Source organism: Mustela nivalis (assembly GCF_964662115.1).
Source record: "Mustela nivalis genome assembly, chromosome: 7".
NCBI classification, from domain to species: domain Eukaryota; kingdom Metazoa; phylum Chordata; class Mammalia; order Carnivora; family Mustelidae; genus Mustela; species Mustela nivalis.
In genome coordinates this window covers 95,508,915-95,638,629 of record NC_139026.1, presented here as the reverse complement: position 1 = coordinate 95,638,629, position 129,715 = coordinate 95,508,915, and the positions used below count along the sequence as shown (strand labels likewise).

Here is a 129,715-nt window from a genome sequence, read left to right as displayed (position 1 = left end):
AAGGTGACTATACATCTTGATTAGACTGGGGCAGTCCTCGCTCATGCCTATGGCCACAGTGTCATAGACGGTTTAACATTTATCCAGGGTTTTTCCTTTTTTAATATTTTTATTATTTATTTATTATTAACATAAACACAAATGGATTTAGAAGAGTTCACTTTGTATTCATACCTTCTGCCATGTTTGTCTAGTAGCACTGAAGAGAATTCTTGCTTTCTCAGATAGTTAAATCTACCAAAAACCCAGAATGAAGACAGCTCTCTTTTCTCAAATCTTCACAGGATGTTCAATGATAAAACAACATACCAAGTGTGCTTGGACATCTGCTTGTCTGATACTTCTCTCTCTCTGCCTCCCTCTCTGCCTGCTTGTGATCACTGTCAAATAAATCAATAAATAAATCTTTTTTAAAAAATAAAAAGCTAATGAAACTTGCAAATATTTGTTGACACCTAGAGGCCTTAAGAATACCACTGACCAACCCAGGAAGGTTGAAGAAACATCTATATCTTCTTGAAAAGTTAGCCTTATTGGGGCATCTGGCTGGCTCAGCTGGTGGTGCATGCAGCTCTTGATCTGAGCATTGCGAGTTTGAGCTCCACATCATGTGCCATTATTTTATGAGGACTGTACTCAAAGACAAAGACTTAACACCTGCAACTGCAGATGACACATTTCCATCTCACTGTGTGAAGAGTCACTCTGCATTTTGAACAAATGACAGTTTTGATTCCAAGTTTTCTCATCCACATGCGATAAATGAAACCACAGTTGTTGATGTGTCAACTCATTAACAGAAGAATTTCACTAATGGCTAATAATGCCATTTCATGTCAGAATTATCATGTGGCTCAAGTAGAAAATGAATTAATTACAATAATGCTTTGTTTTTTTATACAATTATTAAAATGAAAGTAAAGTTTTTGAAGTTAATTCTGTCAAAGATGAAAACATGAAACATTGAAAAAGGAACAATAAATTCAGCTTAAAAATACATTATGGGGCGCCTGTGTGGCTCAGTGGGTTAAAGCCTCTGCCTTTGGCTCAGGTCATGATCCCAGGGTCCTGGGATGGAGCCCCACATCAGGCTCTCTGCTCAGCAGGGAGCCTGCTTCCTCCTCTCTCTCTGCCTGCCTCTCTGCCTACTTGTGATCTCTATCTGTCAAATAAATAAATAAAATCTTTAAAAAATATATATGATTTCTTCTTTAAAAAAAAAAAAACAAAATTAGGGGTGCCTAGGTGGCTCAGTGGGTTAAAGCCTCTGCCTTCGGCTCAGGTCATGATTCCAGAGTCCTGGGATGGAGCCCCACATCAGGCTCTCTGCTCAGCAGGGAGCCTGCTTCCTCCTCTCTCTCTGCCTGTCTCTCTGCCTACTTGTGATCTCTGTATGTCAAATAAATAAATAAAAATCTTTTTAAAAAATCCAACATTAAAGATAAAATTATTTTTGGCAGTAATAATTACAAGTACAAAAGTAGAGAGAGTTCAGTGTCATGATGAGAACAATGTTTTCACTAAATTAAAAATCTGCGGTGGAGAAATGCACTTGGTCTTGGTTGTGGGACATATATCATTAATGATTGCTTCCCAACAAGCTGTGATCTGCTACCAACTAATGTAAAAGTTCTATCTGTCGGGCGCCTGGGTGGCTCAGTGGGTTAAGCTGCTGCCTTCGGCTCAGGTCATGATCTCAGGGTCCTGGGATCGAGTCCCGCATGGGGCTCTCTGCTCAGCAGGGAGCCTGTTTCCTCCTCTCTCTCTCTCTGCCTGCCTCTCCAACTACTTGTGATTTCTCTCTGTCAAATAAATAAATAAAATCTTTTAAAAAAAAAAAAGTCCTATCTGTCAACTTTTACAAATATTTTGATTTATATACAGAGTAACTGAACTAAACTACTGAAATTTGTTGTGCCAAAACTGATGTTAAAAGTAAATACCCATGGAGCACTGGGTGTGGTGCATAAACAATGAATTCTGGAACACTGAAAAGAAATTTTAAAAATTTTTAAAAATTAAAAAATTAAAACTAATTTAAAAAGTAAATACCTTAGGGGCACCTGGGTGGCTCAGTCGGTTGAGCGTCTATCTTCAGCTCAGGTCGTGATCCCAGGGTCCTAGGATCAAGCCCCACATCAGGCTCCCTGCTCAGCGGGAAGCCTGCTTCTCCCTCTCCCACTCCCGCTGCTTGTATTCCCTCTCTCGCTGTCTCTCTCTCTCTCTCTCTCTCTCTGTCAAATAAATAAATAAAATCTTAAAAAAAAAAAAGTAAATACTTTGTTCTAGTAATTCCATTACAGAGTATTTTACCCAAAAGATACAAAAACACTATTTCAAAAAGATATATTCACCCTATGTTTATTGCAACTTTACTTACAACAGCCAAATTATGGAAGCAGCCGAAAAGTCCATCAGTAGATGAATGGATAAAGAAGATATGGTATACTGTAAGATGGACTATTATTCAGCCATTTAAGGAACAATGAAATCTTGCCTTTTGTAACAACATAGATGGAACTAGAGAGTATAATGCTGAATGAAATAGTCAGAGAGAGACAAATACCATATGCTTTCACTCATACGTGGAATTTAAGTAAAACAAAGGAGGAATAAATGCAAACCAAAAAGCAGGCTCTTGACTGCAGAGAATAATGGTTCTCAGAGGGGAGGTAGGTGGGGGGTAGGTGAAATAGGTGAAGGGGATTAGGAGTAGATGTATCACGATGAGCACTGAGTAAGTATATAGAACTGAATCACTGTATTGTACACCTGAAACTAATATAAGTCTATATGCTAACTATGCTGGAATTAAAATTTTTTAAAATAATTTTTTTAAAGATTTTATTTATTTATTTGACAGAGAGAAATCACAAGTAGTCGGAGAGGCAGGCAGAGAGAGAGAGAGGGAAGCAGGCTCCCCGCTGAGCAGAGAGCCTGATGTGGGACTCAATACCAGGACCCCGAGATCATGACCCGAGCCAAAGGCAGTGGCCTAACCCACTGAGCCACCCAGGCACCCCATAATTTTTTTAAAAATAATTTTAAAAAGAAGTAAAATAAATGCATGCTTTGTGTAAAACTTGACCACATATAGTATGCCATGAAGCAAGTCTCAACAAATATCAAGTCCTCTGCTGACAGTTCTCTCATCAAAAGATAGTTGTTCCACAAATGAATAACCAAATGATTGCTAGAAAATCCTCATGAGTTGGAACACACAGTAATAAAAATGAAGAAACTACTTCCATGTACAACACTACAGGCAAATTGTATAAGCATAATGCTGGGTAAGAGAAGCAAGATGTGGGAGAATTAAAATAGGTGAAACAAGACTCTATTTTTTAGGAATACAATCAAAAATAGTTCTATAAGATCTCACCTGCACGTGGAATCTTAAAAACAAAAACAAAAACCAAGCTTATAGATACAGAGAACGAACTGGTGGTTGCCCGGTGTGGTGGGTGTCCCGGCGGGGGTGCACAGAGAAGTGGATGAAGGGAGGCAAAAGGTACAAACTTCTAGTTATAAAATGAGTAAGTCCTGGAGATGTAACGTACAGCAGGGTGACTATAGTTAAGACGATGCAATAATACGGTATCACATATTTGGATGTTGCTAAGAGAGATCTTAAAAGTTCTCATCACAAGAAAAAATTTTTGTAATCATATATGGAGAGGAATGTTAACTGGATTTACTGTGGTGATTATTTCACAATACATACAAATATCAGATCATTATGTGGTATAATACGTGTCAATTACACCTTAATTTTTAGAAAGGAAAGAAAATCGGGAGTAGTTCGACTAAAAGCTAAAAAGAAAACCAAGGAAATTATTTTGACAAAAGTCTGGGTAGTGTGTCCCTCTAGATGGTCAAATGAGGATAGTATGCATTGGGTAGCAGTGCTCCGAATGTTGACCAAAGTGAGAGTTCCAGGGGTATTCACTTTATAGTTATTTATTAAATTATACATATACTTAAAAATTATATATATATATGCGTATATGTATGTATTTCTTTGTATGTACATTATATTTCACAGTAAAAAATGTTAAAATTAAAGGAAACAAAGAAATAAATACTTTGGGTACAGAATTTCCTTTGAGGGAGATGAAAATGTTCTGAAATTAGACACTGGTTGCACACCTCTATAAACATACTAAGCACCACTGAATTGTACACTTCAAATGAGTGATTTTTATGGTATGTGAATTATATGTCATTGAAAAGACATGACCACCAGTTGACCCGTGAGGTGGGCCCCAGTGATCACAGGATCCTCGCCCCCTCCCCTGTGCTTGGAATGTGGGTTCCCCTTGACTTTCCCGCTCCCAGGGGCTGCTCCGAGGACACAGCCTTGAGATAGCGATGTGGTGTTGACAACACATGCACGGTATACGTGACTGAACCCAGCGTGGGCCTCTTTATAAACTCTTCAGATGCCGTGAGCCTATGCAGGGCTCCATTCGTCTTGCTGCCGCCTAAGACAAGCCTCATATGGAAGTTCTTTTTGCTTATTAAAACTGCCACCCACCCCCCTGAAGTGGCCTGCCTCTTTCTTCAGTCTCTCCCCTGCGCTCGGGGCCAGTTTTAGATTTCACCTGGGAAACTCCCAAAAGGGTTTCAAATCAATAAAAAATCATATAATTTTAAGTATTTCAGCACCAACTTTCATTCCCAAAAATGTCCCGGTTTCAACAATAAATTATTTGGCCACCCTATATTTGGAACTATATACCATTTCACATGTGTTTTCTTTTTCCCATCGACATTATATCCTTAACATTTTTCTATGTTCAAAACCTTGAAAACATCCCACGGAGTTTTCCACTGAAGATGTGCACACCCACCGTTCTGCCCTTGTCCCTGTCCTTCCTTGACAGGAGTTTAAAACAAACAGCTTATCTTGAAAGTCAAAGACAAAGATTTAATATGCTGTGCCATGTTAAGATTTGTTCAACTGACGTATTGGTGCCTGAAAATTGTTTATATCCAACCCATTGCACAAATATTTACTGTATTTGTATGCGGCTAGACCCAGGGCCACGTGCCCTGTGTACCAGGTACCTGGTCCCTCTCCAGAATGTTATAATCCACTGTGAGAGAGAAGGTGGTGGCTAGAAAACAGTAAGCAGCTCAGGAATAGTAACAGTGTTGATGAAGTGCCACAGGAATTTTCAAGAGGGAGAGGCCACTTGGGCAGATCATTCCAGATGGGAGAGATAGCATGCACTAAGGGACAGGATTTGGGATATTATTTAAAACCATAATACAAGGGATGCCTGGGTGGCTTAGTTGGTTGGACGACTGCCTTCGGCTCAGGTCATGATCCCGGAGTTCCGGGATTGAGTCCCGCATTGGGCTCCCAGCTCCACGGGGAGTCTGCTTCTCTCTCTGACCTTCTCCTCGCTCATGCTCTCTCTCACTGTCTCTCTCTCAAATAAATAAATAAAATCTTAAAAGAAAAAAAAAAAAGATTAAAAAAAAAAAACCATAATACAACTCCAAACCCTTATTTAATGTAGGTGTAAGTAGAGAACCAGATCTGTGGTGTTCTTCCATTTTGTAGACTTTTCTTTATCTGTGTGAGTGTATGTGTGCTCTTGTGTATCCCTTTTTATTTATTTTTTACTTTTAGGGAGAGAGTGATGGGGGAGGGGCAGAGGGAGATGGAGAAAAAAAATCTCAGGCAGACTCCCAGCTGATCATGGAGCCTGATAAAGGGCTTGATCCCTTGACCCTGAGATCATGACCTCAGCAGAAATCAGAAGTTGGATACTCAACCAACTGAGCCACCCAGATATTCCACACGAGTATCTTTTTTTTTTAAGATTTTATTTTTTTTTTTGACAGAGATCACAAGCAGACAGAGAGGCAGCAGAGAGAGAGCAAGAAGCAGGCTCCCCGCTGAGCAGAGAGCCGAATGTGGGGCTCGATCCCAGGACCCCGGGATCATGACCTGAGCAGAGGCTTTAACCCACTGAGCCACCCAGGCACCCCATGAGTATCCTTTTTTAAAATCAAAATTAGGGGTGCCTGGGTGGTTCAGTGAGTTAAAGCCTCTGCTTTCGGCTCAGGTCACGGTCTCAGGGTCCTGGGAACAAGCCCCACATTGGGCTCTTTGCTCAGTGGGGAGCCTGCTTCCCGCTTTCTCTCTCTGCCTGCCTCTCTGCCTACTTGTGATCTCTGTCAAATAAATAAATAAAACAGTTTTAAAAATAAAATAAAATAAAAAGTAGACCACAATATTCAGACTGTTTTGTAGTCTTTTTTTACTTATGAAGAATTTTGTGAATATATTTATGAAATTATTATACTAAATATAAAGGGTTTTTTTGTTTTTTAATTTATTTACTGGAGAGAGAGAGAGACAGAGACAGAGACAGAGATAGTGAGAGAGGGCAGGAGGGGGGAGGAGAAGGGAAAAAGCAGGCTACCCGCTGAGCAGGGAGCCCAATGCAGGACTTGATCCCTGCACCCCAGAATCGTGACCTGAGCTGAAGGCAGTCACTTAACCAACTGAGCCACCCAGGCACCCGGGGTTGTTTTGTTTTTTTAAAGATTTTATTTATTTTTTTTGACAGAGACAGCAAGAGAGGGAACACAAGCAGGGGAAGTGGGAGAGGGAGAACAGGACTTCCGAGGAGCAGGGAGCCCGATGCACGGCTCAATCACAGGACTCTGGGATCATGACCTGAGCTGAAGGCAGACGCTTAACTACTGAGTCACCCAGGCACCCCTAAATATAAAGTTTTGATCATTTTATTTAATAATATTAATATATTTACTTTATACTATATAAATATAAATTAAATATTCTTAAACCTGTGAAATATTTAATATTATTAAATATATTGGGAATATATATATATTAAATAGTATATAATATAGTTGCTTCATTTTTCTTATAGCTTTTCAGCATTTTTGGAAATTAAAATTATTTCTCATTTGTTCTTGCTTATATTTTTAAAATGCAGCTGCAAGCATTCCTTGTAGCTAAGTCATTGCTTGGCCCATACTTTATACCCACAGACTAAAGTCTTGGTTAAATTGCTGAACGTAAGAGTATTTAAAACATTACAAATTCTAATGATGTGTAAGCAAATGCCCCCAACAGGCTTGAAGCAATGTACATTCCCACAAACAACAGGTGAAAATGCCCTAAGTGGGGACTTGAGACTTTCTTACCAACGGGCTGTCTCCACTTGGAGAGTGGTAGTTAACTACGGGGCTCAGGGGTGAATAGTCCAGATCAAGAGAAACCCTGAAAACCATTCCAGGGCTTGGCTTCCTTTAACTGGAAGTGAAAAGTATGAAAACATCTAGACCTTTCTACTTTGTTCTCTTGCAATGAGAAGCTATACAGGTGGTAAGAGCATCAGCTTGGCCCTTAAATTATTGCAGAAGTTTTGGGTAATGCTCTCCCCAACTCCCACCCTATCATCAACCCCGAGTAAAAAGCACCTCAGTGCTTTGTCCTACTCCCTAAGAACCAGAACCTCACCACACTGATTAATAGATTGGTTTTCAAGGCACCTGGGTGGCTCAGTAGTTTAAGCCTCTGCCTTCAGCTCAGGTCATGATCTCAGGGTCCTGAGATGGAGTCCCGAATCAGGCTCTCTGCTCAACTGGGAGCATGCTTCCCCCTCTCTTTGCCTATTTATGATCTCTCTCTGTCAAATAAATAAATAAAATCTTTTTAAAAAATAGACTGGTTTTCTGGCCTGCAAGAAATAGAAATATAAAATATCCCCATCATAAACACAACATAAATTATAGAAAATTCAAATATTACAAAAGTGTGCAATGCAGAAAGTTTAGTTCCAACCCCCATCCTGCCTCTGAGACAAACCAACAATTGGGATTATTTCTCTCTCTCTCTCTCCCACACAAACTACATGCTTGCATGTATGTATATATACATGTATAAATTTATTTTTTATGTGTAAACTTATTATAACAGAGCTTTCATAATATACATGCTATTTTCTTTTTTAATTGATAATATTCTTGGACACAGCTTTCTATGTAGATAAGAAGTTAATGACTTAGAGGTTTTGCTTAAGCCTTTCATTAACAGAAAGATCAATGTTTTGTTTATCCTGCCCAGCGCACCTAAATGAATGTCAGCTGTGCAAAATAGTGTAGCCATGGGAAAACTCCTAAACCTGCAGAGAGAGTGCTCACTCTTTCGAGTTCCAGTCAGCAATTAAATGGATTTTTATTCCCACAACTGCTAACTTCTCAAAAAAAGTTTCCCCTCAAAGCATCAGAAAAACAGCCTTTACACTTCACATAATATTATACTTCCTGTATTTGCTTCATTCAACAAATATTTATTTAATGACTACTAGATGCAAGGTCCTAGAGGTTAAAATTTTACTGTCACATTTATTGATTGGTTTCCTCAGCAAGGACTATTTCGTAATGCTTTACTAAACCAATCGAGAAGATAAATAGGAGTTTCTGTTAATGATCTACTTAAACATATTTTTTAAAACCATATATGGGCACGATAAAATTTCCAATGGTATCTACTAAAAGGAGAACCTAGAAAAGTAGATTCAAATTCTTACTCCCTGTTGAAAAAATGTGGGTTGTTTTTTACATTCAAGATGTGCTTTTTGACTGTTTATTATACACAAGGTGTGGTAATGGGTAAAGTTCCTATAGTTTGAGATTATACAGACTATGACTTCTTTAAATTTCATTTTTGTTATTAAATATTTGTGCCCTACAAAATAGTAAAAAGAGTATTAATTAGGGATGCCTGGGTGGCTCAGTCAGTTGAGCAGCTCAGGCCATGATCTCAGGGACCTGGGACCCAGCCCTGCATCGGGCTCCATGCTCAGTAGGGACTCTGCTTCGGATTTTCCTTCCCCTCTCCCTCTGCCCTTCCCTACCCCATGCTCTCTCAATCTTAAATAAATAAATACATCTTTAAAAAAAAGAATATTAACACCTATGCCTATATATCTAACATGTAGTTTAAGAAATATAATGTTAGTTCAATTGACATCTCCAACATACCCTTCCTCAATCCACAAAGGTAACTAAAACCAGGAATTTAGTGTTTATTATTCTCATAAACATACTAGTTCTGCTACTATATATATTTATATCCATAAGCAAGATATAGGACTTTCTGCAAGTTTTAACACTTTAAACAAAAGATATACTACTGTTCAGATCTTCTGCAACTTATTTTTATCACTCATTATGTTTTTAAATTTTACCCACATTGATATATATAGCTTAATCCTCATGAAGATTCATGTTAACAATCACATGGATGGATGGATGGTTGGATAGATAGGTGGATGACAGGTAGATCAACCAACCATTGTATGAACATACTACAATTTATCCATTATCCTGTAAATTGACAGATAAGTTATTTCCAATTTATCATGATTCAAACAATAGAATACTCAAGATTTTTGTACAGGTCTTCTTGTGTAAATGTATGATATTTATGATTTGTATCTAGAAGTGAAATTGTTGATTCATAGGGCAAATGCACTTCAACATTATCAGGTATTTCCCAAATTGTTCACCAAAATGGCTCTATAAATTAATCTTGCATAGAAGTGTAGATTCTTCTCTCCTAATATTGGCTGACTTTCATTTTTGGCAGTATTATGGATGTGGAACTATATCTCTCTGTGGTTTTACTTTTCATTTCTCTGATTACTAGTGAAAATGAATATATTTTATATATTTATTAGTCATTCAGATTTTCGTTTCCTCTGTCCATTTTTCTTTTTTCTTTTCTTCACTTTTTTAGAGAATTAACAATTGAGTCTTCTGACCTCTGAGAATTAATATTGAGTCTTCTGACCCACCTGTAAACATGGTATAATCTCTTCATTTATATTTAGGCCTTCTTTATTTTTTTTAATTTTTAATTCCATTATAGTTAACATACAGTGTCAAGTTAGTTTCAGGTATATAAGACAGTGATTCAACAATCTTCTATGTTACTCAGTGCTCATCAAGGTACGTGCACTCTTAATCCCCTTCACGTTTCACCCATCCCCCACACCCACCTTCCCTCTGGTAACTGTTTGTTCTCCGTAGTTAAGAAGAGTCTGTTTTTTGGTTTGTCTCTTTTTTTTTTCTCTTCTTCCCCTGTCTACTTTCTATTATTTTTTCTTTTCCTTTTCTTTTTTTAAAGTAATTTCTATACCCAATGTGAGACTCAGACTCACAACCTTGAAATCAAGTCACATGTTGTACCAGCTGAACCAGCCAAGAACCCCCTCATTGTTTCTCTTGCTTATAAACTTCAAGTTCTTTCCATTTAACAATAAAACTTTGTGATATATATGGAACTACAAAAGACCCCTAATAGCCAAAGAAATCCCAAGAAAACAAAGCAGGAGGCATCATACTTCCTGATTTCAAGCTACACTATAAAGCTATAATGATTAAAACATTATGGTAGACATAAAAACAGTCAGCTAGACCAATGGAAAAGAATCAAGAGCCCAGAGATAAACCCAAGCATATACAATCAGCTTATATTTGACAAGAGAGCCAAGAATACTTACTGGAAAAAAGATAGTCTCTTCAATAAATAGTGCTGGGAAAATTTATTATTCATATGTAAAAAATAAAACTGGACCTTTATCTAATACCACCCACAAAAATTAACTTGAGGGGCACCTGGGTGGCTCAGTGGGTTAAAGCCTCTGCCTTCGGCTCAGGTCATGATCCCAGGGTCCTGGGATCAAGCCCCGCATCGCATAGGGCTTTCTGCTCAGCAGGGAGCCTGCTTCCCTTCCTCTCTCTCTGCCTGCCTCTCTGCCTACTTGTGATCTCCGTCTGTCAAATAGATAAATAAAATCTTAAAAAAAAAAAAAAAACCACACACACACACAGTGAGGTATCACCTCACATCCATTCAAATGGTCATCATCAAAAAGACAAGAGATAACAAATGCTAGTACTGATGTGGAGAAAAAGGAATCTTTGTGCCCTGCTGGTGAAAGTTCCACAAAAAATTAAAAAATAAAATAAAGCCACAATATGACCCAGCAATTCCACTTTTGGTAATATATCCAGAGGAAATAAAAACACTAACTCTGAAAGATATCTGGACTCCCATGTTCATAGCAACATTACTGATATTGCTCAAGACAGAGAAACAACCTAAGTGTCTGTGGATGGATGAATGGATAAAGTTGTGGTGTGTATATATAATGGAATATTAGCAGCAATAAAAAAATGAGGAAATTCTACCATTTGTGACAACATGGATAGACCTCGAAGGCATGTCAGAAAAAGACAAATACTGTATGATCTCACTTATATGTGAGACCAAACTCATAAAAAAGAGTTTAGATACATGGTTATCACAGGCAGGGGTGGAGGAACTGGAGGAAGGAGTGTGTGTGTGTGTGTGTGTGTGTTTCTCCTTGCCTGAGTTGGAGAATGTTGGGAACTTGCCAGTGTGTGGCAGGTTCTAACTGGGTGTGCTTTGGTCTGCTTGTTAAAAGAGGTTAGACTCTATTTCCTATTTGCCCCAGAGCTGAAGCTTTGCAGCACTCTATGGTCAGTAGACTTGGTGTGTGTGGGGGGTTTGCTGGTCTTCTGGGGGAGGGCCCACTGCTACTCTGACTCTCAGGCACACTTGCCCTAGCAGGGGGCTGTGGCTTGGTATAATCGGCTCAAGCCTCCACTGTGGGCACTGTGCTGATAGGGGGCGGGGTCGGGGGCAGGCAAAGTTCACACCACCACTGTTTAGGAAACCCTCACAGAAGAGTGAACAATAACCCCTCATGTGTCCCAGGCACATGATCCCCTTAGATCCCTGCCTTCACCCTGTCTTTGCCCAAGCCATCTGCTCACCCAGCAGGGCAGTGCTCCTATATTTTATCTGAGGTCCACTAGCTGGGTTTCAAAACTCCAAATTTTAGGAAGCCAGCGAGGCACCGACCCATGCTGATCCTCTGGGGGAGAGTCTTGCCACACTGTGGCTGGTGCCAATTTGTCCTAGAAGGGCACACGAATGCACAGGCACTTGGAGTTAATGGTAAAGCACAGCCAAAAGCAGTTGGTTAAGCAACTGACTCTTGATTACAGCTTGGGTCATAATCTTAGCCTTGTGAGATCCAGCCCCACATCAGCTCCACGCTCAGCATGGAGTCTGCTTGAGATTCACTCTCCCTCTCCCTCTTTCCCCCTCTCACACTCTCTCAAATAAATAATCTTTTAAAAATAATAATAAAGTTGTACAGATATAAATACGAAATACATAATGACAGAAATGGCTTATAACTAATTAAACTAATAATCCATGAGTCCATTCCTTTTTTTTTTTTAAAGATTTTATTAATTTATTTGCGGGGAGAGTGAGCAAGGGAGAGAGAGCACAAGCTGGGGAAGAGGCAGAGGGAGAAGCAGACTCCCAACTGAGCAGGGAGCCCAACGTGGGGCTCAATCCCAGGTCTCTAGGATCATTACTTGAACCGAAGGCAGAGGCTCAACTGACTGTGCCACCCAGGTGACCCCATGAGTCCATCCTTATAATAAATACAAAAATAAAGGAGATGGAAATTTCAACTTGTAAATGTAGATGGAATGAGGGAGTTAAAAATCATTCATAATCATCATAGTAGTAACTGATTTTAAAGAATCATTAATAATTCTAAAATTAGTAGGTAAAAGTTTGATGAGGAACAGAACATTTAGATAATCTCAAAATATCCTCACGAATTATTTATTAGTTACAAAAGAAAAAAATTAACTTTACAGTGGAGAGACTCCATTTTTTTTTAAAAAAAAGATTTTTATTTATTTGAGAGAGAGAGAGACAGCACAAGCCAGAAGAGAGGAAGAAGTAGATGTCCCACTGAGTTGACAGCCCAATGTGGAGCTCGATCTCAGGATGCTAGGAGCACAACCTAAGCTGAAGGCAGACAATCAACTGAGCCACCCAGGTGCTCCTTGGCAGACTCTATTTTAACCAAGGGTTCAAACTTAAAAACATCACCAATAATGAGATAAACTGATATCTATGCCCACTGATATGATGCATTGAGAGGGACTCCGTATTACTTCTGTGGCATTTCTGCCAAAATGCATAACCCAGATCTGATCATGAGGACATGCTTTACAAAATAACTAATACTTTTCAAAAATGTCCGTATTATAAAAGATTCTTTTTTGAAGTGAAGAAAATATTATAGGTTAAATCAGAGAACAGGGACATAACAACTAAATCAAAGTGTGATCCTTTATTGGATCAGTTGAAATGGAATGATAATCTGTTTAACTATCTAAAAATACTACTGATAGTGTTCTGACATCTGCAAGAACCAAAAAAAAGTAAAGTAAATTTAAAATACTGCAAGTAAAAAAGCAAGGCAATAATTAACTCTAAGAAAAACAAAAAGATGGTATTATAAAGGAAAAATATTTGACTAAACAGTAAGCAATATTCACATACTTAACAATGCAAACACTATTAATTACTGAAAATAAGATAAAATTTTATTTAAAATATTGGGATACAGGAAATGGTCAGGAAAGTGGTATAAATAAACTAATAGGAAAATCAACAGGATTTTTCTTAGTGGGAAATCAATTGAGAATGTCTAAACTTAATAAATCAAGAAATAATAGTATATTACTTAGAAATATAGAGGTTGATGCCAGAAGAAATAAGTAAAAGTTGAAAGCATTTACCTCTGAGGAGCAGCAATGAAGCGTGGGGAACTGTTGTTTTTTATTTTTAAGCTTTTGAGTATTAATGGAACATTTAACTGTGTGTGTGCGTGTGTGTGTGTGTATTATTTTCATTTACAAAATTAAAAATCTTTTATTTTTAAACAAGAAGAAACATCATCAAAAATAGCTGGCAAACAGAGAAGAAAGCAAAATGAAATATTTATTAAAAGTACCAGAGTAGAAAAAAAAAGTACCATTGAAAAAAAAAAAAAAGGATAAAGAAGCCCATATATTTCTAAATAGTCCTCAAGCAATAGTGTTATCATAGCCCAGAACTATTCATTAACATAAAGAAATAATACCAAAACAAGTTGAATTATTTTCTGTTTATTCTGTTTAACAGGCAAAGAAGAATGATGTATTTTGGAAATATTCTCATCAAAAAATTCTTAAAATAATAAAAATTCCTCAAGGAATAAGCTTTGGATATCTGGACTATAAACATGTTAGTTCCTAATAAGGAGAACTGAGACACTAAGTATCAATTTCGGACTTTTGTCTTCTTCATTTGGAGAGCAATCAAACCAGTTTTCTTCAGACAGCCTGGGCTGGTTTGGGCCAGGACCTAGTCAGTATGTAGTCTGACAGTGATGTAGGTAAATAGGAGAGAGGAATGAAAAAAAACTGAGAATCCCAACCAGCTGAGTATCGAGTGCGGGGATACACAGACGTCAAAGCATGTTCCATGCAGTCAGTGACGAGGTTCAGGTTTGTGCTACATTTCAACAGCTCTTGTTTGACGCCATTGTAATCTGTATACAAACAGAGAAATGGTGGTCAGCCATCTTATTCCTTGCGTTTTTTTTAAACAAGATCTTATTTATTTGAGAGAGAAAGAGAGCATGAGCGGGGAAGAGGGGCAGAGAGAGATGGAGAATCAGGCTGCCCACTGAGCAGGGAGCCTGACACAAGGGCTCAATCCCAAGACCCTGAGATCATGCCCTGAGCCAAAGGCAAACACTTCACCAACTGAGCCACGCAGGTGCACCAATCTTATTCCTTGTATTTTAGATAGCTCAATGGGTTAAAGCCTCTGCCTTCGGCTCAGGTCATGATCCCAGCAGGGCCCTGGGATCGAGCCCTGCATTGGGCTCTCTACTCAGCAGGAAGCCTGCTTCCTCCTCTCTCTCTGCCTGCTTCTCTGACTACCTGTGATCTCTGTCTATCAAATAAATAAATAAAATCTTTATTCCTTATATTTTAAGGTTAAGACCCTGCTATACAGCCACAGAAATCTAACGACATTTGATTTCTACAAGGATTAGGCTGTAGATCTATGCTTCCCAGTGACAGCCATTAGCCAAATGTAGCTATTTAAGACCTAAAATATAGCTAGTATGACTAAAAACTGAATTTTTAAATTTTAATTAATTTTCATTTTAAAACTCAAATCGAGGGGACGCCTGGGTGGCTCAGTGGGTTAAGCCGCTGCCTTCGGCTCGGGTCATGATCTCAGGGTCCTGGGATCGAGTCCTGCATCGGGCTCTCTGCTCAGCAGGGAGTCTGCTTCCTCCTCTCTCTCTCTCTGCCTGCCTCTCTGCCTACTTGTGATCTCTCTCTGTCAAATAAATAAATAAAATCTTTAAAAAAATAAAAAATAAAATAAAACTCAAATCTATTTCTGGAAAACATTTTAGTATTTTTGGAGTTGTCCATGGATCAGAATAATCTACAGTGTTATCCAATAGAAATAATAATGAGACCCACATATGTAATCTTAAATTTTCTAGTTGCCACTTAAAAAAAAAAGAAAACAGGGGGCACCTGGGTGGTTCAGATGGTTGGGCAGCTGCCTTCAGTTTGGGTCATAATCCCAGGGTCCTGGGATCGAGACTCAAATCAGGCTTCCTGCTCAGCAGGAAGCTTGCTTCTCCCTCTCCCACTCCCCGCCTTGTATTCCTCTCTCGCTGTTTCTTTTTCTGTCCAATAAATTAATAAATAAAAATCTTTTCAAAAAATAAATTTAAAAAAATTTAAAAGTTAAAAATATTTTAAAAAGGAAACACATGAGGAGTGCCTGGGTGGCTCAGTGGGTTAAAGCCTCTGCCTTCGGCTCAGGTCATGATCCCAGGGTCCTGGGATGGAGCCCCACATCTGGCTCTATGCTCTGCGGCCAGCCTGCTCCCCTCTCTCTCTTTGCCTGCCTCTCTGCCTACTTATGGACTCCGTCTGTCAAATAATTAAATCAAATCCTAAAAAAAGAAAAAAAAACACATGAAATTAATTTTAATAATATAGTTATTTGGGGTGCCTGGGTGGCTCATTGGGTTAAAGCCTCTGCCTTTGGCTCAGGTCATGGCCTCAGGATCCTGGAGCCCCGCATCTGGTTCTCTGCTCAGCAGGGAACCTGCTTCCTCCTCTCTCTCTGCCTGCCTCTCTGCCTACTTGTAATCTCTGTCTGCCAAATAAATAAATAAAATCTTAAAAAAAAAATAGTTATTTAATCCTCCATATCCAAAATACTACCATTTCAGTATTTATTATCATTGTGAAATTGTTAATAAGGTAATTTATATTCTTATAAATAATGCTCCAGTGACTCTAAATTTTCTTAATCTACAGATGAAGTATTTCCTAGGAAAATTTAGCATCCAAGTTAAGATATGCTATAAGTATAAAATATACACCAATTTTAAAGGACCAATAAGAAAAAGAATAAAAAATACCTTATTAACAACTTTATATTGATAATAACTCTTTGAACAATTCCAATTCCTTTTATATTCTTTTTTTAAAAGATTTTATTTATTTGTCAGAGAGAGAGCATGACAGAGCGTGACCACAAGCAGTAGGAGCAGCAAGCCAACTCGGGACTCAATCCCAGGACCCTAGGATCATGACCTGAGCTGAAGGCAGACACTTAACTGATGAGCCACCCAGGCATCCTGTAACTACTTTTAAATCATGACAGACATATATATATATCTCCTTTTATATCTATATGTACTTTTATGTATAGTCACTGCAATAAATTCTATTTTCCTCTTAATTTCTATTGTCAAACTCTATGTATCCAGATGGCCCTCTGCCATGTTGGGAACGATATTTCCCTAGCTTGCTATGAGTTCTGAGAGGCTCAGGCACTGTTTTGTGACAGCTTTTTTCTTGATTCAATTTTTCCCCCCTCTGCTAATCGTGACCCTCTTAGGCCTGATGCACCCAGAATGTCTGTGAATGACAGAATGACAGTGCTGGAGGTCGGGAGTCTTCTGTCTACACCTCTGTCTGCCTTCTTTTCTCCGGACTACAATATCACTCAAAGCCAGTGCCTGGGCTGCTGGGACCCACCCATCACAGGGTCCCTTTTTGAAAGGCGAGCTGCTCCCTTTGGCCTTGGCAAACTGCTGACTCCTTTGTGTGAAGAAAAACCATCGCTTCCCCCAGGAAGATGGAACCCCACACCAAGGTGAATGACTTACTCCTATGAAGAAGGCTGCTTTACCTCTACCCCCAAACTGCCTCCTCTTTTAGTCATAAGAATGCCATTCTTACAGACATTGAACCATCTCACTCCCAGGAGGCTCCTGAAGACTGCACTGCACGTGGGGTCCAGTCTCTGGCCTCGGCCAATAAAGCCTTGCAAAGCTGGCCTTCACCTAGTCCTCTCTACCCACACCCCTCCCTCCCCCAAAAATAAGGCATGGAGTTTGTGCCTGGGCCCTTTATTACTAAAGGGGTAGACAATACTGAATGCTGTACTTCAGTTGTGCAGGCCTCCCACACCAGTCCCGCCAGACTACAGAAGCGCACACCCCTCTCAAGACCCAGAGGTTCCAGGCCTCTAGCCTGCCTCCCTAGTATGTAGATGGCCCAGCCCATACATAACAGGGCAGAACGAGCATTGGCCCTAGGCTGTCCATACAACCTCTTCCCAGCCATGAAAGCCATCACCAAGCCAACGATGAGGGCCATGGGACCTTACCCAACACCTCCTATCCTGCGAAGGCTTTGTTTAAGGAGTTTTGTTCTCAGAGGACCTGCCCATCTTCACCATTCTTCACCAACCCTCTTTTCCCCTTCTCAGGCAAGGTTAGCCATTATCTTAGGAAAAGAAAAGCTCACGGGCATCAAAAAACTTCTGTCCATAGGCTTCTTTAACATGTTCAGGGACTTCTTCCCAGGCTTGCTTGAGTTTCTCCAGGCACCGCTGCAGCTCTGTCATTCCGGTTCTGAAGTAGCCAGGCTCAACTATGCTAATTTTCACCCCAAAATGTTGAAGCTCACGCCTGAAAATACAAACCCTGGAGTTAACTCTTTTTTTTTTTTTTAAAGATTTTATTTATTTTTTTGACACACAAAGAGAGATCACAAGTAGACAGAGAGGCAGGCAGAGAGAGAGGGAGAAGCAGGCTCCCCGCTGAGCAGAGATCCCAATGTGGAGCTCGATCCCAGGACCCCGAGATCATGACCTGAGCTAAGGCAGAGGCTTAAACCACTGAGCCACCCAGGCGCCCCAGGAGTTAACTCTTTTGACTGAAAGACATGACTTCAGTGCCCTCATGGAGGAAAACAAAACAAGTTTTTAAAAACATCTCTACTGAATATTTTGAAGGATAAAGAAAAAGAGAGGAAAAGGAAAAAAAAATGTTTTTAATTTCCTAGGTCCAACAATGGGGACATGATTATACAAACTACCAGAACCATTCAATTCTACATCCATTTTTTTCACAGAGTCATGAAGTCCCTACCCTGTTTTAGACAGGGGATCCATGAAGGACACAAGGAAGAACAAAGAAAGTTAGCATTTTTATGGCAGCTACTGTGCTAAGCATCTTACATGCACAATCTCAGAAAATTAAGACTCAGTTGCTTGCCTCAGAAGCTCACAATGAGGGGCACCTGGGTGGCTCAGTGGGTTAAAGCCTCTGCCTTCGGCTCAGGTTATGATCCCAGGATCCTGGGATCAAGCCTCTTATTGGGCTTCCTGCTCGGCAGGGAGCCTGCTTCCTCCCCTCTCCCTCTCTGCCTGCCTCTCTGCCTACTTGTGATCTGTCTGTCAAATAAATAAATTTTTTAAAAATCTTCAAAAAAAAAAAAAAAGCTCACAATAAGTGAGTCTGACAAGTAAGCAAATCATTGTTAACACAACTCAAAAGAATTACAGGGGCGCCTGGGTGATTCAGAGGGTCGAGCATCTGCCTTCAGCTAGGGTCGTGATCCCAGCAGAGCAGGGAGCCTGCTTCTCCCTCTCCCTCTGCTGCTACCCCTCCTTGTGCTCTCTTCTCTCTCTCTCTCTGTCAAATCAATAAACAAATAACCTTTAAAAAAAAAAAAAGAATTATAGGGGCGCCTGGGTGGCTCAGTGGGTTAAGCTGCTGCCTTTGGCTCGGGTCGTGATCTCAGGGTCCTGGGATGGAGTCCCGCATTGGGCTCTCTGCTCAGCATGGAGACTGCTTCCTCCTCTCTCTCTGCCTGCCTCTCTGTCTACTTGTGATCTCTCTCTCTCTCTGTCAAATAAATAAATAAATAATCTTTTTAAATAAATAAAAAGAATTATAAAGGAGAGATATTCAAGGGGCTACATAAGTAGAGAGGAGAAGGCAGAGAGTTTCTGAGGGAGTCAAGGAAGGCTTCAATGAGGAGAGACTGTTTCACTTGAGCCTTGAAGGATAAAGAGGAAATTTCTGCGTGATGAAAGGGGAAGAACAGAATACCAGATAGTGGGAACTGGACCTGCAGAAGCATGGAATTACTATATATTCAAAGACTACAAAAGACCATTAATGGAATCTGAGGTGGGCATGAAAATTACAAGTCATTGGTCATTCCAGAATATTCAGGTTAGTTCAACAAAGAGTTCCAGAATCCTTACCGGGGGCTGAGTATGTACCAGGCACTGTGCTAAGTACTGCCTTCACCAAGTGAAATAAGATGGCATTGTGTACCATGGGAGAAGTATAGTCTAGGTATTTGGGGACAGTGATGAGGGGTGTTCCCTAATCTGGAGGCTGAAGTGGCCTCACTGAAAAAGGTGAAGCCCAAGCTGATTTCAAGGAGAAATGTTTGAAATAATTGGTCCATAAGAAGGTAAAACACATAGCATCATGACCCCCTAAAGCTCTGAATGGTTCTCAAAGTGTGGTCCCCAGATAAATGGCAACATCAGCATCTGGGAGTCTGTTAGAAATACAAATTACTGGGCTCTAGTCCAGATTTTTTTTTTTAAGATTTTATTTATTTATTTGACAGGCAGAGATTACAAGTAGGCTGAGAGGTAGGCAGAGAGAGAGGAGGAAGCAGGGTCCCTGCTGAGCAGAGAGCCCCATGCAGGGCTCGATCCCAGAACCCTGGGATCATGACCTGAGCCGAAGGCAGACGCTTTAACCCACTGAGCCACCCAGGTGCCCCTAGTCCAGATTTATTAAGTCAGGAACTCTGGGGATGAGACCTGACAATCTGTGTGAATAAGCCATCCAGGCTCTGAGGCAACCTAGAGGTTAAAAACGACTTTTCTAAAGGAAAAGCCTCCCTTATCAAAGCAAAATCTAAAACTTTCCATGGTAGGGCCTCAGAGAAAAACTGTCAATGGCTGTGTGTGCTGGAAAAGAGAGAGGGCTGTGTAAGCCCATGGTGCTTCTGCCCTAGAATTTCACTTCCCCTTGCGGCTTCCTCACTGTTATTCCCATCACACCGTGAGATCTGCATTCCCTCTTAAAGTCCAGCTCATGTGTGGGCCAGAACTTCTTTCCCTGTTTGGCCTTAGCACAATTAGAGCACACTGGAATTTTCTAAAAAAAATCATGATTTGAACATTGGAAGGCCATTCTTTGCTCTTGGTCTGAGACACCAGTGAAACACAGGCAGCAGCCCCGTGGAGGCAGACAGAAGGTAAGTTAGGCTGGAAGCCAAGCAAGGCGCCTGTCCCATGGTGACAACTCGCATGACTTCAATTATTTCCCTATTTCCTTCCTAGGCAGATAATACAATATGCGTATTATGAGAGATACCTACCGGTCATGGCACGTGATAAGCTAAATAATGGCCCCCAAAGATACCGGGTCCTAATCCCTGGAACCCATGTGGTACCCTGAAGTCATGATTAAATTAAGGATCTTGAGACAGGGAGATTATACTAGATAATATGGGTGTGCAATCACAACTACCTTTTTTTAAAATATTTTATTTATTTATTCGAGAGAGAGAGAGATAGCAAAAGAGCGCATAAGCAAGGAGGAAAGGGAGAAGCAGACTCCTGGCTGAGCAGGGAGACTGATGTGGATTCTGATCCCAGGACCCTGCAATCATGACCTGAGCCAAAGGCAGATGCTTAACCAACTGAGCCACCAGGTGCCTGCAATCACAACTATCTTTATAAGAGAGACAGAGGCAGAGTTGAAGGCCCACAGAGGAACAGAAGGCAATGTGACCTTGGAGGCAGAGACTGGAGTGATGTAGCAACAAGCCAAGGAATACTGACAGCCCATAGATGCTGGAAGAGGCATGGAACAGATTCTCCCCTAGAGCCTTCAGAAGGAACCTGGCCCTGTCAACAACTTGATTTGGGCCCAGTAACACTGATTTCAGACTTCGGCCTCCAGAACTGTGAGGGAATAAGTATGTGTTGTTTTCAGACACTCCAAATTATAGCAGCCACAGGACACCTGGCTGGCTCAGTCGGCAGAGCATGTGACTCTTGATCTTGGGGCTGTGAGTTCAAGCCCCACGTTGGGTGTGGAAATTACTTAAAAAAATAAAATCTTAAAAAAAAAAGGGGGGCGCCTGGGTAGCTCAGTGGGTTAAAGCCTCTGCCTTCAGCTCCGGTCATGATCCCAGGATCATGGGATCGAGCCCCAAGCCCCGTACCAGGCTCTCTGCTCAGTGGGGAGCCTGCTTCCCTTCCTCTCTCTCTGCCTGCCTCTCTGCCTACTTGTGATCTCTCTGTGTCAAATAAATAAATAAAATCTTTTAAAATTTTTTTTAAAATTTAAAAAAAAAAAATTACAGCAGCCATAGGAAGCTAATACATGGTGCCTAAAATACTCACAGCTCATTTCCAAGAATGAAACTGCCCTAAAGTCAGTTCCTGCTTAACAGAGAGTATGTGTGGCAATATTTTGTGCCATGTGACTACCCCATCGTGTCCCCAGCTAACTGGACCAGGGAGGAGAGAGCCCTGTGGCTCTATTACTACCTGTGTTATGACCATAGCGACCTACTAATCTCTGCCCCTGTTTCCTCACACACACACTAAGGATAAAAATAAGACCTTCCTCATTGGGTTGCTATGAAAATTAAATGACCTGTTAGATGTGAAGTACTCACAACAGTGCCTGGCACATAATAAAGCACACGAAAATGTCACAGAATAGGTCACCTGGCACACACAGAAAATAAACAAAGCTAACAGAGTCCTCCCTCTTAGGAATGAAAAGGTAAAGGGAAATATAAAAAGGAAGCAGCTGACAGAGCAACACATGCCTGAAACAGTGCCTGAAAAAAAGCCAGGAGGTAAACCCAGGGCCATAATGGGCCATGGAGGACGAACAGAAGGTCTAAGAAAAGAAGTGCTTAGATAAAGAAAAGAGATACAGAGTAAAGCAGATGAGTGCCCAGAGACAAAGAGAGTCAGAGTCACCATGGAGAGACAAGGACAGGCTCACTGTAAAGAGGAAAGAAGACAGTCATCTTCTCTTCAGAAATGAAATTTTTAAAAAAAATTTTATGTATTTACTTGACACAGAGAGTACAAGGGGGGGAGCAGCAGGCAGAGAGAGAAGCAGACTCCCCGCTGAGCAGGGAGGCCGATGTGGGGCTTGATCCTAGGACCCTGGGATAAGACGCTTGCTTAACCGTGTGAATTACCCAGGTGCCCTGAGAAATAAAATTTTATCAAGGCTAAATCTTGAGAATCAAAGTGTGATGTGGTGGAAGGAAACAAAGACCTACAGCCAAAACACAGTTTTGCCAAATCTGAGTTGCGGCCGGTGAACTTTGGGAAAGAGACTTAAATCGGAGCCTCAGTTTCCTATATAAAACAAACTAGTAATAATATCTATAAATCAAGATTTTTGGAGTAATGAAATAAAATAATGTAGGCAAAAGCAATTAGCACAGTGCCTATGACATATTTGTTGCTTTTGTTTTAACTTAAGAGCGTTACCTCAGAATATCTGAAAAGGCTTCTACTCCATACTTGGAGCTACAGTAGATTCCTCCAAAGGAAGCAATTCTTCCCAGAATGCTGGAGACATTAACAATCCTCCCACGTGCTCTCCTCACCAAGGGAAGCATGCTCAAGGTCAACTCAATCAAACCAATGAGGTTCACTTTGAAGACTTCCATATAGGTTTCCATCTTCAGCCACTCGATGTAGCAGTGTGGGTGGAAGATGCCTGCATTGTTGACCATGCCCCAGAGTCCTAAAACAAAGTCAAAGCAGAAGTTCAGTTTCAGACAAAACCGACAGACTATTTACCTTAATTCGTCTTCGGGCTGACAGCAACTAAAAATGTTAGAAAAAATATATTTTTTTAATGTTCTTTTTTTTTTTTTTAAGATTATTTACTTATTTATTTATTTGACAGAGAGAGGGAACACAAGCAGGGGAGCAGCAGAGGGAGAGGGAGAAGCAGGCTTCCTGCAGAGCAGGGAACCCAATGCGTGGCTCAATCCCAGGACCCTGGGATCATGACCTGAGCCGAAGGTGACACAACGACTGAGCCACCCAGGCGCCCCTATTTTTTTTAATGTTCTTAAATCCATCAGTTAACAAGAAAGTAGAGGAAGGTCAGGGCAAAAACTAAGAAAAGGCAGGAATCCAGAGACAATAAAGAGAACATTGGTGCTGGCTTTTGATTTGAGGGAATTTGCCAACCAGTATGAACTTGAATTTCAATATTTATAGCCTCAAAAAAATACACAATAAGATATGAAGTCCAGGACATAAGGTAGGTATTCTAATAAAAAATACTTTCTTCATTAAACTGGGATCTTTAATGGTTATGCTATCCATATAACGATGAGATAGAAAGTCCTTCCAAAGGACTGAGAGTAACACTGTCCACCTTGAACTTTGCCGTTGTGGGGAGGGAGCAAGAATCATCCCTACCAACCCTGAGGAATCATTATTACAAGCCATTTCTCATTAGAGTTTGCAGCCCAATTCCCACTATCTGGATGGTCCAAAAATGTCAAGCCAAGAATTAAGTTCAAGGTGGTCAAGGCTTCTGAGCACCCCTGGCACATGATAGAAGCAAACATGGATCCTCTCTGGAAAAATCTTTATATCAGGCATCAGGGAATCACCAGAGTTACTAAGAAAAATTGTAGTTCATGGTCATAAATCAAAATACAGAAGGAAACAAAACACCAAATGCAAGAACCAACAGAATCAAAAGAAGCAAAAAAAGACTCACAAAGACATTAGATACCAGAAGTATAAGACTTATCATATAAAATATGTATGCTAAATATAACTTTTTTTTTTAAAGATTTCATTTATTTATATATTTGTCAGAAAGAGAGGGCACAAAAGCAGGGAGAGTGGCAGGGGGAGAGGGAGAAGCAGACTCCCCACTGAGCAGGGACCCTCCTTCCCCTGCCCCTCCATGTAGGACTCAATTAAAGACAGACGCTTAACCAACTGAGCCACCCAGGTGCCCAGGAATGACTCTATTTTAAACGGTAGCCAAGGGGAGAAGATCAGTTTCTTAAGAATACCTTGAAAATTCTTTAAACATAAACATAAAGAACTATGGTTATAAATACCCACTGGCAAGGAGAGATAATAGCTTCAGATCTATTTGGCTCATTTTTCAAGATAAACATTGTTAAGGAAATGAAACACCACTGAAGATCACCTCTATCCTTCAAATGAGAAAGCCTTTTAGGCCCTACTTTGGGGTATTACATACAGAGAGAAAACTTTAACAACTTCATGCCCAAGTAAATGAAAGGAGAAACTACTTCTCCTTACCTCTGTCCCCGACACGCTCCCTCACCCACTGAGTGGCTGCCGATATGCTCTCTGTCCTGGTGACGTCCAGGATCACCGTCTCCAGCCTGTCTGATGTCTGGCCTCTCAGCTGCTGGGCCCCCTCCTCCGTCAGACACGCAGCCAGCACCCTCAAGCCTCGCAGGTCCAGCTGCCGGGCCAGCAGGTTCCCAAAGCCCGAGTCACAGCCCGTGATGAAGACGTACTTGTCTCGGAGGTGGCTCACCACCTGCCTCTCCCGGTACCAGCGCAGGAGGAAGTAGAGGCCCACGAGGGCCGCCAGGCATAGCCACATGGTGAGGGGACTCCCTTCTGCTTCAAAAGAAAGAGACCAGCTTTCATTCCCTTCTGTCCTTTTCTCTTTAACCAGTTATCTACTGAGGATATGCTATGTGCCAGACACTGCTCCTGGGGCTGGGGACTCCACAGTCACCAATACTCTGGAAGCCACAGTCCAGAGAGGGCATCGGAGATAACAGGACAAGTGCCATGCAGTGTGGCCGGTGTCATAACAACAAACAAACAGTCTGACAAGGCTGCAAATGAGTGGGACTTGAGGCCTAACAAGTTAGAAATGGCTTCACAGGGGGCAGTGTTTTGGCAACTACTTCCTGTAAGATAGCTAAGAGTTCAAGAAGCAGATCCAGATGAAGAACATTCCAGGCAGCCACAGCGTGTATTTGAAGGAAGTGGTGGGCAGCATGCCTTCCTGATGCCTACAAGCACTTCAGCACGGTGTGCCACAGAGCACACAGAGGACCCAGATGCCCAGACCAGAGCGTTCCTTCTGGGCCACGCTAAGGAATCTGGACGTTATCTTACAGGCAACCAGAGTGTGCTGTTATCGGGAGGTATTACACTGAGGAGTAGGATGGGCAGATTTAGCTTGAGAGATCTGTACCACAGTGCGAGTGGAAGGTATATTTAACAGGGCTGTGAGGAAGTCAAAGACGTAGGTTAAGAGACCCAACTGTCTAGGGGAGATACTGCAGCCAAGGCAGTTTGTAAATAAAGACCAATCAGATGCATTGTTGAAATGAATGTTCAGAGAGGCCTACATTTCTTCATGTAGTTCTAGAGAAACAGCCACCATTTGGGGGCAACCTATAGTGTTGGGTGCAGTACCATATGATTCATAAGGACTTAAGATACCATCACAGATGGGCATGAGCCCACCAGCACATCATAAGCACATGACACCTGCGTGAGGTGAATCTATGCCATTCACACTCTTGGCTTGGCATTCAGGCCATCAAGGTGCTCTGACCCTTGACTTACTCCTTAGGCTTCTTTTTTTGCCACATCCCTCTTGCATGCACTCTTTAGTCATAGCAGCTTCCAGTACCCCACACAGTACAGGCCTTTCACGGCCCAGTACACAATTCTCTCAACAATCCCATCTTTCCCAGTCCTCACCCATTTGGCCAATAACACTCATCCATTAATACTCAGCTCAACGATCATTTTGACTCAACAAACACCAATTCAACACCTACTATGAGTCAGACACAATGTTAGGCATGGATAAACAACAGTAAACCCAACAAGGTTCCATTATTCATTGAATTTACCATCTAAGGGTGAAGGCCAACAAGAAAACAAAGCAATGGAACAGAATTAAGGACAACATGCTGCTGGAGCACTCTAGGAGATCTGAGGTTTCTGGAGAGAGAGTAAATAGAAGTTGAGATCTAAAGGGTAATAAAATAATCGTAACAATAGCTAACAACAACAATAGCCTAACACTTGCTGTGTACCAGGCTCTTTTCTAAGCTGTCCCCATATACGAACTCACTGAATTCTCACAACAGCACTCTAAGGCAGGTCCTGTCATATCCCTGTGTCAGGTTCAAATGCCAAAACATTCAGGCATGTGAGTGATTTGGTGGGGAAAATACACGAGAGGATAAAGGGGAGAGTGCAGGAGTAGGTGGTGGTGCAGGTCTGAGAGCCTCTGAAAGGAGAAAGAGGAGGGAGGAGTTGAGAGGAGGCTCCTTAACGTATAGGACCCTCAGAAAGTCTCAGCCAGGCAAATGGGGGGCCTTTGAGCTGAGACTGTCCAGTAGAACCCTGCACTGGGCAGAACTGGCTGGGCTCCATTGCTGCCACCATGCTCCGTCACTAGCTGGGGGTGCCCAGGAGAAGCGTGCCTCAGTATACAGGCCATCGCAGATCCAAAAACAATAGCTGGGGGCTGTGAGTCAACCTGACTCCTCAAAGCAGATTCTCTTGAAAAGACATCTGAGCAATACACCTCCACAACCGCCGCATTATTTTATAGATGAGCACTGAGAGATGAAGTATAGCTCAGGGCAAAGGAGGGGGAGAGGGGTCCAGGCAGAAGACTTTTGGACCCCTCTTAACCCGACCCCTGATCAAACAAAAGGGACCACTCCCCCCGCCACACCCCACATCCCAGCTGCAGCCTGTACTTGAGCGTATCATGACATCACACTGCTTCCTCCGACTTGTAGACTATGAAGCCCTTGCGAGCTCAGGCTATCGATTCCTCTGCAGCTGGCACAGTGAAGGGTATACAGCTGGGGCTGTGTGGTTGGATAAATGCTGTTAGATAGATAAATGAAACAAAGGGGCGCCTGGGTGGCTCAATGGGTTAAAGCCTCTCCCTTCGGCTCAGGTCATGATCCCAGGGTCCTGGGATCGAGCCCCGCATCAGGCTCTCTGCTCGGCGGGGAGCCTGCTTCCTCCTCTCTCTCTCTCTCTCTCTCTCTCTCTGCCTGCTTGTGATCTCGGTCTGTCAAATAAACAAATATAAAATCTTAAAAAAAAAAAAATACCCTGGGGGTGGGGGGCACAAAGGGAGAAAAAGAGCAACAGGACGAATGAGCCAGAGAAGTAGTAGAAAGAAAGTCAAAGGAAGCTAAGGGAAGAGGGGCTTAATGAGGATCAGCTCTCAACACGGAGCTCCACTGAATACTGGCAGGTTACTGGTGATTTAAACAGGACTCTTAGGGAATTAGTAAAAACCAGCCAGCAGTGGGCGAATGAATGAACTGGAGGGCATAAGTAGAGCCAAGTAGAGACTCCTTTTATAAGAGTCTGGGAAGGAGAGAAAAGAAGGCAGTAGCTACAAGAGAATGAAGGGTTGTGATGCTGTGATTTATAAATAAAAATATATATGTGGTCTTTGTCCATTTCCCTGAACAATGCTTAAAACACTTAGAATTTCCTAAGGGAGGACAACAAAGCTGTCTTATTATGTTAATGAGGCTACCTAGGGGCCTAAGGATGAGGGAACCAACAATGTGATCAGAGTTGGAATGAGTCCCACCCACCCCTCTACCTCTGGGAAGGAGAGAGGGACTGGAGATTGAGTCCAATCACTAAAGGTCAATGATTTAAATCAATCATGCCTAGCTTCCATAAAAACTTCCATAAAAAAAGCTTCCACAGGGGCGCCAGGGTGGCTCAGTGGGTTAAGCCGCTGCCTTCGGCTCAGGTCATGATCTCAGGGTCCTGGGATCGAGTCCCACATCGGGCTCTCTGTTCGGCAGGGAGCCTGCTTCCCTCTCTCTCTCTCTCTGCCTGCCTCTCCATCTACTTCTGATCTCTCTCTATCAAATAAATAAATAAAATCTTTAAAAAAAAAAAAAAAAAAAGCTTCCACAAAAACACAAAAGAATGGGGTCCAGAGAGCTTCCAGGTTGGTGAACACATGGAGACTAAGGGAGAGCCGCATGCTTAGAGGGGGCTTGCAAGCTCTGTGTCCGTTCCTCACATCTTGCCCTGCGCATCTCTTCCATCTGGCTGTTCCTGAGTTATATCCTTTTATAATAAACCAGAAATGTAGCACAAAAAATATTTCTGTGAGTTGATTTTTTTTAAATTCCAGTAGAGTTAACATATAGTGGTACATCAGTTTCAGGTGTACAGTATAGTGATTTGACAATTCTACACATTACTCAGTGCTCATTGTGATAAATGTGCTCTTAGCCCCCTTCACTCCTTCCGCCCACCCACCCACCCCTCTCCCCTGGAGACCTCCAGTTTGTTCTGTAGAGTTAAGCATTTCTGTGAGTTCTGTGAGGGCTTTTAGCAAATTAATAGAACCCAAAAAGGGAATCATTGGAACTTCCAGCGATCTTGGAACTTCCAATGTGTAGCCTGTCAGTCAGAAGTACTGGTGATAAGCTGGGCTGGCGGCTGGCATCTGAGTAGGGGCTGGGGATGGGGTGGGGGGTGGGGGAGGGGGGCAGTCTTGCAGGATTGAACCTTTCACCTGTGGGATCTGATGCTATCTCCGGTAGATAGAGTTGACATAGGAAACAAAGGCAGAAGGAAAATTATTAAATTTCCTTACTACTTACAGCCCATTGACAGGCGGAGTGACATTCCTCTAGGAACTCAGCTGCCTGGATGCTGACAGTTCATTAAAGCCAAAAGGCAATTTCAGCCCGACCCACAGGACCCTGTAAGTCCACTTAAACATATAAAAATTCTGGGGCATCTGGGTGGCTCAGTTGGATGGGCAACTGCCTTCAGCTCGGGTCATGGTCCTGGAGTCCCGGAGTCGTGGGATCGAGTTCTGCATTGGCTCCCAGCTCCACAGGGAGTCTGCTTCTCCCTCTGACCTTCTCCCCTCTCATGCTCTCTCTCCCTCTCTCTCTCAAATAAATAAATAAATAAAATCTTTAAAAAAAAATTTTCTTTCAGAAACTTCCCTTATCTCTGCTCCCCAAGATACATGTTGGCAATCATCCCCCAAGCCTATGACCCACTGACAAACATCTAAAGGGTCTCATAACTAAGGTTTTACTAGACAGTAATAAATGACCTTTTCCCAACAATAGCTATTGCCCCTCAAGGTCCTGGAAACCCTGCTTCCAAAATTCCTTAGACTTACACTATCCCTAGCCCCCTCCCAACTTTAGTATTCCCTCCCTCTCCCCACTTCCTTTTTTCCCTTCTCCCTCCACCTCCCCATGATCTCTCTCCCATTCCCAACTTTCTCTCTCCAACCTGAGAGCTTTCCATTCTCTAGCCAGATGCTTCTGGCTCTCCTGTACACCTGCATTCTGCATTCTCCAGTGTGCTATAGTAACAGGGCTTCCTCCTGTCTGTTTATTGACTAAGAGTCACTTCCTGATGTTAATCAAAGATGAAAATCCATTTCCCCCATCAGAGAGCAGTTCAGGCTGCACAGCCTTCCGGGGTCTTACTCTTCAACCGCATAGCCAGCAGCGAGAGGACTGCACTCATAGAAGAGACATGCCAGGCCAGAGAGACTCTCCGGGCACCAAACCTGAACATGAATCAAATTCCCTAAATATGCCTTGAGTACTTCAAAGATCAAACCCCAAGTGGCCTGCTTGGTTTTATAACCATTTGTCTGCAAAAGCCATGCAATCACTTATGTTTCTGCCTTTGACCCAGGAGATTTATATGTTTATACTACTATTTCTTGATTTAGCACCTCTAGACATTTTCTCACTTCCTGTCCATCAACTGAACTTAGCTTTCTCACACCGTATTGTCTCTTTCGTTCTCATCCAAAGGACACCACCTGGTTAATTTTCTTTAAGGAGTTTTAAAGTTGAACTCAGAAAACACCTTCATAACCGTAATGCACAAACTAAGATCTACTCTTTACTTCAGGCCGGACCCTTGCCATCCTTGGTCTTCATCATCGTTTGAAACTGCTCTTCCACAAAGATCTTGAAAGCTGAAACTGCCCTCTCTGACTACAGCCCCTTCGTATCTCTCCCCCTCCTTCCCTCACCTCTCCCTGTCTCCCTCCTCCTACAGCGCCCTCCCTTTGCTCAGTCTCATATTATTACGGTCCTCTTATGGCTTCATTTGCCTCCTTATTCAGTGTAGGTCCTGGGGCCAGCCACTTGAGGGGTGTTTTACTGGTGTCCCAAAGCCTTTACTATCCACATTCCCTCGTTGCCAGCTGCCAAGTGGCACTAGAGAAAGGCTAGAAAACAAACCAGCGATTTCCACAGCAAATCAATAATACCCCATCTCCGCTGGACTTTGCTGACACAAGGCAGACCTTCTGTTTGCCTCCATCTGACCCTCCCCTTGTGTGTTCCCAATAAGACCCATTCCAAATCTCCAACCTTCTCAATTTCCCAGCCTCATGTTCATCGGGCTCTCCTTCCACAGATGAGCTGACCTCTTGCCTCCCTGCCAAAATCCAGATAAGCTCTACTGTTGGGTCCCCCAATAATGGGTCCGTGATTAAAGGAGTGAGACTGATACAAAGCGAAGGTCAAGCAAAGCTTTATTTCATGCCAACCATCAAGAATCAAACCAAGGGCGCCTGGATGGCTCAGTGGGTTAAGCCTCTGCCTTCAGCTCAGGTCATGATTTCAGGGTTCTGGGATCAAGTCCCGCATTGGGCTCTCTGCTCGGCAGGGAGCCTGCTTCCTCCTGTCTCTCTCTCTGCTTGCCTCTCTGCCTACTTGTCAAATAAATAAAATCTTTAAAAAAAAAAAAAAAGAATCAAACCGAACGTTTGGGGCCGCACCTCTTACAAGAGAGGGCGACCCCTCTCTCCCTTACAGACTAACTTTTATAGAGCAAAGGCCATGTGGTTGGGCCTGGCCACACACAGGTGGCCAATGAAATTGTAACACACAGAGAAAGCTGCACAGTCATGCTAGGCGACCAACTGAATTACAATTTACCCTAGTAGACATTTGAACCAGCCTATCACCTAGTTCAGAATTGGCACCCAAAAGGTGCCCAAAGGGTGGGGCCCATACTCGTTGGTAGCTAGGAGACAGTATGTGCCCCCACTGATTGAATACCTCCACCTGGCCTGACCCACCCTTGTACTTGGACTTTGTTACCGGGGACTGGTTTCCAGGACTTGTTTTTAAGTAAGTTGTGGGGGGGGAGCAGGATCAATTTAAGTTTTATTGCATAAACAACAATATGGCAGTTCAACCGGGGTGGGGCCGCTCTGGCTAAATAGGCCCCTACACTACCTTGTCATCCTCATTTCTAAACCAACAGCCTGCACAGTCTAATTCATACCCACATTTTGTCTCTCATTTCAGGAGCTGCCATGTCCACTGAGGACATCCTTGCTTTAAATGTCTCTATATTTTCTGTACTCTGGACTGCTCTTTTGTCTTTCCTCCTCCCTAAGACCATGCTATCCTGCCACCCTCCAAATGACAACCTCTCTTACCCCATACGGTCAAAATATTCAAAGAACATATGCACAGGCCCCCTATTGTCTCCCTGCCCATGCGTTCCCAACCCCTTGTACTCCACCTCCCATCCCCATCCCTCTCCGGAAACTCAGGGCTCACCAAGGACCAAGGAGACAATCCTTAAAGCCTTTTGTCTCTCCTCCTTCTCAGATATCACTACAATAGCTAGCACTTTCTTTTTTCTAGTAATTGTATCTGGTTCCCAAATTCCAACTGGATCTTGGATGAAGGAGAAGATTGCTTTCTGACCATACCATGCCCTTGCTGAAGCCTATCCATGACCCCATCACCCACAGATAAAGTCAAAACTCCTCAGCTTGGCACATAATCATAATAGTGAACAGTAATTTAGAACTTTCCTTGTACCAGGCACTGTTCAAAACAACATACACACACATACAACCTCACAACGTACATGCAGGCATTATGCCTACTTTTCAGATGAGGACACTGAGGCACAAATTAAGGCAAAAATGAAATGAAATGCCCAAAGTCAAACAGAGAGTGAGTAGTAGAGACTGGATCAAATCACCACGCCATACTATCTCTCCCCTAGAAGACTTCCCACGGTCTGGCTCCGGCCTACTTTTTCCACCTAAGCTTCCTGCTCTCACAGTCAGAAGCCATCACCTGCTTCATTTCGACCACCCAATTCTGGGAACACGTTCCTCCCTTGACTTCTGAGATACTCCGCTCTCCTGGTTCTCCTGCTTCCATCACAGCGCCCCTTCCCTTCTGTAAGGGCCTATTCAGCCGAGCGGCCCCAACCTGGTTGAACTGCCATTTTATTGTAAAACTTAAATTGACTCCCCCCCACAACCCTCCAGGGGAACTTACTTAAAAGCAAGTTTCGGGAAACCAGTACAAGGGTGGGTCAGGCCAGGTGAAGGTATTCAATCAGTGGGGGCACATACTGTCTCCTAGCTACCAACGAGTATGGGCCCTGCCCTTTGGGCACCTTTTGGGTGCCAATTCTGAACTAGGTGATAGGCTGGTTCAAATGTCTACTAGGGTAAATTGTAATTCAGTTGGTCGCCTAGCATGACTGTGCAGCTTTCTCTGTGTGTTACAATTTCATTGGCCACCTGTGTGTGGCCAGGCCCAACCACATGGCCTTTGCTCTATAAAAGTTAGTCTGGAAAACAGGAAGGGGTTGTCCTCTCTGTAGGGGCCGCCCAGACCGGTCTGTTTGACCGTCAGGTTTGATTCCTGATGCTTGGCGTGAAATAAAGCTTTGCTTGACTTTCCCTTTGTATCAGTCTCACTCCTTTAATCACAGACCCATTATTGGGGTACCCAATTTTGTGGGGACCCAACCCTTCCACCTAGTCTGCTCCTCCTCTCCTTCCTACACCCTAAGTACAAAGATTCCCCAGTGTTCTGTCCCAGAATCCTTCCCTGCCTGTTCCTCACTCTCTCCTTGGCCATCTTGTCTCCTCTTAAGGTTCCAACTCTCACCTCCACAGAGCTGCCCAGATCTGTATCCCCAACCTGACCATTTCTTGAGGCTTTGTCCTATAGTTTTTTAATTTCCTGAATTACTCTCCTGCCAGACATTTAGCTAGACACTCAGTATACCCACGGCAGACTCATCATCTTATCTCCTAAAAGTGCTTCTCCTCTAGTATTCCCAATTTCTATTTGTATTACATTTTAGTCTTAATGCTCTGACACTTCCTCTTCCTGGCCCAATGCATTCTTTGAGGAAATGAGGCTGTAGAGTCAGGCTTGGTTGTGTCCAGAGCACCTGTCCCCTCCTCTTCATTCCTACGGTCACATTCATTGTTCAATCAAGCCTTCAACACTCAGTGCCTGTTGCCTGGCCTATCATATAAGCCTTCTCACTATCCCTACGGGATCAGTCCCTTCCCCTCTCATCTACATGATGCTGTCTGCTTAATCTTCCCAAAGCACAGCTCTGCTGATGCTCTACCTGAAAAGCATTGGACCTACTAAAAATAATCTAAAACTTCAGTTGGGTGTACAAGGCCCTCCATTATTCCTAGTGTGTCATATTCTCTCAAAAGTTTTACAGGCACATTCGCAGCCACTAACCACCAAACAAATGACCTCCCTAAGACTAGAACATCAAAAAAAGCACAAAGAGGATTACTAACTCAAAAATCGTGAACCTGAGATTGTAACCTGTGGATATCTCAGAGATTAAGGAAAAAAAGTCATGACCAGTGAATACCAAACAAAGGATCAACAAAAGCTATGAAACCACAGACCCAGAACTGTGCATTTAGTTAAGGCCCCACACCAGGGCTTAATACCTAATTTAACTACAGTTTCAACATAGCCCATAAATATAATCTTAATCAGGAATTTGTTGATGGGCACCTATTAGTTGGCCACATGGGCCCTCTCCATCCTCCAAAGACAGGAGATCTTCAAGGTAAGACCCCCAGCTTTCCCCCTAAGCGAAAGCAACCTTGCCTAGAATAATCCTTTTCTTTTGCTAATAACTTTCCTGCCCCACCCTCCTTCCTATAAAAACCTTCCATTTTGCACGGCTCTTCTGAGCTCCCCTCTAGATGGGATGATGCCTGATTCATGAATCATTTAATAAAGCCAATTAGATCTTTAAATTTATTTATTGAATTTTGTTTGTTAACAGCTGCAAAAACTACAGAATAGTAGCTGAGTGGCGCTGATGCCTTAATTTTTAGGACATCTCAAAAAAAAAAACTTTTTTTTTTTTTTTTATCACATCTCTCACTTAAACTGAGGGTCTGATTGGAAGGGGGGAATGTTAAAAAGAAAACCACAGGCCCCAAATGGAGTCACTTATGTTAAGGCCCCATGTCAGTAAACCATGATTTAATACCTAAGCTAACTACAATTTCAACTTCTCCAGGAATGTAACCTTTCAGCAGCCAAAATGGAATTTCCTGGTCAACACTAGGAGATAATCCTCCATAGACTCTATCTCCCTTAGGAAGGCAACCTTGCCTAAAGAATGCATTCCCTGTTAACAAATTTCTTCTTCTTCTTTTTTTTTAATACCCTCCTTGTGCCTTTAAAAACCTTTCTTCTTCCAAGCTTAGTGCAGCTCCCTTCTCCTTGCAAGATGGGATACTGCCCAATCCATGAATCATTTAACAGAGTCAATTAGATCCTCAAATTTACTTAGTTGAGTTTTGTTTTTTAACACAATCCAGTTGGAAAACTCACTGTTTTCTAAAACCTGCCGGTGGATTTCTTGCTCTGGGGTTTTGCTCTTGTGATTTCCTCTACTTGTTTACCGAAACAGACATTTATGAAATAGCAACCATGTGCCAAGCCCTGGGTAAGTGCAGAGGATACAAAGATGAATAGAGGGGCACCTGGGTGGCTCAGTGGGTTAAAGCCTCTGCCTTTGGCTTAGGTCATGATCCCAGGGTCTTGGGATTGAGCCCTGCATTGGGCTCTCTGCTCGATGGGGAGCCTGCTTCCTCCTCTCTCTGTCTCTGCCTGCCTCTCTGCCTACTTGTCTGTCAAATAAATAAATAAAATCTTAAAAAAAAAAAAAAAAAGATGAATAGAACAGTGACAGTCCTTAAGAAGCTCACAGAACTAGGAGGGGAAATAGAAATAGAAATAAAATTATTAAGAAAATGTGGAGAGGGTGCCTGTGTGGCTGTTGGTTAAGGGACTGCCTTTGGCTCAGGTCATGATCCTTGAGTCCTGGGATCGAGTCCCACATTGGGCTCCCTGCTTGGCAGGGAGTCTGCTTCTCATGTTCTCGCTCTTTCTCTCAAACTAATTAATTAATTAATTAATTAATTTTTTAAAAAAAGAAAATGTGGAGAGAACAGCAAGAGAAAGCACCTATTATGCCAAAGGTTTAAGGGCAGAGTAGTATTCGAGGTGAACAAAAGCTCAGCACACTAAGCAGAAGGACAAGAAGTATACCTCAGGCTGCCAGAATAGGATGGGAGAAGGCAGAGAGGTCTGTAAGGCTAGAGGCCATGGAGTAGCCACAGATGATGCTGGGAAAATAGGTTAAGGACCTGATCAGGAAAGTCCTTGGATGGCATGCTAAACAATGTAGATTGTACCCTACATTTTCTCATCCATACATTTAATAAACATTTAGCTTATTAAACTAAACATAAACTAATTAAACATTTAGCTTAATTAATGCAGTATCAACCACTGCATTAGGTGATCACCCCTCATTCACTGCTGGTGAAAATGTAAAATGGTACACTTCCTTTGGCACCTTGAAAACATTACACTCAGTGAAAGAAGTCTGTTGCAAAAGACCACACACTGTATGATTCAATTTATAAGAAATTTCCGGAATAGGCAAATCTATAGAAACAAAGAGTAGGTGAGTAGTTGCCTAGGGTTGGGTTCAAGGAGTTGAGGGAAAATGGGAGGTGATGGCTAAAGAGTAAGAGAAGTCTTTTTAGGGTAATAAAAATATTCTAAAATTGATTTTGGTGATGATCCCACAACTTGTGAATATATTAGGAGTTACTGAATTATAAGCTTTAAATGTATGAATTGTATATGTGAATTATATTTTAAGAAAACTTTTTAAAAAGTAAAATAAACAATAGATATAATAAATATGTTAGAAGAGGATATGCACTTTGGAAAAAAAGAAAAAGAGTAGAATAGGGGGGATCAAGAGGGCTGGAGGGAGGACGGTTTACAGCATTAAATATAGTTGTCAGAGTAGGCCTCGCTGAGAAACAAACATCTGAACAAAAACATGCAGGAAGTAAAAGAGTTGATCATGCAGTGGGTATGAGGAAGAAGGGAGCAATTAGAAATATACAAGAGGCAGATGCCCTAGGACCTAGTGATTGGATGGGGTGGGGGGTCCTAGGATGATCTCCAGTTTCAAATCCCTGAAATGCAAGGATGGTTTAACATATATAGAAAATTCTAGAGGTGGGTATGGAGCTAAGGGGAAAAAAAGAAAGAAAATCCTAGATTCCACCAAGAAACCCTTGGAATAAACAAATTCAGTAAAACTGCAGCATAAAAAAATCAACCTACAAAAATCAGTTGCATTTCAATATAATAATAATGAACTACCTGAAAAAGAAATAAAGATAGAAGGAGAGATTAAAAGCTTCCAGGACAAACAAAAACTGAAAGAATTTGCAAACACCAAACCAGCTCTACAGGAAATATTGAAAGGGGTCCTCTAAGCAAAGAGAGAGCCTACAAGTGGTAGATCAGAAAGGAACAGAGACCATATACAGTAACAGTCACCTTACAGGCAATACAATGGCACTAAATTCATATATCTCAATAGTTACCCTGAATGTTAATGGGCTAAATGCCCCTGTCAAAAGACACAGGGTATCAGAATGGATAAAAAAACAAAACCCATCTATATGTTGCCTCCAAGAAACTCATTTTAAGCCCGAAGACACCTCCAGATTTAAAGTGAGGGGGTGGAAAAGAATTTACCATGCTAATGGACATCAGAAGAAAGCAGGAGTGGCAATCCTTATATCAGATCAATTAGATTTTAAGCCAAAGACTATAATAAGAGATGAGGAAGGACACTATATCATACTCAAAGGGTCTGGCCAACAAGAAGATTTAACAATTTTAAATATCTATGCCCCCAACGTGGGAGCAGCCAACTATATAAACCAATTAATAACAAAATCAAAGAAACACATCAACAATAATACAATAATAGTAGGGGACTTTAACACTCCCCTCACTGAAATGGACAGATCATCCAAGCAAAAGATCAGCAAGGAAATAAAGGCCTTAAACGAAACACTGGACCAGATGGACATCACAGATATATTCAGAACATTTCATCCCAAAGCAACAGAATACACATTCTTCTCTAGTGCACATGGAACATTCTCCAGAATAGATCACATCCTCGGTCCTAAATCAGGACTCAACCGGTATCAAAAGATTGGGATCATTCCCTGCATATTTTCAGACCACAATGCTCTAAAGCTAGAACTCAACCACAAAAGGAAGTTTGGAAAGAACCCAAATACATGGAGACTAAACAGCGTCCTTCTAAAGAATGAATGGGTCAACCGGGAAATTAAAGAAGAATTGAAAAAAATCATGGAAACAAATGATAATGAAAATACAACGGTTCAAAATCTGTGGGACACAACAAAGGCAGTCCTGAGAGGAAAATATATAGCGGTACAAGCCTTTCTCAAGAAACAAGAAAGGTCTCAGGTACACAACCTAACCCTACACCTAAAGGAGCTGGAGAAAGAACAAGAAAGAAACCCTAAGCCCAGAAGGAGAAGAGAAATCATAAAGATCAGAGCAGAAATCAATGAAATAGAAACCAAAAACACAATAGAACAAATCAACGAAACTAGGAGCTGCTTCTTTGAAAGAATTAATAAAATTGATAAACCCCTGGCCCAACTTATCAAAAAGAAAAGAAAAAGGACCCAAATAAATAAAATCATGAATGAAAGAGGAGAGATCACAACTAACACCAAAGAAATACAAACTATTATAAGAACATACTATGAGCAACTCTATGCCAATAAATTTGACAATCTGGAAGAAATGGATGCATTCCTAGAAACATATAAACTACCACAACTGAACCAGGAAGAAATAGAAAGCCTGAACAGACCCATAACCAGTAAGGAGATTGAAACAGTCATTAAAAAATCTCCAAACAAACAAAAGCCCAGGGCCAGACGGCTTCCCAGGGGAATTCTACCAAACATTTAAAGAAGAACTAATTCCTATTCTCCTGAAACTGTTCCAAAAAATAGAAATGGAAGGAAAACTTCCAAACTCATTTTATGAGGCCAGCATCACCTTGATCCCAAAACCAGACAAGGATCCCATCAAAAAAGAGAGCTATAGACCAATATCCTTGATGAACACAGATGCGAAAATTCTCACCAAAATACTAGCCAATAGGATTCAACAGTACATTAAAAGGATTATTCACCACGACCAAGTGGGATTTATTCCAGGGCTGCAAGGTTGGTTCAACATCCGCAAATCAGTCAATGTGATACAACACATCAATAAAAGAAAGAACAAGAACCATATGATACTCTCAATAGATGCTGAAAAAGCATTTGACCAAGTACAGCATCCCTTCCTGATCAAAACTCTTCAAAGTGTAGGGATAGAGGGCACATACCTCTATATCATCAAAGCCATCTATGAAAAACCCACCACAAATATCATTCCCAATGGAGAAAAACTGAAAGCTTTTCCACTAAGGTCAGGAACATGGCAGAGATGTCCATTATTACCACTGCTATTCAACATAGTACTAGAGGTCCTAGCCTCAGCAATCAGACAACAAAAGGAAATTAAAGGCATCCAAATCGGCAAAGAAGAAGTCAAATTATCACTCTTCGCAGATGATATGATACTATATGTGGAAAACCCAAAAGACTCCACTCCAAAACTGCTAGAACTTGTACAGGAATTCAGTAAAGTGTCAGGATATAAAATCAATGCACAGAAATCAGTTGCATTTCTCTACACCAACAGCAAGACAGAAGAAAGAGAAATTAAGGAGTCAATCCCATTTACAATTGCACCCAAAACCATAAGATACCTAGGAATAAACCTAACCAAAGAGGCACAGAATCTATACTCAGAAAACTATAAAGTACTCATGAAAGAAATTGAGGAAGACACAAAGAAATGGAAAAATGTTCCATGCTCCTGGATTGGAAGGATAAATATTGTGAAAATGTCTATGCTACCTAAAGCAATCTACACATTTAATGCAATTCCTATCAAAGTACCATCCATCATTTTCAAAGAAATGGAACAAATAATTCTAAAATTTATATGGAACCAGAAAAGACCTCGAATAGCCAAAGGGATATTGAAAAAGTAAGCCAACGTTGGTGGCATCACAATTCCGGACTTCAAGCTCTATTACAAAGCTGTCATCATCAAGACAGCATGGTACTGGCACAAAAACAGACACATAGATCAATGGAACAGAATAGAGAGCCCAGAAATAGACCCTCAACTCTACAGTCAACTAATCTTCGACAAAGCAGGAAAGAATGTCCAATGGAAAAAAGACAGCCTCTTCAATAAATGGTGCTGGGAAAATTGGACAGCCACATGCAGAAAAATGAAATTGGACCATTTCCTTACACCACACACAAAAATAGACTCAAAATGGATGAAGGACCTCAATGTGCGAAAGGAATCCATCAAAATCCTTGAGGAGAACACAGGCAGCAACCTCTTCGACCTCAGCCGCAGCAACATCTTCCTAGGAACAACGCCAAAGGCAAGGGAAGCAAGGGCAAAAATGAACTATTGAGATTTCATCAAGATCAAAAGCTTTTGCACAGCAAAGGAAACAGTTAACAAAATCAAAAGACAACTGACAGAATGGGAGAAGATATTTGCAAACGACATATCAGATAAAGGACTAGTGTCCAGAATCTATAAAGAACTTAGCAAACTCAACACCCAAAGAACACATAATCCAATCAAGAAATGGGCAAAGGACATGAACAGACATTTCTGCAAAGAAGACATCCAAATGGCCAACAGACACATGAAAAAGTGCTCCATATCACTCGGCATCAGGGAAATACAAATCAAAACCACAATGAGATATCACCTCACACCAGTCAGAATGGCTAAAATCAACAAGTCAGGAAATGACAGATGCTGGCGAGGATGCGGAGAAAGGGGAACCCTCCTACACTGTTGGTGGGAATGCAAGCTGGTGCAGCCACTCTGGAAAACAGCATGGAGGTTCCTCAAAATGTTGAAAATAGAACTGCCCTATGACCCAGCAATTGCACTATTGGGTATTTACCCTAAATATACAAACATAGTGATCCAAAGGGGCACGTGCACCCGAATGTTTATAGCAGCAATGTCCACAATAGCCAAACTATGGAAAGAACCTAGATGTCCATCAACAGATGAATGGATCAAGAAGATGTGGTATATATACACAATGGAATACTATGCAGCCATCAAAAGAAATGAAATCTTGCCATTTGCGACAACATGGATGGAACTAGAGCGTATCATGCTTAGCGAAATAAGTCAAGCAGAGAAAGACAACTATCATATGATCTCCCTGATATGAGGAAGTGGTGATGCAACATGGGGGCTTAAGTGGGTACGAGAAGAATAAATGAAACAAGATGGGATTGGGAGGGAGACAAACCATAAGTGACTCTTAATCTCACAAAACAAACTGAGGGTTGCTGGGGGGAGGGGGATTGGGAGAAGGGGGTGGGATTATGGACATTGGGGAGCACTTGGTGAGTGCTGTGAAGTGTGTAAACCTGGTGATTCACAGACCTGTACCCCTGGGGATAAAAATATATGTTTATAAAAAATTAAAAATTAAAAAAAAAGGATTAAACATTATAGAAGTAGTGGGATTAAAATCATTTGCATAAACAGAGATTGAAATTTAAAAAAAAGAAATAAAGAAAGCAAACCCACTTACAGTAGCATCAAAGACAACAAAATACTTAGGAATAAATTTAACCAAAGAGGTGAAAGATCTGTACAATGAAAGCTATAAGACTTTGATGAAAAAAATAGTAGAATACACAAATAAATGGAAAGATATCCCATGTTTATGGATCAGAAGAATTAATATTATCAGGGCTCAGTTGGAAGAGCATGCAACTCTTGGTCTCTGGGTCAGGAGTACAAACCCCACATTGGGTGCAGAGATTACTTAAATCAAAAAATGTTTTTAAAAAAGGACGCATATTGTTAAATGTTCATACTACCCAGAGCCACCTGCAGCTCAAATGCAATCCTATCAAAATTCCAATGGCATTTTTCATGAAGTAGAAAAAACAACCCTAACATTCTTAGGGAAGCACAAGAGACCCTAAATAGTCAATTTAATACCAAGAAAGAACAACAAAGCTGGAGGCATCACACATCCTGATTTCAAACTATACTACACAGCTATAATAATTAAAGAAGTATGTTACTGGCATAAACACACACACACACACATACACACACACACACACCCCAAGGGAACAGAATCAAGAGCCTAGAAACAAACCCACATATACAGTCAACGTACATATAGGAGCCAGAAAAGACAAGAAATAATAGGGGCGCCTGGGTGGCTCAGTGGGTTAAGCCGCTGCCTTCGGCTCAGGTCATGATCCCAGGGTCCTGGGATCGAGCCCTGCATCGGGCTCTCTGCTCAGCAGGGAGCCTGCTTCCTCCTCTCTCTGCCTGCCTCTTTGCCTGCTTGTGATCTCTGTCAAATAAATAAATAAAATCTTTAAAAAAAAAAAAAAAAAGACAAGAAATAATAAATGCTGGCAAGAATGGGGAACAACCTGAAGGAGACTGGAAGGAGAAAAGGGAAAGCCTGGGAGAAGTTTCAGGGAGATAAGCGGTACTGAGGGCTGGGTTCTGCTTAGGAAGTATCTTCACTGAGCTACCTCCTTGGGCAGGAGATACTTAAGTCCAAACATGACTCTGTAGGAAACACCTACAGAGCCTTTTCTTTACCAACAGTGCAGTCATTGGCCCATTCTGCCTTTGGAGACTTGGTCCTGAGATTATCTTCATAAACTACACAGGTCATCTGGCCATTTCCCAGCCTGAGATTTCCTTCCTCCTTTCCCCATTTAGAGTGAGCTCTTTTCCAAGGGAAGGTTATTTATATTTGTGGATGGGGCAATGTAAGTACAAGGGGAAAAGGAGAAGCTACGGGAATAGGAAACAAAGGTATAAAGGGGTATAGGGAAGTGGAACACGTCTAGGGGCTCCAAGAGGAAGTGAAGATGGTTTAATCTCCACCTAAGCACCCACTAGGGTGTCCCTCCTTTGTTCCTCCCTCCCCATTATCAGTCTCCAGATCCCACCCTCCAGCCCAGGTCTCAGTGACAGGGCCCTTTTGGAGCCCCAGGAATTGACCTCTCTGGTTGTCTCGGAATCTGGGGCAAATACAGGGTCCCTAGCCACTGGCATGGGTATTAGAAATATAAATCATATATAATATGATTTAGTATCATAATATATGAACTACTGTCCCTGATTGGTTTCTCTACAACCAGGAAACCCAAAAGAAACTAGCTATGATACTTATCATCTATCCCTCAGTAGAGCAATCATAAACACCTGACACAGGTGTGAGAAGGAGGAAAGACTGGCAATCCTCAATGTTAGGCTCTCTCTGCTAAACTGGCCTTCCCTACTCAGCCATTGTGCTTGCTGTGTGCTGAAGACTCTAATATCCAAACCTGGAGATGTTTCAGGCTTCCACGGTTTTCCCCTTCATCAAAAGTGCAAATGTATTCCGTTTGTCAGAACACGTTTTTGGGAGCCTGTTAGTTGATACCAGTGAGACTACCCGGCTAACTCCTGCCTACTTTTCCTTTTCTTCCTTTCCAAGAATCTGTCTGCATGAGTTCCCCTGCTCCCAACCCTAATTCAGTGGATAGCATCAATTCCTGAGCCTGGATTCGGAGGCCAGATTACCTGGGTTCAAATTCAGACTTGATTTATCACTTACTTGTAGTGTGGCCTTGGGTAAGTGAATTAACCTCTCTGTACCTGGGAGCTCATCTTTAAATGGGAAAAGAACACCTCGGTGATTTGTTAAGAAAGTTAAATGAGTTAACATACATAAAACACTATAAAATTATTAGATACTATTAGCATTATTTTGGTGGTCGTTGTTTTATCAGTGCCATTCTAGGCCTTTCTCTATGAGCCTTACCTCTTCCTGCAGGCTATAACAGAAGGAAATTTCATCATGAGAACTCAAACTATCTGGCGCGTTGAGAAGTCAAACTCCATGCATGGCAACATCCTTCATCACTTCTACCAGCTCTTTGTCACCATACTGGGCAATGCTAATTCACCCTGACTTTCTTCAGTCTCAAGCAGAGGACCCATCTCTCTGCAGTACAGTGTATTGCAAAATAAGGAATAGCCTTTATTCCCTCTTTTCAAATCTTCAGACCTGAGTTTGTCTATAGACTCCTATAGTCTCATCACTGATCCTAAGAGCTAGTCTATGATCAGCACATGGTTAGGGGGAGGACCTGGGTGACTCAGTCAGTTAAGCATCTGCCTTTGGCTCAGGTCATGATCCTGGGTCCTGGGATCAAGCCCCGCATCAGGCTCCTTGCTCAACAGAAACCTCCTTCTCCCTCTACCTCTGCCCCTCCCTCTTCTCATGCATGCTCTCTCTCTCTCTCTCTCAAATAAATAAATAAATAATCTTTAAAAAAAAATCCTCTGCCCCTCCCTACTATGCTCACATGCTCTCTCTCTCGAATAAATAAAATTATATATATATATATACTCAGCACAATTCATGGACCGATCCACCACAACACTCTTTGTTCCCATATTGGACATACAGGTGGTACTCAAGTCAATAATCATTCATCATAATCAGATGCCACTAGGCACCCACCATTATGTTTTAACTGAAAAATGGTTGGCAATGTCAAGTGCTGGCAAGAATATGGAACAATCTAGCATGTACACTGAAAGAGTTAATTGAGTCAATCAATTTGAAAAATGGTTTGTCCTTATCTACCAAAGATAAAAACCCACCTTCCTTAAAATAATTGATTCTACTTTTAGATATATAACAACGACAAAATATGTGCACATGTGCATCATAAGATGTGTTTGTAGCAGCACCAAAAAGTTGAAAACAGCCCAAATACACAACAGTTGAATAAATAAAGAAGTTGAAATGTGTGCACACAATGTAACGCTATACAGTAACAAAAATGAACTACACCTACACACAACTGGATGTATGAATCTCACAAACATAATATTATGACACAAAAGAACTTTGTGTAGATTCCACCTATACAAAGTTACAAAGAGGCAAAACTGATCTATGTTGCTACAAATCAGATTGGTGGTTACCCTTGGGGAGGTAGGCGGGGTCAAAGACCCAGGGAGGTATTAGAAGGTTGTCTGTGGTACTGGTAATGTTCTATTTCTTGACCTGTGTGATTGCAATGTAAGTATTAATTTTGTGAAAATTCACTGAACTGTCCACTTAAGATTTATATGTGTTTGACTCAAATTAGAAAAAGAAGAAGAAAAAAAGAAAAAGAAAAATAGATCTTTGATAAAAAAAAAAAAAAGAAGAAAAATTGTCTGAAAAACTCTGCATTTGCTTATGAAATTCTAATCAAGAACAATATGAATCCATACACTGTGCAAGACTCCACACAATAAATCCTGTCATGGGGCTCCTGGGTGGCTCAGACGGTTAAATGTCTGCCTTCAGCTCAGGTCATGATCTCCGGGTTCTGGGATCGAGCCCCACATCAGGCTCCATGCTCAACAGGGAGTCTGTTTCTCCCTCTTCCTCTGTCTCTCCCCCTGCTCACGCTCTCTCTCTGCATCTGTCTCAAATGAATAAAGGAAATCTTTTTAAATAAATAAATAAATCCTGTCATTCATTCAGCACCAGGAGAGATTTTATCTTTCTTTTTTTTTTCTTTTTTGAGACTTCATCTAAGTAAATAGTATGCTACTGATTTTTTTTTTTTTAAGATTTTATCTATTTATTTCAGACAGAGCAAGTGAGAGAGCAGGAGCAGGAAAGTAGAGAGAGAGGGAGAAGCAGGCTCCCCGGTGAGCAGGGAGCTGGACGTGGGTCTCAAACACAGGACTCTGGAATCATAACCTACCAAAAGCAGATGCTTAACTGACTAAGCCACCCAGGCGCTCTGCTACTGATTATTTTTAAATTACCTAGTTCTGGGCCTGGGTGGCCCAGTCGTTTGCATCAGCCTTCGGCTCAGGTCATGATCTCAGGGTCCTGGAATGGAGCCTCGTATCTGGCTCCCTGCTCAGCAGGAAGCCTGCTTCTCCCTCTGCCACCTCCCCTGCTTGTGTTCCCTTTCTCACCATCTCTCTGTCAAATAAATAAATAAAATGTTTTTAAAAAACACTTAAAAAGTTCTTCATATTATCTTACAAATTCAAAGCCAAATTTAATGTTCAATCAGAGTAATTCTCTTAGGCTTTGTAGACAGCATTTTTCTTTGCTCTTCTATCACTTTGATTTTCTTTTTTCTTTTTCTTTTTGTACTCCATTTGCATTTTATTTATTTTTTTAAATATGGAACACTTCATGAATTTGCATGCCATCCTTGCACAGAGGCCAAGCTAATCTTCTCTATCGTTCCAATTTTAGTATATGTGCTGCCAAAGCAAGTACTCAATTTGCATTTTATTATCCTTAATGTCTATGTGTCTTTTACTTTAGGTTACCTCAAACTCTTTTTGAAGATGCTGCATCTGTCCAAGAATAAAACTTAACAGATTCTCCAATCTCAGCCTCATTCCAACAACTGACTTCACCTCTGCAAAGTGGGGAAAAATAAGCGAATACTCCAGCAACTGCTGCCTTGTGCAGACAGTTTTTGGTTATATCACACTTTATCTCCTATCAGCATATAAGATTCCACAAAGAGAAAGGAAAAATGTTACCTGAGGAATTCCTGTTTGGGACTGACTATATGTCAGATTTCAAACATTTCTTGTTTAACCGCCTTTGGAATTTTACTTCTTTGTTCGCCACAGAATTAGAAATTTAACAAGTGGGAAGGAATAATGGGACTATTAAACTGTGTTCAGTGGCCAAGTGAGTAAAAAATAAAAAGAAAAAAATTTTTTTCACCACTGCCACTGCAAAGAGCTTGCCAGCCACAGGAGGGGGTGGTATTGGTGGGGGTCAGTTTAGGGCAAGACCCAAATGAGACTACCAAGCTTCAGCAACACAATTCTCATGACTTAATTAAAGAAGCCTCATTTTGCTTACCCACAGTTTCACGAACTTACCCCACAGCTATCAGCATGAACTACAGAGAGCTGATTTTCCCCAACGTCAAGAATCTCAATTTATAGGCATACCCAGGGGATCTTATTTGCAAGGATAAAATCACTCCCAAACTTTCCCAAGTTTCCCATACTTTCACAAACTCCAAAGGAGTGCAGATTTAAAAAGCAGAAGAAACAATGGTGATGAAATTTCTTTCAGGAATCAAAGTTGAAAGATCTTTTGAGAAAATTAAAAAAAATCATTACCAAGACCTCTCTCCATACAGACCTTATCTCCTCCCTGTCCTCAACCCAACACACACACACTACCGGCTCAGGCAAAGTCCAGTCCTAGAGGCTAGAAAGGATTTCATGAATCTGGAGGCCGGGGCCAGAGAGGGGAATGCTGGGGGGTGCGGCGCAACACCTTCTGCCCTGCTTGCACAACATCTCCCTCTTGTGGTAAGGGGTGGGCACTACACGCCCTTGGACCAAGTTCACAATCCTCACCCATGTCATCCTTGCTCAGCTGAAGAACCAGACCTGTTATAATAAAATAAAAAGCAGAAAGAAAAGAGCTGTCCTGGCCAACCAGAGCAATTTCCACACCTTCGGCCCCCATCCTCTGATTTAAGTTGGAATACTAAAATATGAAACCCCTGCTGGAGTATGGAGTAAGGAGGTCAGCTAATTTAAGCAGAGCCCACCCAGACTGCCAATCTGAGATCAGCTGCACAAACCTGGGATCTCAGCCTTCATGGAGTCAGACACCTTTACTGACACAGTTCACACACCAAACAATTAACCCTTTCAAAGTATACAGTTCACTGCATTTTAGTATATTCACAGGGTATCTCGTTTCAGAACACTTTCTTCACCCCAAAAAGAAACCCTGTACTCCTTAGCAGTCACCACTCTTCCCTTCTCTAGCCCTAGGCAACCTCTTATCTACTTCCATGTCTCTGGATTTGCTTCTTCTGGACATTTCACATACATGGAATCCCACAATATGAGGCCTCTTAAGACTGACTCCTTTTGTTTAACATAACGTTTTCAAGGTTCATCCATAATGTAGCATATATCAGCATGCAATATTGTGAATTCTAAGGAATATATATTTGGTCTTTCAGATGACTGAATATTTATTTTTCATGTATGTTTGGTCTTTGTCCATGTTTCTGGCTCTCAGCTCCCAAAGCCCTTGGAACTGCCTGAGGGATAAAGAGCAATGGAAAGAATGCCTGGGTAGCTCAGTTGGTTAAGCGTCTGCCTTCAGCTTAGGTCATGATCCCAGGGTCCTGGGATTGAGTCCAGCATCAGGCTCCTTGCTCAACAGGAAGCCTGCTTCTCCCTCTGTCTGCTGCTACCCCTGCTTGTACTCTCTCTCTCTCTCTCTCTGAAAAATACATAAATAAAATCTTAAAAAAGAAAAGAAAAGAAAAAAAGCAACAGGAGCATCTTTCCTTATAATGTTTGGCCTTTTGTCCTCAGTCCCTGAAATCACTTCAGACCCATGAAGGTAAAATGATGTACTGTTATTCCTAACGAGCCCCTTTCTACCACAACTGGGCTTATGTTAATGAGGTGATTTTTGGAAAGCACTTCATTGGCTGCCAGGGAAACCAACCAGGAACAGAAGTTGGAATTTTCAGTCCCACCCCAGACCTCAGGGAGAAAGAGGGGCTAGAGATAGTTTAATCACCAATGGCCAATGATTTACTCTATTGTGCCTATGTAATAAAGCTACCATAAAACCCAAAAGGGCAAGGTTCAGAGAACTTCCAGGTTGGTGAACACATGTAGATTAGATTCAGGAAGAATCTGGAGAAAGCTTGGAAGCTCCAAGCCCTTTCTCATACACCTTGCCTTTTGTATCTCCTCATCTGGTGGTTGTTTCACTTCCTTTGTAAAAATTGGTAATCTACTGAGTAATTGGGCTTCCTGAGGTCTGTGAGCAATTCTAGAAAAGTAATCCAACCCAAGGAGCGATGTGTGGGACACTCTGGTTTGTAGCCAGTTGGTCAGAAGCACAGGTGACAAGCTGGGCTTACGATCACCATCTGAAGTGGGGCAGTCTTGTGTGGTTGAATCCTTAACCTATGGAATCTGAGGCTGTCTCCAGGTAGCTAATGTCAGAATCAAGTTGAATTGTAGGACACCCAGCTAGTGTTTGAAGAATTGGTTCGGATGTGTGGGAAACACTCTCCACCTACACTGGAACTGGTATCAGCATCCTTTCACAACTCTCCCCCCTTGGCACTTATGAAATGACCCTTCCCAGCTCTTCTTCTGTTTATACTCCTATTCATTTACACTGTCCTTTGCTAGCTCCCCTTTTTCTCCCCAGTTTTTAAAGTCAGTATCTTTTAAGAGTTCTATCCTAGTCTTTCTTCTCTTCTGACTGTCTATATCCTCAGTCATCACCAGCTTCCACCCTGATCTGAGTGCTAATGACTTGCAAATCTCTGTCTTTAGTCCAGATCATTCCTGAGATCCAGCTCCTCAGATCCAACTACCTGCCGGACATCTCCCACCTGGTTTCACCCATATCTTCCATAAACAGAGTCCCAACTATGCACTAGGTCCTATCAAGTTACTGGACATAGTAGAGGTGAGTAAAGTAGACATGATATTTGAAATCTTTGTCTTAGCAGGAAAGATAGACATTAAATATATATTCCCACAAATAAATACATCATTACATATTGATGGAAACTACGAAAGAAATACATAGGGTCGGGGCGCCTGGGTGGCTCAGTGGGTTAAAGCCTCTGCCTTCAGCTCAGGTCATGATCCCAGGGTCCTGGAATCAAGCCCCCTACCCCTGCTCAGCAGGGAGCCTGCTTCCCTTCCTCTCTCTCTGCCTCTCTGCCTGCTTGTGCTCTCTGTCTGCCAAACAAATAAATAAAAATCTTTTTTAAAAAGAGGAAAACAACTAGCAGAGAAGTATTTCAAATTTCCTACTTACTTGTTTCAACAAGATTATTTACTCCCAAGACGTCTCATCAAATGCTGATATGATCAATATTTTATCTTAATTTTAACCAAAGCGGAATAAAATGGAAGATGAATAATTTTTATTTCCACACTCCTTAGCTTGGCATGCAATGCTCTGGCCATGGCTTGCCCCTTAGCCCCATCTCTCCCAGGCCTTCCCTTCAAGTCGGAGCTCTGTCCATATGGAACTATTAGCTATTTCCGGAAAGTGCCATGCCATTTACTATTTTGTGGCTGTGCTTCCTGTACCAATCTTACCCAAGTCTTAAGGAAAATGATGCCAAAAGACAGCTGGTTATAAATGTATCTATAACCCTTTTTTATCACTTTTTGATTTGTGTCCATTGCTCCAACTAGGTTATAACTTTCTCAGAAACAGAAACCATATCTTTATTTTTTTTCCTCCCCAGAACCTAGCTAAGTGCCCAACATAAATGTTCATTAACTATCTGTGGATCTATCATATGGATCACCTTTTACATGCTAAAAACATCCAGAATAACAATAGGAGTTTGAACTGGAAGGGAAGTCCATGAGGTAAGTATCCAAGTCTGCAAAAAACTTGGGGAGACCTAGGACTGATGGATTACCCAAAGAGGATGACAGTAGATGTATATAGGAAATGTAAAGAGGATGACATACAGTATAAGGCTTGAGGGACAAAGGGGTTTTGCACCCAGGTGGATGAAAGCTGAATGGCAATACTGCCTCCCAGTGGCACGTAGGATAACAGCCTCCATACCAGAGCATTTGTACAGAATTCTATAGCTTACTGCCACAGTGTGCTTGTGGCCTGTGAACTGTGCTAGGGACCTCTCACTTTACCTCATTTAATTCTCATGACAACCGCTTGGAGAGACACAGCATGTAGCTTAGGGGTTAACTGTAGAGACTTACTAGCTGGTGTGACCTTGGACAAAGTATTTAAATTCTCCACATATTTCCCCATCTATAAAATAGGATAATATTAGTATCTACCATATAGGGTTCTTAAAAGGGATAAATTTTTTTTTAAGATTTTTTTTTAATTTATTTATTTGATAGAGGGAGAGAGATCACAAGTAGACAGAGAGGCAGGCAGAGGGGGAGGGGAAGCAGGCTCCCCGCTGAGCAGAGAGCCCGATGCGGGGCTTGATCCCAGGACCTTGGGATCATGACCTGAGCAGAAGGAAGAGGCTCAACCCACTGAGCCACCCAGGCGCCCCTTAAAGATTTTTATTTAGTTAGTTGAGAGAGAGACAGTGAGAGAGAGCATGAGAAGTGAGAAGGTCAGAGGGAGAAGCAGACTCCCCATGGAGCTGGGAGCCTGATGCGGGACTCGATCCCGGGACTCCGGGACTGTGACCTGAGCCGAAGGCAGCTGCCCAACCAACTGAGCCACCCAGGCACCCCGAGGGATAAATTTTTTTTAAGTAGGATCCACGCCTACCACAGAGCCCAACATGGGGCCTGAACTCCCGACCCTGAGATTAAAACCCGAGCTGAGATAAACAGTCGGATGCTCAATGGACTGAGCCACCCATGTGTCCCCCAAAATTCTTTATTTTTTTAACAATTCTATACATTACTCAGGGTTTACCATGGTAAGTCTTGTCACCATCTGTCACCAGTGTTATTACAATCTTATTGAGTATATTCCCTATGCTGTACTTTTCATTTACTTTTTTTTTTTTAAAGATTTATTTATTTATTTATTTGACAGACAGAGATCACAAGTAGGCAGAGAGGCAGGCAGAGAGAGAAGGGGAGCAGGCTCCCTTCTGAGCAGAGAACCCGATGCGGGGCTCAATCCCTGGACCCTGAGATCATGACCCGAGCTGGATGCAGAGGCTTTAACCCACTGAGCTACCCAGGCGCCCCTACTTTTTTTTTTTTTTTCATTTACTTTTCATTTACATTTCATGTCACCGCCAACAACCACCATTTTGTTCTCTGTATTTAAGAGTCTGGGTTTTTTGTTTGTCTTTGTTTCTTAGATTCCACATATGAGTGAAATCGTAAGATATCTATCTGTTTTTCTCTGTCTCACTTATTTCACCTAGCATAATACTCTCTAAGTCCATTCATGTTGTTGCAAATGGCCAGATCTCATTCTCTGTTATGGCTGAGTAATATTCCATAGTGTTTTTTATTTATATGTACATATATATTTATATAAATATATATATTTATATATCACGTCGTTGCCCATTCCTTAATTGGTAAATATTTGGGTTGCCTACATATCTTTGCTACTGTAAATAATGCTACAATAAACACAAGGGTGCACATATCTTTTTTAATTAGTGCTTCCATTTTCTTTTTTTTTAATTTTTATAAAGATTTTATTTACTTGAGAGAGAGAGAACACAGAGAGAGAGAGCACATAAGGAGAGGGAAAAGCAGATGCCCCACTGAGCAGGGTGCCCAATGTGGGGCTTGATCCCAAGACCCTGAAATCATGACCCAAGCCAAAGGCAGATACCTAACCAACTGAGTCACCCAGGCACCCCAGTGCTTTCATCTTCTTTGGGTAAATAGCCAGTAGTGGAATTACTGAATCATATGATATTTTTATTTTTAATTTATTGAGGAAACTCCATACTATTTTCCACAGTAGCTGCACCAATTTACATTTCCCTCCATGAGGGTTCTTTTTTCTCTACATCCTCACCAATACCTGTTATTTCTTGGTTTGTTTGTTTTTATTTTAGCCATTTTGACAGGTAGAAAGTGGAAGAATAAATTCTCAAAAGGGTACCTGACAGCACAGCAAATGCTATATAAACATTAGCTATTATTATTCCCTTTTTCCTGATGAGAAAACTAATGTTAAATAAATCGAGCATACAGTAGGAACTCAAAAAATATAACTTCCTTTGCTTTCTCCCCTTTCATCTTCACTCCTTCAGGAGTTGCCCTCCTTAGCGGTCCTGAAATTCAAAATAGATTCCCAAATATCCCAAAGAAGTCAGTTCTGGGACATCTGGGTGCCTCAGTCAGTTGAGCATCTGACTTCAGCTCAGGTCATGATCCCACAGTCCTGGAATCAAGCCCCATGTTGGACTTCCTGCTCATCGGGAAGTCTGCTTCTCCCTCTCCTGCCCCTCCCCACCCACGCTCATGCTCTCTCTCACTCTCCCTCTCTGTCTGAAATAAATAAAATCTTAAAAAAAAAAAAAAAGGCAGTTCCTAAATGCAGCAATGAGAAAACTGAGAAACCTCCATTAAACATTCCAGAGGGATATGGTTCTGCAAAAGAGCACTCTCTAGGGCACTCTTGTCATCATTATTAGAGTGAAGACATTCTCAGTTATGAAATTCATGCTACCCAACACAAGATGCCTATGGATTATGAATATCAACGAAGATCTGTGCAGGAAACCAGATTTCAAGGAATATTCAAATAAGCATGATCTACCCAGAGCCCAATTTTGACCAGTTTGCCCAGAGGAGCTGAGAGACCCTGACCATTTTTGAGATTAAGCTAATAACTTCCTAGAGACTCTGTTCTCTCCCTGCTCTCTTACTGTTACTGCAAACATAAAATTCATGAAAATGATGGTTTTCGAGTGACATGATATCTTTGTGATTATAGACTGTCCACCCCAGTCCACATTTGCAATGAGGTTTATCTTTACCAGGTTAGAGTGATGGGCAGATCTGCACATTAGCAGCAAACAGCCTCCTTTTATACTCGTAAATCTCTCCGTGATTCTGCAAGATTTCTATAATTCAGATTTTAGCATTCCTGGGTGTTCTATTTGAGAGACTGAATATACCGTGGCCAGACCATATATAAAAACAGAACTCTGAGGGCTGCTGGCAGGCTCAGCTCACAGGGCATGCAACTCAGGGTTGTGAGTTCAGCCCAATGTTGGGTGTAGAGTTTACTTACAAACAAAAACAAAACAGAACTCCAACCTACAACCTTTAGAAGCCAACCCCCTTATCCATAATAAACAGCTCAGGAAGTCAGCCTGCTTATAGGTCAGACTTGCAAAAGTCAGACCATTGTCTCTAGTGATATTTCAGGAAGCAGACCATAACCCCAAATGGCCAGGACTTGATTAATAAATATCAGCTTCCCTAGATTTTGTGGTTACTTCCAATTTAGGACCAATCAGAGAAAGCCAAATTAGCGCTCCTAACCAATCACACAGAATGCCCCTATGCCAGTTAGCCCAGCTACGGCTTTCCCATGTAAACAGCCTTGAATCTAGGTACACCTGAAACCTCCTGTTCACCCAGTATATAAAACTTACCGATTCCTCTGCCTGCCTTTGACTCTCTGCTAGAACCCAAGTGTCTGCAGCTGACCCCCTTGCTATATAGCAAGCTCTGAATAAAAAGCCTTTGACCTTATTTGGTTGGTCTTCGTTTATTTCCACATAGTGAACCTAGTAATTCTATGAAGAATTAATTTTCAGACCCTCTTAAAAAGACACTGGCGCTTGGGTGGCTCACTCTTTTAAGTGCCTCGGGCTTGGGTTATGATCCCAGCGTCCTAGGATAGAGCACAGCATCAGGCTCCTTGCCCAGCGGGTAACCTGCTTCTCCCTCTCCCTTTCCCTCTGCCTGCAGCTCTGCCTGCTTGTGCTCGCGCTCTCAATTTCTCTGAAATAAAATCTTTTTTTAATGGCTTACATTGTTTAAATGCGTTTCCAAAACATTCATAAAGTTAAGGGGGAACATCATTTTTTACGTCATCTTAACCTAAGTCAACACGCTCAAGAGCTCACCTCTCTGTACGACACCTTCCTTCCTGAAACAGCAGCGGCTTTCTTCTACCCACCAGAGCAGAGGTCTTAGTGAGAACGCTGATAGGCCGAGACCAAGCGGCGCCCAAGCCAACCCCTAAGTGGGAACTACAATTCCCAGCGGCCCGTCGAGACGTCCGGTTGCGGCCACAGCGCGCCTGCGCAATCTCCGGGGATCCTGCTGTGTGATTCCCGCCAATTTTTGCGGTTCTACGACAGTGAGTCGAGCCTTCCATGGAGACGTTTGACCCTGCCGAGCTGCCCGAACTGCTTAAGCTCTATTACCGGAGGCTTTTTCCCTACGCCCAGTACTACCGTTGGCTCAACTATGGCGGAGGTGATAAAGCTGGGAGCGGAGTGGGTAGTGGTTCGGTGGGGAGGGTGAGGAGGTACTGGGAGCGTTCCTTGGAACGACAATATGAAGTACCTCCTGTGCGCCAGGCATTGTACCAGCGCCTTTGCGTATTATCTCGAGCCTTCCCCACCAGCTCAGAGATGTAAAGGGGCCGAGAGAGGTTACGGTAAGCAGGCACACAGAGGAAGAAAGAGCCGCTGCTCCTACCATCACGTGGTGGGAGTCCCCATTCAGCTCCTCATTTACCTGCCGCGCGCCTGAGCCCAGGACATTACTGGGTCGTACCCGGAAGGGGCAGAGGCGTGTTCTGTATCGGGGACAGCGGGGCATCTCCCGGAAGATGAGAGGTACTGAGCTCTTCGCAGCTGAACTTAGTAGTGCTCGCCGAGAAGAGACAGCTGACATTACATCTTTAGAATATGTCTGCATCTTTTTCCTCATTTTTACTTTTTCCTATCAGAGGCAGGATGGTATGCACCTTCAGAATAGGAACTAGTTTTGTGTTTTGTTTTGTTTTTTTTTAAACATGTAGCACAGCGTTGAGCTCAGAGGGCTCATTAAAAATATCTTATCATTGGTTAATGTTTTAATGCCCTGAGCCGAATCAAGTGCCAAATTAACTTTAAAATGGTATATTTATTTTGCAGTAATAAAGAATTACTTTCAACACCGTGAATTTTCATTCACATTGAAAGATGATATTTACATTCGCTACCAATCCTTCAACAACCAGAGTGAGCTGGAAAAGGAGATGCAGAAAATGAATCCATACAAGATTGATATAGGCGCGGTATATTCCCACAGAGTAAGAAATCGGTTTTTTAATGTATTTTGTAGTTTTGTTTTTTAAACCAAGAATGGATTGGTGTTCTCATTGTTTTGAGGTTAAATTTTTATAATTGATTCTAGTTGAGTCCCACTTTAACTTTTTTGCAAGTAGATTGTAATATTTTGTTCTTTCATACTCCACATTACTGATTTGAAATCATTTGGAAGTGAATTGGTTGTATTCTTACTAGGACAGAAAAATTGAATATCTGGCCAAAAGTGTAAACAAGGAAGTCAGCGTGGTTTAAAGGAAGGTATTTTAAAACAATTACATTGTCTTCCAGCATTGGAGGTGTTTTGTTTGTTTATTTGTTTTTAAGTAATCTCTATATCCAATGTGACCCCAATATTTAGAGTCACATGCTCTACGGACTGAGCCAGACCAGGACCCCTTCGAGATATGCTTGATTCCTTTATTTCTCTCACACTCGTATATCTATTCCATTAGGAAATCTCTTCAGCTCTACCAGAATATTATCTGAAATCCAGCCACTGGTACCAGTACTACTACCATCCTTATCATCTTTCATCTGAATTACTGTAAAAACTTCCTAACAATTTGCTCCTATAGACTCTAGAGTGTATTCTCAAAACAGTTGCCAGAGCAATCCTTTTAAAACAAGTTAGATTCTGTGATTCCTCTGCTCAAAACCATTCTCTAGTGGCTCCCCATTTTGCTCAAAGTAAAAGCCCCTCTCTCCCCCTCACTCCTTCCACTCATGCCACACTGCCCCTGCTCAAGCAGTTCCCGCTGCCCAGAACCCATTTCCCCAGATAGCTCCTTGGTTCCTTCCCTCACCTCCTCAAGTCTTCACTTTGAGGCCTTCTGCAACCTGCCACTCCTCCTACCCATTGCCACTGATACAGTCTAAATGTCTAGATTAGTGCCTGCCTGAGAGAGTATATCGTATTTGTTGAATGAATGAACATACCAAAATTGCCTTTCTTTCCTTAAAAATACACACATGGGGAGGGTCCCCTGGGTGGCTAGTCAGTTAAGCATCTGCCTTCTTCCTTCAGCTTGGGTCATGGTTCCAGGGTCCTGAGATCAGGCCTGGTGTCAGGCTCCGTGCTCGGTAGGGAATCTGCTTCTCTCTCTCCCTCTGACCCTCTCCTCTGCTTGTGCTCTCTTTTTAAAAAAAAAAAAAAAAAAAATACATGGGAGAAACACACTCATGGGATGATAGCTTTTGTAGGGAACTATTTCTTTTTCTTTTATTTTTTCCCCCAAGATTTATATATTTTATTTTAGAGAGAGAGCAAGCGCCCAGCAGGGCAAGAGGCAGAGGGAAAGAATCTCAAGCAGACTCTGCAGACATGGAGCCCAAGGCCAGGCTCAATCCTGTAACCCTGAGATCATGACCTAAGCCACAATCAGAAGTCAGACACTTAACTGACTGAACCATGAGGTGGTTCAGTCAACTGAGGTGCCCATGGGTTTTTCTGGTGGTTTTTTTTTTTTAGATTTTATTTATTGGGGTGCCTCGGTGGCTCAGTGGGTTAAGCCTCTGCCTTTGGCTCAGGTCAAGATCTCAGGGTCCTGGGATCAAGCCCTACATCGGGCTCTCTGCTCAGCAGGGAGCCTGTTTCCCCCTCCCTCTCTATGCCTGCTGCTCTGCCAACTTGTGATCTATCTCTCTCTGTCAAATAAGTAAATAAAATCTCAAAAAAAAAAAAAAAAAAAGATTTTATTTATTTATCTGGTCAGTTTCATCCTGAAGAAATTTCACTTGCAGCTTCCTGACCTCCAAGCTAGACTAATTGCTCTCTCTAAGCCTCATGGATAAATATAATCTTGTAATCACCCTGATTTCCTTTCACCTCCTATTTTGGATCCTGTGTTCCCTGAATCCTTTGTTCTCTTTTTGGTTTACTTTTCTTTACGTAGAGAATGTCCTCCATGAGCTTCCTGAGAAAAGGTGCATGGAAAAGGAAATATTGGACACTTTCTGTATCTGGAAAATGACTTCATTCTACCTTTGTACTTAACTAGTGGTTGTTTGTAAATCAGTTTCCCTTAGAATTTTGCATTATCTGCTAGCTTCCAGTGTTGCTGTTAAGAAGACTAATGCCAGGGGTGCCTAGGTGGCTCAGTGGGTTAAAGCCTCTGCCTTTGGCTCAGGTCATGATTCCAGGGTTCTGGGATCGAGCCCCGCATCGGGCTCTCTGCTCAGCAGGGAGCCTGCTTCCTCCTCTCTCTCTGCCTGCCTCTCTGCCTACTTGTGATCTCTGTCTGTCAAATAAATAAATAAAATCTTAAAAAAAAAAAAAAGAAGAAGAAGAAGAAGACTAATGCCATTCTGTTTCTTATTTCACTGTGTTGGAACTGAAAGCTCTTAGGATTTTCTGCCTAGCCCCTCTGTCCCTAATGTACTAAAGTTTCACAATGATGTGCCTTGGTGTCCATCTTTTTTGCACCTATTATGCTAGATACATGATGGGCTCTTGTGATCATGAACTCATGTCCTTCAATTCTGGGAAATTTTCCTTTTATTTTTTAAGATTTTATTTTGAAGTTTAAAAAAAAAGATTTTATTTTTAAGTAATCTCTATCCCCAACATGGGGCTTGAACTTAAAACCCAGAGATCCAGTATCTCATGCTCTACTGACTGAACCAGCCAGGCTCCCCTTTTTTCCTTAAATATAATTTTTTCTATCTATAATTTTTCTCTGGTCTCTCTACAAATCCTTAAGTCAGATGTTATGTGTCTTGGACTGATCCACTAATTTTTTTTCCCTCTTATTTTTATTTTGCTCTACTTTCTGGGGAATTTCCTCAGAGGTTTTCATTTCTGCTATTATAATTTACAAGAATTTTTTTTAGAGCATCCTGTACTTTTTCCATTGATATGTCTTATCTTTTTAAGAGTATCAGTGATAATTTATGTGTTCTGCTATACAATCTGTTTTCTCCCTTTTTTTCCCTGTTTTTTTCTCCTCTTTCATATTAGAGGCTTTCCTCATAAGTCTGATAATTTCTTGCATGTTATTTACATTTAAAAATAAAGCACTAAAAAAGCTGATTGGAAGTTGTGTATACATGGCTGGGATTTCTTTATTACAGGGTGATCTGGCTAGGCCATTTTTTGGGGAGGAAGCTCTGATGTCAGTTTCTCTAGATCTTTGCTTGAATAAAAACTTCACTTGCACAGGGATCTTTGTTTTGATCACAAATCTTCTATTCCTAAAGCCTATAATAGTGCCTGACACTCCTGATCAGATTCTCCAGTGAGGAATCTTCTGGTTTCCTGCATAGGATGGCAGTAATAGGGTATAAAAGTTGGGGAGAGGGCTGGGTCTCAACTTTCCACATGTAAATGTTTGTCCACTTAATCTGCTATATATCAATACAATACACTTTTTTCAACTGTACCTATTGTTCCTGCCCCCCATTCCAGTCCAGAGAGACCCACTATTTGAGGTTCTCCAGATAATAATTCAGGTATCTTTGCCAGGGAAATGAAAGTGCAGTTACCTAGCTCTGCAGAGTAAATGGAAGAATCTGGGGAATTAACTGCTTCATAAATAGATTTTTAACTGATTCTCCTGTTTTTAATCTTAGCTTCACCACTGCCACACACACTCCCTCTCTCACTCTAGGGATATCCATTATCACCTGAGTTTGGGAGATGCTGAGGTGTAAATTGGATTGCTTATCTTTCCTTACTGAGAGCTTAAAATTCAGCCCTTATGGTTATCCTTATAAAAATTTTAGTGGTATTTTCTCCTCTCTGGTACTTTTTAATTTTTCCCCCACTCTGATCCTTTTTTAAAGATTTATGCCTTTCTTAAGAAAACCTTTACTATCATTTTTGTGCAGGTTTGGAAAGAGCAAGATAAGTATCTGTATTCAGTCTGCTTTTTTTCTTCTGGTGGCCCATAGTCTCAAAAGAGGCTACTTAAAGGGGTGCCTGGGTGGCTCAGTGGGTTAAAGCCTCTGCCTTCAACTCAGGTCATGATCCCAGGGTCCTGGGATCGAGCCCTGCATCGGGCTCTCTGCTCAGTGGGGAGCCTGCTTCCCTTCCTCTCTCTCTGCCGGCCTTTCTGCCTACTTGTGATATCTGTCAAATAAATAAATAAACTCTTACAAAATAAAAAAATATAAAAAAAAGAGGCTACTTACAGCTTGAGCCAAAGGCTCAGTTCAAACTAAATTGAGATATTTTGAATTATTGAAAAATTTTAAATACCTTTTTGTTACTTATATGTCCAGTAATAATTAAAAGTGTTTAAAACAGTTTGCAATAGGGCATTAATTCTTTGTATGTACTTTTCTTTATGAGAAAACTAAAAAAGCCTTACTGGGATTTCTGTTGATTAACAAATTTTTTAAAAGATTTTCTTTATTTATTTGACAGAGAGACACAGTGAGAGAGGGAACACAAGCTGGGGTAGTGAGAGAGGGGGAAACAGGCAGAGCAGGAAGCCCAATGTGGGGCTGAATCCTAGGACCCTGGGATCATGACCTGAACCGAAGGCAGACTCTTAACGAACTAAGCTACCCGAGTGCCCCAGTTAACAAATATTTATTATTCAATGTTACATATCAATTATATCTCAGTAGAACTGGTAAAAAACATCTATGGTAATATGTATTTACCAAAACCTTTTTTAAGTAGATGAACTTTATATTGTCATCCATTCTGGATGTATTAAATCCAAACTAGTGAACTTTAACTGAGTAGAGTTGGCATTATATTATGGTTTTTTTGTTTTTTTTCTCTTTGGCCACTTTCTTTGTGTGGTTAGAAAATAGCATTATTGGCAGCATGACAGTTCTTACAGAAGCTGATTAATATTTTCTCCTTGTAGCCCAATCAGCACAATACAGTGAAGCTGGGAGCTTTCCAGGCTCAAGAAAAAGAACTGGTGTTTGACATTGATATGACAGACTATGACGATGTGAGGAGATGTTGTAGGTAAGCACTGCATGCCTTGCTGGTAGGGTGGATGATATCACTGACAGTGAGTAATGATGCCTCTACTCCAGTTCTGCAGACATATGTTCTAAGTGCTGGACCCTCATGACGATGGCCATACGCATAATCGACCGAGCACTGAAGGGCAAGTATTGGCAGTGTCTGAGTGGGGTCAAATGTAAGAGTCTGTTTTCCTCTGAATATTTGTCTATGTATACCATTTTATAATCAAATCTCATAGATTTCTAACATGTTTCCTTGAAACATATATCTGGAAAATAAAAGGAGATTAGAATAAAGATGTAGTTGAAACGCTAATAAAGCTGTTGATCAAACCAGTGAGTTTTTATCCAGTTCAGTCTGTGTGCTACCCAGAGCACCTCTGTGTGCTAAAAACTGTCCTAGATGAGGGAAATATGAAAGATAATGATTGCCTCAAGTAGGTTATACAGTCTAAGAAAGTGACAAATAAAATTGAGGATTACATTTAGTTTAGTAATATACACGAGGTACCATGGAGATAGAGAACAGAAGGAGTACATATTGGAATAGAAAGAAATTAGATCAGAAAAGGTGATGATAAGGATGACAATGATATTAAAAAGAGGGGCACCTGGGTGGCTCAGTCAGTTGATTGTCTGCCTTCAGTTCAGGTCATTATCCCAGGGGTCTTGGGATCGAGCCCCACATCAGACTCCCTACGCAGTGGGGAGCCTGCTTCTCCCTCTGTCTCTGACTTTCCCCATGCCTTGTGCTCTCTCTCTCTCCTCTCAAATAAGTAAATAAATAAAATAAATACCTTAAAAAAAAAAAAAGCTAACTCTTGGGATGCCTGGGTAGCTCATTTGGTTAAGCCTCTAACTCTTGATTTCAGCTCAGCTCATGACCCCAGGGTCCTGGGATACAGGCCCACATCGGGCTCCTGGGCAAGGAGCCTGCTTGGGATTCTCTCTCCTTCTGCCACTCCTTGCCCCAATGCATGCACGCTCACTCTCTCTATCAAAAAATTTTAAAAAAATAGCTAACTGTTGTCCTCGCTTCAGCAATGCATATACTCAAAAGAGCTCTTTCTGGGGGACACCTGGGTGGCTCAGTTAAACATTGGCCTTTAGCTCAGGTCATGATCCCAGGTTCCTGGGATCGAGTTCCACATCAGGCTCCCTGCTCAGCTGGGAGTCTGCTTCTCCCTCTGCCTGCTGCTCTCCTTGCTTGTGCTCTCTCGCTCTCTGACAAATAAACAAATAAAATCTTGAAAGAAAAAAAAAAAGCTTGAGAGAGAAAAAAGGGCATGAAGAAATTCTTGGCAGAGAGAACAGGATAGGTATAGACATGAAGGCAGGACCATGGGAGACAGGAAACTACACATAATTTATAGTTAAGGTGAGTACATGTGGATAAGAGGTAAAAATGAAGCCAAGGAAGTAAGCAAGAACCAGGAGTTTATAAATTTATTTATAGATTTTAAAATTTTTTTTTAAGATTTTATTTATTTATTTGTCAGGGATAGAGGGAGAGAGAGTGAGCAAGCACAGGCAGACAGAGAGGCAGGCAGAGGCAGAGGGCCGAGCAGGGAGCCTGATGTGGGACTCGATCCCATGACCTGAGCCGAAGGCAGCGTTTAACCAACTGAGCCACGCAGGCGTCCCTATTTATAGATTTTAAAACATACTATTTCTTCCCTCCTCAGAGGACTTTGGATTTAAGCATCGTCTCTGGGTATATTCTGGAAGGAGAGGTGTTCATTGTTGGGTCTGTGATGAATCGGTTAGAAAACTGTCCTCTGCAGTACGTTCTGGGATAGTTGAGTATTTGAGTCTTGTAAAGGTAAGATCTGAGTAATACTTTACATTTCTTTGTTTGTTAGATGTTACCAAGCCTGAAATGTTTAGTGAAAAAAATGAAACTATCTTTTATAGCATCCATATTCCAGAGTAAATGACCTTACTAGCAGATCAAATAATCACAGTAGCTACATTTTTTAAGATCTTTCATATTTTGCTGTAAGTATCCTCCTTGTAGCAAGAGGAAAATGACTTTTCTGGTTCAATTATGTCGATTAATATTGACATAATTAAAAGAATTAAATTCTATATTTTGACAATTTAATCTATATTTAGAGTACATTAAAAAAATTTTTAATTATTTCACTTGTGTCTTATACATGAAGTTCTTTTTTGATGGTTTATTTTTCAGGGTGGTCAAGATGTTAAAAAGAAAGTCCATCTAAGTGAAAAAATTCACCCTTTTGTCAGGTCTGTTGGAAAAGATTCCATGTGGTTTAAGCTGTGTCTGATTTATGTACATGTGCTTTTAGAATTACATTGTTACCAATTTCTCTATTGGGGTACCATTTTACTGATAATAAGGCTAGAGTTAATTGAATGACTGTCTTATGCTACAGTATTCATGATAGGTGTTTTACAGATGTTCTTATTGGTCTTAATAGTAACTTCATGAGGGACATGATAATATCTCCATTTATAGTTGAAGTAGAACTTAGATAGTATAATTTCTTTGGTACCACAAAAGTAATTGTTAAATTTAGGAAGCATGTCATAGTCTGCCTAATTTCAAAACTCAGACTCTTTCCACTAAATTCACTACTTCTCTAGATGTAAAGAGCATTGCATTAAGAGTAAGAGTTTCTATTCTGTGGCTTTCTAAAACCCTGATAAAATATTAGAGACTCTATCTCCTTATAAGTATAAGATGGGGAAAACAACATCTGCTCCATCTATCTCAGAGTTGTGGCAAAGATTAAATGAAACAATAGATGTGAGGTCTGTTTGCAAATTGCTAAGCACTATGTAATTGTTGAGACATTAATGCAAGTACTTCGGAGTAGAAACTGTAGACTCTATCCCACACTACTACTGATGTATTATTATGTTGTCCTGGCCTGTTTCTACCCTTGTTACATATTTATGATGCTATTCATCTGTAAGTTGTGGAATTTAAGAAGTAAACATTTCTTGAATAGCTATTCTAAGCCAGGTGCTATATTAGGTTCTTCCCCCTTAGAATGTCTTAGTTAATTCTCATAACCCTGTGAAGGCATATTATTCCCATTTTACATAGCTAATTTGTTTGTTAGCTAATTCTGTTTGTCTTCTTATTAGACTAATGTATGCTCACTAAAAAAAAAAAAAAGATCAGTAAAGCAAGCACTAGCCTCCCTTCTTGGCATGTATGTGTTGCTAATAGTATTAGGACTGTGCTATTGTTGTTCCTACAGCAAATCTATAAACATAATAAAAAAATACTTCCAAGAATATGCCTTAGTTGATCAAGATATTCTTGAAAATAAAGAAAGCTGGGATAAGATTTTAGCCCTTGTTCCTGAAAATATCCTTTCCCAAGGCCATTTCTATGTGAGCTATATGATGTATTGATCTATATTATAAATGTGTTCTGCCTACATATTTTCATATAATTACTCTTATAAGTTTAATCTTTTTATACAAAAACATCTCCTGTTTTTCTGCATTTTAGTATATCTAGTCTGGAATACAGTAAGAAATGAGACCATTTTGGAAATAAATGTCCTTATTTTGGAGGTTGATCCTCATAGAATTAATGGATACTTAAAGAATGCTGAATCATTTTGTCAAAATATGTACAGACCAGGGAAAGGTTTTACATTAAACTATATAGAGGGGACGCCTGGGTGGCTCAGTTGGTTAAGTGACTGCCTTTGGCTCAGGTTATGATCTTGGAGTTTCAGGATCGAGTCCCACCTCAGGCTCCCTGCTCAGCAGGGGTGTCTGCTTCTCCCTCTGACCCTCCCCACTCTCGTGCTTTCTCTCTCTCCCAAATAAATAAGTAAAATCTTTAAAAAAAAAAAAAAACAACTATATGGTTATTTTGGCATTCTTTCTGTCATATCTGTATACATTTTTACAGGGGACTTTTTTAAGGAAATGTATTTAATTAATATTTGCATTTTTGAAAACAATAATTACTTTCTAGTAAACTTTTGGTATCCTTGTGAGTAATACATACTGAAAATAAGTTGTTCATCAGTGGCTGTAAATGACTGTGTTCCTTAATGACTCATCACCAATTCATGAGACACTTCAGCAAAACTTCCCGAAGTATCACAATTCACTTCAGCGTTGGGAATATTTGATGAAAGCCATCAACTTGCAGGTATATTCCATTGAAATCTCTATTATAAATATAATGTCATTCTTAGTTAAATTCTAATTTTTTTGCTTAGTAAGTTAAAGATCACTGAAAGCCATTTTTTAACCTCTTAAAGAAATCATCAAAAGTTCCTCCTGATCCTCATGCTAGAGTTTTATCTCCTTTTAGGATAGTACCAAAAATGACAAATGTGGACCCTACCTGGAATGGGAGATCATGCTCCAGTACTGTTTCCCACGGCTGGACATCAATGTTAGCAAAGGAATCAATCATTTGCTGAAGAGCCCCTTTAGTGTTCATCCTAAAACAGGTACAATGTAAAGAAAGCAAAGAAAACTAGAAGAAAAATGAGTTATTTTTTGTTTGAGTAAGCATGTCACTGGGTATGAATACGTATGATAACTGAGTTATTTTTTAATTGTCGACTAGTAGCTACCAGATCAGTTTCCACTACATAAATAATTTTCCTCTGGGTTTCTGAGGTTTAGTGTTGGAACTATAGAGGAACTTAGAAATCCAAGGATAACAGCTCTCATTGTACAGATGAGAAAACCGTGGTCCAAGAGGTTGAAGTGACTTGTTCACAGTCTTAAAACAAATTGTGTCAGAGCTAGGAAGAGAATTCAGTTCTTAAAACGTGAAAGTTCTGTGGTTTTCCCACTATGCCTCCTCCCTCAGTTCTTTTTCCATAGTTTAGCTTTCCTCCTTCACATTTTTCTTAGATATGTGTTTTGATGGACTGAAACTGACTTTAAAATAAATATAATGGTTACTATATTGACATAAACTTTGCTTCATCCAACCAGGAGACATAGACAGTTGTATGTAGTTGTCCTTTTTCGTCTAACTCTACCACTCACTGTGGGATGTTAGGCTAATTACTCTCTGTGTCTTGGTTTCCTCATCTGTAAATGGAAATGATATAGTACTTACCTCACAGGGTTATTGTGAAGATCTAAAGTGTAAAGTGCTGGGGTGCCTTGGTGGCTCAGATGTTTGGGTGTCTGTGTTTGGCTCAGGTCGTGGTCTCGAGATCCTGGGATCAAGCCCCAAGTCAGACTCCGGGCTCAGCAGGGAGTCTGCTTCTCCTTCTTCCTCTGCTTCACCCCCTGCTTGTGCTCGCTCTGTCTCTGTCTCTCTCAAATGAATAAATCTTTTTTTTTTTTTTTTTTAAGATTTTATTTATTTATTTATTTATTTTATAGAGAACACAAGTAGGCAGAGAGGCAGGCAGAGAGAGAGAGAAGCAGGCTCTGCACTGAGCCCGATGCGGGGCTCGATCCCAGGACCCTGGGATCATGACCTGGGCTGAAGGCAGAGGCTTTTAACCCGCTGAGCCACCCAGGCGCCCCTCAAATGAATAAATCTTTAAAAAAATAAATAAAAAATAATAATTATATGTAAAGTACTTAGAAAAGGATCTGTCACACATTCAATTCTCCCAAGTTGCCTAGTTTCCTTTAATAATCTGTGATGATTCTCTAGTGCATATATTTGAATAGCCCCTTTCTAAACCTATCAACTATGTGTTTTTAGCTTTTTTTTTATAATAAGCTTAGTATTTCTTTTTTTAATTTGTCTTATAGTTTCAGAGGTAGAGTTCAGTGATTCATCAGTTCCATATCATACCCAGTGCTCATTATATATTTCTTTTTTAAGTTTTTGAATTAATTTTTAATTTTTTTTAATTTGATTTATTATTTTAAAATTATGTTCAGGTAGCCAGTGGCTGAAAAGTTTTGGGCTTATTTATTTATTTTATTTATTTATCACCATAAAATATATCATTAGTTGCTTTGGGGGTTTTTTTTAAAGATTTTATTTATTTATTTGACAGAGAGAGAGGTCCCAAGTAGGCAGAGAGACAGGCAGAGAGAGAGGGGGAAGCAATCTCCTTGCAGAGCAGAGATCCCGATTCAGGGCTCAATCCCAGGACCCTGAGATCATAACCTGAGCTGAAGGCAGAGGCTTAACCCACTGAGCCACCCAGTTGCCCCACATCATTAGTTTTTGATGCAGTGTGCATTATATATTTCTTATTATTTTTTAAACCTAACTCTAAAGCTATAGTGGGTATCCCCTTATTCTAATACTCAGAGTTTGGGTAAATAATTATGTTCATAAGTATACACATTTGATTATATTCTTTTCCCATAAGTAGCTGTAGTCTTTTTACTCTGTCTTCAAACAACAACTCCAAACAACAATTCTCTTGATTATTTTACTTGTTATTTACCTGACATCCTTTAGATTGATTATCTCATTTTTGAGATGTAATGAATTTTATGAGGTATCCCAGGTGTGGATATTGTGAAAGGGGAAGTATAATGCTGTCTATTTTATTTCCAAAATGCTTTCTAAAGATGCCCAACATATAGGTGTCTGTTCTAATCTCAGCAAATAAACCAAGTTAATGAAATGAACTATATCTATGTTATTTCATTTTTCAGGACTCACTAAATTTGATATCATTCTGTCCTTACGTATAAGGATATTAGGAAGAAGGAGATAGAAATAAAAGTGGAAATAAGAGCACTAGATTATAGCTCAACATTCTTTCATACCTATTTTTTGTTTGTTTGTTTTTAGGAAAAAATAAAAATAGCTAATGTGGAAGTAATTTCTAGCTATTGTTTTTAACAGATAAGGGGCACCTGGATGGCTCAGTGGGTTAAGCCACTGCCTTCAGCTCGGGTCATGATCTCAGGATCCTGAGATCAGGCTTTCTGCTCAGCAGGGAAACTGCTTCCCTCTCACTCTCTCTGCCTCCCTCTCTGCCTACTTGTGATCTCTGTCAAATGAATAAATAAAATCTTAAAAAAAAAAAAGAAAAAAGATAAGTCTAACCCTTTTTCTAAGCCTTAGATTAAAATTTGGCCAAAATAACAAACAGGATTGTATTTTACAATCATCAGTTTATAACTTTTGGTTCTTACAGGTCGTATTTCTGTGCCTATTGATTTACAGAAAGTGGAACAGTTTGATCCATTTACTGTTCCAACCATAAGGTATGTTCCAGATCATTGATCATTCATTTTTTGTTTGTGATTTTTACTCTGAATTTGAAGTAGGTTGAATTAGAGCCCTTTCAGAGAGGCAGCTGCTCTGAGGCTATATGACAATGCCTTTGTAAAGCAACATTTCCTAGTGAGTTCCACAGAACACAAGCTGCTATTCTCTTATAAAAAAAAAAAAAAAAAAATTGTAAGTTCAAATAAGTTTGAGAAATAACAATTTTAACAGATAAAATGTTCTTTACTGCAAGATTTCCCAATTTTTATTATGCTCTTATGCATGGAAAACTCCCAAGATGCAATTGTGACTTTTAGAATATCCCAAATTTAGTTGTTCACACAGTGTTTTCACAGAAAATTTTGGGGGATTCTTGTGCTATCATACATTGGGTAATGTTGACCAAGAACCAACTTTAAAATTCTTATTCTGGGAGTGCCTGGGTGAGTGACTGAGTTGGTTAAGCGTCCAACTCTTTATCTCAGCTCAGGTCTTGATCTGTGGGCCATAAGTTTATGCCCTGAATTGGGCTCCACACTGGGCACAGAGACGACTTTTAAAAAACAGAATAAAATTCTCTTATTCTGGAGCACGTGGCTGGTTCACTTGGTAGGGCATGTGACTCTTGATTTTGGGGTCATGAGTTTGAGTTTGAGCCCAACATCAAGTATAGAGTTAAAAAATTAAAAAAAAAAAAAAATTCTCGGGACACCTGGGTGGCTCAGTTGGTTAAGTAGCTGCCTTCGGCTCAGATCATGATCCCAGCGTCCTGGGATCGAGTCCCACATCGGGCTCCTTGCTCAGCAGGGAGCCTGCTTCTGCCTCTGCCTGCCATTCTGTCTGCCTGTGCTCGCTCTCCCTCTCTCTCTCTGATAAATAAATAAAATCTTTTTTTTAAAAAATTGTCTTATTCTATTATTATTCTATTGTATTATTTGTAGCTCTCTCTGCCGTGAATTGGATGCCATTTCCATTAATGATGAGGGAAAAGAAGGAAATGAAGCCGAATCTGATATCAAACGTAGAACCAGAGGTATGTTAATATGTTGAAGTCTCCCTTTAATATAAGTTTCTTACAAGAAATCCTCTGTCAGTCCAATAATTAATTCTCCTTGGATTCAGCCCAGAATGGATCAATGTTTATCATGAAACCAGCTCAGTTACAAATAATATCATAGCAATGCTTCTGTCCTTTCTTCATCAGTTCCCCAAATGGTGCTGTTGAAGCCAATCTGAGTCAACAGATATTTACTAAGCAACATCTAAATGCTAGGATTTATGGGGCGCCTGGGTGGCTCAATGGGTTAAAGCCTCTGCCTTTGGCTCGGGTCATGATCCTGGGGTCCTGGGATCGAGCCCCACATCAGGCTCTCTGCTCAGGAGGGAGGTTGCTTCCTCCTCTCTCTCTGCCTATTTTTCTGCCTACCTGTGATCTCTGTCTATCAAATAAATAAATAAATCTCTTCTTAAAATAAATAAATAAATAAATGCCAGGATTTATACTATAAGATTAAATTGTCGTTTTGTGTTGATAGTTGTTTGACTCTCACAATTTTAGATTCAACGCCTACTTATTTAACAACTACTAAATATGCATGCTTTTGGTCTTTGTTCTTGATGTATCCAGAGAATGTTATGGTAAATATGTATCTAAACTGTGGTTGAATTGTATATTCAAGAATTTGATGAAGCTGGGAAACTTATAAATCTTCCTGCTAATAGAAGCCAAATCTTCATATACCAATACCCAAAAGACACTCTATAGCTACAGAACCAATAGAACTTCTTGTGTGGTAGAAATGTAAGGCACTGCCCAGTGTGGTACTCACTAGCCACATGCGGCACATTCCACTTGAATTGTGAGAAACCTGATTTTCAATTTCATTTAATTTTAAGTAGCCACCTGTGGCTAGTGACTATTGTAACACAATGCAGAGCTGTGCTATCTAACTGACCTTTCTCGGTCAAATGTTGCCACCTTCTGTCAAAACCCAAGTTCAAATATCACTCCATAAAACAAAAACAAAACAAAAAAAATCACTTCATCTGTTCCAGCTCTAACATAATACCTAACCATAGTATATTCCACTATTAATGATTATAGTGATTACAAGCTCTCTGCCTAAGGTATTTGAGGGGCTTCTGGGTCACTCAGTCAGTTGGGCATCTGATTCTTGGTTTTGGCTAAGGTCATGATCTCAGAGTCATGAGATCGAACCCTCCATCTGGCTCTGTGCTCAGCATGGTGTCTGCTCATCCCTCTCCCTCTGCCCCTACCGCCCATCTCTCTCAAATAAATAAGTAAATAAAATATTTGTTAAAAATAAAGTATTGGGGGGGCACCTGGGTGGCTCAGTGGGTTAAGCCTCTGCCTTCGGCTCAGGTCATGATCCCAGGATCCTGGAATCGAGCCCCACATCCGGCTCTCTCCTCAGCAGGGAGCCTGCTTCCCCCTTCTCTCTGCCTGCCTCTCTGCCTACTTGTGATCTCTGTCTGTCAAATAAATAAATAAAATCTTTTAAAAATAAATAAATAAAGTATTGGGGGTACCTGCATGGCTCAGTGGGTTAAGCCTCTGCCCTTGGCTCAGGTCATGATCTCACAGTCCTGGGATCAAGCCCTGCATCAGGCTCTCTGCTCAGCGGGGAGCCTGCTTCTCCCTCTCTCTCTGCCTCCCTTTCTGCCTACTCGTGATCCCCTCCTCTCTCTCTGTCAAATAAATGAATAAAATCTAAAATAAATAAATAATTTGAAGAACATCTCCAACATGAAAAATCAGAATAAACTGGAAAAGGACTCAGAGAAAACAGATAATGCAAGGAACAAAGAAAACCCTTTTTTTCCCTCTTTTTTTCTTAAGCAATCTCTGCCCAGCATGGGACTCAAACTCACATACCAGAGAAGAAAAGTCACATGTGCTACTAACCGAGCCAGCCAGGAACCCTGAAGACCTTTTTTTAAAAAATTATCCTCAGGCACCTGGGTGGCTCAGTGGGTTAAGCCACTGCCTTCGGCTCAGGTCATGATCTCGGGGTCCCGGGATCGAGTCCCACATCGGGCTCTCTGCTCAGCGGGGAGCCTGCTTCCTCCTCTCTCTCTCTCTCTGCCTACTTGTGATCTCTGTCTGTCAGATAAATAAATAAAATATTAAAAAATAAAAATAAAAAATTATCCTCAGAGAATATGAGAAGATAGTGTATCCGTGAAGCAATAGCAGAATGCTATGAAAAGAAACATTCAGAATAAGAAAGAGGTCTTAGAAATCAGAAACATAATCATTAGAATACAAAATTCAGTGGAAAGGCTAGAAAAGTTAAGATTTTCCAGAAAGTTCTATCAAAAAAGATAAAAATTTGTTTTTTTAAGATTTTATTTATTTGACAGAGATCACAAGTAGGCAGAGAGGCAGGCAGAGAGAGAGGAGGAAGCAGGCTCCCCGCCGAGCAGAGAGCCCAATGCGGGGCTTGATCCCAGGACACTGGGAACACGACCTGAGCTGAAGTCAGAGGCTTTAACCCACTGAGCCACCCAGGTGCCCTGTTTTTATTTTAAGGAGGAAAAAGATAAAATTAGAAGAATGGTTCAGGGGATGCCTGGGTGGCTCAGTCAGTTAAGCGTCTGCCTTTGGCTCGGGTCATGATCCCAGGGACCTGGGATCGAGTCCACATTGGCTCCTTGCTCAGCCAGGAAACTGATTCTCCCTCTGCCTGCCATTCCCCCAGTTTGTGCTCACTCTCTCTGTCTCTGACAAATAAATAAAATTTAAAAAAAAAAAAAAGAATTGTTCAGGAGGTCTAATACCTAACTATGGGAGTTTCAGAAAAACAACAAAGAGAGGTAAAAAATATATATATCAAAATATATATATATATATCAAAATTATATAGGAAGCCATTGCAGAAATGAGCCCTTTATTGAAAAGGCTCAGCATAATAGGAAAACAGACTGGCACCAAGGCACATCATTTTGAAATTTCAACACACTGAGAATTAAGAAAAAATCTTAGTCTTCTGACCCTTTCCTACTTCTCCTCCCCCCAAAAAAGCCACAGTCCTAGAAAGAATGGCTTTGGATTTCTAAACATTGGAAGTGTTCATCTGTTAAAAGTAGGTGCTAGAAAGAAAAAGTAGTTGCCATTCAAGAGGATGGAGAGGTCAGAATTAGGGCAGAAAGCTATTTTTTCCAACCTGTTAGTACTATTTTATTCTTTTTAACAACATGTATACCTTACTTCACAATTTTTTAAAAATATTTTCTCTTGATGAACATCTTTTCCTTTTGTTCAGGGATTTTTTTTTTTATTTTTTAAAGATTTTATTTATTTGATAAAGAGAAAGCACAAGCAGGGGGAGCTGGAGAGGGAGAAGCAGGGCTCTATCCCAGGACCTGAGCCAAAGGCAGTCACTTAAACAACTGAATCACCCGGTTGCCCCGTTCAAATATTTGTTTTTTTTTTTTTTTTAAGATTTTATTTATTTATTTGACAGAGAGAAATCACAAGTAGATGGAGAGGCAGGCAGAGAGAGAGAGGGGGAAGCAGGCTCCCTGTTGAGCAGAGAGCCCGATGTGGGACTCAATCCCAGGACCCTGAGATCACAACCTGAGCCGAAGGCAGAGGCTTTACCCACTAAGCCACCCAGGAGCCCCTGTTCCCACACTTCTTTAAGAATCCTGGAATGTTCTATCTACTAATATCTTTTTTCTTTTTCTTTTTTAAAGATTTTATTTACTTATTTGAGAGAGAGAGTGCAAGCATGAGCAAGGAGAGAGGCAGAAGAGGAAAAGGCAGAGAATCTCAAGCAGACTCCACACAGAGCATGGAGCCCAGTGCAGGGCTCAGTCTTACTACCCTGAGATCATGACCTGAGTGGAAACCAAGAGTCAGATGTTTAACTTACTGAGCCACCCAGGCACCCCTAATTATATCTTTTTTCTAAGACCCACCTCACAGCCACCTCACTCAACACTGACAGGTGGATCCTTTGGCCTTATAATTATCCATGTGCCTCTTTGGTCTTTTAATTATATACTGTTTTCTATTACTACATATAGGACTTATTTTACCAGTTCATTTAAAAACTTCTTAAAACCAAAGAGTTTGGCTTATACTTTTTTTAGAATTTAGCAGAGTACTTAATATATAATAGGTAGTTAGTAAATATTTAAGTGATTATTGAATGCCTGTTACATATTCCACAATGGTGAAATAAACATATAGACTTACAAGCAAGGAGGGGCACCTGGGTGGCTCAGTGGGTTAAAGCCTCTGCCTTCGGCTCAGGTCATGATCCCAGGGTCCTGGAATCGAGCCACGCATCGGGCTGTCTGCTCAGTGGGGAGCCTGCTTCCCCTCATCTCTCTCTCTCTCTCTGTCTGCCTCTCTGTCTACTTGTGATCTCTGTCTGTCAAATAAATAAATAAAATCTTTAAAAAAAAAAAAGACTTACAAGCAAGGAGCTTAGAATCTTGAATTAAAGATTCTAAGTACTATGGGGCTGATCCCAAACTAAACTTTCCTTGGTGTATATTTTATATTATTATAAGAAAATTCATATATAAAAGTTTAGGACAAAATACACGGTACTGGGGCGCCTGGGTGGCTCAGTGGGTTAAAGCCCCTGCCTTCGGCTCAGGTCATGATCCCAGGGTCCTGGGATCGAGCCCCACATCGGGCTCTCTGCTCCGCAGGGAGCCTGCTTCCTCCTCTCTCTGCCTGCCTCTCCGCCTACTTGTGATCTCTGTCTGTCAAATAAATAAATAAAATCTTTAAAAAAAAAAATACGGGCGCCTGGGTGGCTCAGTGGGTTAAGCCGCTGCCCTGGATCTCAGGGTCCTGGGATCCAGTCCCGCATCGGGCTCTCTGCTCAACAGGGAGCCTGCTTCCCTATCTCTCTCTCTCTCTCTGGCTGCCTCTCCGTCTACTTGTGATTTCTCTCTGTCAAATTAATAAATAAAAGCTTTTTAAAAAAAAAATACACAGTACTTTCATGATTGCCACAGTTCAGATATTCATCTGAATATCCTCATCAAAATTCCTTTTCTAGTCCCAAGTACATGAGATAATGTTTATTAAAGATTGTATTTATTTATTTATTTATTTATTTGAGAGAGAGAGAACATAAACAGGGAAGAAATGGCAGAGGGAGAAGGAGAAGCAGACTTGCCAGTGAGCGGGGAGCCCAACACGACACAGGACTCCATCCCAGGATCTCAGGATCATGACCTGAGCCAAAAGCAGACACTAAACTTACTAAGCTACCCAGATACCCCTTAAAAATTTTTTTAAGTATAGTTTCTTTTTTTACTCTTTTGAATGAACTATTATGAGGACTATTCCATCCAGATACAGCACACTACTGAAATCCAGATTTCATCTTGTTCTCAGATTTTCTCCCCTTATTGTGTAATTAAATAGATGATTAAGATTCTGTATTCAAAATTTTGTTGTGGGGGTGGCTCAGTCATTAAGCATCTGCCTTAGGCTCAAGTCATGATCTCAGGGTCCTGGGATCAGGCTCCCTGCTCAGTGGGGAGTCTGTTCCTCCCTCTGCCTCTCCCCCTGCTTGTGCTCTCCCCCTTCTCTCTCTCTCTCTGAAATAAATAAATAAATAAAATCTTGGGGGAAAAGATTAAAAATTTTTTTTGTTGTGTACATTTTTTAAATTTTATATAAATCAAAAAATACCTTGGGCACCTGGGTGGCTCAGTGGGTTAAGCTGCTGCCTTCGGCTCGGGTCATGATCTCAGGGTCCTGGGATCGAGTCCCGCATCGGGCTCTCTGCTCAGCAGGGAGCCTAGCTTCCCCCTCTCACTCTGCCTGCCTCTCTGCCTACTTGTGATCTCTCTCTGTCAAATAAATAAATAAAATCTTTAAAAAAAAAACACCTATACTTAAGGCACTATGACTATAAACTTCTGGTTGTCTCCAGGTAGAATGCCCCTGACATTTTTAATGTTTGCTCTATTGGTAAAACTATTTATTAATGAAACCACAGTTTGTTTAAAAAAAAAAAAAGAATATTGTATGGGATTTAACATAGAGCAATAGATTATGCTGGTCTAATACCAGAAAGCCTGACTACTGAAGTAGAAATGTACATGTGGTTTGGATATTTTCAGGCAGCACTGTCTTAATACAGCAGCCACATATGGCTGTTAAGCACTTGGAATGTGACTAGTATAAACAAGAAAGTGACATTTTAAATTTAATTTTAATTAATTTAAATTTTAAAACTGATTGGGGTGCCTGGCTTAGTCGGTAGAACATGCAACTCTTGACCTCAGGGTTGTGAGCTCAAGTCCCATGTTGGGTTTGGCAATTACTTAAAAATAAAATCTTAAGGGATGTCTCTCTAAAACAAATATTTTTTTAAATTGTTTAAATATTTTTAGGGGCACCTGGGTGGCTCAGTGGGTTGAGCCGCTGCCTTCGGCTCAGGTCATGATCTCAGGGTCCTGGGATCAAGTTCCGCATCAGGCTCTCTGCTCAGCGGGGAGCCTGCTTCCTCCTCTCTCTCTGCCTGCCTCTCTGCCTACTTGTGACCTCTCTCTGTCAAATAAATAAAATCTTTAAAAAAAAAATCTTTTTAAATATTTTTAAATAAATAATTTTTTAATGTTTGGGTTTTTTTTTTTTAAGATTTTTATTTATTTGACAGAGAGACCACAAGTAGGCAGAGAGAGGGGAAGCAGGCTCCCTGCTGAGCAGAGAGTCCGATGTAGGACTCGATTCCAGGACCCTGAGATCATGACCCGAGCCAAAGGCAGAGGCTCAACCCACTGAGCCACCCAGGCGCCCCAATAGATAAATTTTAAAACTGATATTTGATTCAATTATTAGAAAACATTTAAGTATGTTTATGAAATTTGGATATGTGAACCTACTTTTACACTGTCTATAATTCAAATCTAAATATAGATCAAGGGCGCCTGGGTGGCTCAGTGGGTTAAGCCGCTGCCTTCGGCTCAGGTCATGATCTCAGGGTCCTGGGATCGAGTCCCGCATCGGGCTCTCTGCTCAGCAGGGAGCCTACTTCCCTTCCTCTCTCTCTGCCTGCCTCTCCGCCTACTTGTGATTTCTGTCAAATAAATAAATAAAATCTTAAAAATAAATAAATAAATATAGATCAAGTATTTCTCATGATAATGTATCATCTAAATTGAGATGTATTTTAAGTACAAAATGCTAGATTTCAAACAGTATGAAAAAAATAAAATATTTCAATTTTTATTATGTATTAATATTTTAGATACACTGAATTAAATAGTAAAATTAGTCTTACCTTTTTAATGTAGCTACTAGAGTATTTATTTATTTTAAGATTTTTATATATTTATTTGACAGAGAGAGAGAGAGCACACAAGCAGAAGGAGTGGCAGGCAGAGGGAGAAGAAAAAGCAGGCTTCCTACACAGTGGGGAGCCAATGTGGGGCTCCATCCCAGGACTTTGGGATCATGACCTGAGTGGAGGGCAGATGCTTAACCAACTAAGCCACACAGGCACCCCACTAGTAGAGTATTTAAACTTATATTTCTCATTATATTGGACAGCACTGTTCTAAAGAATTCTTTTTCTTATTGTTGTTCTAGAGAATTTTTTTTTTTTAAACTTAAAGTTATACTCATGTTATTCTGCTTCCAAAATGCTAATTATAATGCATGGCCTTCATAATTTAGATTATAAGAAGACCAGTCTAGCTCCTTATATAAAAGTTTTTGAACAATTTCTTGATAACCTGGATAAATCCCGAAAAGGAGAACTTCTCAAGAAGAGTGGTAAGACTCTATGCCTTTCCTTTTTAGCTATTTAGATCTTAGTGTAGGAAGTTTAATCATCTAGTACATGAGAAATTTTAGAGCTCTAGCTTTTGCCCTCCTAAAACAAGTTATTGATTTAGCTTAGTATCCTTAGTGTTTTAAAAATTGAGCTCCCTTAATTCAATTCAGCAGATACTCATTAGACACCTTCTGTGGATCAGGTACTATGAGGGAAACAAAGATTAATTATACAAAGATGAATTCCACACCATGCCCCTCTGCCCTTAGGAAGTACTACTGATACAAAACAAAGAAGTATAAAATGCTAAAGAAAGAGATCTCATCTAACTGAGAGAACCTGAGAAGATTTAGTATGAAAAGAGTGGTATTTGAACTCTTTACAATGAGGGGCTATACAGATTCTAGTTCCCAACACCAGTATACCATGCCTTGAGGTATGCATAGGATTTCTACAAGCAGAAATTTGATAAGGGTACAGGAATGGGAAAAGGGGATAGGTTATTCATTCTTGAAGGAATGGCAAAGGCATTAGATAGGAAAGCATCAGGTCACTCCAGAGGCCTTCGAGTAATACAGCTAATCTGGAAAAAGATGCGTCAGGCGTGGATGGAACTAGAGGGTATTATGTTTAGCAAAATAAGTCAACTGGAGAAAGACAACTATCATATGATCTCCCTGTTATGAGGAAGTGGAGATGCAACATGAGGGGTGTGGGGGTAGGAAAAGAATAAATGAAACAAGATGGGATCAGGAGGGAGACAAACCATAAGAGACTCTTAATCTCACAAAACAAACTGAGGGTTGCACAGGGGGAGAGGGGAGGGAGAGGGTGGTAGGGTTATGGACATATGTGCTATGGTGAGTGCTGTGAGGTTGTAAACCTGGCGATTCACAGATCTGTACCCCTAGGGCTAATAATACATTATATGTTAATAAAAAATATATAAAAATTATTTAAAAAAATAAAAGGTGCGGCAGAAATTGATGGGATAGAAATCTGAAGAAGCAGACTGAATTCAGGGTATAGATGGCCTTTGAAGTCCAGTCTTGAGAATCTGGGCTTAATTCAGTAGGGACAGGTATTCTAGTAAAGGTTTTTGAGGAATGGAGTACCATGATTTATGGTTTTATCTAGCAAAATAAAACTAGCAACAATGTGTCAGGGGAGAGGTTAGGGACAAAATAGACCAAGAGGCCAGTCGGCCTATTACCATTAGGACACTGGGACTGGATATCTCCAAACGGAGCAAATACTAGAGCCATCCTTTAGAGTTGGTAATGATTTGGAAGTGGAGAGATGAAAAAGGAAATTAAAAGTGTCACAGAAGCCGGGGAAAGGAAATGTTCAAGGAGATTATCAAGTGTCAAATGCAGTAGAGAACTGATAAAATCATGTTGCATATTGGGGCTAAAGGGAGATACTGAGAGGACAGCAGTGTCTCTGAATAAGAGACCCAAACATATGTGTAAGCCAAAATGAAAGAAATCAGCAGTGAATATTATTCAGGAGATCGATCAATACCATAGAAAACTGTAGTCGTGTTATAGAAATACAAACTTCCTTCCCACTTTGTTTTTTAATAATACGCATGATGGTTAAACAGTAGTGCCCAAGATAATGCTGAACTCATAGTAGACACTCAAATATGTGCTTATTGAATGAACAATGATGACTCTGAACTTGGAAAGCCTCAATGAACCTGCCATTCCAACTGGCTATATTAAGTCCTTTGTACTTTTGTTCTGTACTAGCTCACCCTATAATGTGGGCTTCAGCAAAAGTGAAAGGAAATCTTTATGCATGATGTGAATTTAATAGAAGCATTAAGCAAATCAGAATGTGAAAATAAATGGGATTTGTCTTGTCTTCCTTTTCTATCCCTTTGACAACAATCTATTCTATTCCAGATTTACAGAAAGACTTCTGAAGATAACAGCTCTCCTCAAACCTATGTAGATATCTTCTAGCTTCAAGAATCAAATACTTCAGGCGCCTGGGTCGCTTAGTCGGCTGGGTGTCTGCGTTCGGCTAGGGTCCTGAGATCAAGTCCCAGGTCAGGCTCCCTGCTCAGTGGGGAGTCTGCATCTCCCTCTCCCTCTGCCCCTCCACCCAACTCATGCTCTCTCTCTCTCTCTCACTCTCTCTCTCTCTCTCTTTTAAATAAATAAATAAAAATAAAATCTTTTAAAAACCAAATACATCAAGAGCAATTTAATATATATTACAGAACCATAATGTGTCTTAATACTCAAAGCAAAATTTCCTTTCCTTTCCTTTTCTTTCTTTTTTTTTTACTTGACAGAGAGAGCACAAGTAGCCAGAGCAGCGGGCAGAGGGAGAGAGAGAAGCAGGCTCCTCGCTGAGCAGGGAGCCCCATGAGGGGCTCAATCCCAGGACTCTGGGATCATGACCTGAGCCAAAGGCTGACGCTCAACAGACTGAGCTACCCAGGCGCCCCCAAAATTTCCTTTACTTGAAAAATTATTATGTTGAAAAGATTCCTGAGGCCACCAAAGGAGAATGTCCAGGTTTCTGGAAGCAGCAATAATGGGAGGAATAAGTGAATAGCAGATATATTTTGTAAAAGTTAATATTATATGGGCTCCTGGGTGGCTCAGTCAGTTAAGCGGCTGCCATCAGTTCAGGTCATAATCCCAGGGTCCTGGGTTCGCTGCTCAGTGGAGAGCCTGTTTCTCACTCTCTGCCTGCTGCTCCCCTACTTGTGGGTGCTCTCTGTCAAAAATAAGTAAAATCTTAAAAAAAAAAAAAAAACTAATAGGGGCGCCTGGGTGGCTCAGTGGGTTAAAGCCTCTGCCTTCAGCTCAGGTCATGATCTCAGGGTCCTAGGATCAAGCCCCGCATCAGGCTCTCTGCCCAGTAGGGAGCCTGCTTCCCCTCTCTCTGCCTACCTCTCTGCCTACTTGTGATCTCTCTCTCTCTGTGTCAAATAAATAAAATCTTTTTTAAAAATTTAAAAATAATGAAAAAATTAAAAAACTAATTATACAAAGATAATTCTAAGATTTTTTGATATACCTTTTACCAGTTGCCATATATATTTTGGTATACTTCTACCAGTTGCCATATGTAGAGGCAAGTGAGCAATAATAATATGCTCAAAACTTTAATCTCAGCTCACTGGATATAGCCTTATTTCTGGACTGAATATTGTAGGTACATGAGAGCTTTGTCCTTAAGTCTTAGACATTTATACCTGGAGTGTGTATTCTGACACTTCTAATTTTACTTACTGATATTTTTATTGGTCAGGCCACACCCCACTGCCTGTCTTTTAAAAATCTTTTTTTTTTTTTTAAGATTTTTTTTTTTTTTTTGACAGAGTTCACAAGTAGGCAAAGAGGCAGGGGGGATGGGGGGTAGGGGGAAGGAAAAAGGCTTCCTGATGCAGGGCTCAATCCCAAGACCCTGGGATCATGACCTGAGCTGAAAGCAGAGGCTTTAACCCACTGAGCCACCCAAGCACCCCTTAAAAATATTTTTTTAATATTTTATTTATTCATTTAACAGAGAGAGAGAGATCACAACCAGGCAGAGAGAAAGGGGGAAACAGGCTCCCTGCTTAGCAGAGAGCCCAATGCGGGTGCTCCATCCCAGGACCCTGGGATCATGCATGACCTGAGCCAAAGGCAGAGGCTTAACCCACTGAGCCACCCAGGCGCCCTAAAAATCATTTTAAACTGGGTATCTAAACATACCAAACTTCAATTCAAAACATATGAGTTACTAGATTACAGTAGGGGATAGTAGAGTACTTTTTTTTTTAATGGTGTTTTAACTTTTTTTTTTTTTTTTAAGATTTTATTTATTTGACAGGCAGAGAGGCAGGCAGAGAGGGGGAAGCAGGCTCTCTGTGGAGCAGAGAGCCCGATGTAGGGCTCTATCCCAGGACCCTGGGATCATGACCTGAGCTGAAGGCAGAGGCTTTAACCCACTGAGCCACCCAGGAGCCCCAGTAGAGTACTTTTTTTTTTTTTTTTTTTTTTTAATTATTTGACAAAGAGAGATCACAAGTAGGCAGAGAGAGAGAGAGAGGAGGAAGCAGGCTCCCTGCTGAGCAGAGAGCCAGATGAGGGACTCGATCCCAGAACCCCGAGATCATGACCTGAGCTGAAGGAAGAGGCTTAACCCACTGAGCCACCCAGGCGCCCCGCCAGTAGAGTACTTTTTAACAAGTGTTGCATTTGTAGCTCCTGACTTTTTCCTCAGAGAACAATTGGGTTAGTCTGCACCATAAAGCAGCAGCTTAGAATAACCAATTTCACCAACATAAAACCTGTTTTATTTGTCAAAACACTTCCCTTTCTACATTTCCAGATACTTAATTTTAAAGGTTTTGTTTCTTCCATAGGTTGGTTTTAGTTTTTGTTTTTTCTGAAAGTGTCAGATTTCTTTTGCCTGGTTTTACAACCAGTCTAAACAAAACAGTCATTCTGGAATATAGTTCATCTTCTGAGAAACACTGAGAAGTCAAGCTATCAGGTTGGTGTTTTCTATGACTTTATTTTCTTTCCTTTGCGTTTCCTTTAACATTGTTTTCTCTTTAGCCATACAGTCTTTTCTTTTTTTTTAATCTTTTGGTTTATATATATAAAACACTTTACAATGCAGTCAACACACGGTAATGCCTCGCATTTCCTTCTCTTTTCTAATTGTTTAAGAAAAAATATTAAAGACCATTGTGCAAAATTGCTCATTTGAGTCTCTATTTACTATGTATTGTTCAGTTTTTAGGTTTGGAAAACAGTGGGTCAGTTAAAATTCCTGAATACAAAATTACTAAAGACTCAGTCTACCTTAAGAACTCAAAACCAGAATATAAAGACTGGTATTATGCTTTCAAAAAGAGATGTTTCATGCTTCCAATATGCCTACCATTAAAGTATTTTAATGCTTTAATATTAAAGCTCTTGGATAAAGCGTAACATATTGTACTCATGTAAAAGTATAAATGTTTGGGGGCACCTGGGTGGCTCAGTCATTGAGTGTCTGCCTTCAGATCTGGTCATGATCCCAGGGTTCTGGGATTGAGCCCCAAGTCGGGCTCCTTGCTCAGTGGAAAGCCTGCTTCTCCCTCTCCCACTATGCCTGCTTGTGTTCCCTCTCTCGCCGTCTCTCTGTAAAATAAATAAAATATTTTTTAAAAAATAAATAAATGGGGACGCCTACTTGGCTCAATTGGTTAAGTGATTGCCTTCGGCTCAGGTCATGATCCTGGAGTCCCAGGATCGAGTTCCACATCAGGCTCCCCACTCAGCAGGGAGTCTGCTTCTCTTGTTGACTCTTCCCCTTCTCATGCTCTCTCAAATAAATAAATAAACTCTTTAAAAAAATAAAGAACTAAAATAAATAAATAAATAAATGGGGGCGCCTGGGTGGCTCAGTGGGTTAAAGCCTCTGCCTTCAGCTCAGGTCATGATCCCAGGGTCCTGGGATCGAGCCCCACATTGGGCTCTCTGCTCAGCAGGGAGCCTGCTTCCCCCCCTCAACCGCCTGCCTCTCTGCCTGCTTGTCTTATCTGTCAAATAAATAAATAAAATCTTTTTAAAATATAAATAAATAAATGTTTTTGCACTGTATGCTAACTGGAATTTAAATAAAAACTTAATTTTAAAAAAATTAAGTCTTTTTTTTTTTCCAAAATAAATATTTGGTTCTTGAAGACAGCAGAAACATGCTCAAAGACCACTGACTTCCCTATTCTCTGATTTTAGCAACTCATCCATTTGTGAGAATTGTAGAAACAAAGGTCACAGAACTGACTTCCATCTCCAAACTTGCCCAATTTATAAAAAAAAAAAATCCAAAGAAAGAAAATACATCCTTCCTTAGTCATTAACAACAGAGAGAGGAGTCAGTGGGCTTGATGGAAAAGAAAGTGAAATGGTCAAAATAGCTTTACTTGTCTATGAAGATGATTGGCTATTGCTGGCTCTTTCTTCTGAAGTTAAATGGACTGTGCTGACAAATCTTCCAAATCACACATTTACTTAGAAAAAATAATAGTAAGCACTTTCCAAGTAATGTACATATATTGCCAATCTTCCTAACAATCCTATCAAGTAGCTACTATATCCCCATTTTTAGATGGGGAAACTGAGGCACAAAGGGGTTAATTAAATTGCCCAAGGTCACTATGAGGTGACAAAGCTGTGATTCAGGGCGCCTGGGTGGCTCAATGGTTAAGCCGCTGCCTTCGGCTCAGGTCATGATCCCAGGGTCCTGGGATCGAGCCCCACATTGGGCTCTCTGCTCAGCAGGGAGCCTGCTTCCCCCCCTCAACCGCCTGCCTCTCTGCCTGCTTGTCTTATCTCAGCAGGGAGCCTGTTTCCTCCTCTCTCTCTCTCTCTGCCTGCCTCTCTGCCTACTTGTGATTTCTCTCTGTCAAATAAATAAATAAATAAAATCTTTAAAAAAAAAAAAAAAAAAGCTGTGATTCAGACAAGTATAGCTAGAGTCCAGGTTCTGTGTGTATGTGTTTTAAGTTTATTTAAGTGATCTCTACACCCAGCATAGGGCTTGAACTCATGAACCTGAGATCAAGAATTGCATGCACTTCCAACTAAGCAAGCCAGGCACCCTTACAGAGTTCATGTTCTTTTTTTTTTTTTTTTTTTAAGATTTTATTTATTTATTTGACAGAGATCACAAGTAGAAGAAGAGAGGGAGAGGAGGAAGCAGGCTCCCTGCTGAGCAGAGAGGCCGATGTGGGGCTCCATCCCAGGACCCCAGGAACATGACCTGAGCCGAAGGCAGAGGCTTTAACCCACTGAGCCACCCAGGCGCCCCCAGAGTTCATAATCATTCCACAATATTGCCTCCCCTATCTGAAAAAATTTTCAGAATTTCTCATTCCTGGTAAACTCTATTTCATTTAATCCTAATTCACTAATCCTCACTTCAAAATACTTTTTAGAGCATAACGTCACTGCTTCCCTTAAAAGGCAGCCACAATTGTCCTAAAGCCTTTAGTTCAAATAGTTTTGCTGGTTTAGGTAATGTATTTGTTGAGTCTTTTTGCAGGGCTGAGAGGGGAAGGGGATCAGGACCCATGGCCTTTTTACTAACAAACCACTGAATTTACATTCTACTCTCAGGAATATTACAGTGTAAAGCAAGAGTACTTAACTTGGGGTCTGGGACTACTAGCATGGATGAGTTTCAGGATATCTATTTGCCCAAAACAGCAGACAAAAAGAATTGTATATATGCCTATGTGCTTTTCTCTGAGGAGTGTAATCTAATAGTTTCAACATCGATCTAAATTGTGTATTCCAAAAATAAAATAATTGAGGGTTAACCTCAGTCACTGCTATTTTACAAAGATGTAACTACAATCTGTGGCGTTCAGTATTATTTAGTATCTCCTATTTCCCTGCATTAGTTGAAAAAGGGAAATCAAATAGTCACTATAATACCGCTGTGCCTACTTGACTGACCAGAGGGCAGTGGCTGCTTCTCTCACTACACTTTCCTTTCGGGTATCAAAAATGCCTCGACTCAGGGGACGGAAAGGGGTCGGCTATCTAAGGAGTGCACGGCTCGAGGTTGAGGTTTCTGCCAAGCCAGCGCGTCCTGTTCCGAATTCTTACCCTTATTTAGACCTCGTCACCACCCCCGTCCGGGAACAGTAGGACGGGTCACTCAAAGGAAGTGACTGTCGGCAGCTCCTGACCCGGAATCGGATTCTGGTCCCGCCCCCTCCGCCAGGCTTCCTTCTGCAACAGGCGTGGGTCACGCTCTCGCTCGCTCTCTTTCTGCCGCCATCTTGGTTCCGCGTTCCCCGCACAGTAAGTCCTGTCTTCGCCGCAACTCTCTATCCGCAGCCATCCTCCTTTCTTGCGGACTAAGCCGCCCCAGAGACTAGGAGCTAAGGGGAGTTGGAGGCTTTATGGGGCTGCTGGGTTCCTACTTGGCCCTGGGAAGTGTGGCCTTTGGGCCTCCGGACAAAATGGGGTCTGCGGTTGATGTCCTGGCAAAAGCAGGGCAGAAGGGCCGCCTGCCGCGCCTGAAGGACAAGGCTGGCGACATAGAGCCGTTGCGGTGTGGGGGGCGGAAGCGGAGTGTGTGTGGTGTTGGGAACGGCTTCACGAGAACCCAAAGGAGGTTAAGGGGGTCACAGCCTTGGAACACCCCCACCCCCGCGCGCGCGCGCACACACACACGCCGTTCTTAATTGTGACAAGCGAGTGTTGGGACTTTAGGCACTCTCTTTCCCCTCCTGGTTCCCGAAAGTCCGGCAAACGGGAGACCTGGTGGTCCCAGCCCAGGCGGCGTGAGTGTAGGAGGTGGTGCAGGCTAGCGTCTGAAGTCACCCGCGGTCGGGAGCCAAACCGGGATCCTCTCCCTGGGGTTGAGAACGCAGTGCTGAGTGTTGCCTCTGTGGGATTTGGAGTGTAGAATAAAAGGAACCCCTTGGCCACTGAAGGTTCGTTCTCTGCGGAGTGAAGAGAGGTAGAAGGTGATTCGCTTGATGCGAGATTTGAGAGTCACGTCTTATTTCTTACCTATTCCAGTTGCTTTGGGGAGGATTGTCCTGAAACATCCTCGTAATTTTTTTTTTTTCCCCTTAACAGCCCTTCGCAGAGTTTTTAAGAATATTTGACTCTGGGTTGGGCAGCAGAACGGATCCCAGTCAATTCAGGCCTCCTTTTTATTCCCTTCAGAAATGCCTGGTGAAGCCACAGAAACCGTCCCTGCTACAGAGCAGGAGTTGCCACAGCCCCAGGCTGAGACAGGTAGGTTCCCCTAGTCCCCTTACTGTTCATTAAAATTTTAAGACTGACCCTAAGACCATTTGGTGGGTAAAATGGCATATGGAATACCCTTGGTTTTTTCAGAGTTAACTCATTAAAGATGGCTGTAGCTTTACCAGGGAGGATAATCCGTGATACTAACTGCCGTCCTGGAGGGACTTCATTAAGGAATGGACTATAAAGAGTATATTTAAGATCGGAGAGCATAAAAAGCTCCCAGGCCTGCATTGTAGGTTATGGCAACTACCTCATAGGTCATACCGGAGAGCCCTCAACTCACAGTAAAACTGAGCAGGGAGGGGGCTTGGTGATTCTTACCTATTGGAACTGGATGACACACTTGCAGGCCAAGGAGACCTGAGCTTTGTGAAGATGCAGCCAGCAAGTTGCATCAAGGTTTTAGATGGCAGAGCTTGGCATTGTGCCTTCGTCACATGTCTGGATGAGATGTGTGCTGGTGGTAAATGTGTCCTCCTGGGCCGCAGGGCCCTGCTGGGTTGGTTCACTTATTTTATCGGTTGGTACTAAGATGTTTATAGTGTGCTGGAATCAACAGCTTGCCCGGAACCGAAGATTGAAATAAAGTTTTCCTTTGACTGCTCTTCAGCTTTGAAATTAATGGACATAAACATAGTATAAGGGCAGGTTTCAAATTCTCATTAAAATACTTCTCTAGAAAACTTGAGAGGGTGTAGTGAAAAAAAATTTAATGATGTTCTTGCTGTGTCAGTTGTGCTGAAATAAATGAAGAGAATCTTCAGGCCGTAACTTCCATCCTCACTTTTTCTTACTATAAACTTTTTTTTTTTTTTTAAGCCCACCTGTCACTTAAGCAATTCCTTTCCCCTTCTGGACTTAAAATAGAGTTGTTTATAGTTGAAAGCATTGAGGTTCTCTCTCCCCACCTGTCTGATTTTAGCAGCTGAGGGGATTAATACAGCTGCTAGAAAAGAAAAAAGGAAGGGGCCTCTAAGCTAGTGAACAAGCTATACGAAATCCTTGAGGTACAGGGGACTTAATGGAAAGCGGGAATAAAGGACTGATCTCTAAAAGATCGTATAATTCAATACTAATCAAAACCTTATTGAACAACTTGATTTTACAAATGTGGAGACTGAAATTTAGATGAATTTGTTTCAAGCTTCATGCCATTTCCTTCTGAAGTTATCCTTAGTGCTGTTAAGCTTATTTCTGAATAGTTAGAGCTTGCACAGTAGGTTTAGTAATATTAAGGGAGGGCCAGTGGTAAAACGCTGAATTTTTTCTTAATTAGGTAGTTCTAACAACGAATGTGAAGACGAGCCCAAGGAGTTGGTTATGGTGTCTAAAGCATGTAAATTGGGCTTTAACTAACCATCTTGGAAGTCCAGTCAGAGGAAAACATTCTAAGTTTCAAATTCTGATTCATATGTTTGGAGGCATTTGCCCTTTAATCGTGAGATTTTGACCTAGCAACTCTCCAGGAAAACCTGGTTGAGCCACCTGTCCTTTCTGGAGTTGGATACTCTAACTAGAATTAGTGGTTGAATAAATTTTGAATTTTTTTTTTAAGATTTTATTTATTTATTTGACAGATCACAAGTAGGCAGAGAGGCAGGTAGAGAGAGATGAGGAAGCAGGCTCCCTGCTGAGCAGAGAGCCCGATGTGGGGCTCGATCCCAGAACCCTGGAATCATGACCTGAGCCGAAGGCAGAGGCTTTAACCCACTGAGCCACCCAGGCGCCCCTAAATTGTGAATTTTTATCATTCAGGAAATCTTACTGAGCTTTACTGTAGTGCTGAACATTGGTCTATTTTGGCAGAATGACATACTTATCCAGATTAAGGGATGGAAAGCCAGTGTATTCTCCACTCCAATTCCCTACTTCCAAAATAGAACCACAGTCTGGTTTAACAAGTTGGCCTACAGTTTCATAATACAGCCCCTACCCTTGTGACTAAGCTCTCTCCCTAGCAGTGTAATTCATCTTAAATTGATGTCTGAAGAGCTAACAATACCTAGGAAGGTGTGTGGACTTTATGAAGTACAACCCATTTGTGGTTGGTTTTTTGTTTCTTTGGGGTCAGTAGGTGAACTGAGGCATAGGGAGGCAAAGTGACTTAGTATTTAATACTTCACACAGAATTGTATGTCAACACCACCTTCCTAAAACTTAATTCTTTTTTTTTTTTTTTTTTTTTTTTTAAGATTTTATTTATTTATTTAACAGAGACCACAAGTAGGCAGAGAGGCAGGCAGAGAGTGAGCCCGGGAAACGGGCTCCCTGCTGAGCAGAGATCCCGATGTGGGGCTAGATCCTAGGACCCTGGGATCATGACCTGAGCTGAAGGCAGAAGCTTTAACCCACTGAGCCACCCAAATGCCCCCTAAAACTTTATTCTAAGAGTCAGGCTTTTCTTGACCCAGTGAAAGCCTGAGCATAAAAAGACTTGGTTTGTTGCAAGGGTGAGGGGAGGGTTGTTTTTTGTTTTTGTTTTTCATTCAGTTCCGGCTCCCCATTATTATCACCATCACTGCCTGCCTTGTTCCAATTTTCAGTATCTGTTTCAGTTAGTTCGTGATCCTTGACAGTAGAACATCTATTCTACTGGTATTCTATGGCCTGTAAGAAAGACTTTGGGTTCATTCAAGGAGGGAAGGGAGGGCACATCTGGGAAAGGGTGGAGGCATGCTGTTCCCAACCCACTCCTAGGCCTGTGCTCCCCATTTAGAGACTAATAGGCTGCTTAGACTATTATCTCCACCTTAAAATAGTTTGCTTGTGGGGGGGGGTAGAACTTGGGAAATGTGGGAGATGGGGAGAGGGATATATTCTTAATCGACCACTGAAGTATATTTGGGGAAGGTTGCTGTTGCCTGTCACCTTTGTCTAATCCTGTGCGGTGACTTTCATCCTCGGATTAAAAATTCCGTGTTTCCTGTGAGGCATGTTGTACAAACTTGGGCTGCATAACTCACCTTTGTTTTTTTCCTTCCCTTTCCTTCTTTATCCCCTTTTTTGCTTTTCTCCTCCAGCTGTGCTTCCTGTGTCTTCAGCCTTGAGTGTCACTGCTGCCTTAAGGCAGCCTGAATCTACCCTACCCCCTCCTTGCTCCATGGCCCCCCAACAATGCCCTCTGGCAACCCCTAACCAGGCTTCCCCATTCCTTCCTCCCTCTAGTGTTGTCTCAACCCCCTTTGAAGCTCCTTTTCCTCAATCACCCTCTGGAACAATCCTTCCTTTGGGAGTTGCCCCTTCCCCCACTGACACCCCAGTTTTCCTACCAAACCTAATAGGGCCTCCCATCTCCCCAGCTGCCTTAGCTCTGGCCTCTCCCATGATAACTCCAGCTGTGAAAGATGCCCATTCCTCTTCAGCTCCCTTGGCTCTGGTGGCCTTGGCTCCCCACTCAGTTCAGAAGAGCTCTGCTTATCCACTTAACCCTCTTAATTCACCTCCTTTGATTGCTGGGGCTGAGTCAGGGTCAGTAACATCTCTGTCAACTCCCATTGTTTCCTCAGAACCAAAGACCTCTTCTATTCAAATTCCCATGCAAGTAGGCCCTAATCTAAAAGGTACCTCTATCCCTCCAGGTATAGTCAGTGCTGTTCCTTCCCATCTTGGAACTCCCTTGGCCTCTATTCAGTCTGGAGCAGCCACATGTCCTCAAATGCCACCCACCACTCCCCCAGCTATCACTCCCCCTCAGTTCAAAGGCATCCCTGTTTCCTCAGCTCTGACTTCTCCACAAAACCCTGAAAGCCTCAGCATAAAGGGGCCCCTTAATTCACCTGCTACATTACCTCCTTCAACCCAGTCTATATCTGTGGCTCCCAGTGTCACTCCAGTTTTCCTCACTTCTCTGGGCTCTCATCTAGCACCTTTACATCAGGGTTCTCTTGATTCTCCTGTTCGACCCTTAGGTCAAACAGATCCTAATGTTCTGTCACATCCTAAAGTGGATGCCATTTCTGCAGCTCATTCTCCCATTGGGGCCTCTTACCCTTCTCAGAGATCTGTAATTCCTCCACTTTCCTCCAGAAATGAGGTGGCTCCTACTTCGGGGGCTCCAGCTTCCCCTCTGGCTCTTTCTATTGAGAAAGACCCCCCTGCTGTCACTGGCATAGCTTCCTTCAGTCCTGGCTCATCAAACGTAGCCACCTCTTCTCCATTATCTCCTACAGCCTGTCTCATTCTGAAAGGCTCTCCTAATGCCACTCCTCGTCAGCCTTTGGTGACCCAAATTCCTCCTCCTCCAGGGAGTCCGAGCTTAAAAGAAGCTCCTGTTTCTTCTGTTGGAACCATCCCATTCGTTATGACTAACCCCTCCACAATTTCTGCAACACCTACTACCCTTGAGGTAGCTACTTGCATGTCTCCTCCAGTTTCATCAGATCCCATAAGTAGTAAGGACTCAGCTTCCCGCACTGCCTCGGTTGTGGCTCCTGGGGCTCCCAAAGAGCTTTCTACTCCTCAAGTAACCCCTCTGGGGGGAATACCAGTCCCCCCTCCTCTCTCAGTCTCTGAGAACTCCAAAGGTCTCCCTACATCAGCATTGGTAAAGTTACCAAAACAAGGAAATATCCAAACTGAACTTCCTTCTCCTCTTGGAGTCCCTGTGTCACCAGAACAGGCAGGACTCCCTACCAAGAAAGACTCGACTCTAATACCATTAGTATTGGCAACTCCCAAAAATCCCCCCTCTCCCCAAAGTATATCATCATCTCTGGAGATAGCTCTTTCTCCTGAAGCCTCCTTAGCAAAGGTAAACCTTGTAGAGCCTCTCCCTGTAGTTACGTCAGCAAGTACTGCTTCTTCTCCTCTGAGTGTTAACTCCCCAGCCTCTATAATCAAGACAGACCCCAGTAGTCTGCCTCTCAAAAGTTCTCTCACCACCCCAAGCATAGCTACATTTCCTCTGGAACATGTTGCTACTGCGGAAGTGGCTCCTGCAGTTACCAAAGGTACCTCCACTACAGCCAGTCCTTTTCTAGATGTCTCTTTATCTCATAAAAGCCATCCAGGTAAGAAGGGTAGTTCCACTCTTACTTTACCTGTGGTTCCTCCAGTCTCTGAAAGTTGCCCTGTGGCTCCAGCTGTGACTCTATCCCCCCAGAATGTTTCTGCTTTTCCAGCTGCCATAGCACTAGCCCCAGAAATTCCCAAGTCTGAGCCCTTTCCCTCTCTCCATCCTCAAGGTGCAAAGAAAGTTCACGGTATTTCTCATACCTCAGCATTGGCACCTGTGGCTTCCTCTCCTGAAGGGCACCCAACCAAGGACTCTGGTGCTTGTGCTTCTGTTAATGCATCTTCGAAAGGGACTTACTTAGCTGACTCTCCATCTCCTTTAGGGACTAGTGTGTCTCCTCAAACTAAAAGACGTCCAACCAAGAAGGGTTCAGCTCCTCCTACTACCTTAACTCTTTCTCCTCTTTCAAAAAGTGTTCCTGCTATCCCTGATATTTCTGCTGGAAATCACTCCTCCCCTATTTCTCCAGTTGAAGCGTCCTTTCTTCCAGAGGCCAATCTTTCTTCTCAAGTCCCTAAAGGGTCACTGGCCAAGAAGCATTCCCCCACTCTTTGCCCCAAAGAGACCCCAGATACCCCACCTCCCAAAGAGGCCTTCACTCCCCCAGCTATGGTTCCTTCCTCCCCCAAAGGAGCCCCAGGAACTTCATCCTCCAAAAAGTCACAAGCAGCTCCAGCCCCCAAAAGAGCCCCAGCTACTCCATCTCCCAAAGGGACCCCCACTGCCTCAGCTGTGGCTCCTTCATCCCCCAAAGGAGACCCAGCAGCTCTATCTCCTAAAGAGTCCTCCACTCCAGCAGTGACTCCTTCCTCCCCCAGAGGGACCCCCAACCCCCAAGCTGTGGCCCCTCCCTCTCCCAAAGAGTCCCAAGCAACTCCAGCCCCCAAAAGAGCCCCAGCTGCTCCATCTCCCAAAGGGCCCCCCACTGCCCCACCTGTGGCTCCTCCCTCCCCCAAAGGGTCTCAGGCAACTCCAGCCCCCAAAAGAACCCCAATGACTCCACCTCCCAAAGGGGACACAGCAACCCCATCCCCTAAAGAGGCCTCCACTCTGCCAACTATGACTCCTTTCTCTCCCAAAAAGTCCCCACCTACCCAACCTCCCAGAGAGGCCCCCACCTCCCAAGCTCCCAAGGAGTCTCAAGCAACTCCAGCCCCCAAAGGGACCCCCACTGCCCCAGCTGTGGCTCCTCCCACTCCCAAAGGGGGCCCAGCAACTCCATCCCCTAAGGAAACCTCTGCTCCCCCAACTGTGACTCCTCCCTCTCTCAAAGGGGGCCCAGCAAACCCATCCCCTAAAGAGACCTCCTCTCCCCCAGCTGTGGCTTCTTCCTCCCAGAAAGAGTGCCCAGCTACCCAGTCTCCCAAAGGGGCCCCCACTGCCCCACCTGTAGCTCCTCCTTCCCCCAAAGGGAGCCCAGCAACCCCATCCCCTAAAGAGACCTCCACTCCCCCAGCTGTGGCTTCTTCCTCCCAGAAAGAGTGCCCAGCTACCCAGTCTCCCAAAAGAGCCCTAACTACTCCATCTCCCAAAGGGGCCCCCACTGCCCCACCTGTAGCTTCTCCTTCCCCCAAAGGGAGCCCAGCAACCCCATCCCCTAAAGAGACCTCCACTCCCCCAGCTGTGGCTCCTTCCTCCCTCAAAGGGCCTCAGGCAACTCCCATAGAGTGCCCAGCTACCCAGTCTCCCAAAAGAGCCTCAACCACTCCATTCCCCAAAGGGGGCCCAACAACCCCATCCCCTAAAGAGAACTCCACTCCCCCAGCTGTGGCTCCTTCCTCTCGCAAAGAGTGCCCACCTACCCAATCTCCCAAAAGAGCCCCAACTACTCCATCTCCCAAAGGGCCTCCCACTGCCCTATCTGCTAAAGAGACCATTCCCCCAGCTGTGACTCCTTCCTCTCCCAAAGGGCCCCCCACAGCCCCATCTATTTCTCCTCCCTCCCCCAAAGGGGGCCCAGCAACCCCATCTGCTAAAGAGACCTCCATTCCCCTAGGTATGACTCCCTCCTCCCCCAAAGACTCCCCAGCTACCCAACCTCCCAGAGGGGCCTCCACCCCCCAAGTTACAGCTCCTTCCTCTTCCAAAGAGTCCCAAGCAACTCCATCTCCCAAAGGGGGCCAACCAACTTCCTCACCCAAAGAGTCTGAAGCAACTTCAGTCCCCAAAAGAGTTCCAGCTACCCCACCTCCCAAAGGGGTCTCCACTCCCCCAGCTGTGGCTCCTCCCTCTCCCAAAAAGTCCCAAGCAGCTCCAGGCCCCAGAAGAGCTCCAGCAACTCCATCTCCTAAAGGGGGCCAAGCAACCCCATCCCCTAAAGAGACTTCCACTCCCCCAACCAGGGCCCTTTCCTCCCCCAGAGAGTCCCCAGCTACCCAGCCTCCGAAAGGGACCCTCACTGTAGCTCCTCCCTCCCCTAAAGAGTCTCAAGCAACTCCAGCCCCCAAAAGAGCCCCAGCTACTCCACTTCCCCAAGGGCCCCCCACTGCCCCACCTGTGGCTCTTCCCTCCCCCAAAGGGGACCCAGCAACCCTATCCCCTAAAAAGACTTCCACTCCCCCAGCTGTTGCTCCTTCCTCAAAAAAAGCCCCAGGTGCCCCATCTCTCAAAGGGTCCCTTACTCCCTCAGCTGTGACTCCTTCCCCCAAAGAGTCTCTGGAAACTCCAACCCCCAAAGGGGCTCCAGGAACCCCATCTCCCAAGGGGCCAGCTGTGACTCCTTCCTCCAAAGAGTCTCCGGCAGCTCCAGCCCCAAAAGGGACCTCAGCAACTTCATCCTCCAAAAGAATCCCAGGAGGAACTCCATCCCCCAAGAGAGCCCAGGCTACCCCATCCAAAGGTGCCCCCACTCCCTCATCTGAGAGTCCTCCCTCCCCCAGAGAGGCCCCTACCTCTCCAGTTTCAGTCACATGTGCCCTGGGGTCCATTGCCCCTCTGGCTTCTAAAGGCCTACCAGTAAAGAAAGGCTCCACAGCTCTCAAAGCAGGACTTGTTGCCCCAGCTCCAGAAAGTATACCAGTTGTCACAGCTCCCTCTGAGAAAGGTCCACTGGCCAAGAAGAGTTCTGCTACTTCACCTCCTGTGTGCCCAGATCCTTCAGCTAAGAATGGTACTAAAGGACCCCTTCCTACAATGGCTCCAGCCCCCCTGACAGTCTCTGCTCAGAAAGTCTCTTCAAAGGCTCCCAAAACGCTCCCTGTTTCTCCATTAAAAAGCAAAGATTCTGCCCATTTCCCAAAGAGCCCTTTGACTCTTCCTCTTGGGTCTGTGACATCTACTCCTCCAGCAACAGTTTGCTCTGAGAAGATCCTTCCTAAAGCTGGATCAGCATCTATCCCTCCAGCACCCACCCCATCAGTCTCTCTGCCTCTCACTCCCTCCCCAGTTCCCCCTCTGCTTCCTAAACAGCAATTTCTGCCGTCCTCACCTGGGCTGGTGCTGGAATCACCCTGTAAGCCCTCAGCCCCTGCTGATGAGGATGAGCTGCCGCCTCTGATTCCCCCGGAACCAATCTCGGGGGGACTGCCTTTCCAGTCGGTCCTCGTCAACATGCCCACCCCCAAACCTGCTGGGATCCCTGCCCCAACCCCCTCTGCCAAGCAGCCTGTTCTGAAGAACAACAAGGGTATTTGCCTTGGTTTGCTGTGTGCATGGTGTGTCGCCCACACCCCTCCTGGGGCTACCCACCGTACTAACCCTAGGATGCGCCGCTTTCTCCAGTGTATCTGCTTGTGTTTGGACATAGAACATAGAACAATAGTTTTAAATGCAAAAGCTCTAGGAATGTGAATCAATCTTGGTTTTCATCACCTCAGATAGTCTGTTTTGTATCATCTTGTATAATATGGTCCAAGCTAACCCTGGATCTGCCATCTTTTTACCTGAATAATCTGACATTGAAAACCAAGACCAACCTATTAAACCTTTTAATTTGCTCTAATCTCTACCACATAACTAACCTTGTCCCTGGGCCTGGGATTTGCTAAAATGTTGGGAAATACAGAAGTATTTTAATTTCTTTTCATGATTTAGATTCAGTAATGACCAGTGCCCAGGGGACTCCCTTTTCAAGACTTTTTTCCTAGCCTGAGAATGGTGCAGGTGTCTGCTTTTTTCTCTCAGTAGTCTTTATTGATGCTTGGCCTTTTGATTGAGGTGAACTTAAAATATGTGAATTATATTTGGAAGAAAGGGGAGAGGTCACAGGACAGGCTCTAACAGAGGTGACTATTAGAACTATAGGTTGGCAATCTTTGAGAATCTTCAGGCTATGTTGATGAAACCAAATTGCTAGGGTAAGTGGTTTGAAAACAAGGCTAAATGTGTGTACACAACTGCTTCTGGCCTTCCCCAACTCAGTGTAAGGATGAGGGGAAAGTGTCCTCCTTGGTCTGCCTCCACAGTGTGATCTTACTGTTTTTTTTTTTTGGTGGTTTTTTTTTTGGTGTTTTTTTCCATTTAAATGTATCTGGAGATAATCTGTCTGCCATAACCTTGTGGAGATGGTTGGGCTATCGGGTAGAATTTGGAGTTACGTAGGTCCTTAGTGTTGGCCTATGCCAAGTGGAGACCTTAAGAGAAAGGAAACAGTTACTCTTTATAAACTGTTTGGCTATAACTAGTAATTGCCTCTTATTTCTGGGGCTGGGTCTTTAATGGATGTGTACACACTAGTTTATGGCTGAGTTGGAGGCTGTCAAGCTGACTTCATACAAATCAGTTGGTTTACATTTAACTTTGTGAGGTCTAGCATAAGCCAGTGACCTCTATTCCACATAGGCTGTGGTGAGATGTCTTTTCCTTATAATCTCCTGTAAAATAGTAAAAGTTAAATTTGTCATCTCAGGGTCTGGAACAGAATCTGACAGTGATGAATCAGTACCAGAGCTTGAGGAACAGGATTCCACACAGGCAACCACACAACAAGCCCAGGTAGGTGTTCTCCTACTTGCTGGTCAGAGTACTTGGGTCAAAGAAGCATTGAAGAACAAGGGTTGATCAGAGAAGCTGACTTCAGTATTTGGAACTGTGAACCTTCATAAAGGGAAAACCTCATAAAGGGATTGTGGTATCTAGGCCTTATATACCAGTTTACTCATAGCTGTTTTTTTTCTTCAGCTGGCAGCAGCCGCTGAAATTGACGAAGAACCAGTCAGTAAAGCAAAACAGAGCCGGAGTGAAAAGAAGGCACGGAAGGTAAGTTTTTAAGTTATGAACAAGGATTAAAGGTTCTGATGAAGCAGCTTTAGAGAGGGGGAACTGTAATGGTAGAATCATATTTATAGTGATAGAAATTACTATGGCAAAAAAAAAATCAGGAGTCCTGGAAGCCAATTCTGTAATATCAGGTTAGCCTAGGAAAAGGCTTTGCTTTGTTTTCATTTGTTTTGTTACTTTTTTTCATTTAAATTTAATTAACATTTAATGTATTACTGGTGTCAGAAGTAGAGGTCAGTGATTCATCAGTCTTTTTTTTTTTTTTTTTTAATCTATTTGAGACCACACAAGCCGGGAGGAGGGTCAGAGGGAGAGGGAAAAGCAGACTCAGGGAGCCCAATATGGGGCCCGATCCTGTCCTAGGATCGCAACCTGAGCCAAAGGCAGACGTCCAACCAACTAAGCCACCCAGGCGCCCCAATTCATCAGTCTTCTCTAATACCCAGTGCTCATTACATCATGTACCCTCCTTAATGTCAACCCAGTTACCCCGTCTCCCTGCCCCCTTCCCTTCCAGCAACCCTCAGTTAAGGCTTTACTTTGGATATAGTTATTACTATGTCCTTTACTTCCTAAAGCTACTTCTTTTTTTAAGATATTATTTATTGGGGTGAGAGAATATGTGCAGGAGCAGGGGAAGAGGTAAAGGGAGAAGCAGAATCCCTGCTAAGTGCAGAGCCTGATGTGTAGGGCTCAATCTCACAACCCTGAGATAAGAGCCAAAATCAAAAGTTGGACATTCAACCGACTGAGCCACCTAGGTTCCCCTGTGAAGCTGCTTCTAGAGAAATTGAAAACCTCATGTTCTTTTCTATTCCTTAGGCTATGTCCAAACTGGGTCTTCGACAGGTTACAGGAGTTACAAGAGTCACTATCAGGAAATCTAAGAATATTCTCTTTGTCATCACAAAACCAGATGTCTACAAGAGCCCAGCTTCAGATACCTACATAGTTTTTGGGGAAGCCAAGGTAAAGTTTTCTTGGGCGCACTCTAGACCAGGGTTTCTCAACCTCAGCACTATTGATAGTCAAGAGTTAGATAATTCTTTGGTGTGTAATTTGAGGTCAGTTAATTCCTTGTTGGGGGAGCTGCTTTCCTGAGTGTTAGAGATGTTTAGCAACATCCTGCCCAGATGCGATAATCAAAAAAATGTCCCTGGATGACAAAATTACCTCCCAGTTGAGAATCATTGCTTTAGATCTAAACTAGTTCTCTCTGTACAGTGATAACATAATCTTAGGGCAAATAATATAAAGCTATATAGTAAGCTAACCTGAAGTAGCTTTAGAGTGAGAGTTTGGAAGAGATATAAATGATTTATTTCACTTACTGCGGATTGATCTTGTCACATAAATCTGTATTTTCTGCCCTGCAGATCGAGGATTTATCTCAGCAAGCACAACTGGCAGCTGCTGAGAAATTCAAAGTTCAAGGTGAAGCTGTCTCAAACATTCAAGAAAACACACAGACTCCAACTGTACAAGAGGAGAGTGAAGAGGAAGAGGTATATAGGGAAATCTTTTATACTTTTAATCCTCTCCAGATAGTATTTTGTGTTTAAGATTTTATTTATAAATAGTACATATAATGTATTATTATTTGTAATACAAATTTGTTATTTATCCATGAGAGAGAGGCAGAGGGAGAAGCAGCTTGGGGCTGCTTGGGGTTCAATTCTAGGACCCCAGGATCGTGACCTGAGCCAAAGGCAGATGCTTAACCGACTGAGCCACCCAGGCACCCAGTATTATCTCATATTGATGGGTGCGTTCTACATTGCTTTAGGCTCTCAAACTCAATTGACTTAAATAGTTTCTGAGTTATATTAAGAACTAGATTTAAGAGACTCCTGTCTCCAAAGAACTACCAGAATTTTTCTTGGCCTTTGAGTTATTGTGTTTTTCTTCCTTCTCTTAGGTTGATGAAACCGGTGTAGAGGTTAAGGACATAGAATTGGTCATGTCACAAGCAAATGTGTCAAGAGCAAAGGCAGTCCGAGCCCTGAAGAACAACAGTAATGATATTGTAAATGCTATTATGGTAAGTGTTAAAGCCTTTATTCCTTGACTTCTTCAGCCCTGACCAGTTCAGGGTGACTTTATTTTCTGTACTTAAGATCAACCAGTTTAGGAAGCTTCATTCCAAAGCCTATTCTGAATTACCTCATATTTAGGGACCTGAATTCCAGTTTGCCTTTAACTACTTCTAATGATCTCTTTTCTTACAGGAATTAACAATGTAACCATCTGAAAACGAGGACCTTTTTTTGGTGTTTCAAAAGAATAACTGCAGCTTGGTTTGAAATTTGTACTGTTTCTATCATTAATAAAGTTATGGCTTCTTGTTGGATGAACTCAGTGGGTGCTTGGTCTCCTTTCCCTCCTTCCACCCACCTGCCCTCCCCCCCCCCAAAAAAAAAAAACCATGAAGTCTCTAGAAATGAAAACATGTAATTTACCTTAAGGCCTCAGCTTGAGTTTGAGAAGGTTTAGTGCCGCAGATTCCTCACTTAAGATGTCAGTCTTTCATCTCTTAAAGATACTATACTAGGCTGTCTGTTAGAACTTCCTTGTCTTAAGAGAATACAACTTACATGTAAAGTTTCTCCTTTCCATATTCTTTCCCACATGTTAACTGTTAGCAAATCGTCTTCTATATTTAATAATCATCAGCCTCTTTTCTGGCCTACAGTCCTTGAAAAAAAAAATAAAATATATATATATATGACCTCATCTGGCCTCTGGGAAGCAGTTCACAGTGGTTACATCTTGATATGTAGGAGCTTGGTACAGGGTTGGAGAGGGTAGGGTGCATAATTAATATGGATAAAAAGACTGCACTTTGTACAAAATGCAGAGGTATGTCATGAAAGGAGTTTTTGACTGTTGTATACAGTATAAACACTCTGCTATCAGGCCTACACTATAGCAACATTTTAATGTACAAAATAAATTATGATTAGGGTAGCCATAATTATGCTAGGACAGTAAGTGGAAAATGAGGCAAACTAATAAACAATGATTAGCCAGTGAATGAAAAATACACATAACTCCATAGAAGTCCTAAGAGAAGAGTAAAGCGTCTGAGTTTGGGTTGTTAGAAAATGGTTTGGGGAAAAGCAGAAGACTAAATTTTGGAAATGGGAAGGCTAAAAGTAAACGTAGAGGTAAGAATCCTAAAACAAATAAGTGTTAATACACCTGGAAGGAATGTTAAGATGGGAATGGATCAGACTAACATGGTAGAAGGCATTGGAGACCAAAGAAGTTTATCCATTTCTATTCCTGAATTCAGGTTTTTTGCGGTTTATTTAATCTCTTCACCCAACATGAGGCTCAAACTCAAAACCCCTAGGTCAACAGTGATCTGCTGCTCTGACTGAGCCAGCCAGGTGCCCTTGAATAGTGTTTTAACAGATGTGAGTGAAAGTTGAGGACCAAAAAAATTAAACGACTTCCTCCAAAGACAGCTACTCTCTAAGTAGGGTCTTTTCATTGTGGTAGGCTGTATTAGTAAGAAGTGGTAGACTACCTGGAGAACCACAAGTTGACATCTGGCTGAGATTGATGACCTGCTTCCATTTTACCAGGGTAGAACAGTTCAGTTGCTGAACAGAACTTCTCAAGGCTGGGATTCCTGGGTGGCTCGGTTGGTTAGGCATCTGCCTTCAGCACAGGTCATGATCCCAGGGTCCTGGAATCAACTTACATGTCAGGCTCCTTGCTCAACAGGAAACTTGCTTCTCTGCCTGCTGCTCCCCCTGCTTGTGCATGCTCTCTCGCTCACTTGCTTTCTCTGACAAAATACTTTAAAAGTTTTTTTTAAAAAAGGAATGTACAACTAACTTTCTCTGTCACAGAATGATAAAAATCTTGGTTCTCAAATTAGGGAATGTATGGGATGAGCAAAATTTTTGAATTACTTTCCTGATTCTTAAAATGATTAAGTCTCTATTCAAATACTCAGTAGACTTTTTTTTTTTTTTAAGATTTTATTTATTTGAGAGCAGAGGCAAAGAGAGGACCAGTGGAGGGGAGGATCAGAGGGAGAGGGAGAAGCAGACTTGGTGCTGAGCAGGGAGCCTTGATCCCAGGAGCCCAAGATCATGACCTGATTCGTAGGCAGATGCTAAACCAACTGAGCCACCCAGACACCCCTAAATAGACTATTTAACAATGATATTATAAGTAATCTCTGACCTCATCTGTTAAAAAAAAGTGGGGGGCACCTGGGTGGCTCAGTGGGCTAATGCCTCTGCCTTAAGCTCAGGCTGTGATCCCAGGGTCCTGGGATCAAGCCCCACATCTGGCGCTCTGCTCAGCAGGGAGCCTGCTTCCCCCTCTCTGTCTGCCTCTCTTGCCTACTTGTGATCTATCAAATAAATAAATAAAATCTTAAAAAAAAAAAAAAAAAAAAACCTTATAACCCCAAAACATATAGGTCTGTTAGAAGCATTTTGCTAAGAATCTGCGAAACAGGGGCGCCTGGGTGGCTCAGTGGGTTAAAGCCTCTGCCTTCAGCTCAGGTCATGATCCCAGGGTCCTAGGATCGAGCCCCGCATCGGGCTCTCTGCTCAGCAGGGAGCCTGCTTCCTCCTCTCTCTCTGCCTGCCTCTCTGCCTGCTTGTGATCTCTCTCTGTCAAATAAATAAATAAAATCTTAAAAAAAAAAACAAACTATAGATCAACAACAAAATAAGGACATTAAGCTATATAAAATAAGCTATATAAAAATAAGCCAGTCACAAAAAGATAAGGATTGTATGATTCCACTTATATAAGGTATCTAGATTAGTCAGATTCATAGAGACAGAAATAGAATGGTGTTTGCGAGGGGTCGGAGGAGGAAGAGGAAGAATTGTTTAATGGGGACAGAATTTCAGTTGGGGAAGATGAAGAAGTTCTGAAGATAGATGGTGAGGGTTACACAACAATGTGGATATACTTAATCTCACCAAACTATAGACTTAAAAAATGGTTAGGATGATAACCATTTATGATAAATGCCTAGTTGGGTTTTTTTTAGATTTTTTTTATTTTTGGGTAATCTGGACACAACATGGAGATTGAACTCAACGACCCTAAGATCAAGAGTCACACACTCTACTGACTGGGCCAGCCAGGTGCCTCTATGTTAATTGTATTTTTTAAAAATTATTTCTTTTTGGGACGCCTGGGTGGCTCAGTTGGTTGGACGACTGCCTTCGGCTCAGGTCATGATCCCGGAGTCCCGGGATCGAGTCCCGCATCAGGCTCCCAGCTCCATGGGAAGTCTGCTTCGCTCTCTGACCTTCTCCTAGCTCATGCTCTCTCTCACTGTCTCTCTCTCAAATAAATAAATAAAATCTTTAAAAAATAAAAATAAAAAATAAAAAAAAAATTATTTCTTTTTAAGATTTTATTTATTTATTTGACAGAGATCACAAGCAGATGGAGAGGCGGGCAGAGAGGGAGATAGAGGGAAGCAGGCTCCCTGCTGAGCAGAGAGCCCGATGTGGGACTCGATCCCAGGACCCCGAGATCATGACCTGAGCCGAAGGCAGCAGCTTAACCCACTGAGCCACTCAGGCGCCCTAAAAAATTAAGGGATGAAAAGAAACCTCAGTGTCAAACTAATCCTGTCACAGGCTCCCTTCACAGCTGTTCCCTACAATTTTTACTTTCTAAATATTCTCTGTCTCTTCCCCCTCTTCATTCCTAATGCAACTGCCTTAATTGAAAACACGTGAGGGGTGGGCACCAGGGTGGCTCAGTGGGTTAAGGCCTCTGCTTTGGGTTCAGGTCATGACCCCAGGGTCCTGGGATCAAGCCCCACATTCAGCTGTCTGCGTAGCGGGAAAGATTGAGATTCCCTCTCTCTGTCCCCCACTTGTTCACTCTCTCTCGCCCTCTCAAATAAGTAAGTCTTAAGGAAGGGAGGGAGAGGGGGGAAAGAAAAGGAAGGAAAGAAGGAAGAAAGGAAAGAAACAAAAGGAAAAAAAAAAAGAAACCTGAGCATAGTTCCCTAATTGTTCTTCTATACTGCACTAAGAATCCCTCTATACTTGTGCTTGCCTCTTGCCTCCATAAAGTAGCTTTTCCCAAGGTGCCTGGGTGAGTCAGCCAGTTAAGCTCCTGACTCTTGATTTTGAGGAGGGTCATGATCTCAGAGTCCTGGGATCAAGTCCCAAGTTGGGCTCCACACTGAGTGTGGAGTCTGCTTGGGATTCTCTGTCTCCCTCTCCCCCTGCTTACGTTCTCAGTAAGAGAAACTTATAAATAAAACTTAGAAAGTAAAAGCCTCTCCCACTTAAATCTCTGTTGAATAAAGCAGCAACTTTAAAACTTTAGTCATGAAATCCTTTGTTCAATATAAGTCTTAATTAAAATTCTTGGGGCACCTGGGTGGCTCAGTGGGTTAAGCCTCTGCCTTCTGCTCAGGTCATGATCTCAGGGTCCTGGGATTGAGCCCCGCATTGGGCTCTCTGCTCAGCGGGGAGCCTGCTTCCCTTCCTGCCTCTCTGCCTCTATGCCTACTTGTGATCTCTGTCTGTCAAATAAATAAATAAAATCTTTTTTTAAAAAAAAAGAAAACAAATGGGAATCCATATTTGTTCAATAAATCCTTCAATTCCTACCATTAACTACACATTAAGAACCCAACAGAGAATAAAACACAGATCTGCCCTCCCGGAAATTAGTCTGATAGGAAAGGCAAATAACAACATTCTAAATTTCTTAACTTGGTCTCCATGTATTTCTCTACACATCTCTAAACCTATTCATTTAGGGAGTATTTATTCAGCATTGGAGCAGCCTATAGATTTTAATTCACTTTTTTTTTCTCTCAAGGAGTAAGGTATTTCAGCATTTTTGTTTATTTCATTTTGTTGATTTCTTTTTAGGGTTTCATGGATAAGTGTGGTTTGAAAACTTTAGCTAAAATATAATGAATAATACTATAATTATTGATATGGTAATAAATCAAGTTGATGTATCTGGTTATAGCATAACATCAAGGAAGGATATTTAGATCCAATCTTAAAAGGTTAATGTTTTTGGAATGCAAACTGGTGCAGCTGCCCTGGAGAACACTATGGAGGCTCCTCCGATTGTTTAAAATACAACTACCCTACTGTCCATCAATTGCATACAAGGTATTTACCCAAAGGACATAAAAATACAGATTCAAAAGAATACATGCACCCAATGTCTATAGAAGCATTATCAACAATAACCAAACTGTGGAGCCAGCCCAAATATCCCTCGACTGTTGAATGGATAAAGAAGATGTACACACACACAACACATTCATATATGTGAATATTATAGAACGGAATTTTATTCAGCCATCAAAAAGAATCAAATCTTGCCATTTGCGACAATATGAATGGGGCTAGACTGTATTATGTTAAGTGAAATAAGTCAGAAAAGACAAACAACATGATCTCATTTATATGTGGAATTTAAGAAAGAAAACATCAAGGGGCGCCTGGGTGGCTCAGTGGTTTGGGCTGCTGCCTTTGGCTCGGGTCATGATCTCAGGGTCCTGGGATCGAGCCCCGCATCGGGCTCCCTGCTCCGCAGGAAGCCTGCTTCCCTCTCTCTCTCCTTCTGCCTGCCTCTCTGCCTACTGGTGATCTCCGTCTTTCAAATAAATAAATAAAATCTTAAAAAAAAAAAAAAAGAAAAAAAAAAAAGAAAGAAAACATCAACATATGGGAAGGGGGAAAAGAAAAAAGGAGAGAGGGACACAAGGCATAAGAGGCTCTTAATGATGAACAGCAAACTGAGGGGTGTTGGAAGGAAGTGGGGGGGGTGGGCTAGATGGGTAATGAGTATTAAGGGGGGCACTTGTGATGAGCACTGGGTGTTAATATGTAAGTAATGAATCGCTGAATTCTACTCCAGAAACCACTATTACACTGTACATTAACTACCACCTAGAATTTAAAAAAAAAAAAAAGGGTTAATGCTTTATAGTTTCTTGATGACACTACATATAGATGCAGACCCTTTTTAATGTATCTATTTTAGTGGAACTGGAGTGCATGGGTGGCTCAGTCACTAAGCATCTGCCTTCAGCTCAGGTCATGATCCCAGGGTCCTGGGATCAAGCCCCACACTGGGCTCCCCAGTCTGCGGGAAGCCTGCTTCTCCCTTTCCCACTCCCCCTGCTTGTGTTCCCTCTCCTCACTGTCAAATAAATAAATACAATCTTTAAAAAAATATTTTAGTGGAACTAATTCAAGAACAATTGGAAACAATTATGATATAACATATAATTTCTGAGCATTGTCCATAGTATAGTCCTGGTCATGTAGATATCAGGGTTGTTTGATTTAATCATCCAAGAATGGCTTCCATTTTCAGGCCTAGGGAAGGAATAGCTCATGAGTGTAAGACAGCTTCTGACGAAATTAGTATTCACATGCTATTTCTATAGGTAAAACAACTCAGCTATGAACTTTTTTTTTTTTAAGATTTTATTTATTTATTTGACAGACAGAGACCACAAGTAGGCAGAGAGGCAGGCAGAGAGAGGAAGAGAAGCAGGCTCCCTGCGGAGCAGAGAGCGTGATGCAGAGCTCAATCCAAGCCCAAGGCAGAGACCTTAACCCACTGAGTCACCCAGGCACCCCATCAGCTGTGAACTTCTAAGACCCCTCCTCCGCCGCTGTCATCCAGTCTGGTGATAGAACTAAGCAAATATTACACAAATTTTTATTATAAAGGAACAGGTACTGGCCTCTCACTTAAACTTTATGTTCCAGTCTTCCCAAATACATAAAACTGTTTAATTAAAACAAGCTGTTTTATTTTGCAATCCTCCTCCTATGTTCTTTCCTAAAATATTCTCATACCTTGTCCCTGACATACTTTTGCCCTTATTCATCTATACCAGGAGTGATAAAACGATCAGCCCACAAAAATGTTTAATAAGTATAAGATATTTAAATATAGTATTTGGATTTTATTGCTTTTACATTTGGCCTTTCTAGAGTGCTTTAAGCTTTATATTTTCTTGCCTGGTAGCTGCACATACATACATGATGCCTGGCTCCTGAAGACTGGGGTCCATACTCCAGTGAGAACTCCTTGTGAAAATGGAGTTCATTGGTTTTTGTATTCCTAATACATGTCCCATAATAGGGCTCAAATATTTTTTAAGATTTATTTATTTATTTTTGACAGAGAGAGATCACAAGTAGGCAGAGAGGCAGGCAGAGAGAGAGGGGTAAGCAGGCTCCCTGCTGAGCAGAGAGCCTGATGTGGGGCTTGATCCCAGGACCCTGAGATCATGACCTGAGTCAAAGGCAGAGGCTTAACCCACAGAGCCACCCAGGCGCTCCTCTTTTTCAGTTTAATTTTCAAATAATTTATTGAGCTATAACTGATACACAATAAAAGTCTCATATTTAAAGTGTGCAATTGGGGGCGCCTGGGTGGCTCAGTGGGTTAAGCATCTGCCTTCGGCTCGGGTCATGATCCTAGGGCCCTGGGATCGAGCCCCGCGTTGGGCTCTCTGCTCAGCAGGGAGCCTGCTTCCTCCTCTCACTTCCTGCCTCTCAGCCTACTTGTGATCTCTGTCTGTCAAATAAATAAATAAAATATTTAAAAAAAAAATAAAATAAAATAAAGTGTGCAATTGATAATTTTGACATATTTATATACTCGTACACCATCACCAAAATAAAAATTAACCTATCAATCACTCCCAAAAGCTTTCATAGTGCACCTTTGTAATCCCTCCTCTTTCCCCACCAGAAACTCTGGCACCAGATAACCGCTGATCTATTTTGTCACTAGAGGTAAATTTGCATTTTCCAGAAATTTTAAAAATTAGAATTGTAATTATGTAAGATAAACTTTTTTTAACTGACTCCTTTCACTGTTAGTGATTGAGATTCATTCACGTTGCTGTATAAATCAAGAGCCTGTTTCTTTTAAATGCTATGAAGTTAGTAGGTTTAGAACAAACTTCCCCAAAAGTACTGCCTTACAGAATTCCACAAATTTGGTATTTTCATTTAGTTCAAACATTTAGTATTTCCCTTCAATTTCTTCTTTGACTTGTGATAATTAGAATTGTTTTATTTAGTTTAAAATACTGGAGCATTTTCTAGATATCTTTCTGCTATTCTGCTAATTTAATTCCATTATGAGCTTAGAACATATCCTATATGACAGAAATCTTTATAAATGTATTGAAACTTGTATTGTGGCTCAGAATATGATCTATCTCCGTAAAAGTTCGGTGTGTATCTGAAAAGAGTGTGTATTCTGGTGTGGTTAGGTGGAGTGTTCTATAAATGTGAATTAGGTTAAGTCAACTGGTAATGTTGTTCTTTTGTATCTGTACTAATTTTTAGTCTCTTTATTCTATCAATTATTGAAAGAGGGATATTAAAACCTATTTTTTTAAAGATTTTGTTTATTTATTTGACAGAAAGAGCTTGAGCACAAGCAGGGGAAGCGGCAGAGGGAAAGGGAGAAGCAGGCTTCCTGCTGAACAGGGAGCGGGATATAGGACTTGATCCCAGGACCTTGGGATCATGACCTGAGCAGAAGGCAGGAGCTTAACCAACTGCACCAGGCAGGCTCCCGACACTGAACCTTTTAGGTAAATGAAGTGTTAAGTTCCATCCCTAAGGACATAGGCCATAGGTCTTGATAGATTTTAACTGGAATGCTTTTGTATTTTATGATTTCATGTACTATTACCATTTCATATAAGCATGAAAAGCACTTTGATTATTTCAGCTCATCCACAACATAATTATTTTCAGCAATGAGAGCCCATCCCTAACATCCATTATTCCAATTAACAATCCATTAATGTCTCCAATATAAATTAGTTTCTGTCATTCATTGATTTAATAAGCAAAATATCGGGGCACCTGGGTGGCTCAGTGGGTTAAGCCTCTGCCTTCGGCTCAGGTCATGATCCCAGGGTCCTGGGATCGAGCCCCGCATCGGGCTCTCTGCTCTGCAGGGAGCCTGCTTCCTCCTCTCTCTCTGCCTGCCTCTCTGCCTACTTGTGATCTCTGTCAGATAAATAAAGAAAAAATAAAAATAAGCAAAATATCTAATGGTGATTAGAGTTAAGAGGACTGAAGTGCTTCTAGCAATCGCTCTGGCATGTGAATTCCCAATTAGAATGCTAGTTGCACCTAATTTTTAACCTAACATAACCATAATATTTTACTCTCTCTACTGAAATATTTTAAACTAAATTATAGATATTGTAACACCAGATTCAAATACCAATTCTGCCACTTAATAGCTATGTGGTATTGGGTATGAATTTAATTTGATCCCCTTGAAACTCAGTTTCTTACATGTAAATTGAGGATAATACCTGGCAGAATGGTGAGAATTATATAATGGATATGAAAGGGCAATATAAACTCTGAAACAGTCTACAAATTTTAGGTATTATTATTTGATAATAGCACCTCAAATATAAGTTAGGTTCTGTTGAGTTCCTCTGAGAATTTACTCATGATATGCAAGGTTAGGTAATTTCTAATGTTCACCTACTGAAAATATCGCAGTTTTGATCATCTCTTTGCTTGTCTACAAAGACAGTGAGAAAAGCAAAATAAATAAGTTATAAGGTCCTCAACCCAGAAGGCCAAAATAATTACCTTAGACTGGCATTGGGGCCATAACCCTCCCTGACAGTATCCTACTGGAAGATTCTCTATCATATGAGGGCAGACTTAGTAGATTTTTTTTTTTTTTAAAGATTTTATTTATTTATCAGAGAGAGAGAGGGGGAGAGAGTGAGCACAGGCAGACAGAATGGCAGGCAGAGGCAGAGGGAGAAGCAGGCTCCCCGCTGAGCAAGGAGCCCGATGTGGGACTCGATCCCAGGACGCTGGGATCACGACCCGAGCCGAAGGCAGCTGCTTAACCAACTGAGCCACCCAGGCGTCCCAGACTTAGTAGATTTAATAAGAATAATATTTATCTAGTGTTTATTAGATTCCAGGCTAAATATATTATCTTATTTAATCCTAATAATAACCCAATAAAGTAGGTATTTTTTTCAAAAGATTCTATTTTCCTATTTGACAGAGATCACAAGTAGGCAGAGAGGCAGGCAGAGAGAGAGGGAGGAAGCAGGCTCCCTGCCGAGCAGAGAGCCCGATGTGGGACTCGATCCCAGGACCCTGAGATCATGACCTGAGCCAAAGGCAAACGCTTAACTGACTGAACCACCCAGGCACCTCTTGAGCAGTTTTTCTTAACCTATATTCTAAATAGAACAGTTCATATATAAATACTATATCTATATGTATATTTATATATTCTGTACAACATATATATGAATTTTCCCTCACATCCTGGGCTTAAGAACAAGGGGGTGGACAAAATGCATGATGCTGCCATCCTTTACTAAAAACAAACATATATTCATATTCACTCATTTATACATTCAGCTAGTTTTTCAGGGGAAATTCAAGAATATTAACCAAAAAAGCATTGTAAAAGAATACCTATACTGTTTTTTCCCTCTTTCATCTCATTTCTCCTCTTTTCAACTTCAGATTCTTTTCCCTCTTTTTAGTCTTCTCTTTCCTCATGTGTAATAGATTATCTGCAAAGATGATGACCAGCAGAACTCCTCCCATTCCTACATATGCCTGCTGCTTTATTTTTTTTAAGATTTTATTTATTTATTTGACAGAGAGAGATCACAAGTAGGCAGAGAGGCAGGCAGAGAGAGAGAGGAGGAAGCAGACTCCCTGCCGAGCAGAGAGCCCAATGCGGGACTCAATCCCAGGACCCTGAGATCATGACCTGAGCTGAAGGCAGCAGCTTAACCCACTGAGCCACCCAGGCACCCATGCCTGCTGCTTTTCTCATCAAGAGGTGGCATTTATTTCCCCACCCCTTGAATCTGGACTGCCCTTGTTACTTGCTTTAACCATGAGAATATTGTGGAAACAAAACTGTGACAATTTGAGAGTCGGGACTCAAGACACTTGGTAGTTTTTACTTTTCACTTTCTTGGAGCTTTGCAGCAAAGTCCAGCTATCCTGCTGGAGAGATTATGTGGAGAGGAATGTGCCAGCCAACAGCAGACACCTACTGACCAATGTGGGAGGCCATATTGGATCATTCAGACTTAGTCAAGCCTCTAGATGCCAGTCACATGAGTGACCCCAGCTGATACCACATGGAGCAGAAAAGCCACACAGCTGTGGCCAGCCAACACACAAAATAATAAATTGTAAAGCCACACTGGGGTGGTTTGTTATGCAGCAAAGGCTATTTATTTGCAATATGATGGGCCAGAAACATTTAGATAGAATAGCTAGTCATATCCTTCAGAGATGTCTTCACTTAAAGAAATGACTGTTTTTGTGATATCTGCAAAAGAGCTGGAAGCAGTAAAGTATGTGATGGATTTGAGTTTGTCTTATCCAATTCTAGATCAACTAGCTTAAAGAAAACTAGATACTAAGATCTTTCTTTTTTTTTCTGACCACAGTAAGAAAACATGAATGTGTCTCATTTTGTCCATTATTACATCTGTTGAACTTGAGCCAAATAGTAAAACAGGTTCTCTGACATAAACATCTTCCTCCTTGAATTTGGCTTTAAGGTTCAAAGAAGCCTACACTTACAGGATGGAGAATATACCAAAAATATCAGCTTCTTAGGAGTTGCACAGAGAACTGTAGTCAATTCGCAATCCATTTTAAGGGAAGTTAAAGCCAATAAAATATAGTTTAAAACTTATTTGCAGAAAACACTTTATTTGGGAATATACTGACGTTCACTTTACTCATTATATTTTACCCATGGCCTGTTAATAAATTTGACATCTCATTCCCCACCAAGCCCAATAGGGAAAGAAGGCCCTAAACTATTAGGGAAACAAACATGTTTATTGTTTTGTTTTATTTTATTTTATTTTATTTTATTTTATTTTATTTTAAGTAAGTTCCATTCCCAATGTGGAGCCCAACACAGGGCCTGAACTCATGACCCTCAGATCAAAACCTGAACTAAGATTAACAGTCAGATGCTTAACCGGACTGAGCCACCCAGGCACAGCCAACAAAAAAAATTGAATTAAAATTGTTTCAACAGGGGCGCTTGGGTGGCTCAGTGGGTTAAAGCCTCTGCCTTTGGCTCAGGTCATAATCTCGGGGTCCTGGGATCGAGCCCCGCATTAGGCTCTCGGCTCAATGGGGACCTGCTTCCCCCACCTCTCTGCCTGCCTCTCTGCCTACCTAGGATCTCTCTCTCTGTCAAATAAATAAAATAAAATCTTTAAAAAATAAGTAAATAAAAATAAAATTGTTTCAACAATAAAATTTAAGCACTGGGTAGACAGTGGCAACTTTACGAGTTATCTCGTGATTTAGAGTGTGACAAAATCAAGGTACAAAATTTCTCTCTTTCTCCTCTCCCCTACCCAGGAATGTAAGAAATTGAGAGTTGCTTCTCATGAAGTAGAGGAAAGGAAGCTGAAGGAAAGAAAAACCTAAAGGTGATCTTTAAATACTAATCTTTAAATACAAAGGAGAAGCATCGACTTTGTTTCCAAAGACAGAATGTGAAGAGGAGAAATGGTGATGGAAGTAGGTAGATTCAAATGGTTCTTTTTAAAAAATGGATTCTCACTTCTGTGAGGGAGTTACAGTAGGCATAGGAAAACGTGTGAGACTACTTACTTGATTTCTTCATGTGTAAAAATTGTTTGGTAGGGGCACCTGGGTAGGTCAGTGGGTTAAAGCCTCTGCCTTCAGCTCAGGTCATGATCTCAGGGACCCAGCTCGAGCCCCATGTTGGGCTTTTTGCTCAGCGGGGGGCCTGCTTCCCCCACCCACCCCCACCTGCTTCTCTGCCTACTGTGATCTCTGTCAAATAAATAAATAAAGGGTGCCTGGGTGGCTCAGTCTGTTAAGTGTTTGTCTTCAGCTCGGGTCATAATCTCGGGGTCCTGGGATAGAGCCCCACGTCGGGCTCTCTGCTCAGCGGGGAGCCGGCTTCCCCTCCTCTCTCTGCCTGCCTCTCTGCCTACTTGTGATCTCTCTCTGTCAAATAAATAAAATCTTTTAAAAAATAATCTTTTTAAAAAGTAGTCTTTTAAAAAAAGAATTGTTTTGTATACATATACTTTTTTTTTAAGATTTTATTTATTTATTTGACAGACAGAGATCACAAGTAGGTAGAGAGGCAGGCAGAGAGAGAGGAGGAAGCAGGCTCCCTGCCAAGCAGAAATCCACCGATGCGGAGCTCGATCCCAGGACCCTGGGATCATGACCTGAGCCGGAGGCAGAGGCCTTAATCCACTGAGCCACCCAGGCACCCCTACATATACATTCTTTTTTTTTTTTTTTTTTAAGATTTTTATTTATTTGTCAGAGAGAGAGCGCGAGCGAAAGTGAGCACAGGCAGACAGAGTGGAAGGCAGAGTCAGAGGGAGAAGCAGGCTCCCTGCAGAGCAAGGAGCCCGATGTGGGACTCGATCCCAGGACGCTGGGATCATGACCTGAGCCGAAGGCAGCTGCTTAACCAACTGAGCTACCCAGGCGTCCCCTACATATACATTCTTAATATGAAAATTTTCACAGAGAAAAGTAGAAAGATTAATACAATGAGTAACTATATTCCTTTACAGAATCAACAATTAATATACTGACATATTAGTTTATTTGCTGAAAACTTTAAAGAAAATCGGATGTCAAGATGTCATGGCACTTCCATCCTCATTATCATGCATCTCCAAAAAAAAAAAAGTTAAAAAAAATATTTGAGAGAGATAGAGAGAGCCCAAGTGCATGTAAGCGGGACAGGCGGGTACAGGAGGAGTAGAGGGAGAGAATCTCAAGCAGACTCCTGGCTGACCACAGAGCCCTAGGTGGGGCCAATCCCATGACTGAAATCAGGACCTGAACTGAAATCAAGAGTCATCTAGGCACCTCCCCCCCGGAGTTTTCTTTTACAAGACTATGATACCACTATTGTACCTAAAAATTAATAATTCACTAATCATTGAATACAAAAATCTATGTTCAGAATTCCCCAATGTCATTTTTTAAGGTTTATTTATTTTTAAGCAATTTCAACACCAATGTGGGGCTGAAGAGTCACATGCTCTTCTGACTGAGACTGCTAGGCACCCCTTCCCAATGTCATTTATAGCTGATTTTGTTTTTCAAACCAGTATCTAATCAAGCATGAACATTTTGATCCACAGAAATCACACTTTGGTTTCGGAATTAAGCAGAAAGATTCCTGACCTCTGTCCCAAGAGGTACCTGTGTAGTCCCACCCATTAATCGATCCAGTTCTTAGAAATTATCAAGTCAGATCTTCTCTGCCTTTCCATTTTGGTATAATTTGGGGTTAAAGAGGCAGCCACCGCCTAGATCCAACTGGCAACCTTGGCTGGGAAAGTGGCAGCTTCTAAATGATACAAATTAAGGATAAAAGTTGCTAACTGCTCTTGGCCAACTGTATGTTGGAGAGTTGAGTCACGGAGCAAATAATTTTCATATTTTGTTGTTTAAAATAAAGACAAGGATGGTGGTGAGCAATTCACATCTCCAGCAATAAGAGTCACTTGGGACCTAATAATAAAAACTCTTGACTTCCTCCCCGTTGAGCATTTCTGGTTATTTTTATATTGTCCAAATAGCTCAGGAAAGCCTCCACCAAAATTGCAGGGAGAAACCACAATGCTGGGAAATGAACAGTTCCATTAAAATGGGGATTACTTTAATTGGGTACAACTTTGGTTTCTTTACCCAGGGCTACCCTAGCCAGATGCTAAGACTGGGCAATCATTTTTAACTCTTATTTTTTAAAAAGGCGGGGGGCGCCTGGGTGACTCAGTGGGTTAAGCCTCTGCCTTCGGCTCAGGTCATGATCTCAGGGTGCTGGGATCGAGCCTAGCATTGGACTCTCTGCTTAGCAGGGAACCTGCTTCCCTTCCTCTCTCTTTGCCTGCCTCTCTGCCTACTTGTGATCTCTTTCTCTCTGTCAAATAAATAAATACAATCATTTTTTTTTAAAGGGTAAGATAGTAAATTAAAAAAAAAAGTCTTTCTTTGCTCCTACTCTTGTCCCAGGAAGTGTGAAGAACATCAAATACGGAACACCTAGGCACACACGTGAAACCTCCTACTGTCATAGGTATTTGCAGGAGAATAGGGGACCTTGAAAAAGCCATAAAAAGAGGACCTAGAAATGGATAGCTGGGATTTACACAAGCCTCTGCCCCTAATTACCCTAAAGCTCTTCTGCTATGCTTTCTCTTCCCCCTTGAAAATGAAAAATACAAATTTTGAAGTTGTGAAGTAGTTTTCCCAACTTCCATCTCAGAGTAGGACATGGTAACCTCCCAGGAATTACAATATATTCTGTATTAAAGCTACCACAGAGGAATGCCTGGGCAGCTCAGTTAAGTGGCCGCATTTAGTTCGGGTCATGATCCCAGTCTCCTGGGATCGAGTCCCTGCTTCTCCCTCTGCCTCTGCCTGCCACTCTGCCTGCCTGTGTGCTCTCTCTCTGACAAATAAATAAAAATAAAATCTTTTTTAAAAAAGCTACTATAGAAATGCAGAAAACTATTGATAGGATCTAATTTACAATGGGACATAAAACAATACTTCCCATCCTCCTCTAACTCTTCTATACACAGCATATTCTCTTGCCTAGGCAAACAGAGGAGAATAATTTTACCTTTAAAAAACTATGAGGAGGGGGGCCACCTGGGTGGCTCAGTGGGTTAAAGCCTCTGCCTTCAGCTCAGGTCATGATCTCAGGGTCCTGGGATGGAGCCCCACATCGGGCTTCCTGCTCGGCAGGGAGCCTGCTTCCCCACCCCTCTCTGCCTACCTCTCTGCCTACTTGTGATTTCTATCAAATAAATAAATAAAATCTTAAAAAAAAAAAAAAAACTATGAGGAGGGGCGTCTGGGGGGCTAGTCCAACTTTTGATTTTGACTCAGGTCCTGATCTCAGGGTCATTAAGTCAGCCCAGGAGCCTGGTTAAGATTCTCTCCCTCTGCTCTCCCTTCACCCTGAATATAGCACACCTGAAGCTCTCTTTAAAAAAAAAAAAAAGGAAGAAAGAAAAGAAAAGAAACCATGAGGAAATAAGACTACTAGAGTAGGGCGAACAATGGAGTTTGCATCTTCAAGTTTCTTGGAGGCTTTCAGGCTACTATGGAGAACCCTGTGTAGGGTCCAGAGAAGAGGGAATAGGGACCTGACTCCTTAGGGTTTTCTGTAGGATTTAAGCAATGAGGTAAAGATCACTAAAGTTTTCTATATAGAAAACTCACTGGGGTAGGAAAGGAAATAAAGATTTACTCTTTCAACAATATATTTTTTTTTTATTTGACTGGTAGGTCCCTGCTGTTACATCTTCTCAGGAACCTTTGGATTATATACAACAGCAATAGGTGAGAGCACCCTCAAACCTCAAGAGGGTACTGCCATGATGGAGATATAAAATTTGTATCCCTGCCTCAAGGAATTCAAGGGCTTTTGTTTTGTTTTGTTTGGAGGCAGGTATAAAAGACAAGTACATTAATAACATGACTAACTAGTAGTACAAGGTCTTAAGATTTTATTTATATATTTGATAGACGGAGAACACAAGTAGACAGAGAGGCTGGCAGAGACAGAGAGAGGGGGAAACAGGCTCCCCGCTGAGCAGAGAACCCGATGTGGGGCTTGACCCCAGGACCCTGGGATCATGACTCGAGCCGAAGACAGAGGCTTTAACCCACTGAGCCACCCAGATGCCCCGGTAGTACAAGTTTTTTACTTGTAAATACACGTACACATATACACTCAGTCCCCATTCACAGATTCCACATCTGTAAATTCCTGATCATCCACAGACATGCAGAGAGCAGTGAAAAACCTGATGCCTGATGGGCACATCTCCAGCTGTGGTACAATTGTCTTCTTTCAGCTCTCAAACTGTTAACGTGTTTTAATTGTCTAGTTACACATTTTTTTGCATTTTCTTTATTTCACTGTTTAAAGTAGCCCTCATGTGTACTGAAGTGCTGTGTAGGTTTCCTAGGTGCAAGAAGGTTGTGACATGCCTCATGGAGAAAATGCATGTGGGAGGTAAGCTGTGTTCAGGCTTTTTTTTTTCCCCCTGCCACCAGCACTTTATTATGCAGCGGTCACAACAGCCATCAGCGACAGTCCCTCGTCACATTCCACTTATCCAGGGGTCCACTGGTCTTTTTCATGTTTGAGTATCAGATGTCAAGTTCTGCTAAGGCCTTCTGATCTCTTTTTTCTTTTCTTTTCTTTTTTTTTTTTTAAGATTTTATTTATTTATTTGACAGAGAGAGAGAGATCACAAGTAGGCAGAGAGAGAGGGGAGGAAGCAGGCTCCCTGCGGGGCTCCATCCCAGGACCCTGGGACCATGGCCTAAGCCAAAGGCAGAGGCTTTACCCACTGAGCCACCCAGGTGCCCCTGATCTCTTTTTTCTTAAGTGTAAAGCTGGGCTTATAATAATCTGAGTCTCGGGGCGCCTGGGTGGCTCAGTGGGTTAAGCCGCTGCCTTCGACTCAGGTCATGATCTCAGGGTCCTGGGATCGAGTCCCGCGTCGGGCTCTCTGCTCAGCAGGGAGCCTGCTTCCTTCTCTCTCTCTCTGCCTGCCTCTCAGTGTACTTGTAATTTCTCTCTGTCAAATAAATAAATAAAATCTTTAAAAAAAAATAATCTGAGTCTCAGAATTGATACTTGTCTCTTAATTAGTGATGATGAGGAACACTGACAGTAGCTGAGCTCCTGGGGTGGGGTGGGAGGGGGATACAGAGGGTATCCCAAGGTTATGTGGGGGTGGGGGATGTAGGGACAGAGTCATTTGTTCATCTTTTACACTGCAAACTGGTCGAAGAACTTGAGATAGGCCTGACGCTGGGCCGCAGCTGCTGGAATGAAGTGGCCACCAGAGTGGGTGAGGATGACAACTCTGGTGAATCACCTAGCCAGTTGCTGGCTGTGAATTCAATGTTAATATACCAACAAAATATATTAAATAAGGTGTCTTTAAACAGAAACACATATAAAACAAGGTTATATATGAATCAATGACAAAATGTGACTAGAAGCTTTTAGAAACCTAACCTGTATTTCTCCTAGGAGCAATGGTTCAGTTTTCACTAAACCGGTGTTCATGGTGACTTTACAGAACATAACTACTATAATGAGAATCCACTGTGTATGTGTGTGTGTGTATAAACAAATAAGGTATTGTGATTAAGAAAGTTAGGCAACCACTAGCAATGAAGGGGAGCTTCAAGAATAGAACTTGGGGGGGCACCTAGGTGGCTCAGTGGGTTAAAGCCTCTGCCTTCAGCTCAGGTCATGATACCAGAGTTCTGGGATCGAGCCCCGCATCGGGCTCTTTGCTCGGTAGGGAGCCTGCTTCCCTCTCTATCTCTGCCTGTCTCTCTGCCTACTTGTGATCTCTGTCTGTCAAATAAATAAATAAAATCTTTAAAAAAAAAAAAGAATAGAACTTGGGAAATCACCTATAATTAGAAGAGAGCAGAGAAAGGCCAGTCAGTCATAGAGAGTGATAAGAACTAGAAGAGAACCATTTCAAGAAAAAGGAATGGCGGGTAAGACTATGTCAAATGCTTCAAAAGGTCCAGAGTGGGGACTTAGTAAAAGTCTTTGAATATGACAACTGATTGACCTTACTTTTTTTTAAAATGTTAAACTCTGTGCTAAATGGGGCTGGAACTCATCACCCCGAGATTAAGAGTCTCAAGCTGTACTGACTGAACCAGGTAGGGAGAGGAGGAGGGAATCTCAGACAAGACTCTGCACTGAGGGCAGAGCCTGATTGAGACTATGACCTGAGCTGAAACCAAGAGTCTGACACTTAGCCAACTGGACCACCCAGACACCCCATCTTTTTACAAATGGTATAACATGTAAAATGTCTATGGGGCATCCTGGGTGGCTCAGTGGGTTGGGCCTCTGCCTTCGGCTCAGGTTATGATCTCGGGGTCCTGGGATCAAGTCCTGCATAGGACTCTTTGCTCAGCGGGGAGCCTGCTTCCCCCTCTCTCTCTGCCTGCCTCTCTGCCCACTTGTGACCTCTGTCAATAAATAATATCTTTAAAAAATATATGTAAACATGTCTGAGGTAGAGACTATTAGCCACCTATCTCAACATCTTTTCATCTTCCTAAGTCATACCATTTCTGATTTTAGCCTGGCACATAATCCCATGGATCAAACACTCCCATTCTCCCAGTCTCACTCTTGCAGATTGATGTAGCCACATGAGTTGTCAATGAGGTACAAGTAGAAAGGTTGTAATACAGCTTTTGGCAGACTGTCTTAAGAGTGCTGGCAAAACAAAGCAAAGTTAAGCAAAACAAAACAACAAAGAATGCTGGCATCTCTTCTTTTACTTTTTTCTTTTAATCCTCCAGCCTGCTGACTGAGACATGAATGTGATGATTGGAACTCCACATCTATCTTAGTAAATAAAGACAAGAAGAGTCATAGGGGTAGAGGAGGGGAAAACTTTAAAGAGCCTGAATTCCTGAGAATGTTAGACTCTCCATACCATTTCCAGACTGTGTGTGTGGGTGTATGTGTGTGTATTTCATTTTTATTTTTCATAATTTTTAAGTGGCACTTAGGAATATCTTCAATTTCGGTGAACACGAAGGGAACTCTGGACTATTCCTACATTCAAAAATCTCTTTCTGCAGCCTCACATTTTGTAAACTTTTGGGTTGTTCTGGAGAACTAAAGTTTAGTGCAGTATTTGTATGCTCATCTTAAGCTATTGTGCTTAAAAACAGAAATAAATGGGAGTTTAATATTTCTTCAGGATCGTTTCTCAAATGTGTGGAATCAAACAGATGAAGCATGTATGGGAATATAGCTAGTATGAAGTTATGACAGACAGCAAATCTAGATATAGAAATAATTTACCAACTATCACATTTATCCCTGTCCTTTCCTCATATTGATGAAAGTTAATAAACATCTGTCTCTGTTAATACTTAATCACTTTTTTTTTCATGAACACCAAGCAATAAGCTATACATGCTAAACAGAGGATCTAAAAACTTCTTTAGGGGCACCTGGGTGGCTCAGTGGGTTAAAGCCTCTGCCTTCGGCTCGGGTCATGGTCTCGGAGTCCTGGGACCGAGCCCCCGATGTTAGATATTATGTGGAAGTTAGATATTAGCTTATTTCCATGTTGCAGTACCTAACAAACCTGGAAACACAGAACTCAAGTGATCTGAGGTCCTTTGAGGTAAAAAATTTTAAGATTTTATTTATTTATTTTGAGAGAAAGAGTGAGAAAGAACATAAGTGGGGGGCGGGGACAGAAGGAGAGGGAAACACAAAAGACAAATATGACACTCATGAAACTCATGCACCCACAGTATAGCATCAGTACTATTAAATATTTCTTTGTTGGGGCACCTGGGTGGCTCAGTGGTTTAAGCCTCTGCCTTCAGCTCAGGTCATGATCTCAGGGTCCTGGGATCGAGCCCCACATCGGGCTCTCTGCTCAGCGAGGAACCTGCTTCCCCCTCTCTCTATGCCTGCCTCTCTGCCTACTTGTGATCTCTATCAAATAAATAAATAAAAATCTTTAAAAAAGAAAAATTTCTTTGTTGCCAACGGAATCAGGTTCAGACTCCTTAAAGAGCTATATTGGGCCCTTCCCGATTTGGCCTGAATCTACCTCACCAGCCTTAAATCTCACCATTCTACTTTACCTACAGTCTCTCCTAAGCTACAGCCACAATAAACTGCATAGATCTCTCAAATTCCATTGCCCCTACTTCAAATATACTATATTTTCTGTCAGGAATATGCTCTTTTTTAAAAAAAAGATCTTTATTTTATTTTTTTTTTAATTTTTAAAATATTTTATATTTATTTTGTTTAAGAAAGAGCGTGCATGCATGTACAACTAGGCGCAGAGGCAGAAGAGAAGGGAGAGAACCTCAAGCAGACTGCATGATAAGCATGGAGCCAAGATCATGAAGGCAGACGCTTAACTGACTGAGCCACCCAGGTGCCCTGAATGGTATTTTCTGGTAAAGATTTTGAGTCAGAGAGAGCACAAGCAGGGAGGAGGGGCAGAGGGAGAGGGACAAGCAGCCTTTCCACTGAGCAGAGAGTCCGACAAAGGGTTCGATCCCAGGGCCCTGGGATCATGACCTGACCCAAAGGCAGAGGCTTAACCAACTGAGCTACCCAGGCACCCCAAAATTGTATTTTAAAAAGGATTTTAAATTTTATTTTAGAGAGAGCATGGGGGAGGGGGGTGGAAGAGAGAGAGTCTTAAGCAGATGCCACGCTAAACGTGGAGCCTGATATGGGGTTCAATCTCACAACTGTGAGTGCTTCGCTGGAGTTGAAACCAAGGGTCAGATGCTTAACTAACTGTGCCACCCAGGTGCACCCAAATGGTATTTTATAGCCCTTATTTCCTAGAAAAGGGAGCATAAAAAGAATTTCAGGTGAACAACTAAAAAATCAGAAAAAAGTTCCCATTAATTTTGAAACTAATCCTATTTCCCCATTATCCCATATTCCTACAAGATGCTGAACAAAATGGTGTTAATATTCCTCCAAATCTAACGTCTAATATATGTATATACATATATGTAACCTTCTTCTGGTCACTTCCTACCATATATAATGGAAAGAGCACAATGAAGTGTTGTGGAAAACAGTTACCCTTCTTGGGTATATATATACTACCTTCCCTTTCCTAAAGACCATGAAATTAAAAGAAAACTTTACCTGATTTCTTCTGATCCCAGAGAATATTGTTAATTTACATATTAATAAGTATATATCACCCATATCACATGTTTTATAGTCTCATTTTCTTTTTTTTTTAAGATTATATTTATTTATTTGGGAGAGAGAGAGAGCATGAGAAGGGGGAGGGTCAAAAGGAGAAGCAGACTTGAGGCCGAGCAGGGAGCCAGATGTGGGACTCCATCCCAGGACTCCAGGATCATCACTCGAGCCAAAGGCCGTACCTTAACCAACTGAGCCACCCAGGTGCCCCTATAGTCTAATTTTCTATACTATGAATTCAAGGTATGTATATACTGTAAGGTGTTATTTGGGATAGAATATTATTGTTAGAGAATTTAAATATATTTCACTTTATTTTTTACTTATTTTTTTAAAGATTTTATTTATTTGTCAGAGAGCGAGTAAGCGCGAGCGAGCACAGGCAGAGAGTGGAAGGCAGAGTCAGAGGGAGAAGCAGGCTCCCTGCGGAGCAAGGAGCCTGATGCAGGACTCGATCCCAGGACGCTGGGATCATGACCTGAGCCAAAGGCAGCCGCCCAACCAACTGAGCTACCCAGGCGTCCCTATTTTTTACTTATTTTTAATTAAATAGGCTCCTTGACCAGTGTGGGGCTTGAACTTATGACCCTGGGATCAAGAGTCGCATGCTTCACCAACTGAACCAACCAGGCACCTTCAAATACATTTCATTTCAAAATGTAGATTAGCTTTTTAAAGCCTCTTCCTTCTCCTAGAGCTGTTCATGCTTTTGTCAGCCCACAGTTGACTGGTAGCAAAACTTAGAATAGGAAAAATCTCAACATGAGACACAGTTGTTTTTAACCCTTCCCATTACTGACAAACCAGACTGATAGGGTGATTCCAAACTGTGGGAAGATGATGACATCAGAGAACATAAAGTAAATGAAGTTGCTATATGTGACATTTAGCTAGGTGATGATGTCTCTTTTAAACTTTATGACTCAACTTCTTATTCCGTATACTTAGAACAGATTACTACTTTGCCTGCTTCCCTTTATTTGCCTTACAAAGTTAACAACCTAAGCCCTTATTAGAAAAATCCCTGGGGTGCCTGGGTGACTCAGTTAAGCATCAGCATTCAGTTCTGGTCATGATGCCAGGGTCCAGGGATTGAGCCTCGAGTCAGGCTCCTTGCTCAGCAGGGAGTCTGCTTCTCCCTCTCCTGCTCCTCCTGCTTGTGCTTTCTCTCTAAGAGTCAAATAACTACAATCTTAAAAAAAAAAATACCCTCATAAAACTGCTCTCACCTGTTGTAATTATTTTAAGTGCTCATGTCAATCTGTAAAGTTCTCTTTTGCTATTACTGTCAATGCACCCACATTTAAAGATTTTTTTTTTTTTTTTTTTGTCAGAGAGAGAGAGGTAGAGCGAGCGTGAGCACAAGCAGACAGAGAGAGGCAGGCAGAGTCAGAGTGAGAAGCAGGCTCCCTGCAGAGCAAGGAGCCCGATGTGGGACTCGATCCCAGGACGCCGGGATCATGACCTGAGCCGAAGGCAGCTGCTCAACCAACTGAGCCACCCAGGCGTCCCTGCACCCACATTTAAACAAATATCAGGGATGGGGCCGTGGCAGCCTCAGTTGGTAGAGAACCTGACTCCGTCTCAGAGTTGTGAGCTTAAGACCCACAGTGGGTGTGGAGATAACTTAAAAATAAAATCTTAAAAAAAAATACCAGAGACAAGATTTATTGTATAATTATAATTGACAAATTATTTCCGTGTTGCTTTTACTAATTTTTTTTATTTGTCTGGGATTTTCTTTTCTCCAGGGGATTGTTAAGATTAAACCTGTGAAATGGGATCTAAACTTGTATTTTTTAGTTTCTGTCACTTTGGGTTCCAGATTTCTCTCCAAAAAGCCCTGAGAGTATAATTATACATATTTGAATCTAGATTTTGCCCCCTACTAGAAACAGAACTTGTTAGGGAGTTTGAAAAAGAAGCCTGGTACTATTTGGCTAATAGTTGATTAGCCAATTAGTGATTAGATCACTACCAGCTAATAGTTGATATAACATTTAAAAGCATGGATAAACCTTATTACGAAGGTTGAGGAAGCTATTTCCAGTCCTACACTAACATTAAATCCCTTGAAATATATCCAGTGAGGATAGTAAAAAAACAAAACTATGAATTAGGTAGGATACAGTGTGCCTTAATTTTCAAAATTTTTTTGTGTGAAAGGCAGTTTTTCTCATAGCACTTCTTTTGATAAGGGAAACTGCCAGTTATTAGAGCGTGGTCTTCTAAATGCTATCTTCAGTTCTTCTATTTTCACTTCATCTTATATGTTACCAAATTTATCTAGAACACAAGAGTGTTATTAACCTCCAAGAAAACTCTAACACCTTTCCATTGTCAAAGAAATATGTTGAAAACAGTTAACCTGATATTCAGTACCACCATTTTTTGGTTGTAACCTACCTTCTAAACCTTGAATTATTTTCCTGTACTCTGGGCTAACCCAGGCCGAGGGTTGGCAAACTCTAGCCTGCAGACTAAGTCCAGCAGACTACCAATTCTTGGATGCCTTCAAGGTAAAAAAGATTTTTCCATTCTGTGTGTGTGTGTGGTTTTTTGTTTGTTTTTTGTTTTTTAAGATTGTATTTATTTGAGAGAGAGCATGAGCAGGGAGGAGAAGAATGAGGCACCCCTAATTTTTTTTTTTTTTTAGGATTATTTTATTCATTTAGGGAGGGAGTCCACAAGCTAGGGGAGGGGCAGAGGGAGAGAGAAACTCAAGCAGACTCCCTGCTGAGCCAGAAGCTGAGACAGGGCTAGAGATTCCTGAGATCATGATCTGAGGCAAAATCAAGAATCAGGCACTTAACCAACTGAGCCCCACAAATGCTCCAACTTTTACATTTTCAAAAGGTTAGAAAAGAGTATCTTGTGCCATGTGAATATAAAAAATTCAAATGTCGGTATTCTTAGTTTCCGGTTTTTTTGTTTTTTGTTTTGTTTTGTTTGTTTTACACAACCGCTCATTTATTTACATATTTTCTGTGGTTGCTTTCATGCAACAATAGCAGTTCACAAGGTGCAACAGAGACCTTGTAACTTATCTGACTCTTTGCAGAAAGTCCGCCAGCCCCTGACCTAGATATTCTCTGTCTCTTCACCTATGGAGATTCCTGTCCTCCCATACATTGTTGCTATCAGCTTTAGAAGGCTGTCAAAGAAGAGTTTTCAAAAAATTTAAAAACATAATTCTCCTACAAATATAAAATTAACATGAGCCAAACATTTAACTCACTGATGGAACTGGTAAGATGGTAAAGCTGGTTTAAGGAGCATTTAAAGATCTAAGATTTTAGGGAGACCAAAAATAAAGTTAGGATAAGGTTGCAGGTTAACAAAACTGGTTAGCGTTCTACACAGCAATAAAACGGTGACTTTGGGGTTAGCTTTTTTATCATTCAGAGATTTTGAGCTCTAAACATATTACAAACAACAAAGTCAAACATAGGTACCTTTTCCTAGAGAACAATCCTTGGGGAGGCAGGTTAAACTATGTCCCAGTATGAACTGAAAGGTCATCCCTCCACTCCTTGCTTTATTTCCATGTTTAATTTTCCTTAGCAGGGCCTGTCCTTATCCAGTCAATATCGACCTCTCATTTTATGCTCCTATTGCTTTCTGTATTTCCGTTATAGCACTCTATCTTGACTTGTGTATTTTGTTTTCTTCAACAGGCAGTGGGCTCCTTAAAATCATAGTATTTGAAAGGTGGGCTTTAACACCCCTTTCAAACGAAGATTTGAGCTCAGTATCCAATGTCTGTAGTTCCTAATACCTGCCTTGGTCAGACCACTAGGTCCTTAATGTTAATATTTAGCCAACACTCTGCAAAATGAGAACACTTCAGCTTCCTTTGTGTTCCAACTAGCGGCGCCCTGGTGTATTTGTCCCTCACTCCACTGTTAAGCGGCCTTCTAGAGTAGTCAGTACTGTTTTCATTCTCTTGGTTACTATTCTTCATTAGAGCCCAACCAAGTCCAAGGGACAAAGCGGCAGTTCCAAAGATAATGGTTGAAAACAGCTGGGGAAACTTCTCCAACAGATGCGTGTCCTGGTCTCTCCATCCTCATAAACCTGGACTCTCCACTTAAATAACCTGTCTCACCTACAGCAGTAATTATCTCAAAGCAGGACCAAACGCCCGCCCCAAATGGCAAACATTCCTCCTCAAAGACCTCAAATTTCCGCTGCTTGTGGAGAGGGTCTCCAACCTTCAGAACAATGGCCGGATGCAGCCAGGCCCTCGATTCTGAAGTTAGCCTTTTTCCGCAAACTTATCACCAGCACAGGCGTTTCTCATGTTTTTGCGGGAGAATGTTTCCTCAGTAGACTGGTTTACTCCCTCAAGAGCAACCAAGCCGTTTCACTTTTCAAGCCTCCCTCCCGACTCTACGTCCATCCGCCTCAGCCTCCTTCCTGGGGCAACACAGCCGTTTCTCCGGGAGACGGCCCGACGCGCGTGGCCAGACGGTTAGACGACCAACGGTTTCTAACGCGAGGGGGGAGCGCGGGAGGAGAGGCGGGAACGAGTCAGACCGGAGGGAGCAGACGCAGGGCGGGGCCAGCGTCGGGAAGGATCGCGAAGGAGCTGGGAGGCCCCGCCCTTTCCGTAGATATCTCTAGAAAACCGCGCAGGAGCCCGAAAACAAAGAGTGCGCACGCGCGGCGGCAGGGCCCGGGCATTTTGCTGCGTCACCAGCCGCCGCCCGGCCTCACCACCCCTCGCTCGCTCGCTCGCTCGCACGCACGCACGTTCATTCTCCGTCCTCGCGCCCCTTTTCCTACACTTTCCTCTTCTCCCCGACCGGAGGAGCCGCTCTTTCCGCGCAGTGCATTCTGGGGACCCAGGTCGAGCCCGCCGTCGCCTGAGGGAAGCGAGAAGAGGCCGCGACCGGGAAGAAAACGCCGAGTCGCCACCGGAGAAGAGTCGACTGCCCAGCAGCTGCCGCCGGAGAGGCCCGCCCACCCGCTCGCCCGTCCCCCTGCCCCGTTCACGATGTGAGTGCGACACCCGGCCGAGGGAAGGTCGTCCCGGAGGGAGGCCGAGGCCGCGCAGGGGGCTGCCGGGAAGCTGCCCTCTCCCCTCCCCCGCTTGCGGCCCCTTCGGCTTTTTCCCTCCGGTGGCGGCAGTCGTTTTTTCTTGTGGGAGGTTCAGTATCCTTGTTCCGGTTACCGTTGGCGGGTGGAGGACATTTTTCCTCCAATGTCTTCTTTCCCCACCTCGGAACCGTCCCTCGGCTTCCCCGCGGCAGAAATCCCACTTTTCCTCATTTCCCAGACCGGGTTACTCCAACTCCGTAACTTAGCCTTAGGCCTTCCTCTCCTGTGAGGGGTTTTTTTTTTTTTTTTTTTTTTTTTTTTTTGGGCCATGCGGGCGCCCTGGAGGCGTGGACCCTCTTGGATAGCCACTTTTGGCTTTTTGGGTGGTCTGATTCTACCCATCCGTGGTGTTGGGACCAGGCCCTGGGCCAAGTTCACCTGTGGTGGGTGCTCCCAAAGGCTGGTGGTTCTCCTCGTAGAGGACCACGCGGCCTTGTACGCCGTGAGCGACAGGTACTGCTAGGCAACTGCAGGGAGGTCGTACCGTCACCATCTCTACGGGGTCGTGATTTCTTGAGTATGGGTCTTTCCAGGCCTCCTCCTAACGCCAGTCTTTTGATGGGAGCGAAGGTTACCCAAACTGAACCATGTCCCTGGCCGCGAGGAGTTAGTATTGAGCAGGTAACACGTGTCGAGTCGAAAGATACTTGGGACATTTTCTGTGTTTTACATTAAACTTTAGGTGAGGTTTCATTACCCTTTTTTTTTTTTTTTTTTTTTTCATTACCCTTTTTTAATGAAGGGTGAAACAGGTACGTAGTTGCCTTGTCTTTGAAAGCTTAAATTTGTTGACGCTGACGTTACAGGTTTTGGGGTTTTTTTGTTTAACAATTTTAGTTGATCTTGGTAAACTAAAAAACGTAGTGATTTTTTTAAACGAATAGAAGTCTGGCATTCCCACCTCCATTATATCCCTCAGGAAAAGTTCTGTTCTTCTAGATGTGAGAACTGTTGGTTTTATAGTTTATTTGGATACTAACTGCTTCCTTGAAGTTACATAGGGAGACTAAGTGAAGGGTAACAATTTCAATTCTTCTGAAAAGTAACATACTCTCAAAGGTTCGCTTAATAAAATAATGATACTGTTGGTGAGTGTACTGGGTTAGACGTCTAAATGGATAAGTTTTGGATACAATACAGCTAGTTGATGATGGAGAGCAAACCTCAAGAACACAGGAATACTGTATAAAAGGGATATATTAGAATTTTGGAAGGATCTGACGCCCCCGTGGTATCTAACAAAACACTTTAGTCTATATAAGGTAGCTTTTTCTTTTCTTTTTGAAATCCCTATTCCAAATAATGTAGCAGAATTGTCAGTTTTAAAATGCATTTTGGGGGCGCCTGGGTGGCTCAGTGGTTTGGGCTGCTGCCTTTGGCTCGGGTCATGATCTCAGGGTCCTGGGATCGAGCCCCGCATCGGGCTCCCTGCTCCGCAGGAAGCCTGCTTCCCTCTCTCTCTCTCTCTGCCTGCCTCTCTGCCTACTTGTGATCTCCGTCTTTCAAATAAATAAATAAAATTAAAAAAATAAATAAAATGCATTTTGTACTTTGAAACTCCATGAGGAGAAAATAAATTCTCTGAGAAGCTACCAACTGTTAATAGACTAATGTAGCCAAACAAAATAATCTTTGCCGTAAGAATTACCAAGCTTGACTTGAAAGACACTTTTGGGAGGTCACATGAAATAAAGAGATAGGAGACATTAGATAAATAGATGAAAAACTCAGATGAAAAGCATAATAATCAATATTCCAAAAAGCAATTCTAACTTAGAAGAATGCTATGAAGTGGGGCGCCTGGGTGGCTCAGTGGGTTAAGCCTCTGCTTTCGGCTCAGGTCATGATCTCAGGGTCCTGGGATCCAGCCCTGCATTGGGCTCTCTGCTCAGCAGGGAGCCTGCTTCCGCCCTCTCTCTGCCCACCTGTGATCTTTCTCTCTGTCAAATAAATAAATAAAATCTTTTAAAAAATAAAAAAGAATGCTATGAAGTGTGTGTTTAGAAGAGACCAGATAAATCCCTTCTTACAAATAAATGCCATCTTGCAAATTATTTAGGGGATCTTCTTGAACTAATGACTTGAATTCAAGTTTACAAGATAAATATTATGAAGCGGTTATTTGAGTTGAAAAAAACCTTGAGTGGGTCATCCAGTCCCCGGAAGAATCTGGCAAAATAGGGTTCATTTTGTGGATGTTTGCTATTAATTTTTTTTAAATTTGTTTAAGTAATCTTTATCCCCAGCATGGGGCTCCGACTCATAAGTTGGAGATGAAGAGTTGCATGCTCTTCCAACTGAGCCTGCTATAAAACTTACTTTAAGGTGGAGAGAGTATTCATATTTGGATATTTTAAGGGTTTTACAGTGTGTTTTTCCTCATTTGGATGTTCTTTAGTAGAGGTGTTCTAGATACGTTTCTTTGAATCGGGTTTTTAAAGTTTTATCTAATAGTTTGCATAAAAACTCAATCTCTCACCCTTTTTAGAGAAGGGTAGGATTTTAGGACCTCTCCTGGGGGGGTGCTAGTTTGCCTTTTTTGTTTGTTTATTGTTTTTTTAATCTATTGTAGTTAGTTCTGATTCTGATTTTAAGGAAAAGTTTTCTTTTTCGTTTGTACTTCTATTTTTAAGTTTCTGTTGGCTTTTTGTTTTTAGTAATCTCTACACCCAGTGTGGGGCTTGAACTCATGACCTGGAGATCAAGAGTCCCATGCTCTTCTGACTGAGCCAGCCAGGAGCCCCTGTTTTATTTAATTTTAAGCTATTTGAAGTTATTCTTTGGGTTGTGTTGTACTTGAGTTAATAAACTCTCCAGAAACGTACTCTATCTGTGATAGTGGTTGAAATCTTTTTGCCATCACTCGGTTTTGTAGAATTGAGTCCCCAAAATATAATTGGTCTTTAGTCTCCAAAATAAATTCTAATAGTGAGCATATGGCATATGGTTGATTTTTGTAGGTTAAGGAAGGATAACTGCTGATGGCTTTGTTAAGTGTTGATTTCTTAACCATTGTAACCTGGCAACTGGATTTTCTTCTTTTTCTCTGTGTTTAGTTAGGCTTTAACTAGAAAGCAGTTGAAACTGGAAGTGACAAATCAGTTCAGTGCAGGCAAGTGTATACTGTTAAATAAGATGCCCATGTTTAATTGTGGTTTTTTGTTTCCAAAGGGGGTCTTAGGTGGTAGTGATTGTCGCTTTTCAGGAAAAAAATACCCTTGCAATGTGGACTGTTTAGAATCAGTATAGCTCTTAAATTCTTAAAATATCTGAGTTGCTAAATTGGAAATTATTGAACCTAGTGTATTTTGCTACAGAAGTACAATATGTGTTGTAGTAAACTTTTTATTATCTACTGTGTAGATTGGCAATGATAGATCTTAAATTTGAGTCTCACTACTTTGCTTCCCTAGGTCACCTTTGAACTTTCGGTTTTTCAGGAAGATACCAATTACTTTAACCTTGAGCAGCAGTATGTCCTCCCCTATATATTCCAAAGCCATAATGTGCTGTTGTACATTTTCTGTACAGTAGTTGATCCTTACAGGTTGTCACTCTGTATTGCTAAAAAGTGTTTGTCACGGCCCTTTCCAGCTCAGCATTTTAATTATCTTTGTGTACTGAAAGGATCTAAGTTACAGAGAGGTATTCTGAACATTTTTTGTATGTATTTATGTTCCAAGATCTAGTTCTTTAACACAATGCTAGTTAGTATAAGGAAATGTCCTATAGCGTTAGAACTCAGGATTTCTGACAGAGGGCTTATTTTTTCCACTTTACAAAAAGGAATAATTTTTGAGGTGATCCTCTTATTTCCAAAGAAATAAATAAGTTTCTGTAGTTCCATTTTATTATCTAATCGGGCTGTTTCTTTTAAAACCTATGCCTCGGGGCGCCTGGGTGGCTCAGTGGGTTAGGCCGCTGCCTTCGGCTCAGGTCATGATCTCAGGGTGCTGGGATCGAATCCCGCATCGGGCTCTCTGCTCAGCAGGGAGCCTGCTTCCTCCTCTCTCTCTCTGCCTGCCTCTCTGCCTGCTTGTGATCTCTCTCTGTCAAATAAATAAATAAAATCTTTAAAAAAAAAAATAAAACCTATGCCTCTTCTTGACATATGGTAATGGAGCCCAGAGGCTGAAATTTGCTTGTAATGGAGCCAGTAAGACATTAACCTTGTTCGAGTCTTGTTTGTATGAAGAAAGGTTACTGTATCTGCTTTGGAGATGTTTACAAGGATATATACCAAAGGTGGGAATATAGGAAGGTTAGAGTTGCTTGAAAGAAAGGCTCTTAAGTTTTGGGAGAAATACTATCTTTAAGAACAGCTTTCACTTTAATGTTTTAGAGTAGGAATTACCAAATAAAGGAACTGACACACAGGTTCACGAATGTTCTTGGTTTGCCCCTTTTGGTCTTAGTAGGTTGTGTGTTTTGTTTTTTGTTTTTTTTTTACGATTTTATTTATTTATTTGACAGAGAGAGATCACAAGTAGATGGAGAGGCAGGCAGAGAGAGAGGGAAGCAGGCTCCCTGCTGAGCAGAGAGCCCGATGTGGGACTCATCCCAGGACTCTGAGATCATGACCTGAGCCGAAGGCAGCGGCTTAACCCACTGAGCCACCCAGGCGCCCCTTGTTTTTGTTTTTGTGGTGATGTTGGCCAAAAGGAGTAACGTAGCAGCTCTGTTTATTATGTAGTTGGGTCCAAAAACTTAACTAATTCATCCAGACAGCCTTCAGCCTTTGAAAAGTTAATTGACAAAGGTTGAAAGAAAAATGTCATTTCTTTTATAACCACAGTTACTGATGGACTATGTATACCCTTTGGGCATTGTAACTTCTTACATCTTTAATTCAGATTGGGTACATCTATCTCAATTTCTCTTTGCCACTGATTTTTTTTAATGCTACCCCACCCTTTTTTAAAAAAATCAAAACAGTCACCAAAAATCTATCTTCACAAAAATGAAAGTAAATGAAGGTAGTTCAAAACTGAACTACCTGCTGTCTTTTTTTTTTTTTTTTTTCTAAGATTTTAGTTAACTTGAGAGTGAGCACAAGCAGGAGGGAGTGCGGAGAGGGAAAAGCAGACTCCCTGCTGAGCAGGGAGTCAGATGCTGCAGGACTCAATCCCAGGACCCTAGGATCATAACCTGAGCTGAAAGCAAATGCTTTATCAACTGAGCCACCCAGGCGCCCCACCACCTGGTGTCTGGACTGAGGTTGAGTATCACTAAATTTTTCTCAAATCTAAAATACCTGCAGTAACCCTCTAAGTTTCTCGTGGTTCCCTGATGCACCTTAGCACATAATTTTGAAGGCACTGGTCTAGCATGTGTATTCAGATCACCTTTCCAGAAACTTTTACATGGCAGTACAACTG

General features: G+C 41.8%; 3 protein-coding genes across 9 annotated transcripts; 2 read left to right on the top strand and 1 right to left on the bottom strand.

The window, feature by feature from the left end:
* Positions 1-14,048: 14,048 nt before the first annotated feature.
* Positions 14,049-54,444, bottom strand: HSD17B6 (hydroxysteroid 17-beta dehydrogenase 6). 2 transcript variants are annotated; one of them, XM_082741826.1, is made up of 5 exons: positions 54,330-54,444; positions 24,653-24,982; positions 22,838-23,096; positions 17,800-17,963; positions 14,049-14,489 (listed from the first exon to the last, which is right to left on the bottom strand). In XM_082741826.1, the coding sequence occupies exons 2-5, from the start codon at positions 24,963-24,965 to the stop codon at positions 14,272-14,274; spliced, it is 954 nt and encodes a 317-aa protein (XP_082597952.1). In that variant the 5' UTR covers positions 24,966-24,982; positions 54,330-54,444; the 3' UTR covers positions 14,049-14,271. The 2 variants fall into 2 exon arrangements, with proteins under 2 accessions (XP_082597952.1, XP_082597953.1); XM_082741827.1 differs by having other exon boundaries at positions 24,653-24,985; positions 54,330-54,436.
* A 30-nt stretch (positions 54,445-54,474) lies between these two features.
* On the top strand, positions 54,475-78,584 carry PRIM1 (DNA primase subunit 1). Its single transcript, XM_082741821.1, has 13 exons — positions 54,475-54,684; positions 55,350-55,507; positions 60,344-60,450; positions 60,522-60,595; positions 62,138-62,274; positions 62,644-62,702; positions 63,686-63,795; positions 64,511-64,599; positions 64,765-64,906; positions 67,535-67,604; positions 68,550-68,641; positions 76,286-76,384; positions 78,296-78,584. The coding sequence occupies exons 1-13, from the start codon at positions 54,582-54,584 to the stop codon at positions 78,313-78,315; spliced, it is 1,260 nt and encodes a 419-aa protein (XP_082597947.1). The 5' UTR covers positions 54,475-54,581; the 3' UTR covers positions 78,316-78,584.
* A 5,445-nt stretch (positions 78,585-84,029) lies between these two features.
* On the top strand, positions 84,030-97,744 carry NACA (nascent polypeptide associated complex subunit alpha). 6 transcript variants are annotated; one of them, XM_082741794.1, is made up of 9 exons: positions 84,076-84,196; positions 85,073-85,144; positions 88,180-93,798; positions 95,020-95,105; positions 95,292-95,369; positions 96,213-96,359; positions 96,767-96,895; positions 97,309-97,431; positions 97,619-97,744. In XM_082741794.1, exons 2-9 carry the CDS (start codon positions 85,075-85,077, stop codon positions 97,631-97,633), a joined length of 6,267 nt encoding a protein of 2,088 aa, XP_082597920.1. In that variant the 5' UTR covers positions 84,076-84,196; positions 85,073-85,074; the 3' UTR covers positions 97,634-97,744. The 6 variants fall into 6 exon arrangements, with proteins under 6 accessions (XP_082597923.1, XP_082597924.1, XP_082597920.1 ...); XM_082741793.1 differs by having other exon boundaries at positions 84,105-84,196; positions 84,983-85,144; XM_082741797.1 differs by lacking the exon at positions 88,180-93,798 and having other exon boundaries at positions 84,030-84,196.
* The last annotated feature ends 31,971 nt before the right edge of the window (positions 97,745-129,715 follow it).

What these genes read in the sequence shown, in the direction of transcription:
- NACA (XM_082741794.1), top strand. Translation starts at nt 85,075, where the DNA reads ATGCCTGGTGAAGCCACAGAAACCGTCCCTGCTACAGAGCAGGAGTTG. An exon ending in CAACCACACAACAAGCCCAG is followed by an intron (nt 95,106 to 95,291) that starts GTAGGTGTTCTC and finishes TTTTTTCTTCAG; the next exon opens with CTGGCAGCAGCCGCTGAAAT. An exon ending in TAGTTTTTGGGGAAGCCAAG is followed by an intron (nt 96,360 to 96,766) that starts GTAAAGTTTTCT and finishes TCTGCCCTGCAG; the next exon opens with ATCGAGGATTTATCTCAGCA.
- PRIM1 (XM_082741821.1), top strand. Translation starts at nt 54,582, where the DNA reads ATGGAGACGTTTGACCCTGCCGAGCTGCCCGAACTGCTTAAGCTCTAT. An exon ending in AATCGACCGAGCACTGAAGG is followed by an intron (nt 60,596 to 62,137) that starts GCAAGTATTGGC and finishes TTCCCTCCTCAG; the next exon opens with AGGACTTTGGATTTAAGCAT. An exon ending in TATCAAACGTAGAACCAGAG is followed by an intron (nt 68,642 to 76,285) that starts GTATGTTAATAT and finishes TTCATAATTTAG; the next exon opens with ATTATAAGAAGACCAGTCTA.
- HSD17B6 (XM_082741826.1), bottom strand. Translation starts at nt 24,965, where the DNA reads ATGTGGCTATGCCTGGCGGCCCTCGTGGGCCTCTACTTCCTCCTGCGC. An exon ending in GGAGCGTGTCGGGGACAGAG is followed by an intron (nt 23,097 to 24,652) that starts GTAAGGAGAAGT and finishes ACTTTGTTTTAG; the next exon opens with GACTCTGGGGCATGGTCAAC. An exon ending in GCCTTTTCAGATATTCTGAG is followed by an intron (nt 17,964 to 22,837) that starts GTAACGCTCTTA and finishes TTGTATTTTCAG; the next exon opens with GCGTGAGCTTCAACATTTTG.